The sequence below is a fragment of the Pseudonaja textilis genome, chromosome Z, assembly GCF_049901715.1.
Source record: "Pseudonaja textilis isolate UNSWEBS1 chromosome Z, rPseTex1.2, whole genome shotgun sequence".
Classification (NCBI taxonomy): domain Eukaryota; kingdom Metazoa; phylum Chordata; class Lepidosauria; order Squamata; family Elapidae; genus Pseudonaja; species Pseudonaja textilis.
The window spans coordinates 96,916,261-97,033,493 of record NC_142008.1 but is presented as its reverse complement, the minus strand read 5'-3'; the positions used below and the strand labels follow the sequence as shown (position 1 = coordinate 97,033,493).

Here is a 117,233-nt window from a genome sequence, read left to right as displayed (position 1 = left end):
TCCCAAATACCATATGTCCTAATTCAGATATCTCCACATCTACTCTGGGATGGTTTTGTTAGATAGTTTTTTCCTCCAATATTTCCCACCCAGCTTTGGGAGACTGCCCAAAGCAGAGATCATTCTCTTGATTGAGCTGGTTGATGGTGACTTCATCTCATGCAGTAAAAGGTGTATTATCCAGGCTTAATGGAAAAAAAACTATTGGGAGTGACTGGAAATATGCATCATGCAGTTCTGCTTTAAACCTTTCTAGTTGGGTGGTAATGTATAATGTATCAATAAGCATTTAAAAAGTGGCAAAGGAACCCATAAGTAGGAACCAAAACCAAACCAGAGTATTCCATGATTAAACTAAAAAAATTAAACCTGGAAAGGATGGAGGAGAACATTCTATGAGTTAAATAATTTTCTAATATAAGCAGTGAGGGGGCTCTCCGAGGTAATGTCATCTTTTCATACTGTGACTTCACCACCTTCAGGCTCCAAAGCAATCTGAAATCCACCTCAATCTTTTTTTCTTCTACTGATCTCAGAATCTGAAGATCATGCAGGGACTACCATGTCATTTGATATTCCCTCCAGCAGACCAGTAGGAAAACTTCAGCATTCAGTCAAACCCCTCTATCTGGAGCCGCTGTAACTTCTCAGTTATAAAAATCCTGTCATTTGTATTCCATTAACAAATGAATGCATGCTACCTTTTCTCTGTATACATTAGGAATGTATCAACTGTGAGTCTTCCCAAACGTGCTTTTTCAAAAAGCAACTGGCCTTTCTTTGTTTTTCCTTGAAGACATTTTGCCTCTCATCCAAGAAGCTTCTTCAGTTTTGACTGAATGGATGAGTGAGAATCTTCATAGACACTTACCTATTATGAGCATTTCTCTCAGAAAAATCTGGGTGATTGCTGCTAAAAGAGTCACCAAGCCATCTTTTCCTTTTAATTTTCAACACTCTGTGTTGTGATATTAAAAGAGCAACTTGTATTGCATCTTTGCAGCCAGGCCCTTTTGTCAGTAGGTATAACAATAGTTATACACATAAGGTGGCGGGGGCGGGGGAGGAGTATATTTTTAAAATGTCAATATGCAATTATTAGAAAATGTAAATTCTCTGCAGAGAGATGAGTAGAGTAGAGATGGGTGAGACAAGTGGAACAGTGGAACAATTCAACAGTGGAACAATTCACGGAGAACGAATTCTGAAGAGTAGTAACATTGCAAAGACAAGAATAGCTTCCTGAGAGCAACACTGTGCTTAGTGACATATACCATGGTGCTGCAATGCCAATTCCATCCTTAAGTTAATCTAATAGGTTATAAGAATCTTGAGGAACAAGAGGAACATAAACAAGACGGTGATCAGATAAATGACACGTGTGTCAAAGCAGAAATGTAATCTGAAAATAACACCTCAGATATGATCCTCCCTAGTTTGCTTGTAGATAAAGATAGGGAGAGGGGAGTTTTCAGACTTACAAGATTCTATTACTCTAACCCTATAATAAAATAGTTTTAATATTCATAATTTTGGTTTCCTAAATTTGGTCTACCTCAAAGGGCCAAGTCTTAAATACGTATAAGCAACATTGTGATTGAAAGTATGAAAATGTAAAGCTTGTTTTCCAACTTTACATTATATGTTTCATCATCTGGGCATCTTTGTGGTTAAGAAAGGACGCCAATGCTTCAGTGACAAAGGAAAAGTCACTTTGCATGTCCTTAAAATCACAGTTTTCTTTTAACAATACTTCTGATATTTTAAACACAGAGTAAATATTGTATATAAACTGGCTAATATGACATTTAAAAGTCACCAAATAATTACATAAATATATATATATGCGAGGGTGGGTGGGTATATGTGTACAATCCTCAAAATATATTTAAAAAATATACATTCATCCATGAAGCCCCATAGACATAATATCAATTCTAAGCCAAACAATACTTCTTTAGCCACAATTATATTTTTTATGCAAGTTCACATTGCTAAAAGATATTCACTTGTCATGATGTGTCCATAACTACAAAGATCAAAACAGTGCAAGCAAAGATTTCCCCATGACAGTCTGTGGAAGCAAAAGTTTGACTCTGAAGACACAGGATGGAAAGAGTACAGGTAGTCCTTGACTTATGACAACAATTGAACCCCAACTTTCTGTTGTTAACAGAGACATTAGTTAAGTGTGTTTTGCCTCCATTTTATGACCTTTTTGCCATAGTTGTTAGGTGAATCACTGCAGTTGATAAGTTAGTAGCATAGCTGTTAAGTGAATTGCTCCCCCATTAACTTTGTTTGTCAAAAGGTGATCATATGACCTTGGTACACCATAATCAATATAAATAGGAATTAGTTGCCAAGCATCTGAATTTTGATCACATGACCATGGATATGCCACAAAGGTGGTCATGCCCCTGGTGGAGACTGACTGACGGAGAGGAGGAACATCCGACAGGGAGTGGAAGTGTGGCTCCGGAGGTTGTGGAGGAGGCTGGGGAAGGGCAGAGGCCGGCTGAGCATTCAGAGGAGGACCCAGGCCCATCTCCTCTCCATCCTAGGGCACTCAGGGAGGAGAGGATCAGGGAGAGATGTGGTCTACTTGGGAGAAGCGGGCCTTGATCCTCTTCATGGGCTGCAGGTGTGAGAACTGCATAAGAGTTTGGACCTGTGTACTGGCAAACACTGGAAACAAAGCGTGTTTTATTTTGGTCTGAAGTTATCTTGGTTGGCGTCCTTCCGACAAACTGTGCTGTGTTATCTTCTTGAATTTGGTAAATACTTTTCCTGTTCTGTTGTGGAAATTTCATCATTGTAGTTTGTTTGGTTTTTTATTTCACCTCTATTTGCTCATTAAATTCGGGCTGTTTTGCTTTCTTTTGAAGACTATTTTTGAGTACGTTTTATCTCCAACTGAGTATTATTGGACAGTGGGGCAAGTTGGGGGCATTAAAGGACATTTATTTACATTTTGGATTTTGTTACGTTTGTGGTACACTCTGGGTCATCACAAAAGGTGATAACTGTTAAAAATGGTCATCACTACCTTTTTTCAGTGCTGCTGTAACTTTGAACACTCACTAAATGAACTTCATAAGTCAAGGAACACCTGTATTCATTCAGTTAAATTTTGGAGGAGATTCCCGAGGATACCATAGACAGCCAAGCAATCAAAGAAATGAATCTCAACCCGAGTTCTCACATGTGCCACAAATGATAGATCCAAATTAACATAATTCATATACATTATATGAAGGACTGACTCCAGGAGAAGATTTTAATGCAGGGAAAGGTGGAAAGAAAAAGAAGAGGATGACCAAACAAGATGGATGAATGGTTACATGGCTGTGAGTGAACTGAAAAGAAAAAAGTCAGGGCTAGATAGTCAGGAAGAAAACCTATTGATGTGGAATCAGGGGTGTCAAACTGGTGTCTTGTAAGCAGGATGCATTACAGGCAGGACACACCCACCCCAACTTCGCAAAGGGGGAAAATCATGTGATGGCAATTTGATGCCATGTGTTTGACATGTGATCTAAATGTGATCTAAATGTTGAAAGTTGATACTGTCATTATCAATTTATTGATATAAAATTGAGTTAATAGTAGAAGCTTTGCTTGGAATTCCATTTCTGTAAAATTTATTATATTGGCTACATTCACTCATATATAAACTAAGCCATTATATTTGTTTTCCCATATGCCAAACCAACAAATCCTATATAACTTGATTATTAATATTTGTTAAGAAATTACACTGAATGGCCTTGTAATACAGGTAATCTTCACTTTACAACCATTTGTTTTTTGATTGTTCAAAGTTATAATGGCACTGAAAAAACTGGCTTATGACTGTTTTTCACACTTATGGCCATAGCACATCTACATAGTCATGTGATCCAAATTCAGATGCTTGGCAAATTGGTTCATATTCATGATGGTTGCAGTGTCCAGGGGTCGTGTGGTCACCTCTTGCAAACACCTGACAAGGAAAGTCAATGAGAAAGCTGGATTCATTTAACAACCATGCAACTGCCCTCGGAAGTTGTGGGAGTGCCATCACTTGAGACTTTAAAGAAGAGATTGGACTGCCATTTGTCAGAAATGATGTAGGTTCTCCCATTTGTGTGTTGGACTAGATGACCTATAAGGTCCCTTCCAACTATGATTATCTGTTATCTGTTAATCAACTAACAACTGCAGTGATTCACTTAACAAGTGTGACAAGGAAGGCTGTAAAGTGAGGCAAAATTCACTTAACAACTGTCTCACAAAAGAAATTTTGAGCTCACTGTGGTTGGTCCCTCAGAAAGTCTTTGATCCAGTCGCAGATGGAAGAGGGAAAATCCAAGTCAGTCAACTTTTTGATAAGGATGCTCGGCAGGATACAATTAAAGGCCAAGCTGTAGTCAATGAAAAGCAACTTGACATAGTTTCTGGGTTTCTCCAGATGGCTCACTACAGAATGTAAGGCAGTAGCTATGGCATCGTCTGTTGACCTGTTCCCCCTATAGGCAAACTGATGTTTGTCAAAGTCTGATGGGAGGCATGTCCTAAGGTGTTGGAGAACCAGTCTTTTGAAGCATTTCATTACTACTGACTTAACGCAATAAGTCTGTAGTCATTTAGACAGTTAATTGCTGTTTTCTTGGGGACTGGGATAATGGTGGCTGTTTTCAAGCATGATGGAACACAGGCCGTTTGCAGGGAGATGCTTTAAACCAATTTTAATGCAGCAATCTAAAGCTATAAATGGTGCTAAAATGGGAGGTTGTGGGATATGCAATGGAAGAGCACTTTCTTTTAATTATAGAAGTGGGGTGGCCAGTTTTTTTGGTGAAGATGGCACCAAAATGCACTGTATATACACAAAATTACATTCCGTAATATATTTCTCCAAAGGAGGAAGGGATTTTTTTTTTAGTTGAAAAATGCTAAAAAACATTTGCAAATCTTTTTGAAAATCCCTTCTATTATAAGACATTCTTGACTTTAGGACTTTTTGGAACACCCCATTATCCCATATGAACCTATGAAGTATGAGTTCACAAAATATGCTAGATCAAAATGTGATTACTTGTTTGAGATTGAAGATATCATGTAAACCGAGTCACTATTGATTATACATAATGGTTATAATATAGCCTGAAAGATCCTAGATGATTGTGGTTTAATCAGACCAATCATAGTTAAGCATTCAATAACTTGATATGATATATAAATAGAACCAATGGCTGTTTTTGCACAACCTAGCCCAGTGGTGGCTAACCTTTTTGGGCTCCCGTGCTGAAAATTGCATGCGCACTCATGCATGCTCATGTGCCAGCACCCAGAAGGCAATGTGACCCCTGCACACACATGCCCCGTGGATCTCTGTGCATGCATCTCCTGCGCCATCGCCCCCGCACATGCATGCCAGATACCCGACAATCAGCAGGAGGATGGGCGGGCAGTGGGGCTCTTCCGGACGACCTCTCGCATTCCGGCAGAAGTGGCTCTGTGTGCCACTTCTGGCACATGTGCCATATGTTTGCCATCACAGACCTAGCCCATTGTTAACTGATAAGTATCTATTAAACTAATTTGCTTGAATTCCCATGGAATATTACTAAAAACATGAGCACATTGGTTAGACTTGCTAATTATATTGATCAATGAACTAGCGAATGACATTTTAGCTGAGCATCTTGGGTGAATCCTGCCAATAAAATGGGCGTTGGTAGAAGTTACCATGAACGCCCTTTCTATCTATGCTGCGAGAGCCCAGGATAGGATGGGTTGACTCCTTCCTATGATGTCATAGCTGAGTCTGTACTAAGATATAAAAGCCAGCCCCCAGGAGAGACCTCAGCTTTGGCGAAGATACTTGACAGACTGAAAGGTGTCTCTGAAAGCCCAAAATAAATACAGAAATATGTCTTACCCTCTCCAGATGAATCAAGGGAGAGGCTGGGCTCTCTCGCAGCATAGATAGAAAAGGCGTTCACAGTAACTTCTACCAACACCCATTTTCCTCCATGCTGCATCAAGGGCCCAGGATGGGACATACCAAAGCTTGCATGTCCACGGGTGGGTCCTTGTCTGGCTCATCACACTGACTGTGGAACCACTCGTTGAAGCACCCCTCTGCCGAAGGCTGCAGTCGCCGAGGCAAAAGCATCCAGACAGTAGTGTCTGATGAAAGGAGATGTGGATGTCCATGTGGCCGCATGACAAATCTCCTCCAAGGATGCTTGGGTCGCTCAGGCAGCAGAAGTGGCCGCGCTTCTGGTAGAGTGCGCCGTCAGACCTCAGGGAACCGGAAGGGCCGCAGCTTTGTAGGCCTGCTCAATGTAAGACCTGACCCACCTGCTAATAGTAGGAGAAGAGGCCTTGTGCCCCAAGTGAGAAGGGAAAAAGGAAACAAACATGGCTTTCGACTTCCTGAAGGAGGACGTGCGCTTAATGTATATTCTAAGAGCCCTTCTTACATCTAGCTTGTGCCACTGCTGCTCTAAGTCATGGTGTGGGAGAGGACAGAAGTCAGGCAAAACAATGTCCTGGGACCTGTGAAACCAGGTGTTAACCTTCAGAATAAATGAGGGGTCCAGACGAAGAACAACCCTATCATCATGAAAGGAACAAAGGTCCTGTCTGATGGAAAGAGCAGCAAGCTCGGAAACCCTCCTGGCAGAAGTGATGGCAACAAGGAACACGACCTTCAGAGTCAGGAAACGGAGAGACACTGTTCTAAGGGGTTCAAAGGCGGGCTTTGTAAGGGCATTAAGGACCAAATGAAGGACCCAGGAAGGATTCCTGTGAACCACCGGAAGGTGCAGGTTGGAATCCCCTTTCAAAAACCTCCTGATTGAAGTGTGATGGGATAAGGAAGGAAGCGAACCCCATGAAAGGACTGAGGAGAGGGCCGCAACCTGCCTGCGTAAGGTGTTGGGGCCAAATCTTTCTCCAGCCCATGCTGAAGGAAGCTAAGAACTTCTGCCAACTGGGCTGAAGCAGGAGAAAGACCCTCCCTGAGGCGCCATCGGGAAAAAGCTTTCCAGATGGCAGCATAGACGTACCTTGTAGAAGGTTTGCGAGAAGCCAGGATAGTGAGGATGACCCTTTCTGGAAGATCAGCCTCCTCTAGCCACTGCCACTCAAGTGCCACACGGTCAGCTTGAACCACTGGGGCTCTGGGTGGAGCAGGGCCCCCTGGTGAAGGGAGATTAGATGGGCAGGGATCCTCCAAGGAGAAGCCACCGATAGGTTGACCAGGTCCACAAACCAGGGCCTCCTTGGCCAATAGGGTGCCAGAAGGAGCTCCGCACGTTCCTCCAACCTCTTCCGAATTACTGCCGGAATGATGGGAAGCAGGGGAAAGGCATAGAGGAGATCCTTGGGCCATCTGCACCGAAGAGCATTGGTCCCCTCCACTCCCTGGCAAGGCAACCTGGTGAATAATCTGGTAACTTGGGTGTTTTGAGGAGTGGAGAAAAGATCCAACTCCAGTGTTCCGAATCTGAGGGAAAGATCCCTGAATAGAAACGGAGGAATGGACCATTCTGCCTGGTCGACTCGGCTCCTGCTGAGCCAGTCGGCCTGGGAGTTGCCGATCTCAGAGATGTGGTCCGCCGAGATCGATAACTCTGTCCATAACCCCAACCATAGACCCACTCTCATGAGGGCTTTGGACTTTGTCCCCCCTTGCCGGTTGACATGAGCCTTTGCGGCCATGTTGTCCATAAGGACTAGAACATGAGAGCCGGTCACTGATTGCTTGAAATGCTTGAGAGCCAGAAAAATGGCTCTGAGCTCTAGCCAATTTATGGGAAGGGACTGTTTGGATCTGGACCAAATGACCTGAGCTAACTGGCCCTGCATATGGGAACCCCAACCCAGGAGGCTGGCATCGGTGGTTATCACTAGCCTGTCTGTGTTCCTGAACAGGAGTCCCCTCCAGATAGATGGGGAATGCCACCAATTGAGAGATCTCCGGATTTGTGGCGGGAGTGAGACCTTGATGGATGAGTGGCTGGTTCCTGCTTGTTGGTAGGGAAGGAGGAACCATTGGAGGGCTCGGGAGTGGAGCCGAGCCCACGGGACGATGCCAATACAGGAAACCATCTCTCCCAGAAGTTTGGACAGCAGCAACAGGGGGACAATTTGATGTTGCTGGATCTGGCTGATGATCTGTGCAAGGCTCTTTCCAGGAGCTGGGGACAGGAAAACCTGGCACGACATGGTATTGATGACTACTCCCAAGTGTTGCAATTTGGTTGTAGGAGAGAGCTGGCTCTTTTTGGTGTTGATGGAAAATCCGTGGCTCTGGAGACATGACAGGGTAATTTGCAGATCCCAATGGGTCTCAAGGATGGAAGAGGAAAGAATAAAAATGTCATCCAAGTAGCATTGGATCCTCACTGGAATAGAATGCAGAGATGCCACCAATGCTGCCAGAACCTTTGTGAAGACCCTTGGAGCCGATGAGAGGCCGAAGAGAAGTGCTCGATACTGGTAATGGGTATTCTGTTAACAGAAACGGAGAAACTGGTGATGATGAGGCCAAATTGGGAGGTGCAGGTAAGCCTCAGTGAGATCAATGGAAGGGAGGAGGTCGCCCTCCTGAACTCTCTCTAAAATAGAATGCAGAGTCTGCATTTTAAATCACCTGTATTTTACAAATTGGTTGAGAAATTTTAGATCAAGTATGGCTCGCCATCCTCCTGAGGCTTTGGGAACAATGAAAAGGCAAGAGTAAAGTCCCCGTCCCCGTTGAGACGGGGGAACAGGTTGAATAGCCCTGATTTCAAGAAGGTGCTGAATGGCCTGATTCATGAGGGCTTGCCTGGAAATGTCCCGAGAGACAGGACAAATTAAAAAAAATGGGGGGGGGGGTGGCGTTAAGAAGTCCAATTGTAATCCTGACCTAATAGTGCTGAGCACCCAGGTGTCCATCATTGACTCCTCCCATTTGGAGGCAAAGAAGGCTAGGCGACCTCCGATGGATGGGGAGAACAAGGGATTACTTAGAGCGATGGAAGGAACAACTCCCTTCCCCCTGAAAGGGCTGTTTACCAGTAGAAGGTTGTTGCCTGCCAGATGCTTCCTCCCGTTGGTCTTGGTGTTGGGAGTACAGCCTGTGAGAGTGGGGGAAGCGAGATGAGGTCTCTGCTCAGAAGGCAGGAGAGCGATAAGGAGCAGGGCGATAGTCAGCTTTCTTCCCAGAGGAAGAGAGAATTTTACATTTATCTCTGGTTTCGATGAGATAAGGTTCCAGAGCATCGCCAAAAAGCTTATCGCCTGCAAAAGGAACTGAAGCCAGCTTCCATTTTTGGTGTGACTCCACCTGCCAATTTCAGAGCCATAAAAGTCTTCTTGCTGCTACAGTAGATGCCATGGCCTTGGATGCAAATTTGGCAGAATTGAGAGTGGCATCCGCAGTGAATTCCGCCGCTGCAATAATCTTATTAAGATCTTGGTGAGACCAAAGGTCAGAAGCAGGCAATCTATTCTGGAGTTGGCGCAGCCACAGTTTGGATGCCCTGGTGAAGAAGGATGCTGCTGTTGAAGCCCGAACAGCCCAATCAGCAGCCTGGTGATTGCACTTGAGGGTCTGTTCGGAAGGTTTATCATCCGGTTTCAGGATATCTTCTGGCTCCGTGGGAGTGCCAGAAGATGAGAATGAGGCCAGAACCGGAATGTCAACAGAAGGCACTGCCAGGGCATTGTCCAGAGCTGCGCTGACATTGACCAAGGCCTTGCTGAGTAATGGTCTGAAGAAAGTAGGTTTGAAGATCAATGCAGAGGATGTCTGCTCTGGGTGAGAATCCTCTTCCTCTGAAAGATTTTGGTCAAAAATCTCACCCTCTTCACACTCTGAATGAGAGGAGTAACTGTGTTCAGATGGTGAAGCCCCTCCTTCCTCATCAACCTCCTCCCATTCTGGTAGAGAAGAATGGACCCTGGGGTCCTGAGGCCTGTGTAAATCAGGATGATGAGGCAAGAAACTTATAGATTGAGAAGGGAGAAGGGCCTGAACCCTTTCCAGAGGTTGAAGAATTTGCTTGAAGCCTTCAGTCAATCCCTGCCTAATGGCTGATGAGAGTACATCTTAGATATCCCTTGGTCTATGCTCAAAGGTAGAGGCAGAAGGCCGAAGGCCCGCTGCTGTGGGAGTGAAGGTAGCTTCAGGCCTAGATTGAGGAGAGGTTCGAGGCCTGGAGGGAGGAGGAGGAGCATAGGGCACAGAAGCCTGTTGGAAATAAGGCCCAGATCTGCTTAAATCCTGAGGATCGGACTGTACAGCAAGAGCCTCAGGAGACCAGGATGGAGGATGGAAAGGCTCATAGATAACTTCTCCTCCCCTGGGAGGGCTTGGTTTGGGGCCCACGAGTATCACCTGAAACATGCTGTAGTTGCACTCCCTTCTGTTGAATAGTTCTGTTGAACTGCCTCTCTAGAGCTGCATGTCTGCGCTTCTCTGCCCTCAATTCAGCTGGAGTTGCCTTCTTAGGGGCTAGAGCCTTAGCTTTGATTTTAGCAGCCACCTCCCTCTGGACTGATTGGGTACGTTGCCTACGTCTTTTTCTCCTATTGGGCTTAAGAGACTGTTCCACTGGGGAGAAAGCTCTGCCTGAGCCTTATCTTGCTCCATTTGTAAAATAAAGGCTCTTGCGTTGGAAAGAAGCTGTTTAGAAATTTTTCTATTAAGCCCCTTAGGGTATAAATGGCCCCCGGGCTTGCAAAATGGCTGCTCACCTCGTGGTGGAAGGCTTGAATCCAAGATGGCCACTGACTACAGGAAAACAGGCTCCAAGACTGAAGAATTGCTCCTTAGGCTATACAGAGCCCTGAGCGAAGTCAGCAAGGGAAAAACACAGCAACCAGCTACACGATCAGCTGGCTGGAGCTCTTATCAGTTTGCTGATTGTGTTTCCGATTGCTCCAAACTGCAGGCGTGGAGGAGGTCTACAGACGCTGCCCAGCTTGCCTGCACAGAGCTCTGTGATGCTGCTCTGCAGCGTTGCAGGGCTCTCCTGAAAGAGCAGCTGCTCAGATCCCTGGGAGCTGCTTGAAGAGAGGAAAAAAGTACTGAAGATCACTGGTGATTGCTATCTAACAGAACGCTTTCAGAGACACAGCTACTGACTGAAAGGAGCTGAGTCAAAAGCTGGGGTCTCTCCCGGGGGCTGGCTTTTATATCTTAGTACAGACTCAGCTATGACGTCATAGGAAGGAGTCAACCCATCCTATCCTGGGCTCTCGATATAGCATGGAGGAGAATGTTATCCAGACTTAATCAACCCACCAAAGGCATAAGTCACAAGTCACTTTGAACCCCTTGCTTAATTAAGTCTACTCCAAAGATGACTAAGTCAAGATCAAATCAGAAAAGGATACTAGAAACCTAGGGGATCCACAGGGACTACTTGGTGTAAAAGGAAATTGACCATGATGGGCAAATCATCTTTATCAACTTCCTTCCCCATTCCTTCAAAAAATCTATTAATTAATGGTTTTCTCATGCTTCTGAGGGAAAATACCTAAAAATAGCATAGGATTGCATAGGATGGATAGGACTATTATCTTTGGACAACAAACATTTGGATGATGATTTAGGTGTAGCAAACAGCATTCTAGTGGGTTATGAGAGCTTTAATACCCAGATTTAATAGCCTTAGAGGGTCTTTGGATATAAGTTGTCCTTGTCTTATAATCACTTGTTCAGCAACTGTTTGAAGTTACATGGCACTGAAAAAGTGACTTATGACTGGTTCTCACACTTATTACTGTCACAGCATCCTCAGTTTCATTATCAAAGTTCAGGTACTTGGCAATTAGCATGTATTTAGGAAAGTTACAGTATCTCAGGGTTGTGTGATTACCAGTTTTGACTTTCCCAGCCAGTTTCCAATAAGCAAAGCCAACAAAGGAAGCCAGATCCACTTAACAACTGCAGCTAATTGCTAAACAACTGTGACAAAAATGTCATAAATTTGGGTATGACTCATTTAACAAGCTCCTTGCTTAAAAATGAAAATTCAGTCTTTACATCCATTTATTGTGGCTATTTCATACCTTTTCCCTCATCAAATGAACTTATATATCTATACAATAATCATAAGGATACCACACCAATCAATTATGTTCATAGCAGGCAAAATCTTTGGGGGCATGAGATTTTAACACTAGTAGACTGCAAAAAAAAAAAGGCAAAAGCGGAGTAGAGTGTCTCTGTGATCTTGAATCATCATCAGATGGAATTTCAGCAGGTAAAGCTTGTCATTCAACTAAATGTGATTTTAATTTCTTGTCTGCAACTCTTATATTTGGTAGAGCTTGTCCTTTCTTGAATCTGGCTATCCCAGTTAATCATCATATTTTCATTAAAAAAATCATGTCAATTTCTCACAAAAAGAAAAATGACATTGACAAAGATCTTAATAATTATTGTGAACTTGTGGATGAGGTGATTGGTTCAGGGTGCTGAATTAAACTACTTTAGCATTTAGTGCCCATTTGCAGGCAGCCCGAAGCTTCTGGAGGCTAATATGTATATTTGAAACTCTGCAAACGGTACTTCAACCAAACCATAAATGTTAATATATTGGCTGTATTTCATACCTTTTAATCATCTCATTATCATATATTGTACTAGTGAACTCAAATTATATAAGGGAATGAGTCCCTTCAAGTTACCATAAATTTATTACAAGCCAGCATGCAATATTGCACTGGTTCGCTGTATGCTAGTAAGTAAACCTACTGAATGCAATAGGACCTAGCAGACATAGTACTGTTCAGTCTCATAGGGAGCCTGAATTCTAATATGATGGAGAGAGATGGGTAACAGATAAGACAGCTGTATATACTTTGATATATAAATAATTTTGAAGGGAACATCCCTATTTGAGCAAGACATTTGTTTGTTATTTTAAAAAGGGGATAGTGAAACAAAGATAGTGAAAGTGATGACCTGCCTCTCATTAGAGATTTCCCTGGAATTAGTCAATAGGTGCCTGCAACTTGTAGCTACATTCCATCTCATAATCACTATCAAGTGAGGATAGGGTATGTGCAAATCACGTTTGTTCAAGAACACAAAGAAAAAAAATCATTTTTTCCAAAAGAAAATCCATTCACGGGATTTACCATACAAATCATGCTTAAAATTATCATTTGGAAAGTTTGTTCTGACCTTGGGAATCATCTATTATCACACCCTTTTCCAAGATCTGTATAATTCCGTTGAAGAATAACTGGAGATACAATCTCCATTGCTCAATGTATGTGTGGAAGATCTTTTTTTTCCCCTCTAGCTTGTTATTTCAAAACAAATAGAGGGAGGAATCAGAGTAACTCCCTTGATCAGCCGGTTGGGCAGGACCAAATACTTCCGACCTAGAGCCTATGCTCACTGTTGGCCTGCATTCTTCTCCTAGGCTTTTTCGTAGCCTTAATGGAGGGAAAAAAACATTAATGTAGTGACTTGAAATCTTTTCTCTCCTCCCAAACATCTTAAGCTCACTCATTTCAAAATCAAACAAATCAGACTAACTGATACTACCTTGAACTTTAACTTGAATTAATAAGTCTGACTGATTGAGAACAATGTCTGTGTGCTTATTTTAATTCATTTAACAATATATTGACATGTCCCAATGCTTGAATTACCTGAAGAAGGACTGGGTAACACGGAAATGTACTCTCCCACCTTTACCTTAACTAAATCACCTTTCCCTGAAAAAAATGGCAAAAACTATGATTAAAAAGCCCTTCAACCAAAAAGCTCTCCTTCCCATATGCCTTTAATCTGAGCACTGGCATATTCACAACCAACAACTAGTTTTATATAGAAGGGGTTAAGAAATTTCCGCAGTATAGATTTATGAGATAATAAAATCCTTCCTAGTGGTCACCTGATCGCATTTCAAGCACTCAATCTGACCTGCCTCTACAGCCACTTGCAGCATCCCATGATCATTTGGCTACAATGTACACTTTTTCCAAAAAACAGTATTTATTCAAAGTTTGGGCAAAATCACCCCATGTACATCCCCAATGGGCAGGCTCCATTTTCTCTTATACATCCATTATACATTCTTTTATACCCCCAAATGCAGAATTTTATTTCTTCGGAAAAAATTAAAATTTATATGTGGGACACAGGCAGGTATACGAATGCCATTAAATCAATCAATCAATCAATCTTAACATGGATGCCATGTCATAAAAAGTTAAGCTGGCAGCTGCCATCATGTGACTATTTTTGCTTGTATCATGCATGTGAACAACATAGAAAGAGGGCAAAACTTTTAACATATGGGCACAGCCACCATCGTGCCTCTTTGACCCACCTTTGCAGGCACCCCTGACCCTCCAATTCAAAATATTGCAAAGAATCCAAGTGCCTTCTTTTCACTGTCCTCTTGTTCTTTTCTTTCCTATCTTAATAAGGAAAGTCTATGTGCAGTTGGCTCATATTCTCTAATCTCACACAGCACCTAGAGAGCCAATTGGGGATTTAAATGGAAAAATCAATGTTTTATATTTAACGCCTTCATTTCTGTTAGTCTGTAAACTCTTTCTTTGAAAATATAAAAACAATATAAAAAGGCATAAATGTAAGTAAAAATAAACTCCAAAAAAAGAAGTGCAGAGTTGGTCTGGTATTATATCAAATACATAAATAAAACTAAAAATCCAGATAAAAGAACAGCTATGAAATAAAAAATAAAATATATTTAAGAGTAAAACAAGGTATCAAGATCAGGCAGAAGAAAATAATCTTATATAGAGTTTTAGCAGGTATACTGGAAGAATCTGAAGACTCTTCCATCAAATTGATACCATATCTAAAAAGCTGTCCACTCTATTCCCAGCTGACATTGGCTTGCTGCAAGGTCTGAAATGAAATACCCTACTTATTCAACTTTGGCTGCCCTGAAACTCATTCCTCCATCACCTCCATCTCAGCCTTTAAACTTATTTTTATTCCAATTGCTTGAGAACTAGGAAGTTTCACCCATGTCCCAAATCTTCAAGGTTTGAAAGTTGCACAGCTAATGAATGTCCAAGATCTACCCAAAAATTTCCCCCTGGAATAAAAAAAAAAAGGGGCAGAATTTTTTCAAAAGGTGAGGCTTCATCACTGAAGGTGGAGATTTCAAAGCATGGCCCAGAAAGCTAATGCTGGAGTGAGCTCCATCCTGAACCAACCGGTTGCAAAGGAGGGAAACCTGTAGATGAAGCAACAGGGTGTAACACCATCCATATGCCTTGGGTACAATCAGAGGGAGGAGGCTACTGGAACGGGGGCGTGTTGCTCACTATATCTTGCATCCTCCACCCTCTTCCATGGTGTGTTTTTTTTAAAAATCAAGTGGACACTTTCTCTGCTGCCAAACAACTTGTTCAAACTTGATTCAAATGGGTGCAGTCCTCTGTCCAGTCTCCAAAGCAAAATCACAGCAACATCTGAAAGAGAATGTCAATTACAGGCCAGTTGAGAAATGGGTGTGTGTCAACCAGGAAAATCACTCGCACCCACCTGGCAGCACTCAGAGTGCATGAGCCAGGAGCTTGGAATTCAGACGCCCAGGAGCAAGGCAGAAGCCAAAGGCCTGTTACTCCATGGATCGCTCCACATGTTGCTTCTGGGATGAACCAACTTTGGCTCACTGATTCTCTATATGACATGATTTTGTTAACAAATATTGTTCTTACAAGGTTCCCCCCACCCATTTGTCCATCTGTTTTCAGCTGCAGGAAACTTGACTTTAGAGGAAAGAACAGCACAATTAATGGTTGCCTTAACACAAAGAGGAACAATTCATCCAGAGCTTCTTGAAACTTAGTTTTTGCAGCACCTTCCTCATTTATTGTCAAAATACTGCCAAATTTTAGCATCAAACTGCAAATAAGTTGTTGGAAGGTGTTAAGGAAAGCATAACAACAGACCATATAACCTTGTACGGTTGCCATGCTGCCTTAAAATGTTTTTAATACATCCCCACTTCTTGCATACCTATGAAAATTACCCAAGGTTGTTTATGTATAAGCATTAGGAATAACTTCATGTATAATTTGAAATTATTTAGGAATTGAATACTTCTTGCTAGCCTGCCTGCCTTCCTTCCTTCCTTCCTTCCTTCCTTCCTTCCTTCCTTCCTTCCTTCCTTCCTTTCCTTCCAGCCAGCCAGCCAGCCACTTTTTCTGTTAGTTTGCCTGGTTACTTCAGTTTCAATTTCTCAAAGCAGTGTTCAATATTTTTTTAAAAAAACACATAAAATAATACTATTAAAATCATGATTAAAATAATTAAAACAATTAATTAAAAATAAAAACGCTTAGCAACAGAGATAGTGTTACTATCTTCTTATATCAGAGGTCTCAAAATTCGGCAACTTTAAGATTTGTGGACTTCAACTCCCAGAATTCTGGGAATTAAAGTCCACAAGTCTTAAAGTTGCCAAGTTTGGGGACCCCTGTCTTGTAGAGGTTCTGGTGGTGCCGGCACCTTTAGAATGGCATTTCCTACTAACGCAAGGAGGTGGGCAGATTCAGGGGTGGGATGCTACCGGTTCGGCCTGGTTCTTTAGAACCTGTAACTGCAAACAGCAGCTGACATCGAACCGGTTCTGTGTTTGGCCCACCTGCATGCCCGGGCTCTAGGCTGTCCTTTATTCCCTGCTATTCCCTACTCAGCTGCTTTGCGCTGCACAGCTGAGGCTGAAAAAGAAGGAAACAAAGATTTTCAAATGCTGCACAAAGGAGCGAAGTGCTTGTCAGCTGTTCAGGCAACACAGCTGATGATTACTTGCAAACGCTGCACACACGATTTTCCCCAGTTCAGAGAACCGGCAAATCACTTCACTGACTGGCCCCACTCGCCCCGCCCACTCACTCCTTACTTGGCATGCGAGCTACCCAACTTGCCTGATTTGGTAAGTTGCTATTTTTCCTCCCCCCAACCCCACCACTAGCTGTTCTGCTCTGCCAGGAGATTTAGATTAGCTAGAAAGCAGGAAATCCTTGGCTTTCTTGCTTTCTAGCTAATCTAAAAGCAGAGCCAAACCTTCCTTAGGCCTGAAGCTTTTCAGTCCAGACTCAAGTAGCAGATTGCAGATAGATTGATCTCTAAATTAATCTGTGATTCTGTGAGCAACTCAATCTGCCTGCCTGTTTTGGGGTAAAAGTTGCTCTTTTTTATAAAAAAATCAATATTTATATACATGGTGTGTTCTGAGTTAATCGTATAAGTTTGCTTGCTAGCAAATTTTATGTGACAGACTTAGATAGCCAATTGCAGATAGATAGATCTCTAAGTGAATCTGTGATTCTGTGAGCAACTCAATCTGCCTGCCTGCTTTGCCTGCTTTTGGGTAAAAGTTGCTCTTTTTTATTAAAAAAATCAATATTTACATCAATCTTTATAATATTTACATACAAACCACGCTTACCCAGTCACATGACCACCAAGCCACACCCACAAATTAGGCCACACCCACAGAACCAGTTGCTAAGAAATTTGAATCCCACCCCTGGGCAGATTTATGGGGGAATATAGGCAGTCGAACCTATGATCAATAAGGAAAGTGTGTTTTGGAATATTAGCATGATTAATGAATCCATTTTATAATATATTAAAATATGCCATGACTTAACTATTTTTCTGTCTATGTAGAAAATTTGAATTTTATTCATCAAAATTATTGTAGAAATATTCCATCATTCTCTAATAAAACATTTTGTTTCCAGGAGAGAAGGGAAATTGGAAAAGGCTATAAATGGAATATGCTGATTTCTAGACACTGCATCAGTCTATGGTGAGGAAGAGAATTGCCCAATAAAATATTTGTTTGGGAACTTCTGTATAATACAGAGCGTCCTTTATATTGAGATACTTCCAAATAAGGTTTATTATTGAGTAATCATTCTTTCCTTCCTTTCCATTCACATATCCTGTCTATGGAGTTATACAATTTGATTAATGGCTTAGCCTGTTGTATGAATCAGGGCATTGTAGTTTATTAAACCATGATTTTTTTATGTTTTCACAGCTGTTTTCATTTCATTTCATCAATTTCATTAATTTTGTAATTACTGTCTGTCATTAGGTGGACTGTGATGCTGATTTGTAATTTTGACTCCAAACAAATGGCATGCAAACATTTCAGAATCAATCTACAGTAGAGTTCCCCAACCTTTCTGCCTTTGCAGACCAGGCAGTGGGGGAGGGGAAGAGGGGATGGTTTTGTGCAAGCTTGTGAACATGCTTGTACTCTGTTCACATAAATGGAGCCCATGTACAAGGTGTTTATCCATAGTTCACTGAGTGGGGCTGCATACACATATGCATGCCACTTCTGCAGCCCAGTTCCAAAAGGTTCAAGGGCTGGCCATGGGTGACAGCCCTAAGGTTGGGGACCCTGGAAAGGCATCCCATTTAAAATGTGCCAATCCAACTTACGCAATGTCTGCAGCATCTGTAAGCCCCTGAAATTCCCAGTGTGGTCTTTAGATGTTCTAATTAGGGGCAGCAGTACAATCTGCAAAATAGGTGGAATTTGGGAAAATCTGGCAAGCAGCTGATTTTCATTTGGATCTAGTCTGACATTGAAATCCCTTGCAATGACAATATGGGCAGTGGGAATGTATATATAACTCAAGACCATTGATATAATGTTCCACATTTCCCCAAATTTCCACAATACATGGTTGAGAGATGTTGGGAGATACATATATATATATAGAAATTAACGAGAAGTAATTTCTCAACAGCTTTTCTGCAAATCTCTCAAATGAGTCTAAGATAACACAATCTCAGTGTTGAGATATGAATGCTCAGATCAGCAAGAAGTTCCCTCCTCTGGTGCCAGGAACTGCTGAGATGGATCGTGATTTATATCCCTCAAAAAAGAGAACATTCATTAACCACGCCTCTTGGAACATAAGGATGTTGAATTGGCATACATAGCTTATCAAAGCAAGGTCTCTGTTTCTGGCTTCCCTTCCAGCATTGTTCCAAGACGGCAAGGATAGTGATTCTGGGGCAGAACCTCCTTGTTTGATATCATAGTGGGTGACTGGGGATGTACTGAGGTCTAGGAATGAATGACATGGTTCGTGCAGTCAGTATGTAGGAAGACACATTGTTTGTAATTTGGTATGATTTTGCCATTCTCATGATGCTGCATAGAGTCAGATAAATTTGTGATAGTTTGCACTTGGTCACCATTAGCAAATTGTTGTTTCATGTCAGTATAATTCATTGGAGTGGTTAGTTTTGCCCCAGTGATGTTCTTTCTCCTGCCTCAGGGGCTGCCCAGGGGTGGGATGCTACCAGTTCTGCCTGGCTCTATAGAACCAGTAGCTCTGAAGAGCAGCAGACACAGAAATGGTTCTGTGAAAAAGCAGTAAAAAAGTGTCTTGAACGCTGCACACCTGCATGCAGCACTTATCAGCTGTCCAGGTAGCACAACTTTAGGTGTATTACACGTGCACGCAAACATAATCACCAAACCAGTAGTAACACCGGTTGAATCCCACCGCTGGGGCTGCCATTGTCATGATTTCATGTGGTTCTTGGGGCAAAAGTTTGCCTGGAAGACTAGGGCTTGTGGCAGTTATTCAATATTTTAAAGTGCAAATACCCATGTCATGTTCTTGGTGCAGCCACCATCTGACTCAGGTTGTGGTTCCCAGGGTTTTAGGCAATCAAATCCTTCCTGTTAACTGGCAGCAGCATCCAACTTTTTATTCTTCAAAGTTTCTAGATGTTGTACTACTTCAGGAGGGGGTAGGGTAGACGGATTTGAACCTGCTGTGTTGACATCTGCCTATCTAGATTCCATAGGACAGAGGAACACCATTCCAACAAGTCTTCTCTCAGAGTGATGGTAACTGTCTTGAGTAGTTGGCAAAACCAGATAAATAAAAGGTCTGGCTACTTTGTGTGTTTCCACTGGAGTTTCTCTCAAACCATCCAGACTTTTAATATTAGCTTGTTCTGAATTTGGCAGGGCACTAACAAAGTCAGTTTTTTTTTTAGAAGGTCATCTGTGGGATAGAGGTGGGTGTGTTATCTCTCAAGGACAGAATTGATAAAGTGTCTTGGAGTGGTTCACATTTATTCTTTAAAGTGGCAATACTCTCTTGACAAGATTGGCTAAGGAATGGGCTAAGTTTTTTTGAGCAGAAAACATGTTTTAAAAGATTGGAAATGAAGTAGAAAATGACTTATTTAACATATTATGAATTGTAAATAAAATTTGTTCTCAGTTTCTGCTAGATGGAAGCCATGCAGTCTGCATCAATCAGCTGCTTCTCAGCATTGTAAAAACTGGCTTTACGATAAAATAATTGGGGGGGGGGGAGGATTGTTCACATCAGCCTCTATTTACTCTATTATTTAATATTTGTAAGATTATTTGTTTAAACTATAGATAGTACTTACAATTTAAATGTCTCTCTCCCTTAGTTACTTGCCCACTGGAGATTTATTTCTCACCCTTTCACAGGGGAGTGGACAACTCTCTTGGATTGTCATTCTTTCTTTTCCTAGGTGTAAAGCATGGGTCTTCAAACTTGGCAAGTTTAAGACTTGTGGACTTCAACTCCCAGAATTCCTGAGCTAACATGACTGGAGGAGGAATTCTGGGAGTTGAAGTCCACAAGTCTTAAAAGCTGTCCAGTTTGAAGACCCCTGGTGTAAAGGTAAAGTTACCCATGGCTTTCCTACTGGCTGCTTTTGTGGCAAACTTTATATAGAAGATCTGTATTTTAGCAGGGTTATTATTTGGCTGGTTCTCAATATTTAAGGAGTGCACTTTAATCTTAACTATGGACAACAAGTTAAAGATAGAACTGGTGTGTGCTGTCAACAGAGTTTGCCTAATTAGAAAGTCAGTTACATTTTCATTCTTTATCAGGTTAGTATTCATACCCTCGTCTATGTTAACTGTGCAGCTGCAGAGCAGATTGCGTCAGTGTGGAGGGGGGAGGAAAAGTTCTTTTCCACTGAACAGATCTATAATCTCTTGACTTTCAATCTCTGCTTGTAAATCTATTCTAAAGTATCACATCCAACAGAGGAATTTGAGGGAATAGGAATACTTACAGGAGTTGGCTGTTAGGTAGCTTATTAGGTAGATGTTGACTTTATGGAATTGGATCTACCTGCAATCCAGAATGTGTACCATGTCACCTCCTTCTTTTTCCTATGATAATTACATGTCCTAGGAATTTTTCAGCTCTTTCTAAATTTTGAAATTTCCAATAACGCAGCAGAAAATGTATTTGAAACAATTGTCAAAAAAAAATATCCAAATAATTGTTTTCAATACAATACAGGGAAATAAACTGTTTCAGTCCCATTTTATAGATTTCAAGCTCAAAAACATTGTTTATCAGTCAACACTTCCAAAATGATTAAAGCAGTACATATCAAATGTAAAACAGATGACGTAGTTGTTTCCTATTCAAAACGGGATGCTTTGGTCTTAAAACAGTTTTAATTAGAAATGTTTTACGTGTTCTACTTTAGACAATCATGGTAACTTAAAACTCCTACTTCAAAATACAAAGCAGCCACATTTCCTTTCAGGATCCTTCTCCTCTGCTGAGTGAGGACCAGAGTATTTTCTTTGGAGTTCTCTATGGATAGCACACAGGAAGCACTAACCGAGATCCTGTTATGAGGATAAACTGTGATAAAAGAGGACAAAAACCTAGATCTAGCCATGAGGCCGTCCTTCTTTGCACACCTGACTGAAACAAATTAGCAAAAATGACATGGTACAGGTGTCACTATCCTGGTGCAAAACACACTCTGACTGAATGGGTAGTAACACCGGTTGAATCCCACCCCTGATGTAGTCATTATTTTATTGCTCTATTTATCAGTACTTCTTTTCTCTAAGACTTAAAGCAATGTCAGTGAACATGACTTTTCATCCTTACAACACCAACTCTGGATAATTAGGCTGAAGGTGATGATAAAAATCACCTACCAAATTCCATAATCCAATAACTACTTGAAACTAATCCTCCCTCCTTAAGAGGAATATGATGGACAAATGAGAAGGGATATTTTGAAGTACCCTTTTCTAACTGTAGAGCCATTTTCTCCCCTTTTCATTCTGTATGCACTGAACAATACCCCCACAGTTTAGGCATTGCAGTGTCTATCCCACAGGGTGTGATTTCAACATAGGCTCAGTGTTCATTTGAAGACCCCTGGACCAGTGGTTGGATTCAATTTTTTTTACTACCAGTTCTGTGGGCATGGCTTGGTGGGTGTGGCGTGACTTGGTGGGCATGGAAGGGGAAGGTTACTGCAAAATCTCCATTCCCTCCACACCCCACTAACCTGCTATCCAGCTCTGTTCTCCTGTGCAGGGCAACAAAAGAAGACCCAGCCAATCAGCTGGGACTTAAGAGGCAGAGAATAGATGGGCGTGGGGGCAGTCAGAGATGGTATTTGCCAGTTCTCCGAACTATCTGAAAAATTTCCGCTACCGGATCTCCAGAACTGGTCAGAACCTGCTGAATACCACTTCTGCCCTGGACATATGTCACTTTAACACCTGTCAGGTTCTCTTCTTGGAAACTTTCTAATCATGTGTCACAACAACTCCTTGAAGCTTTGACACTGAAGTGCCAGAGCCAGAGGGTTGTTTTAAACATGACTTCAGAAATCTATCAAAAGATTGCTGGATCAATTTAACCTGACACCAAAAGAGCAGAGGGCAGCTCTATTATACAGAAAAATAGCATTCTTGCTATACAACAGGCCCTCATACCTTTGACACTTTTGAGAGCCTTCCAGAAGAATTGCAGACATGGTTACAAGATCCAAGGCACTTGTGATTGAGGCACTGCTGCATTTAAGCTCGGTGATGAAACAATGGCAGCTTACTATAGAGGAGCTGGTTTGAAAGCAGCTTTTCAGCTGCCACCATAGAGAGTTGGGAGTTATGCTTTGTAGTGTACGGGTAGTCCTTGACTTAAGCCACAACTAAGCCCAAACTTTCCATTCCTAAGCAAGACATTTATTAACTGAGTTTTGCCCCATTTTATAGCTTTTGTTTTGTAAGTTGTTAAGTGAACCACTTCAGTTGTTAAGTGAATCATATGGTTGCTAAGCAAATCTAGCTTCTCCCATTGTCTTTGCTTGTTAGACGCTGGCTAGGAAGGTTACAGGTGGTGATCCTATGATCCCAGGACAATGCAACCCTCATAAATATAAGCCAACTACCAAGTGCCCAAATTTTGATCACATGACCATGGGGATGCTGCAACAGTCCTAACTGTGAAAATTGGTCAAGTCATTTTTTTTTCAGTGCTATTGTAACTTCGGTCACTAAACAAATGGTTTTTATATCTGTATATGGCAGTTTTATGAAAACATCAGCTTAGCTCAGAAAAACAGAGGTGTGTGTATGGGGGGAAAGCAACTGTATTCCTCAATCTGGTTTGCTTGAATATGTGGACTTCCACTCCCAGAATTCCCCAGCCCAAATCTTCAAAGGGCCATGGCTAAGAAACACTGTCCTACAACTATAGAGTTTCAAGAGTTTATGTATCTTCAATTTTTCGAATAGGCCAACCTTGAAAGGCTCGACGTTCACACCGTGGAGGGAAGTAATCTTTCTCCTCCTCCTATTTCCAAAATATATCCAAGAAACTATTTCCAAGACCTTTACTCGTTTCATTCCCAAGATAAAACGGGCGGGCAATGCAGCCAGCTGTTTTCCACCGCTAAACTATCTCCTTGAAGCAATAGGGAAGTGAAGGATGTGAGGGGCAACACGTTAGCCTATTTGCTACACAGAGCGCAAGTTCCCTTGCCCGTAGACCGGAACGGGAGTCAAGTCCAAGGAGAACTTCGTTTGCCGCGGAGGTGCTTAAGAGTTTTGCCTTCCCAAACATCAAGAACAATTTAAGCTGCAGCGGCAGACTCTGAGCCTGATGGGTGCCTGTAGTTTTAGGATATCTGCAAGCATAATTTTCTTTTAATATTTTTTCTTTTAATCCAAAAACCAGATCACATAGCAGCACGCATCCACATTATGCACGTATAGGGCCTACCGTCCCTGTCCTATTGTTTCTTTTATTTTTCTTATATGTACCCATTTCATGTATTCATAACTATGTATATATTTATACCTATTATCTTGTAAGCGATTGACAAATCAAAATAAATAAATAAAAAACGTATCGCAGGACAAGTTTGGGAATTTGGTACTGAATAGTCTGCCGGCGCCACCTGGCGTCGCTTTCACTATCTCATTAAAACAAAAAAAACATCTTTTTGCAACTTCCGGCTAAATTAAAGGGCAATTCAACGTGGCCAAGTATTTCCCTGACCTCCTGCCATGGCAGATCCAGAAAGCCCGAAGAAACAGAGTCCAGAGTTGAAGGGATCTCTGAGTGAGTTGAAAGAAAAGTTGGGGGCTGGGAGAAAACGTAACCGAGAAGCCGTGGGTATTTGTGGAAGAGGCGTGAGGACACGCGGACGTGAAACGACTTTTGTAATCCTTGGTTGCTTTTTGTCAGCAGTTTGCATTGATATGGGGGTGGAATGGAGAGGGGGCGGGGGTCTCCTAATAAACAAGAACCGTTATTTCAAAAATAGATGAATGGAGCCGATTTTTCATTAGTTGTAAAAAAGGAAAGGAACTTGAAAGTCCAAAAAGTAAGCTTGCACAACAGGCACACCTGAGATTAATTAAACCACTTATATTTCAATTCACTCTGTTCTCGCGGGACCCCGGATCATAAAACAACCATGTGACCTGAGTTCGCGCAAGACAGTAGGCTAAATTTTGGTTGGCTTGCTGGTTTATGGTGCGAAGGCAGCTTGACAGCTGCAAAATATCAAAGGAGAGCTGGATTATCGTTGCAGGTTAACTTTAAGAAGAGACCTTAAATGGGATCTGCTCAACAAAGCATGTGCTTTGTATTGCAAACGAAGATTCGCTACAATATCTAGGAAAGGGATAAACAACAGAAAGAGGGAAAACAGTGGAAACAGTGGGTGAAAGATTTAGGCACCTCAAAGCGATTGTTGCTGTTTGATGCAGTGCACAAAGTCTAAGATGCCCAAGGAGCAGGAGGTCTTAGCAGAAGGACGAAGAAGAAAAGATTAAGAAGAAAAATTGAGGCTAGAGACATATATATAATTTATTCCTGGTACAAAAAGAAGAAATTTTGCCAAACCCTATTTAGAAAGATGGTTTTGAAGTGTTTGAAAGAAAATATTGCCATATGTATTTATATAATTTCTTTGTATATCTTTCAGTTTAAAGCTCTGTAGGAATGTAATGAAAATCATGTCATACAGATAACACAACCCAGTAATGCCCATTTTTAAAATCCTTTCATAGAGAAAACTTTCCCCACAATGCAGTATGGGACATGTTCAGTTAAAGACAATTGTGGCCAATTAAATCATGATTTCAGGAGGTTCAAGAAGAATTAAGTCACTACTGAAAAGGCTGACTGCTTTTTTAGATGCATATGTAGCGTTCTACTGTAAGTGTAGAATGAGTTGCAATAAGCTAGCTAGAGACTCATCCTCATGTTCTTGCTACTGTGATATAAAAAATATTTTACTATTTTTGAGTAACATGTTGCCATAATCCCTAGTCTAGAGGCTATTGTCATTTGTTCTGTTTTGATAGTGATAGTTTCTTTCTTCCAAACAAAGCAAGGTATTTAAAAATCTGAGCAATCAATTAGTTTTGAGTAAATTTTTATGGGTTGTGGAAGAAGAGATGGACCACGTAGGAAAAAAAGAGATTTTTGTTAAAAAAAATAAACAGAAAATGTAGATTACAATGTTCAGCTTTCTGTCTATAAACTTATGCAGATACAATGGCCAGCTTTTACCCTCCTGTACCATCCTCCTGCGACTGTTTCGTCTCACTTCCCCCAGCCTCTTTTGCCAAAGAGGTCATTTTTGGAAAGAATTCAGATCGGCCTAAAGATGAAGTTCAGGAGGTTGTCTATTTTCCAGCTGGATGTCATGTCAAAGGGACAAAGGTTCAGGTGAGTTGAAATCAGTCAGTGGGGAGAAGGTTGGTTGGAAGGATTGTTTAGGCCTCATTGACTCTTAAGTGCAGGAATCCAAATAAAAGCATGGGTTACCACCATCTGGATAATTAGTTCATTCACCACAGATTGACATGCTTGTCACGTTTAATGCATGAAATCTCCATGATGAGGTAAGAATACAGCACATTCCAAGTATGATCAAGAAAAAGAAATCAGATCCATCCAGAGCAGTCTTGTAAAAAACACATCCTATCCTGAGGGGAAAGTTGCATATAAATACATAAAGATATAAAGGTATGAAGATAAGTATGTTTGTCTCCAAAGATAGTACCTTGTCTTTCCTTGTATTTGTATATCACAGTAAGTAGCTGTTGGCCTAATCATGTAAAAAGAGTAAAGGCATCCTCAAATTAGCACAGGTCTTCATGACATATTTTATGACATTTATGAGGTTTTCTTGACCTTAGAGAAATTTGTAATTTCATTCTTCCAAGCGGGACTTTGACTTACATGTTGTGGTAAATCAGGCTTGGAGGTAGACTAAGAATTAAACCTCCAGAATTCTGATATGTATGGCCTGTCTTTCTCCACAGTGCACATATATTGAAGTCGACCAGGTAGAAAAGACACATGCAGTGATCCTGAGTCGCCCTGCCTGGCTGTGGGGAGCTGAAATGGGTGCCAATGAACATGGTGTCTGCATTGGCAATGAAGGTGTGTGGAGTCAAGAGCCAGTTGGGGAGGAGGAAGCCTTGCTGGGCATGGATCTTGTCAGGTAGGAAGCAACTTGGTGTAACTTGTAGAACCCACACCCAAAACCTGCATATTCTCTGCCTCTCTATAGTTGACATTTAGGCATTTCACCACTATGCTGCATCGTCACTGAACATTATGTCATAATGTTGCCTTTGCTTCTGGCCTGCTATCAAGTCAGCATCAGAACTCGAACTGCTCTATTACAGATCTGATAGGAAGGCAGGCTCAGGCAAAGGCCACATTCACACATTAACTATGGTATCTGAATAAAGAGTTTGAACTGTAAGTTCAGAAGAGTAAGTTTGTATTTGGGGGTCAATTTCCCATCTTTGCTTCTCTTTCAGGCAAATTATTTATTTTCTAATCTTGTTGGCCTTTTAGTAGAATAAGTATTTTTAACTAGCTGCATCCTCTTAATAGCCATATTGTGAAATTTTCTCAAAATTTGAAATGAGTGTATTAACCCTAAAAGATAAGGGCATAGGGTAGTGGCAGGCTAGCAATACATTTATGATTGCCAAGTATATTCCTGCATACCTCAAGGTATGCCTCTTGCTTCCTTAAGAATTGAGATTTTCAAAACATATGGAATGGGCTTGACATCTCTCATGCTTTAGTTACCTCCTAGTCCAGGGGTGTCAAACTGGTAGCCCACAGGCCGGATGCGTCACGTGTAGGCCATGCCCATCCCTTGAAGGCAAAAAAGTGATAGGTCATGTGACATCAACGTGACGCTGCGAGTTTGATATCCGTTGGACTGTTGCAACATCTTCTATATGGGCTGTCCTTGAAGATCATCTGGAAGCTGCACTTGGCCCAGAATGCAAGGTGTAGATAGTTATGGATGCAGTTGAGTATATCAGGTAATAGCATTATTTGTTATCTGCTCCTGTAGGTTTCCAGGTGCAATTCAAGGTGTGGAGTTTAATCTATAAAACTTACGTGGCACAAAACTAGGGAATTCTCAGGGCTATCTGTCTTCAATTATTTTTGCTTGTCTGTGGGCTGACACCATCCCACATACTTAATAGGATAGGCATATTTCAAGTCCTTTCCTTGAAGCAATGTCACCTGATGAAGAGGTGTGCTTTTTTTTGTTGAGACACCCTCTGAAAAATAAAACAAAACTCAGGGCAGTGACGTGACTAATCAGGTAATCTTCAACTTACAACGATTTTTTCTATGGCCATTCAAAGTTAGAGTAGTGCTGAAAAAAGTGAGTTATGACCATTTTTCATACGTTAACCCATTGTAGCCTTCCCATGGTCACATAATCCAAATATGGATGCTTGGCAACTGGCATATATTTATGACTGTCGTGGTATCCCAGAATCATGTGATCACCTTTTGCAAACTTTTGACAAAGTCAGTGAGAAAGCCAGATTCTTTTAACAACCACGTTAACTGCAGTGATTTATTTAACAATTAGGCAAGATAGATCATAAAATGGGGCAAACTCATTTAAACTGTCTTGCTTAGCAACAGAAATGTTGAGCTCAGTTGTGGTCGTAAGTCGAAGACAACCTGTACTCCTGCCTCCTGTTTGCCTCAACAACTTTGGGAGGTGAGTTGGGCTGAGAAAAAGTGACCTGCCCAAAGTCGTCTAGCCAGCTTTCATACCTAAGGAAGTTTAGAACTCAGAGTCCTCTTAACATTTTTATTTAAAAAATTTAATTACAAAAATGAAAAATAATGCAAACTAAAAAGAAATAGGAAAAAAAATAAAAAGTGCAAGAAAGAAAAAGAGGAAAGGGAAACTTCAAGAAAGCAACTTATAATTTTCATCAGGTCAAGTGTAAGTAATTTTACTATCTCTCCACAGATATAAAAGATATTAAATAGATATAAAAGATTAACATATAAAAGTCTTCATCCCATAACTCTACTCTTAAAGGTCAAATAAAAAACATCTTTTCCAAAATAGATATCAGCAAAACTTGAAAGAGAATCCTGAACTAATCACATTATATTTATGTAACAAATATAAAACTCATCATTCCATAGCTCTTAGCTGTAAGCAAATCCAATACCCAACGTCTTTACCAATTTAGATTTCAGAAATCCAGAAAGAACCCCCCAAATTACCATGTCCAGTTTTAACTCTGATCAAATAAAACAACTTTATGTTTCTTCCTTTTTATAAAATTTATCTTGTTCCTTAATCTATTCAAATGATTATTGATCTTTGTCTTGAATTCCTTCAAAACTTTAACAAACCTCTTTAATCAAGACATTAAAATTATTATTGAATTAGTATTTTTATTTCTTACTTTTTAGAGCTTTTCAATTTTTGTTATATGTAAAAGATTCTTGTTTACTTTGTTCTCTATAATTATTCAGATAAGTTGTCTCCCAAATATTTTATGTAATAGCATCTACTAGTATTATAGTTTCTTCTGGGAATATGATATTCATAAAACACATTACATACTGTGATGTAGAAATCAGACTGAAGTCCTTCAATAATTCCTTCACAAAGCCTCAAGTGCCATTATAGGTTGTTTATGTTGTTATGTCTCCAATATTGAAAATATTGCATTTATTCTTTAAAATTGATTTCAAAGGATTATTAAGGATTGAAGGTACTCACTCAGTATTTTCAGCCTTGTCATTTTAATGATATTTAACTTCTTCAAAGCAGGTAATTGGCACTTTCTAAGGATGGTTAGCAAAGGAAGTGCAAATTTAGTGTCCTTTGAAGTATCCTCATAAGAAGCAACTATATGTAGGGCAATTCCCTTTCCTTTTCCCTCCCCTCTCCTCCAGAGAGGGTTGAAAATGTCAATCTACATATTGGCTTCTTGTTCTTAGCTACCATTGTCAGCTCTGTCAACTTTTTTGCAGACTTGTCTTCTGTCTGTGCCATTTCTTCCTATAATCTCCAGGTTTCTAGATCAGCACCTTAACCACTACCCTAAGTTGCCTCTTCCATTAATTATTATGATTTTAATTGTAACTATAACTCTTCAGAACCCATACAAATTTCCTTAATTAATTTTAATTTAATTGATTGTAGACTAGCCACTAACCAAACTTAGCTTTTTCTGAACCAAAGTAGAAACAGCTCTGATCTGTACTCTGATGAAAGTCCACGAAGTCATTCCAAGGCTGTAGGCTGAGGGAATTTTTTAAAGAAATCAAGAAACAAGGCACAGCAAACTTGATAAAAAGCTCTATGGGTATATCTATGATGTCACCAACAGCTAATTCCAAATTGAAGAAGTTTGACTAAAACTCCATGGGTTTTGGAAGGTATTTTAAGATGTAGTGGGTTGCTACAAAATGCAGGGAATGGTCTCTATTCCGCAACAATGGGAACCAAGAAAAGATTAAAATACTGTTGCTGTCTTAATTTATTGATCAAATTTAGATTTCATTGACACTATCCTGATACTATCTTCCTTCATCCTCCCCGCTAAAAGACCATTTATCATATAATATATTTCTTTTTAGAAATATCAATTAATACATTAATTAAGCAACTGCTAAACACATTTGAGATGTTAATAGCAATGAGCACTATATTTCAGACTGGGTCTGGAGAGGGGCAGTAGTGCCAGTGAAGCAGTCCAAGTCATAACAGCTCTTCTGGAAAGCTATGGTCAAGGGGGCAACTGCAAGGAAGCGCCAACTCCTTTTGTCTACCATAATACCTTCCTCCTGGCGGACCGCACTGAAGCCTGGGTGTTGGAAACAGCAGGACGGTTTTGGGTGGCTCAGAGGATCCAAGGTGGGCATTTGGTTTATTTGTTTTTTTAAATAAAGAATGTACTGTGACATATTAGAAGGGTACAAAGGATTTTGAGTTTAAAATATATTTCAATCTCATCAGAAGTATCCTAATTTTATTCTAACGTTGCTAGTAGTGATCGGAATGCAAACAGCTTCACTTGGAATTGGTTTAACCTTGAATTATAGCTATTTTAAGTGTAGAACATTTCCAGTAAGGTTAGAAAGCAAAGATATGCAAATCCCATCCACCATCTTATTTGACCTGAAATAAATATAAATTTAATAACGACATCAAAGAAAAACTATTTTGACTCTAAACTTCTTGCTTATGTGACAGTAAGTTCTACTTCATTCAGTGGCCTTATTTCTGAGTAACCATATATAAATTTTGATTTTTGCCTGCTCTTTGCCAAAACAGGCTTTTTCAGCTGTAATTTGACATTCATTTCCTAGTTCTTCCTGGGCCAGGGGTCTTTATAAGCAAACTGGTTGAAAATTGAGAATTATGCAGGGCTCAATCTGACAGAATTATAAACATTCCTCAGTTGCCGAATTTGTACTGTGACTTTCTGCATTTCAAGAAGGAAACTTATTTAAGATTTTAAATTTGAGAGAAAATCCAAATACCCCTTCACACAGAGACAAAAACAGAAAATTCTTCTTTGCCCATATATGAGATGACATCTATCTATTTCTTATCCTCATTCTACTTTGATCCCCTCCAAGGTTTATTTCTGTATCTCACCAGCAAAAAGTTAACCTCCCCGGTTGAAAACATGTTTGTATGAGCTTCCTGGCAAGCTACTATAAAGATAAATTAAGATCCCTGTCTCTCTTGTCAGTTATCTCCTCCTTTGATTATAAAGGATGCTGTATGTTGGATCTTCCCTGGGAGATTCCAATATTTTGTAAGAATGCTCTTTCAAGAATTAGCATTGATTGATTTATATCCTTCATAAATATTTGTCTGCTCTCTTTTGGGCCTTTCTGCTGCTTGAACCTGAGATTTCAAAGTGGATTTCTGGTAGAATATAAAAGGAAACAACTTCTTACCCATATAAGGTGCTCAGACATTTCTTCACGCTTAAGCCAAAATGTTACTGGAATTCAGCTTAAAGCACTACGGGGGTATATAAGTGCTATTTCTATTTCTTCTGTATGGGATGACTGGAAAAGAGAATGCCTTTTTAAAAAAAGACTACCAGAACATTATATATATATATATATATATAAAAGACTCTGCCAGCAGTAGAGCAAATACTAACATTTTAATAAACAGTATTATTTTTCCTTCAACCACACAGAAGGTGGCCAGAACATTTCAAACCAGTTAACGATTGGTACCAACATTACCAGTGAACATATGGGTCTAAGACAACATGCTCAAGAGCAAGGATGGTGGAATGGTCAAGGAGAGTTCAATTTCACAGAAGTGTTTTCACTCATCCATCAACCTGTCCGCATGGAGGCAGCCAAAGCTCGGTATTGTGCTGGCCAGAAGCTGCTACATCAACACTCAGGTGGGCTTTCAAAATAAATGAAGAGAAGGACGTTGGAAGTCAGATTCATGTGGAAATGGGGATCTGAAGGAATGGTGTCCTGCTGCTTAGGGATACCTTCACACAACCTTTCTTAAGCTTGTCCTTCAATGCTTCAACTCCTAGAATGCTGATTGAATCAGTCTAGGTGATTTGAAGCCACTTCTGGTACTCTCCACATGTGTGAAATTTCAATTCAAAGAATTCCCAGCATAATCAATTCTGGGCGTTGAAGTCCAACACATCTGATGGATGCCACATTAATGGAAAGGTGCTTCAGCAACACCCAACTCACTCAATCTCAGTTCAGCAAAATACTGGGATAGTGTAGAGGAGCTTTTTCCAATTTTTACCTTCCAGCTTCTATTTTCAATAGGGTTACTGTGAATGGTAATCCTGGGAGTTAAAGACTTATGGGCATAATTTGAAGTCCATTGCAGTTGGAGGGTTCTTTTGTCTGTGTGTGCAAATATCGTCCTGCCCATCTCATCTATCTGAGGGTACCTATGAATTCTGCAGTAACAAATGTAAAAAATATTTTGAAAATTAAAATGATGGAACAATAGATGTTCTTTCCTCCTTGGTTTTCATGTATCATTCTTTATCATTGTAGGACAAATTACTGCTGAGACAATTATGTCCATTTTAAGTAACAAAGCCAGTGGGATCTGTGTTGACTCTGAAGGTTTTTGTACCACAGGAAGTATGGTATCCATCCTCCCTCAAAATCCCCTTCTACCTTGTGTCCATTTTTTCACTGCCACCCCGGATCCTTCTAGGTGAGCAGCAGTTATGTATAATGAATCTTCAACTGCACACATAGAGAAAATCCAGACTTTCCTCCCATTCACAAGATGTAAAACAGTAGGCCACCATACATTCTGTTGCCATTACTGCGGATTAATCTTCTGTCTTGGTAGGAAAGCTAACAAGTGAGGCTTTTCCTTCTGTTTTAATTTGGTGCAAATTAAGGAAAATGATTGGTGGATTCTGCAGCTTTTATTCTCATCCACCTCATGTCACCAGCTAGTGGAAACAACAGTCCTTCTGTTTAACATGGGGTAAGCTGGAGATGCGTGTGCATGGCCATGTACTTAGAATAGCTAGTGTGGACACAGTCGATTTGTCCAACTTACAGATTGTAGGCATTTAGATGTTCTATGTTATTTATCTGGCTATTTGTAGTGTTAGGCTTATACTCTTCTGAATGAGCATTAAGCATACGTCCAAAAATAGCTGGCTGACAGATTTCCCCCATGAACACCAGATGAGGCAGGAATAAGTAGCATTTTATTGATAGAGGCAGCCAAAAACCTATAATGGACATATTAGGAGGTTGCATAAAGCCCAGCAAGTGCTTTGGAAAAGCACTGGTCAGAAAATACAGAGGCAAATCCTGATATCCATAGATGGCAGTGCCACAAAACTGGAGAGGGCAAGCCTTTCCCCAATAACCTGAAGTGAGCAGGTGGGCAGGTCCCAGTCTCCCACCAGGAATCACATTGTCAATGAAATGTGCAAAATTGTGCCAGGAGAAGAGGAGAATGCCACTTTATAATTGGGACAACATTTATCTGCCTCCATGGTAGACAGAAGATGACACAATGTCAGCATGTTATAGAAAACTGGTACCTGGGACACCTTTGTAACTTTGTCTGATATCTCACAGCAATTAGGACTAGAAGCAATGCATCTAAAAATGAATATCTCTGAGCTCAGATTTGTAAGGTTTCTTAGGAAAAAAATGAGACACCACAAGAATTTGAGCAAGTATTTTTACTTTCAAATGAGACATATTTCCAAAGGCAATTTAAATCAGCTAGTGTCCAATTTTCTTTCTTCTGCTGTTTTGATGTGATGAAGCAGATGCTGGCCTCTTTTGATGCACCCGTTGATTGTTTTGAAAATTTTATTAACCTTCTTATCACTGTGTAAACAGTTTTCCCAGTCACATGAAAATGAACCTAAGCCTCTTCTTGCCAACCTCAGCTTTTCATAACGCTCCCCTTGAAGTTTCAATAGATGCAAAATATATCTGAACACGTTTGAGCAGCATGTTCTTCGTTACTTCTGGCTGCAGTTGAAAGGAATCGGGCAAATGTAGGAGCAGATGCTGTTCACCTTTTCTAGCCTTAAGCCATTTTTTCAGTACTTCAGATTGCATGCTACATGTGTGAAAAAGAGCAATCTTTCATGTGAAGTTTGGGTTACATAGCTCTAGTCATGCACTGTAATCGAGGACTGCCTGGATTGTATTGTTGTGTTAGTCTCCCACCCCCACCCTGTTCTTGCTCCTGTTCATGCTTTAGAGATTTCAAATTTTTAAATTAAATTAATAGAGAGCCTACTTTTTGAATATCACACTAATGGCTTCCCTTTTCTCTTCTTGGCAGGTCTATCTTCAAGCCATTTGTCTTTGTTCCCAATGTTACTCCCTTCCCTCAGGTGAAGTCTCCGAGTTTTGGTGAAAAAGACCCCATTAGGGAGACCCCAAGATTTCAAAGTCGAGTGGACCGTCGACACAATCTCTACAAGCAACATCAGTTAGCCTTGGAAGTCACAGATTGTAATCAGGTGAACTTCCAGTTATGTTGTGCAGCCCTCACAATTTTAAACTGTCAAGCTTTATCTCTCCTTGAAGCAACTAATGGATGGAATTGGCAGGAATTCAAATGTTAGCTAGAAAGAAAAGGTAAGAGCTGATGGGTTATGAAACGGAGGGCCCCAAAATGCTCTCCCGTTGAGTACATTTAAGCAGAGACTGGGTTGGCATTCTGTTAATTGCATCATGCTTTGTAGAACTAGCTTTGACCAAATAATCTTTCACAATACCATCTATGTTTTTGATAATTTGCTTCAAATAGCTTAAGGAATTGAGATGGAAGTCCTTGTGGAACATGTGTGGACCTCTTTATAGTTGTCTTCAAGACTAACAAATTTAGTGTGACATAAGCAGTCAGATTTTTTAGTTGCAACAACCAATCCATAGACACAAAGCCTTCTGGCTCAGGTTAGGATAACTTGCTAGCTGTTCTCAGAGAACTGTCCACATGCCTCTATCTCATTGTCTATTTGCAGCTGAAGTTGCCCTTAAATAGCTTTTGGCACTACTGAGAAACTTAAAAGGAATCATCTTTGAAATTGCTCTATTTTATCTTAAATACCTAAAAAAACACCTATGTTTCTATTAGGAAATACTATCAGTTAAAATAGAGCAGAAAGAGCTAACTAATTTGTTCCCCTCTTGATAAAGTTCTGAACATTAGACCAGCAGGAGGGAATACATTTGCAACTTAGAAGTAGAGATGATGTATCAAAGTAAGTCTTTTAATTTGATTTGTATTGCTTTTCCATATAACGTCTATTGTTTTTAGTTTGTTCACCTTCTATTTTGTTGTTTTACTTGAGATTTTAAATTAGTATGGATGAGGATTTGGACCTATTCCCTGTAGCGCATTGCATTCTCCTGGCATTTTTTGCCAGCTTTTGAATTTGCTTTTGGAGTTCATCTCCTCCAATTTTCATCAGGCAAAGCAATGCTGTAATTAAAAACAGCATCTTATGAATTTCTGTTCATATACCATCATTTCTCTCCTTCATTCCCAGCTTGAACAGCAGAAACTGCAGGAGGCTATGAAAACATTTCAGCAGCAAGTTCTGGAAAGTGTGAAAAGTATGTTAACAGGCTCTGTCCCTGTGAAACCCCAGGAGTTGGCTGGGCTCTTTTGCAATTCTGTGGATGCAGAACTCAAACTGTATAGGTGATATAGGCTTAATGGCCAGGTGGGTTGAGTCTTATTCCTTGTGCTACTGACAAATTGTCTGAATTTTTCTTCTTCTTAGGGTATACCTATAAAGGATTCTGAGCCAATCTAAAAGCATATCGTGTTCTCTGGGTGTCATGTCAGTAATAGTGAATAGCTGAATTTATTACTTCTCTTCATTGTTGTATAGATGTAACTGGAGCCAAAGCTAAGGTTTCTTTATTTTATCAATTTCTATTTCCTCTGTGAAAGGAATATTTGTTTTCAGATGGCTCTCAGCTCTTGAGCTTTAGGGTAAGCTAACTTCTGTTCCTGTTCTCAGCATTTCAAATAAGCTTACTTTTATTTAAATATACTGTTTATGTTTGCCCCTAACTCAAAGGTATTTCATTTATAAACAAGTTAAAAAGTATTAGTCCCAACACAGATCCTTGAAGAACTTCACCTCCCATTTATTCCTAGTCATTTCTTTCTGCCTTTAGTTTGCAGTCCATAAAAGGGCAGATTATTTTACTCCACCTCTGCTAAATTTACTCAGCTTTTCATAAGCGTTGTTGAAACTGTCAACTCTAGAAGGTTTGTGAAAGAGGTTTTATCTGTGGAATCTGTGCAGATTTTCCTTCTGTAAGATTTTTTTCTATGTGTCAAATTATTTATTGCTTAATTGTTTTTCTTTAATTACATGCCTACCAATTTGCCTGAAACAGATGTTAAGTGACAGACATATAATTTATGGGATATCCCTGGGTTCCTTTTAAAGATTGGTATCACATTTGATTACTTTCAGTCCTCTGACTGTGTAATTGATTTAAAGAAAAACTTACTTATTTCCTTTATGTTGCTGGGGGATGGAGGAATGAAAACTATAATAGTAGTGCCCTTAGATTATAATTATGTACTAAATTCTGGAAATTACAGCCATTGGCATGAGTACAAGATTCTGTCCAGTGTGATGGGTTTTAACTTTTTAGGAATTGTAAGGATACTTTTATTGCAACCTATGTTTTATTAATTTTGTACAAGGTAGCGGTCGTTTTTTGTATCCTCACTTTGGGCTGATGTTATACTTAAAAAGTGGGTTAGTAGGAAAAATTAAAAGAGCTATGATAACTAAAAATAGAACATCTCTGCAGATAATCCAATAGACACATTTTGTTTTGTTATGTGAGACTTTCTTGAGATTTGCCCACTCAAGTAGCCTTTTGAATTCCTATGAATCTGTGTGACATCTGGGGACTCATAAATATCAAGGATGGAAACAACATTTACAGTATCAGTTTTGGGAGGCTAAGGCCATTTAACTTTAGGAGACAAACAAGGAATGACATTGTATGTATTATACAACATAATTGCGTACATTGAATGAATTATTTATGTCTTGGGTATAATGACATCAGGATGCATGTGATGTCACTGTGGCCCTTATGCTGCAGATGGGATCATGTTGCAAAGGAATAGGACTAAGGCGAAAAATCTAACAAGCCCCTCCCCTTTTTCTCAGTAGAGTGTTTCTTGCAAGTTATTGTACAAGACTACTCATTTTTCTACTTTTCTGACTGGCAATCATATTCCCCCACCTCCTCCAGCATTAATTTATCTTGCTTATTTAAAAAATGGACAGTGCTTCACAAATGAAGTATATTTGTTTGATAAAAGTATTACGTAAGTAATGTTTCAACAAAAATCATTTTCTTATATTCTTGTTTGCAGTTTTAGCTGCACTAGATATTTTTCCTTTTGATATTTTTTGCTGAGTTGTGCCTTCATTTTTTTCCTTTGGAATATTCAGTCCTGCATCAACTGCTGGATTCACTGTTCTTTGTGGTGGATTCAAAACTGTATGGTTCTCAGTTTGAGGTAAATTGTTTAGAACTGGTAAACTTAGGAGTTCAGTTCTACCTTCACTGGTATTGAACACAAGCTGCGTCAGATTCTGTCGTTGTCTCAGCTCTTCTAGACGGGCTTCGTGTTCCCTCATTGCTGTCTCTCTCCGCCAGGCTGAGCGGCTACTGAATTCATTATGGACATCAACAAAGAAGTCTAGCAAAAAACCAGAATTAGGATAAAGTTGCAGTCCCCATAATCCATTCATTAAAAAAAAGTACCTAGCTGTTTTCAGCAAATTTGCATAGAATTGTAGAATGCAAATTATTTTTGTTAACATGGATACACATAAGCCAGAGGGTCAGACTCAAGGTATAGACTGAGCTAAAAGCACAGAATGTTTCTTCACTGAGTGCTGACTTGTTGAGTTTTGGGTTATATAACTGGGACATCTATTAGAGAAATCATGGCAGTCTTGAGTAAATATCAGCTCAGCCAGGAAGCTGCTCAAAGTCTATCGTTATCTCTTATTTTAAGAATAACAGGTTTAATCAAAATATTAAACATAATATAAATATAATTAAATACAATTACCAGTTTTTAAACAAAGATTAATATTTAGCAATTCCTTTTTATCTCTATTTTGGAAATAAAAGAGGTTCCTTGGTGAACATAAATGTCACTATAATTGATAATGACTATATTTGTAATGTACTTTTATATTGTGCATAATATTTATTTCCTGTGTACTATTGCTTTTAACCAGTGTTTCCATGGTTTCCCCCTTTGTTTTATATTTCCATTGTTCTTATGAGGTAAGTTAGGTTGAAAATGAATGACTTTAAGATTAGGAAACATGAAGGGAATCTGTATTTTTTGATGCTTCAATATTAACCATTTCAAGATAACTTATCTTCAGAAGTATTTTTTCATTGCAGAACTGAAAATCTTTGCTTCCACGTTGATCTAATACCCCAAATCTGGCCCTGCAATTGGAATACCTTTTTCTGTGCTCAGTGGCTCAAAGAGCTCTGGACAGTCCTCATAATCACTCTCTTCTGAGCTATTTTCCTCCTCTTCATTGTTCTGGAGTATGACTTTCTGCTTTGAGATGCCTTTGTTGTCCAGTTCTATCAGATGAGGCAGAGCTGCCAACACATACTCTCTAGAAATGGAAATACACGGCTGATGAAGTTGAAAATAAAAGTTTATCTCTGTGCTTTCCTCTTTAGTGATTAATGAAAGTAGGAGGCAAGATCTTTTACAATTGTGTTTTTGTTCTATTTTAAATGAAACTGATGATATAAGTTACACCATGTTTCTGGACATTGGCAAAGTGTGGCCTTCAACTTCCAGAATTACCCAGCCAACCATTCTGCCTCATTTCCCATGTTCCTAATGGATTTAGAACACCCTGTTTGCTTTATTCTATGATGTTGCAGTGGCCTTAGTGATGGGGTGCTACCTTCCAGAACTTAATACCTTCCAGATAGGTATCCAGATAGTGGTTCTGACGCTGGCTGGGATAAAGGAAGTTCCAGATTCAGCTTGAAGGACAATGTTAGAACAGGATGAGTTATTATGAATCAGTATGATTTGCTTTCCTGGTTTTACCTGTAGCCTTTTCGAGTCATGCATTTATTTCCAGTCAGGTCAAGGATGGCAAGGTTCAGGGGCAACTCATCTATATAAACCAGAAGGTGTAAATAAGGAAACTGGTAGGAATGCAAATGGATAGAGATTGATGCATAATTTTTTGGAGATGCATGGGGCTGGTTCATGTTTTTATGAACTATTATCAAAGAACTATTTGCAACTATTTATTATTTTATTAAATTGCTAAATAAATACTTCACATATCTGATTTAATACTATAAAGTGAAAGGCTGAATTTCAACAATATAGTGTTTTACAGTATAGTATTAGTTTAGTACTAGTACTAGTACTAGTACTAGTACTAGTATAGTATAGTATAGTATAGTATAGTATAGTATAGTATAGTATAGTATAGTAGTGGTTCATATAATATTTTCACAACCAATGGAGGAATATAAGAATTGATCAACATTGTTTGATCCAATTCTTCTAGTTGTAGAGCAGACCTGGGCATTTTATTGCCCCTGAACAACATTCAGCCCTTTGACTGTCCAGCCTGTGTGAGATTAGTTGAAAATTAGAAATCAAATGTCAATAAGTGTGCAATATGCACACAAATCAGCAGAATTAATTTCAGCCTATTAGTTCAGCTCTCCACAGTAGCCCCAGTTTTTCATGTAACCCCCTTGGGAATATTAATTGCCCACCCCTTTAGTAAAGGCTATAGCTCATGATTCAGATGGTTGATAATTAATGGTTATTGAGTTATATTTCCAACATACCAGGAAAACACAAGTTTGAGAATGGCTGGTATAGATAACAAAGATGAACAGAGGAATAGACAGACTAACCTATGTCTAAAGTATCAATACAATTCTGTGAAAGATCCAGAAATTTCAACTTGAGGAGAGGTTGGAGGTTCTCTATTTTGTTGATGCAATTCCCAGATAATGATAGAAACCTGGAATCATATAAGAAGGCAAGATATTGAAATTGCAAAATCCTTAAGATAATAGTAACACACTGCCTTTCAGGAGAAGGGAAATATACTGAAGCCATGATACATTAATGGGTGGATGACATCATAAAACATGCAATCTATTTCTTACCACTAGAGTTACAATCCAACATTCAAATGAGTGTTTCATTACCTGTCAGGGCTGGAAATCAACTACAATTTTTTTTATTCTCATTTATGAATCCCTCTTTTAAAATTGGTCTCGTTCTCACTGAAGTGATAAGTATAATTCATTCATGTAAAAAATTAGCAAGTGAAAAATAATGTAAAACTATGTTAGTTTTTTATACTGAATACTTTTTAATTTAGCGATGATCCCATCTGCAGTTGTAATATTACATACTAGACATAGGCCTTTTATTCTTAAGGTAAACAAGCCTAGAGAAGAGTGGGTGGCTTTTGGGTACTGAAGCTAATTCTACTTCAATTGGTACATACTCACAACACACACAACCATCTCAGTTGTTTAGCTGCAAGTTAGTTCTCTAAAACTGTTATACAAAAAACTAATTATCTGATTTAGCAGACAGGAAAAGCAGGTGGAACTATATGATACGTAGACATAGCTATTCTTATATTTATATATGATAATTTATTTTTATGCCACTCATTTCCCCTGTAAGGTGACTCTGGGTGGCTTATAGGTTATGAAACAAGTAGAAAAATAATTAAAACTATACAAATTAAAATTTAAAAAACTATACTGAAACCAGAACTAAGAGGCAGACAGGATGGGTTGAAGTCTTAGCCTGTCAACCATTTCCCTCAGGGCCTCAGGTCAACCAGCAACGTCAATTTAATACCTTTCAGAAGGCCAAAAGGGTGAGAGTGTTCTCACTTCTGATGGTAGAATCTTCCACAAAATTTAGGCCATGATAGAAAAGACTATTCTCCTTGGACCTGCCGGCTGGAATTTCTTAGCAGATGGGATCCATAGCAGGCTTCTTCCTTTGGCGCAAGTGGGGCAGACTAGTCTCATTGGGAGAGATGGCTCCTCAAATACTCTGGACCCATGTCATATAGGGCTTTAAAAGTAACAACCAACATCTTGAACTGGTTCCAGAAACAAACTGGTAACCAATGCAGCTCAAACAATAATGATGTTATGTGTGGGGCTTAGAAGCTTTCAGGACCACGTGCCACTACTTTCTGCACCTGCAATTTCCAAATACTACTTAAGGATAGCCCCATTAGAGCATGTTGCAGTAATCCAGCTGAGAAATGACTAGGGCATGACTTATGCCCTATGCATGGGGCCGCATAATCCAGGTAAAGGAAATGGTACAATGCAAAATTGTGCAAAGGCCTTCCAAATTATGATTGGTGCCTGCTCTTTGATCAGGAGTCATAAAACTAGGAAGACCCCCAAGTTCTGCCTCAGATCTGCCTGGGGTAGTATAACCCCATCCAGAGTTAATGATAAGCAACAAGTGTGATTTGTTTGAAGCATTTAATCTATTACTATCATTTGATGTATATATTTTATCATTTATTTTATCACAGCTACTTGGACACAGTTTAATGCACACTGAATTGTTTTACTTTCATACAAACTAAGGACAATTTTCCAGCTTCCCTTTTTAATGATTTAAATCATGTAAATTAAAAATATACTTACTTTAAGTTTGGAAAGCAGTTTAAGTTTTCAATTTTCTTTATTTGATTCTAAAAATGAAAATAGTGCAAGTCTCAGTACGTTAATAAATGCAGGAAAGGCATTTGGAAAGATTAATTTACTGTATATGAATATGTGTGTGGATTTTGAAAAGGAGTCTTTCTCCTAACTATTAGGTCTCTGTGGAGTCCTTAAGATACCTGGTACTGTTTTATCTATAAAATCACCAGGGCTGTCATCCCAAACTCCTGAAAAACAAGATCTATTTGTGGACATCTCTGAAGCCTATTTTCCTGATGCATTTTACTGCTGTAACCTTGTAAAACATTATAAGAAATACTATTAAGAATGGCAGATTATTTTGGAAAGACCAAATCCAATATGCATCCAAGAAAAATATTTTGTCCTTCATATTGGATTTAGTATTTGCTTTAAAAGTAATAAAATTAGCACCAAACCAAATTCTAATTCATCCTATCAAGATATCTAGATTCCTTATTTATGAATTCTGCTAAATATTTTTTCTGTACATCTTCAGTAGTCCAACAACAACTAAAATAGGCAAGATACTAAGCACATAAATCATGTTAAAACAGTGATCTGTCACTACTTCCAGGATTTGTGTGTGTGTGTGTATGTGATACACTTTCAGACCCTGAAATCTTGAAATGTGAAATATTTTTAAAACAGGCTTCTCTAATCCAGTGCTCCAATTATGATGGACAGTTGCTATCATTCCCAACCAATGTAAGCTCTGTCACTTTTTTCAAAGGGAGTTGGGATGTAGCTAGTGGTACATACCAACAGTGAAGGTTCATGCTTCAAATGCCAAGAAAGAAAGAAAAAATATTGCCTTTCAAAGATAGTGCTGCATTCAGTAGCAAAGAATATGGCAGAGTATGTTACCTGTTGTAAATAGATGCTGTGGACATGTTTTAATTCTGGCAGGTTGGCAATGCAGCTAATTCTCTCCCTATCTAGCCGTAGGACCTGTAGAGAAGTCAAGGCTTCAGATCTGGAATTGGAGAGATGTTTCCAGTCAGAAACATTATACCTCTTCTCCCTTCCACCCTCCCCATGCCTGCAAAAAGTATTACCAGAACCTGAAAGTTTCGTATTAATTTAAGTAATAGCTGGAATACTCACATTGTCTCTGGATCCTCTTTCTCCACTGGTATGTTCCTCTGGACAATAAGAGATTTTGTCAAGCACACCCCTTCAGTGGGGGGTTGTAAATTAGCTGAAAACAAGTAAACAAAGGATTCTAGTTTATCTAGATTTAAATCAGTATATCAGCTAAACAACTGAAATGATAAAAGCAAACCTTGTTATTGTAAAGGTTCATCAGGAAGAAAAAAAACCTCTCAAAGAAAATAAAAGATAATATATTTCCAGAATATATCAAGAAGGAAGAGGAAGATTCTTCATTTTATATAGAATATTGTTTCCTGGCTACAGTTCTACTTATAGATTGTATTATATAGTTTATTTGCCAAAATGTTGTTATTACTGGTGGAAAAAAACTACCTGAGACATGATTACTTTTAATAAGAGTTAATCATAGTTAAAGTAAACCCATTGAAATGAATGGGATAAATTAACTGTGATTACTGTAAGTCCCACTGATTTCAATCAGCCCATGTTAAGAGAATAAATCTTATAGGAAGTATATAATGCAGGGGTGTCAAACTCACAGGTTGCAGGCCGGATGCATCACATGCTGGCCCCACCCGGTTTAGCGAAGGCGGGGAAAGTCCTAATAAGTCATATGATACTGCCGCAATGATGCGAGTTTAACACCCCTGATATAATGGATGAGTCATTTTATCTACCAAACAACAACAAAATGATTTTCAAAAGTCAATATGTAGTCCTCAACTTACGGTCAATTAACAATTGTCTCACTTAGCAATAGAAAGTTTGATTTAATGAATGTGGATTTAATGAATGTGGATATTTAATTTGTGTGTAGCCTTGATTTTGTTTCTTAGTGGCAAACAGAAAGGGGCCTAGAACTCATTTGACTGCATATGACTTGCATAATGAAGTTTGCATAATTTCCCAATCAAAACCCGGTGTCTACTCATTAAAAATGTTGAAAGATTTGAAGCTTTTTTTTTCTTACTTTGAATCAAATGTGAACTATTCAGATTTCTGACTGGTGAATGAAGTTTTCAGCCATACATATACTGTTCAATGAAAATATGGAAATATGGCTATTATTGTTATTTTTGTTGCACCCACCCAAAGCTTGAGCTATAAATCTTATAAATCCAAACAGACAGAATCTAAATTAAACAATCCCTTTTATCTCAGGCTATTAGCTACATATGATTTTTGTGCCCTTTCATGAAGTCTGTTGTGTAGTAAGATCACAATGTGATTATAAAGCATTAGTTCAGAGATTTAGTATTTTAGGGACATTAACTATTCCTTAGCTCTCCACTTTCCTGCCATAATGGACAGATCAACAATTGTTATTTCTAGTACAATACAATATGCTAGCAACTACTCAAGATTTTGGATCTTTCACACATCATGCCACATATTACAGAGAAGACAGACTTCTGTGTGTCTTCTTGGTTTTTTTCTCTTGCATTCAGGCATTAGCAAAGGACTTCCCTTCTTGTAAGAATTTCTTCTCTATGATTTGTTCCTTATTCAGAACAAAGCACCAGACTTTGTAATTCAATGTTAAAATGTTTATTTAATGCACAAGTTAGGAACCTTCAGTACCATGCTGGGAGTGCAACACACTTTACAGTCAGGTATAAATACAGTTATTATAAAGGGCAGTACTTCATTTCAGAAAACTGACCTTTAGATTTATTTAATTATTTTCTTGGTTTGGTCTTGAATTTTTCTTTGAAAAACAAAGTTATACACAAATTTTTTTGTCCTTGAGATTTAGAAAAGAATTTGTTCCTTTTTAAGTTTATTTCCCCCAAGAAACTATAGTCACTATAAACAATTAGTTTGCACATGCCTAATTCTAAAATTCTCAATTTTTATTTTCTTAATAAGACATAGCCTGATTTTTCACTTTCTAATTGGCAGACCTTATCTCCTTTGCTTCTCATTCCATTCTTCCCTAACAGTGACCCTTTTGCCCCCCTACAACGATGAAACATTAACTTTTATTTATTTTACTATTTTATTGAATTGTTGCCGCTCAGAGTCATTTTCTGTGAGATGGGCGGCCAAGTGAACTGGATTACTAAATTAAACAAACTTTCTAAAATGGTGAATCAGTAGTTCAGTTCTCTTAAGAATTACTTTTCATTACCTTTAACTTTTTAAGATACCTTCGAAGTGGAGGCCTTACCTCCTGCCATGACTGATGAATCTTCCTGATGCCCCAAAATGAATATCTGTCTCTTAGAAAAGAGACCGGGAAGCTACAGCTTCAGAATCTTCATGGAAACGGCCTACAGCTAGTAGAGGGAGGGGGCAAGAATTACCATAACAATCCCTTTGCATTTACTTAGCAACCGAAGAATGCAGCCATAGCAGCATTCAAAAGTCTTTGTGGGTCCCCCCCTTCCCCCCCCCGCACAAAAAAAACGTAGTCAGGGAGATTCAGTTGCTTATAGCAGCAACTTGGAAGGAGAATTGTAAGGATTCCTTATGGGTGTTCACTCTAGGGCTGTGACCTTGGCAACATCTATGGCAGTATTTCTCAACGGCAGTCACTTTAAGATGTATGGACTTCAGCTCCCAGAATTCCTTAACCGCTCGTGCTGTGGCTGAGGTACTCTGGGAGTTGAAGTTCACAACATCTTAAAGTGGCTGAGGTTAAAAAATACCGATCTAGGATGAAATGGGCTTATCTCATCTTTTTTTTTTTTTAATACAAACGTTGTAAAACTAAAGTGTGGTACCTCTGCCTCTTTCTACGAGTGCCACTAGCAACCCCTAGGGGTTACCATATCTGCGGAAAGCAAAGAAGTCTTTCTGTATCTCTTTCCAGTCATCAAGTTCTCGGAGAGAGAAAGAGGAGGAAACTTGAAGAAAGGTTGATCACGAGACGATTTCTCGAGCCTTCGTTGCCAGGAGACAAGTTTTTTTTTCTTTTTCTTTTACGGCTGAAAGGAAAGGGATCCTTCCCCTTTAAATCCCCGCTCCCGTGATGCTCTATTCTGGCATCCACGTTTTTTGGAAATGGCTGCTGTTGGTGGTTGGGGTATAAGGATCTGTAAAACCGGTAAGGGAAAATGAAAAATAGAAGGGCTTTTCCGCCTCCGAAAATTATTATCCATATTATGGCTTGCAAATCACTTTATCTGCTATGCTCGTCTTCTTTGTCGACAAGAGAGCACTACAGCTCTCCCGGTTGAAATTCAGCCTGAATCATTCTTTCTTTGCCGATCTTTCGCCCACGTCGCAAAAATCCTAAGTTTTCGTAAATTTTGGGCTGACACAGTTTCGGATTATTCAGCTATTCATACCTCGGTAAATCAGAGGGAATGGGGTAACGAGGAGCTTTTGACACTGGCTCGTCTCCTGTAATTGATGGGAGTATTGGTGTTGAGTCTTTTGGGGGACAAAATCGCTTTCTCCCCCAAGCAGGTTTTAATATTGTGAAATACTTAAATAATTATGTAGATAATATTGTGTATAATGCTGTATGGTGCACTAGTTATGGGTAAAGTAACCAAAATAAAGTTCTTTAATTGTAAAAATACGTTGAGCTTCCGTTTATGATAGTTAATACCTAAGGTAAACAATTGTTAAGAGTTTTGCTCCTTTCAATAAATTATCCATTGATTTATAGATTCCACACTTTTAATATTTTATCTATATACAAACAATGATTGGTATGCTCTCCCACTCAAACATAAAACTACTTCTCCAATAATTTCTTAATAATTATAGAAAAGCATGCAAGTAGTTTTTATTTAATTGTCCTACTGAAAATGAAATTTGTGGGAGTCTCAATGAATGGATGGAGGCATTCAAAGCAATTTCTTTGGTATTAGTTGGTTTTTAAAAAGTTTTGTTTTATTGCCACATAGAACTTTATAAATATTTCTTACATTTTCTTTTCCTATTTACCTTCTAAGCTAAACAGTTTAAATTGTATAAATACATTGTATGAATATTTGTTTTAGATTTAAGAGACTTTCGCTCATTTTTATGCCTTTTATGTACAGTAGTACTCAATGTACAACACTTTGTTCAGTAACTGTTCAAAGTTACAGCGGCACTAAAAAAAGTGACTTATGAACATTTTTGACGCTTATGACCTTTGCAGCATCCCCATAGTCATGTGATCTAAATTCAAACACTTGTCAACTGACTCATATTTATGACTGTTGCAGTGTCCCAGGGCCATCTGACCACCTTTTGTGACCTGACGAACGAAGTCAAAGGGGAAACCAGATTTACTTAACAACTGTATTATTAATTTAACAATTACATGTTTCATTTAAAAACTGGCAAGAAAGGTTGTAATTGGATAAAATTCATTTAACATATGTTTCGTTTAACAGCAGAAATTTTGGGCACAATTGTGCTCCTAAGTTGAGAATAACTGTATTCGTTTTCCAAGACAATTATATACTTTAAAAAGGAAGTACAAGTGATATATCTAAAATCATGATGGATTTATTTAATAACGGTATGATGCTTGTTATTCTTTGTATAAATAATTCCTGAAAGTTTTCTTTATTGAGGATACTTCAGGATGACAGAAACCAAATTTGGATTTATCTTTTAGATAGATTTCATAGGCAAATTCTAATCAGTACTATTAATCAGTCTAAAATTTAGTACCCTTGATACTCATTACTAAGCCTAAATATCTTAAGAAGGCTTTAGTGTGAGGAGTTATGATTATCAAGAGTATTCTTGATGGCTTTATGATTAAAAAATATTCTTCATCATTTATATAAATTGATCTGTACATTTCTGGACTCTTCATTTTCTGTAATACTAGGATCCTTTGATTCTTCCTTATGAAGTTGTTGCCTTGGAAATGGTGGTCATATAAGAGCCCACTTGTCTACATTTACAATTTGTACTGTAATCTAATTCTCTTGTTGCTCTATTGGTCTAGGCTGGCTGCCCACCTTGCAGCTTATCCGTCATGGCTCCAAATCTGTCACACGTCACTGGAAACCAATGCATATTATGAGACAAAAGCTGATGGCAGTGACTGAGTACATCCCACCAAAACCTCTGACTTCAGAGACCTGTATGAAACCCCATGTCATTCTTCCTAAAGAAGTAATAACATTCTACTATTTTGGGATGGTTGGAATGATATAAATACTCATTTTGATTAAACTTCTTGAAAAGCTTTTTATATTTTGCCCTTCATAATTCTGCCAATTGTGAAAGGGTTCATATAATTTCTGTTCTGTAATAGATAGCCACATTATTCTAATAATGACTTAAGTATTTGATGCTATGCTCCCTCCTGACCTTTGGGAGTTAGTTAATTTGTGCTGCTCTTCAACTGTAAAGCCAAAAATAACTTCCCTTCACATCCTTGGTTATGCTCCACTAAAATCAGAATCTAGCTGTGGCTATTCTACTCAGTTGTCTGAATTTAAATACTTTCCTCATAACTGTTGGCTTTCTTGGTGTTTATTCAATTTATTTTATGGAATTTTTCATTTATATAAAATTGGATACATGGCTCTATCGTTTAAGATATAAGCAGAATTGTGGATTAGAGATGAATAATAGAAATAACCCTCTAATGCTGATAATTGGCATTCAGATAATTTATTGAAACTAACTTGCACTGATGACTTATCAAAAATAACCAATTTTTGAAAATTATAAAATTATACAATTGCCTTGACTAACAGCTAAATTATACTAGTATTGTAAAGCAGAATTCAATAAGCTGAATATTTCAATTTTACTTCTATTTTGATTATGGAAGAAAGACTGAATTTGTTTTGCTGAAAAACAAAAGCATCTATATATCATATTACCATCCAGATAGAAATTCTTCTTTCCTTTGTGATGGAATGACAGATGAATCCTTGCTGATTTGAGCCGCTTGATTTGTGTTTGTTTGGTTTAATCTTACATGATTACACAAAGTGTGTATTTTCCCACCTCCATAATAGTGGGAGAATGTTCTTGGCTATGTTATTTAATTTTCAGATAGCAATAATTCTAATGGAACTTGTTTAAATCAAGCTTCGAGGCCTTGCTAAGTTTGGACAGAGTTTGAAATAGCATACATTTAAGTAGATTGATAAGTTCATTTAATTAATATCACAGAAAGAAAAAGCTAATTAAGTAAAACATAAATATTTTAATTGGCTTCTGAAGCAGTATGAATGGTTGTTATAATTAGAAGAACATTTTATTTTATTTTTATTGGTATCCTGCTTTTATTTTTATTGGTATCCTGCTTTTATTATTTTTACAAATAACTTAAGGCAACCATTCAACACAAATTCCTCCTCTAATTTTCTCCACAACAACAACTCTGTGAGATGAATTGGGCTGAGAGAGAATAACCATTTTACCTTTGTGAATGAATCAGAATTTATGTTTCTGAAATCCACTGATATTTCGTAGTTATGAATATAATCTAGAGTTTTTATTGTCTGTATTTTCAAGATTGCAAATCCATTTTTCTCTCATGCAGGAGACTGGCTATGAAAGACTGCTATTGCGTCAAGTGAAACAAATATTTCTTGAGAATAAAATGATTGTTGTGTGCCAATACAATTATATTGCTGGAAATGATATGGTATTATTCAGGCATCGGCTGCGAAAGTACGATATCCATGTTAAATTTTTTCCCAATAAGGTACAGTTTTCTGTATTAATAGACTTTCAGAAACACAGTGTTATAATCATGCTGTATGTTAAAGGTGTTTTTTTCTTCTGTTCTCTTTAATATTTTGCCTTCCCAAAAGGATCAGCCAATGAATTCTAATTTTTAAAGAAGTTTTATAGAAAAAATGTCCCAAGGGAACTTATCCTCTTCTTTGCCAAATACATTGTCAATGACTTATCAGATGATAATTTAACTGATAAATAGCACAGATTATATGGTTGTATAATTTTATCTCTTAACTCTTGTTGCTTTGTTATTCTTGGTGCCTTCTTCATCTTGACTAAGTTTTTCTTTCTCTTGAAGTTAGTATGAGTTTATTGGTAGCATTGTAAGAGGTCCTATTTGCCATTTAAAAGTTCACATGAAAGGCAGAAGGATTATAGTTTCAGCATATTTTACTTTGTGGATGAAAAGCAGAGTTTTGTTATAGCTTCGTGATACCATTATAAAATTCTATGTGGTGGTGTTCGATCCAGCACAGATTTGCTAGAGTGGAATAGAGAGAAGCTTTGCTTGTTTCTTCTTTGTTCCTTCAAGCATCTCCCAGTCTCCCCCACAAACTAGGATACTTTAATATAACAGGAAAACCTATTTGGGGATCTCTAGGGGAAATATGATCCCTTCCTTGTTCTGCTGTAACCTCTGTAATTATGATACTTTTCAATGTAAGGCCAAATCTAATATAATCCTTTTCTCCACTTTTCCAGATTATGATTCCCTTTCTTTTGGAATCGAAATACAAGAATCTCCTCCCTCTTTTTGTAGAACGCAATCTTCTACTTGTCAGTATGGAAACAAAGGCTCAAGAAACACTTCAAATCCTGAAGCGTGTGCCACAGATTAATATGTTAGGTAAGGGATGAGTTCTGCAGAGATAATGGATGCTTCATTTTTTTTACTGAGAGGTCTTAAAACTTCTTTTTGATTAACAAAAAGATTAGCAATCAATAGTGAGGTAGGTAGGATAAGCACCGTTCTAGACATTTCTCATATTTGTGGAATTTAACTCTCAGAGTTTTCACCAATGTTTGCAATGTAGGTGTCTGGAAGTATCCAAGGTGGAGAAATTTCCTATGATCGAGTTAGATAACTAACTGGAAAAGAAGCTGTGGAAGAGGCAGATTAGTTAAGTTGAAGTACCTGGAAGAGGCATGGTTTACAACTTATTTTATAGCTGTAAGACAGGGTTTTTTTTAAAAAAAAAATTAGGTGGTGAAAGCTGCTTATTTAAAAAACTCCTTAGAACTCCTGATTTGGAAGGATGGAGGTTGTTGAGAAACCCTACCTTTTCTTGTGCATCTTAATGACTAAGGGGAAAATAAGTTGTCCACAAGGGACTAAGCCTCTTCCCCCCTCCCCTTAGTCTCAAAGAGAAAGTTGAATGCAAGAGACCAAGGCAGAGGTGGTATTCAGCGGGTAGCAGAAATTTTGAGTAATTTGGAGAACTGGCAAATACCAGCCCTAACTGGAGATTTTGCAGTATCCTTCCCCTGCCATGCCCACCAAGCCACGCCCACAGAACCAGTAGTAAAAAACTTGAATCCCACCACTGGACCAAGGCTGAATTTTTTTTTCTTTGTTCTCTGTAATTTCCACAAGGAATTAGGGGGAAAATATTCCATTCCTTACTTACAGAGTTCCTCCCCCCCTCCTTTGGTTTCTTGTGAAGAGGGGTTTTGTTGTTCTCTTAATCCTGTAGAACTAAGGTTCCAATGGAACTTTTCAAGTGTTTCTATTTGAAAACTGTAATATAATGTCTTTTTACTACTGAGTACGTGGATTTATATAGTGCTACGCAGTGGAAAAATAATTGCATATTTTAGGCAAATGTGATTGTGTGACCATTATTATTTTTTTAATATGTTACTAGACTATTTTTTAGGTAAAACTCTTGGTGAGTTCTGTTGTCTTCTGGTCACATTCAGTCACCACCTTAGTCTGTCTGTCTATAATTCTGCATCTCCATTTGGAAATAAAATGTTAAATTTAAATTCTACAATTTGTAAAGCAAACAGACTTCTGTGATCTCTTGTGTCATCCTTTCAGAGATACTTCCTTACCAGATTTTTCAATTTCTTCAACCCTGACAGTTTGCCATGAGAAGTTGTGGGTGCTTCATCACTGAAGGTTTTTTTTTTAAACAGTTTTACTGATTTTCAAAGACAATACACAAACAAACAAAACATAAAAACATACAACATCTTTTCTGAAAGCTGCTTGATCCCGGGTTACAACTCTTCGTACAGACACAAATTCAAATTCATATTCATTTTATATACCATTTCATATCTTATTACCACTTTCAATTTTCTATATAACTTCTCACCTCTTTTAACTTGCTTAATTTCATTTTATTTATCATCTCAGTTTAAATCATAATACTTATTATTCTTTGTCTGTTCTATTTCCAGCTATCCATTTATCTTTTCTCTTTAAACTAAGTTTCTCCTGTACACTGATTGGAGTATGACGCCTTTAACTCTTTCCCCTAAATTTATAACACTTAATATAATACATGACTTCCATTGGGATTCTGTTTGGTAAATTCTAGAATTACACACTATATTTTTTTAAAAAGGAAAAAATTATAAATGTATAACATAATTAAAACAACAATCCATACTAATTCAATTCTATCATTAATATTAATATTCATTTAAATCTTAATGTTTTACCCATTACTTTTCAGAATACGTATCATACTTCTATGAGAACGACATACACTTTCCATAGTTAATTCCCCCACTTCACTTATATTTTATAAAACATTAGGTAATTAAAATGTTCCCGTTCCTTCCTAATTCAATTCTCTCATTTATTTCATTTCATTTATTTTATTCACAATTTTATTCTCTAAAATTACACAATGTTTTTTATAAAGAAAAAAAGGAAATTATAGGTATATGATGTAATTAAAAAAGCTATTAATGCCAATACAGATCTAATCATTAATATTAATATTCATTTATATCTTAAACACTTTACATGTTACTTTTCAATTAAATATCATACTTTTATGGGAACACTTATACTTTCCATAATTATTTCCCCCCCCACATCACATATTTTAAATCATTATTTCATTAAGATGTTCCCATTTCTTCTACTGCAATTCTCTCATTTATTTCATTACCTTCTTTTTCCTCACAAAAATTTCACTAAATTACATTAAATATTTTATCCCATTTTTGATTACATGTTGTTTCCAATTTTCTAACATTATTTCTAAATACAAATATAAGAATACAATCTAGTGTACCTTTACAGAATCCCTTTTTCAATTAAATTTACCCATTGTCTCTAAAAGAATTTTGTTTCTTTACATCTTGCTCCCCATCATTGAGGCTTCTCATCCCTTCCATTCTCCCTTGCTTATTCTTCTCCTTGGCCTTTTTACCCCCTTGTCTCTCCACCTCCCTTTTCTTCTGCTTTCCCCCTTTCTGTTGATTTCTAACATTGTATCCACTTTTCCCCTTATTTTTCTCTTTTTGGGTTGTTTTTTCAAGTGTTAAAGTCCCCTTTTTCTTTTCCTCTTTCTCCTTTCCCTCCCCAAATAGAGTCACTTGTTCATCAAAGATGGCTTCTTCTTTATCCCAATCATCCTGTTACACAGTCAGTTTTTCATAAGTACAAACCACCATTTCTGAAAATTGAAAAAGAGTGCCAAGAGAATCTTTCCCTTCTTGTTCTTCTTTTTTGTATTTTTGGTATTCAATTTTCAATTCATCCAGATGTAATGCCATTGTAGAGAGAAAAAGTTTTTCCAAAACAACCACCCAAGTGCTTTTAATCAAAGGTAGTTCCCAAAAGTTCCAAAATCACCAAACAATCCAAATAAGCTGTTTCTCTTTCTTCTTTCTTCCCTTTCTCTTTCTGGGGTTACTGTTTAGTCACAAAGTTCCAGTTAAAATATATCTTTTAGAAGTCTTGTTAATATTTAATAACTCTTTGAAGTTCTAGGCAATCTCCTCCTTACTTTCAAATTCTACTCCAATTTTTTTTTCCTCTCCCTTCCCACTTACAGCAAAAACTATTTTTTTTTAATATTCAGAAATCCTTATCCCTTTAGCATTTAATTACCTTCAATGCGGGTTTTCCTATTTCTCTTGCAGTTCTGTTCGCTGTCACGTTAGGAAGAAGAGTGAAAAGAAAGAAAAAAATTTCCCTTTTAAATTTCCATTTGCCGCTTGTAAGTCTCTGGGAACGATATATCTTGGGCAACTTTTAAAATCCAGGATAGTTTCGCTGTTACTTTTCCCAGTCAGCAAAAAACACTTTCACTTCTTCACAACTCCTCCTGCACTTTTTTTTCCGGCTGAGCGCTTCTATGTGGCGGTCATTTCTGACCACCGCTCAGCTGCCTTCGGAAAAGGGGGTTTTGCCAGCTAGGGAAGAGAGGTGCGATATCTCTCGACCCTGCCAGGTTCTTTGTCCTTCTACGGAGGTGGCTAACCCTGAAGCTGGGTGGCTCAGGGCATTTGGGCAGTGAACACAGGCAGAAACCGCGCACAGTCGCAGATTCCTGCCTGCCCTGAAGCCTGCAGACCGGAACTCCCTCACTGAAGGTTTTTAAAAAGAGACTGGACACTTGTCTGACATAGTATGAGCAGGGAGTTGGACTAGAAGACCTCTAAGGTCCTTTCCAGCTCTATTCTGATTGATTGATCGATTGATTGACAGAGCTGCTAATGTACTGCCTTCACTGGAAAAGTTGAGACACATTCTGCATCTGCCTTGAAGATAGCCCATGTTGAATTTTATGGTACAGTGAAACCAGGGATGGGATTCAAATTTTTTAACAACCGGTTCTGTGGATGTGGCTTGGTGGTCATGTGACTGGCTGGGTGTGGCCAACTCAACATCACTCACATCTAGGCCTGCCTGGCCTCTCATGACTGTGGAGATGCTGCAACAGTTGTAAGTGTGAAAAACAGTCATAAGTCACTTTTTTCAGTGCCCTTGTAACTTTGAATGGTCACTCCACACAAGCAAAGTACCAGCAAAGGAGGAAAAAAAACTCCAGAGAAGTTCCAGAGACAGGAAGTCTAGTCCTGCCAAGAATGTAATAAGGGTTAATGGAGAGGCAGTTTCTGTAAGCAATACCAGAATGTTTCCTTCCTGCCTTCCTTACAGGATTAGGCCAGTAATTTCTTCTAACAACCGGTTCTCCAACCTGCTTAGAATGTTAACCGGTCCTAGCGAATAGGTGCGAACCTGTAGAATCCCACCCCTGACTGAAACATCAGCAGAGGAAATATTTTACAATATTTTATATTTTGTCATAAATAGTTTTATAATGCTTACCTGAAAAATGTCTTATAAAATTTGAATTCCATGGGAGTCATGGATCCTGGATTTTGGACATTTTTGTAAGTTAGACCATTTAAAGTACCTTGGTTCAAAACATTTTGCCCTATAGTGTTCTGTTTTGCCCAGTTAACGGTTACATGAAAGAGAGTTTTAGTAATATATAGATATCTATCCTAACTAGAATGTTTTTGTTTCATTTTTTTTTCAGGAGCTTGCATCGATAATGTCATCCTAAGCAAACAAGGCTTTGTAAATTATGCTAAGCTGCCATCTATAGTAACTGCCCAGGGAGAAACTGCAGGTGTATTCTCACTCATGACATCTCACACTAGCAGACTTTTGCAGCGTGGTTCTGTTCATCTCAGTTCGTTGCTGGACCAATATGTTCAACAGGAAAATGAAAAAGTTGAAGGAAAAGCAGATAGGAACATCAGCTAAACTGCGAGCAATTTAATTCTTCAGTGTAAAATTGTCATTTTTTTTTGTTGCATACCATGGGTTGGTGGGAGGGGTTAATTAGTATGATTGACCAGGTGGAGAAAAATGCTGCAGAACGAGACTATAAACAAGGAATCTTATTAACTATTTGCTTATTTAATACTACATGTTTATAAAATGTTATTGTATGTGGAGGACCATAGGTATTATTTAAATCACATATGTTCAGGTGCAGTACATAGTTTAAATATGAATACAATTTTATTAATTTGCATAATTTCTGGTTTAGGTTGGGCAAGAAACAATCTTTAATAGGAACTTATGTATTTATTTTAGACTGTTTATATATCATAACTTATCAAAATAGATTGGTTGATAAAGTTAAGTTTTAAGAACTTGGATTAACAACAAAATAAAAATGAACTTCCAAGAGATCCAAAATGAAACCATATTGAAACCATGTAAAAAATAACAAACTATTTACTCTGGCACCAAACAGCATATAATTTTTATCAGTGTTTAAGAACCTAGGATGAATAATTGATTGATTTATTCTGTTAGGCCAACCAGCTGTTCTTGAAAGAACGGATGTCTTTCCCACTTGGTCCACTATTAATATGATAAATGAATAGAAATTGCAACAGTTTTAATGAGAACTAGGTTGTTTTGTATCACTTTCAGAGTTCAGGATGGGGATTCTAATCATTAGGTTCAATTAAATTGTACAATATAATTAGCATTAGAAAATAGACTTAGAAAAAAATAATTTTAAAAAGTTGAAATAGATTGCTGAATGAAAACCTTTTTGACATGAACATCTTGAATATATAAGAAAGAACATAGAAAAAAGATACATAGTACAAAATGTGTTTGGAAATTATTCAGGATTTCATTGCTTTTCACCTTTTAAATGTGCTTATGTATGATAAATGTTCTTATCTGATTAAATAACTATTAAAATGCTACAGAAATATAGGTTCGTAGTAGTTGTATTTAGTGGGTTTTACCTTAAATTAAGCATGTATAATTATTCAAGTCCTAACTAGGAAAATATGCTTCTTTGCAAAATACTAACCATCTCATTCTTTGCCATTCCTTTCTTTTGCCTTCAAATCTTTCCCAACATTAGGGTAATTTCCAATTAATTTTCTTTTCTCATTTGACAGCCCAAGTATTTCAGCTTCAGTATCTCTTCTTACAAAGAATAATCAGGGTTGATTTCTTTTATGTTGACTGATTTGATCTTGCAGTCAAAGGGATTCTCAAAAGTGTTCTCCAATGCCACAATTTGAAAACATCCATTCTTCAGCTCTCAGCCTTCCTTATGGTCCCAACCTCTCACAGCTATACATTTCTCCTAGGAAAACCATGGTTTGGAAAATTAAAAACTATACAGACCTTTGTCAGCAAGTTTATAATCTCTGCATTTGACATGGTGTTTGCCATAGCTTTCCTCCCAAGGAGCATATCTTAATTTCGTGGCTGCAGTCACCATCTTCGGTGATCTTAGAGCCCAAGAATAATGAAATCTGTTACTGCTTCCATTTCTTCCTCTTTCAATTTGCCAGGTAATGGTGGATGCCATAATCTTAGTTTTTTTAATTTTGAGTTTCAAGCCAACTTTCACCCTCATCAAGAGACTCTTTATTTCCTCTTCACTTTCTGCCATTAGAATGATATTGTCTACATATCTGAGGTTTTTGATATTTCTTCCAGCAATCTTAATTCCAGCTTGTGATTCATCCAACCCAACATTTTGCATGATATACTCTGCATATAAATTAAATAAGCAGGGTGACAATATAGCCTTGTTATCATACTTTCCCTATTTTGAACCAATCAGTTATGCCATGCTGGTTCTAACTTGCTTCTTGAGTCGCATACACAATTCTCAGGAGATAGGTAAGATGGTCTGGTACTCTGATCTCTAAGAACCTGCCACAATTCGTTGTGATCTACACAATCAAATGCTTGACATAGTCATGAAGACAAAAGTAGATGTTTTTTCTGGAACTCCTTTGCTTTTTCCATAATCCAGTGAATGTTGGCAATTTGATCTCTAGTTCATCTCCCTCTGAAATCCAGATAGTACTTCTAATAGTTTTTTGGTTCACATATTGCTATAGCTTACCCTGTAGGATTTTGACCTTGCTAGCATGTGAAATGAGTGTAACTTCGATAATTTTGAACATTGTCTTTGTCCTTCTAACCCTGTAGCCATTCTTGAGTTTTCTAAATTTGCTGGCATAGCACTTTAACAGCATCAACCGTAAAGATTTTATATAGTTGAGCTGAAATATCGTCACCTCTGCTAGCTTTGTTGTTGGTAATGCTTCCTAAGGTCCACTAGAATTCACACTCCAGGATGTCTTGCTCGAGGTCAAGAATCATATTATGGTAATCAGGGATATTAAGATCATCATTATCACATATCTATGTTGTGTTCCTTAGTTATTGTTTATTATTTTACTTCTGTTTACACTTTCATTTTTGTAAAGCAGCCTAGAATAAGTCCATGATGAGATAGGTGGCAAATGAATTTAAGAAAGAAAGAAGTAGTTACAAACCTGATGCAATCACTTCTGCAGATTAAACTGTCAATTAAAAAAAAAAAACAACCTTGTCTCTCAGTTACATAAGATGAGGGAAAGGAAGTATGACATTTGGAATATTTTCCCCCTTAAAATAATTTTGCTTTGGGTTACATGACCAGGAGGGAACTGGGAGGATGGGTCATATTGTAGCCCCCACTTTCTGAACCAATATTTTTTGGCTTAGATTAAAGCAGTTGCAGGGTTTTTTCTTCTTCTAGCCTGTAGCTGGATTCAGTCTTTTTTGAACCTGAACTTTATTTTGACAATTTCTGTTGCAATGGAAAATTTGGTTCCATTTTTTCTCTTTTTCAATAAAAATAAAGTTATTTTATTTATAATTAATTAATTATATAAAATAATGACATTAAAACTCTTCTTATCTCAGCTGTGAAAATCTGGCTTAATTTTTATTTATTGTTTAATTTATTTGCTGACTATCTTGCCAAGGAGCTACTCTACGTAGCTTTCAGTAATAAAAAGGAAGAAATGAAAAGAGTGTAAAGAAAACAAGTAAAACAACAGAATTGTAAAATAACAATGAAAAAGAACAACAGGAATACATCATTTTTTCTTTTTATGACTTTAATCTCTTGTTTCGGGGTGGAGTCAAGGCAACTGAGAGGAGCTAAGCATTTGTTGGCCAGATGCCCTTCCTGATCCTACCCAGAGCTCGCAGCAGATATTTTCTCTTTATACCCTGATGGAGAAACCACAAAAAGATGGGTAGATGGAGAGAACGGGGCAAGGGAGAGGTGGAGTATGACATAAATCCAGCAGCCACTTCCAACATGAACTCCTCCATTTGTCCCAGAGCCAGCTGGCAGAGGGTGGGAACAGATCTTGCCTTAAAGCACAGGTGTCATACTTGCAGTATCACATTGCCATCATTTGATTTATTGCAACGTTTTTCCCCTTCCGCAGAGCTGGGTGGGCATAGTGTGTATGTGACTCATCCGGCCCCCAGGCCGCCAGTTTGACACCCCTGCCTTAGAGGGTAAGATGTTCCAAAAGGCAGGCATAACAGCAAAGATGGCTCTTCTGGATCCCAATAGTTGGAGTTCTTTGACCAACGGGGTCTGCGATAGGCCCTCTCTGCCAGCACAAATAGGACAGGCTTGTCCTAGCAGGGACAAGCCAGTTCATCAAGTGTCTGGATCTATGCTATTGAGGGTTTTAAAGGTCATAACTCACACCTTGAACTGTATTTGGAAGCAGACTGGTAGCCAGAGAAGTTTGTGAAGCAAAGATGTAATATTCATATATATTTGCTCCTTTGCCCTCTGCTCTCCAACTATCCATCTTAGGGTTCTCACTGCCACATTTGTACCAGCTGAAGCTTCCAGATAGAATTCAAGGATAGTCCCATGTAGAGCTGTTGAATTATTCCAGGTGAGAGATGACTAAGGCTTGAGTAATGATCAAGGAAAGTTCACAGATGGTACACAAATGAGAGATGTACAAAAGTTCTCCTCACACTTGCCACCTGCTCTTCAAGCAGGAGACATAAGTTCAAGAAAACTCCTAAGTTGCAAACTAGGTCTGAATGAGGTAGTATAGAAATGCCCAGAACTAAGGAAGACAAAAAGGATGATCCTGAAGTTCTATGTAGCCAAAGTCACTCAATCTTTCCAGAGTTCAGTCAAAGTCTGTTCTCTAGCTCTCGACAGCTTCCAGGTATCATGAGAGGGCAGAGACATCATCACTTGGATCACTATGTGTAAAGATGTAGAACTGAGCATCATCAGCACATTGATGATATCTCAACCAATGGTGACAAATGATCTCACCTAATAGTTTCATGTAGATATTTTAAAAAGGACAGTATGGTGTCCTGTGGAATGCTACAAATGATATCGGCTGGATCCTATTAACATTTATTGAGTCTGACCTTGGAGGAAGAAGCTGAACCGGTGCAAAACATGGTTTCCTAGCCTCAGCTTGTATAGCTGGCCTAAAAGGATACCAGGATCTATAGTATCAAAGACTTCTGGGAGGTCAAGGAGAGCAGGAATTGTTGCACTATTACCATTCCACTCCTACCAGAGATCACTTTTGAGTGCAACCAGGGCTGTCCTATAGCCAGGTCCAAATCCTGACAGAAGAGTCCAGGAAATCCATTTCATTCAGGGCTCCCTGAAGCTGATCAGCAGCCACCTTCCCTCCCAAAAAAGGAAGATGGGAGATTGCATGAAAGTTGTCCAGGCAGGAGAGGTTGAGTGACATTTTTAAAGAGAGGACAAACTGGACCTTCTTAAAAGGTCCCAAGAATGTACCCTTTTGCAGTGAAGAATGCATGAATCCACCTGGTGGTCACCCTCCTAGAGGCTTTCACCAGCCAGGAGGGACAAGGGTCTAATTGACTGGTAGTCACCGTACGTTGAGAGAAGAGGACCCTGTCCACTTCCTTTGGTCCAACAGGGACAAACTGTTCCTAAATTATTGGGCATCTCACAACAACCATCTCGCAACTGCACACCAGAACAACTAGACACAAGAACAGTTTATTCCTGAAAGCCATCACTCTGCTAAACAAATATTTCCCTCAACACTGTTCAACTATTTACAAAGTGTACACTACTATTACTGTTAATCTTCTCATCACTCCTTATCACCCATCCCCTCCCACTTGACTGTTTCCTAGTATGATTTGATTGTTGATTGTAGCCTATGACTATCATTAAGTGTTGTATGTTATGATTCTTGATTCTTAATGAATGTATCTTTTCTTTATGTATACTGAGAGTATTTACACCAAGGCAAACGCCTTGTGTGTCCAATCACACTTGGCCAATAAAGTATTCTATTCTATTCTAACCAGCCAAGGGTTCTAAGCAGGAATGAATCCAAACAATTTTATTCAATGGGTTCAACAAATTCTTTTACATGACCCTGAAGATGATCACCTGATTGTTAAATTTGTTGAATGAGTTTGATTTTATCTTGTGCTTTAGAAAATTTAGAAAATATGATAAATGAAAATATCCGGTAATGAAAGAAAACCTTACAGTTTAAAAGGATACCAAAATATTGTACATCTTCTAATATCAATATGTCACTGTTACTTGCAAACTTTACAGCACTGCTTCGCTTGATGATGAGGTCTGGGCTTCTGTACTCAAATTACGAAATTCTGACCAAAAATATCCTTAAACATCCCACTTTGGACCATGTATATTTCCATGAAACCAGAAGGCTGTCTTGGATATTTTTTTCTCTCTCCTAGCAAGAATTTTGCCCAGGATTTTTTATGAGTCAGTCCTCCAAGAGGCACGGTGGCAGAGGCGAGCGAAGAGCAAAACAAATAAATTAACAAGAGTTGGCCAGCGAGAGGAAGCGACAGAAAGTGGATTTCTTTCGGCTTTGCTCGGCAGCTGCTTCCTGGTTCCGGTTTGCGGCTGCAACAACTATCCATTGCTGTAAGAAGCTCAGAAGGAAGAGCGTATGAGGCAAGTAAGCCTCGTAGACGCGTGCAGGTAGGAGGAAAAACAACAACAACCCAACGCTGCCTGCTTTCAGCTGGGGTTGGGACCTATTTGCCTGTACCTTGTTTCGGAAAGGGTGGGGCAAGAATAGTGAGGGGCTTGCTCGTTCGCTGGGCTTGCCCCGTGTCTGCCTTCTGTTTTTTTATTTTTATTTGAGTGGTTGTGTTAAGTTGGAAGAAACAAATGGGAACTTTCGGGTGAGATTGTGGAAATCGAATTGTTAGTCGACTTTATCAAGTCTGTCCTGGAATCGTAGGTCACTACATCAAAGAAAATTTGGTGAATGTTGTCCCCAGGGCAAAAAGTTGATGGAGGTTCCAAAGAAAACTCGATAGTAGTTACAATAGTTCTTTTTTTCTTTGGCGAACAGATATGAATTTTAGAAAATAGCGTGTAGATCTGATGATTGTGACATGGCATTGTGAGCATAAGTTTCAGTTACTGAGGTTGTGTCTGTTTTCTAGCAAAAAAGGGGCTGTTGATATATAAGTCTATGGAAGGATTTTGCCCCTATTAAAAAGGATACCTGTGGAAGAAAAAATTAATAGTGAGACCTGTGGAAGAAAAGGATACCTGTGGAAGAAAAATTTAATAAAAATTTTTAAAATGAGATGATTTATCGGAAATGGTGGAGTTTGACCCTTAATTGGCCCTTAAGAAAGGCTGGTTGATTCTTTTAAGATAAGTGAAATGTTATCTGAAGGATTTTGCCCTATTAAGAAGATGAGAATATACTCAGACTTCTGAGTCAGAGGTATGTGAGTGGTGGACTTTTGCTCTTTTGCATAAAAGAGGATGTGGGTTTGGGGTGAAAGATATTGAAGAAGAAAGGTGGGATGGTCACTTGATTTCTGCTATGTGACATACAATATAAGGGTATGTGACAGTAGTTGGAAAAAAAATATTGTAAGACAACTAACTGCTTTCATGTGAATTCCCTGATTAAAGTCCCTAGTTTATCAAGGGCTGCCATATCTGGGCTGAGGGAAAAAGCAGGATAACCACTAGATGGCAGCAAAGGGTTTCTGATAGCAATTGCTGATTCTATGGAGTTTGCAGTTTGGATAGGTAGCCCTAATTTCTCTAGGAAGTTTCAATATAGCAGTTCCTATGACTAGGATAAGAGAAAGATGGAGATTTTATCTGGACATCTTTTTCTAAAGAAGTAATATTTTGAAATTTACATGCATGACATATATTTGGAATTGTTCACCCATATGTTTAAAAATTGCATCCTGCAGGAGTTATATATGGGCTGTGGAAATCAGGTTCCTCAGATAGAACTTCCATGGTGTCAAAGGTAAAAAGTTCACTTTTTTTCTGTATGGAAGTCATTCACACCCATAAAAACTGAATATTTCTTTAAATTATTTGTCAGTCAGTCATCTACTTCCAAGCTTTGAGCAGATCCTATCTAAATGTTGCCACTGAATTTTAGTTTTTAATATGACAGAAGGCTTAAGCACAATCATATTTAATTAATTTCATTTACATTTAATTAAAATTGAATTTAATGTAATCAGCCTGATATTGCATGATTCACCCACATTTTGGTCCGACTCTTTTTGGAAGGCAGGACCTGACTTCAAAGTTTATTGTTGTATTTGGACTGAAGTGTTTTATATCTATGTAACTAATTAAGTAGATAGAAGGAGAGAACTGGTACATTATCACGGATGTATTCACTTACAAGCATAAATCAAATTTCCTACTGAATTTTATATAATTTAATTAGCTCATGTTTCAGATTTTTCTATATCGTTTGCTATTTCAATCCCTTTTATTGCTTGTACCTTCTTTCTGAATTCTGTCCAATGTTTTTTCATCTTTCCAGAACAGTGATGCTTAGAACGGACTGTACAATTATTCTCAGTGGAAAGTTGCCAGTTACTAAATACAGTAATTGCATTTCAGACCCAGAGCCTGGATGTTATACTTTAGGTTGGTAGAACCTAAAATAAGCTGTCCAATTTCAGCTCAGAACCAGAATCTAGAACTGAAATCTTGTTTGAGCTTCATATCTCAATATCCTTCACAGGATATTGTGTCTCTCCGTGTTAGTAATTGAAAGAAATAAAAATATTTTTTAAAAATAAATTTTATTGAACAAAACAATTAAAAATATTGAACATGGTGCAGTCAGTTTGACATGATTTTGGATCAATATCGCATATATATATATTTTCCTGTAAACAATTATTCAAATATATACATATATACTTTACATTTCCAACATCATTCATGTTCTTTTCATCTCATCCAATCATTTATTCTTTCAACAACTCCTTTTCCAACTTGACCTTCCTCTCTGCTCCCACCATCTTTGTTTTTTATTTCTAGAGTTAACTTGTCCATTTCAGCGCATATCAAGATTTTGTTTATTACTTCTTTTTTATTTGGTATAACTGTCTTTTCCCAGTTCTGGGATAATGCTATCCTTGATGCAGTAATAATGTGTATAAGCAAATAAAGCGCATCTTTCTTGTATTTTTTTGACTATAATTCCTAATAGAAAACATTTTGGTGATCCACTTTAAAACCCAACATTTCCTCCAGCCACTTTCCCGTCCGAAGCCAATACTCCTGTACTTTTTTGCAGCAGCACCATGCATAGTAATACATTCCCCATTCTATTAAACATTTCCAGCAATTTGGGGGCTGGCTTTTATACATCTTGGCCAATCTGGCTAGTGGAAGATGCCATTGATAGAACATTTTGAGCAGATTTTCCTTATATGCAGTGGCCATGGTGATCTTTAGAAATAAAAACATTTTTATTTTCACAGGTTATTGAAAGTATATCTGATTTTATTGTTATGATCACTGTCACTGTTTTGTTTTGGAAATTGGTGATGGTATTTTTTTAAAATTCCAATCAAACGGGATGTTGGAAAGAAAGTATCTACTGAATAGGGGCCTGGGAACTCTGTCTATCAGAAGAATAACTCTTTGTAAACTGAATGGAATCAGGTCAGATTTTGTGTACTTGGAATAGTGGGTAAAAGCTTGAAAGTTTGAAAAATGGGGTGGATCAGATATGGGGATGTAGATTAAAAAACCCAAAATATATCCTCATGGGAGAGATAATTGGACAGCATGTTGGAAGGTTGATAACGACTGCTTTCTGTTTGGAAAGCAGTCGTTATCCAGGCTCTCTATCAAGCAGTCGTTCTTCCAGGCTCTCTATCAAGACAAAGCACATGTATAGATAACTATGCTGTATAATCACTGCTGGCAAGGAGGTCGGAAAGAATTCCAGAAGCCATGTACTATATATTTTATGTCTTGAAAATTATGGCAATAGTATATCTGGATTTCAATTAAATAATCTTATAGAACTGTAGCAGAGAAATGCCAACAGTTATTCAAATTTCTAAATAACAACTGTCCTTAATTTAAGGGCCAATGATGTTGCTAAAAATCAGTCACAACATATCCCCCTTTATTTTGTTTCACCTACTTGTTGAAACATCTGAACACTGCCTTCTGTTCAGGGATTAGCAGCCTTTTTGGGTTAAGAGCACATAAAAAGTAAAAAGTTGAGGTTTTTATTTTATTTATTTGATTTGTCAATCGCTTATAAGATAATAGGTATAAGTATAATCATGAGTAAGAATACAGGAAATAGGTACGAATAAATGGGGACAATAGGACAGGGATGGTAGGCATGATTGTGCACTTATGCACACTCCTTATGTTACTTTTTTAATGTTACTTATTTTTTATTTTTTCTTATGTTTTACTTTTTATGTTACTTCATATTCTGCGATGAAGGGAGTTGGAAGTCAATGGTTTTTCTTCCTTTTTTTCTTCTCCCCTTTTTCCTCCACTACTTTTCCTATTATTTGCTTTTATATTTTTGTATTTTATATTGTAAACTAATAAAAAGGTAAAGATGAAAAAAGATCACATTTGGAATTTTGAGAGCATATGCAGAGCATATTTTCAGTATGACTATAGATAGTTTTCAACCTAAACCACAAAGTAGGACCAGAGTTTCTGTGGATAAGCAAGGCAGTTGTTGAATGAATCATATCCAATTTTTCAGCCTTTTTTTGCAACAATTAAGAAAATTACAACAATTGTTAAGTAAACCATGTGATTGTTAAATGAATCCACTTTTCCCCCATTGACTTTGTCAGAAGCCAGCTGGGAAGATCACAAATGGTGATAAATGACCCTAGGATTGTAAATACTTGCTAGTTTTCAAGTGCCCACATTTTGATAAGTTGACTGTGGGGGTGCTATGACAGTCATAAATATGACAATTATAAGTCACTTTTTCTGTGCCATTGTAACTTCATAGTTGTTAAGTGTATGGTTGTAAGTTGAGGACTACCTCTACTTCAACGGAGTATAATATTTCTCAACTATTCAAGTTACTTATGCATGAATGGTAGGGCCTTTATAATGTCCAAGAGAATTGCTGGAAATGAATATAATGCCAGAGACAGGTGTTTTATTTGTAACATAATTAAATTTTAAAATGTTGATGGGGCAGGGATCATGAAGGAAGCCAAGTAGGCTTATTGATCTCATTGCATTCCAGGTTATCATCTGCTGGCTAAGTGTGTCCCAACTAATACAGCAAGCTATCATTTGTAACAGCTGACCCAGTACACATTGGAAGTCAATTTGATTGGAGAGTATTTGATATGCTATTTCTTGTGAACAGTAGAATACATCTGTTTATATTAACAGAGGGGACCGAATGGCTGATTCTGTTATTCTGTTTACAAAGATCACCTTTCCCAAATGTGGTGTCTTTCAGATATAATGTGACTATGATATCTGGAATACCCAGTCCAGATAAGCATCCTGAGAATATGTGGTTTTTAACTCCTAGGATTCTCTATGTAGCTATGATATTGCTGAGAATTTTAAGAAATAAAAGCAAGAAGTGCTCACGTTTGGAAAGAAAGATGGCAACCAGAAGACAGTTGTATTTCAAGCAGGGGAAAGTGCATAGTTTGGGTACATTAATGTCTTCAACCTGAGAATGTACTTGGATAGCTAAAATCTGCTTGTTTTATGACACTTGATAGTACTTCACTTAGCTGGAATGTACCTGAGCAGTTGCCTTTCTCTTGAACACCTGCCAGTTCCAACAATCTTATCTTTCAGCCATTAACAATGTACATCCTGCACACTCTGAGCAAAGGCCATTTCTGCCAGGCAGATAGTTGCCATAAGCAACTTCCTTTTACCTTGTATAACTAAATCCATAGAACAATATTGTTAAGCTTCACTAAAGGTAGAACATAGCCAAATAATGCTTGGAACCACCCAGCCTGAAAACTGGTGGATTGCTGCTAGGGATAGAGGATGGAGGCTATATTGTATTCAGCAACAGCAAGCATAGCAAAGTTAGCAAGGGATCTAAAAGATTTTTTGTTTCATCCTTCATAAGCAAACTGACTCTTTTTCTATATAAATCTTGTTTTATCTGCACATTGGGTTCCAAATCTAAACTATAACTTTCGAGACTTTTTGCCTGTCAAACCTTGTGTTACAAAATACAATGTTGTGTTTTCAGTTCCAAGCTAGTATTGAAAAGATCTAGCTTGAATATCCTACTTAGTAACAAAGTCAAAAATTACCTTTTAGTCTAACCTACATTACAAAGTTGTTGTAGACCGGCGGTGTCAAACTCACTTGGTCAGGGCAGAGTCACAAAATGTATCAGAACTTTTTCTCCCTTCACTAAACCAGGCATGGGTGTGACCAGCGTGTGAAGCATCCGGCCCATGGGCCAGGAGTTTGACAGCCCTGTTGTAGGCTAAACTACAGAGAAGGAAGCCAGGAAGTTACACTTTGTCCTAAGCTCATTGAAAGAAATATGAAATGCATTAAAATAGTAAAGAATGAGATTGATTTGTATACTTTTCCATTGGAGAAATACGTTGCTTTGTTTAAAAAATATACATTTTTTAAAATAATACAAGTCTAGCCCAAACCTATTGTTAACTCCCAAGGCAGGTGATTCGGTGTGTTTTGAATAAACAGATTATCAGCGGCTTAGAAGTGTTTAAAGTGTCAGTTTTCTGCATAGGGTTGTTCTTGCACAGATGCTTGATTCTTTGACATTTATAAATTATAAATAAGCTCCAGATCAGTTTTAGGTAGATATTCTCATTCAGTGACTCACTAATTAAGTGATCAGAATCATAAGTGGTCACCATACCAAGCCCTTAAAATCTGCGTGATGATTTGGTCTTTTGAAGGGTGTCTGTGTGGGGGAGGGTATTGCAATTCTTTATAATCATTGGATTTTTTTTTATTATTGTATTCCATAAGGTGCTCAAAGTCATGGCATTGAGATGTCCTTAAACTCCATAAATACATGAACATAGATTTAGTGAAGCATAAGGAGGCAGTATCAGGAAGATTGGGGAAATTGTGGAGTTGGCAAAAATGCATAGAACAATGTTTCTCAACTCTAGCGACTTTAAGGTATGTGAACTTCAGTTCCCAGAATTCCAGAGCCAGCATGACTAATTGGAGAATTTTGGAAGTTGATCTGCATACCTTAAAGTTGCCAAGATTGAAAAACAGCATAAAATTTTATTACAGGAAAAAAATCATCAGAAGAAAGAATGGAACGGAACGGAATGGAATGGAATAAAATATCCTGATTTATAGTTCTTAAAGTATATCAGAGTTTTGATCCATGGCTCATTAATTATATCTTTACACAGTAGAACATTATTGTGTAATCCCCATTAACATTTATGGCAATTGCACACAAGTCACTACAGCGCAAAAGCTTTTGTTCTATTGATTTCAGGACGAAAGGTGGAAAATGTAAAATAACTATTGCTATGTCATCACTATGGCAGATCATACTGCATTTGGTACCAAATGATGTTGTACAGAATTGTAAAAAAAAGGAAAGTCATAAAAGAAAGTCATAAATAAGATGTTAAGGATGCATTAAGTATTTTTTTGTGATTCATGTCATGAGTACTTAAATCTTAAAAAAACTCATGCATAAAGTAGACAGCCTTAACACACAAGAAAATGGAAGGACATAGTTTTGTCTTTTTAGTAAAATCTCTAGGATTAACTCTGCTCTAACAGGTTGTATATTAAATCTTTCTAGAAGAAGATATTAAAAATCATTACCATCATCTTTTCAAGTTATGCTTTCTTTCTGAATTCATGGATATTCAAGAATCTTCAGGTTTTTTTTTATACAAAACATTTGGGTTCACTTCTTATTTCTTTTATTGTTATTCACATTAAAGTTGTTGTATGTACTCCGGGCCAAGAACATCCAATCTTTAGTTCTGATAGATGTTGTACTTTCAGAACTAGTGCACAATTTTAAGTGCCTTTTTGGATCCACATCTCCTGTTTGAGAAGTAACTGGGGCTAAAAAGGAGTTAACACAAATCTATCATGTGCACCAATTTTGCTCTTGCTGCATTATGAGAAGAATATAGACAATTTAGATAATTACTCATGCTTTGGTGACACCACACATGGATTACTGCAATATAATCTACAGGTGAAACTCGAAAAATTAGAATATCGTGCAAAAGTTCATTTATTTCAGTAATGTAACTTAAAAGGTTAAACTAATATATGAGATAGACTCATTACATGTAAAGCAAGATAGTTCAAGCCATGATTTGTCATAATTGTGATGATGATGGCTTACAGCTCATAAACACCCCAAATCCACAATCTCAGAAAATTAGAATATTACATGCAATCAATAAAACAAGGATTGTACATAGAACAATATCAGACCTCTGAAAAGTATAAGCATGCATATGTACTCAGTACTTGGTTTGGGCCCCTTTTGCAGCAATTACTGCCTCAGTGCGGCGTGGCATGGAAGCTATCAGCCTGTGGCACTGCTGAGGTGTTATGGAAGACCAGGATGCTTCAATAGCAGCCTTCAGCTCTTCTGCATTGTTTGGTCTCATGTCTCTCATCTTTCTCTTGGCAATGCCACATAAATTCTCTATGGGGTTCAGGTCAGGCGAGTTTGCTGGCCAATCAAGCACAATAATCCCAAGGTCATTGAACCAGGTTTTGGTGCTTTTGGCAGCGTGGACAGGTGCCATCTCAGCATCCCCATCAAGCTCGTCTGCAGAAGGAAGCATGAAGTGCTCCAAAATCTCCTGGTAGATGGCTGCGTTGACCCTGGACTTAATGAAGCACAGTGGACCAACACCAGCAGATGACATGGCTCCCCAAATCAACACAGACTGTGGAAACTTCACATTGGACTTCAAGCATCTTGCAGTGTGTGCCTCTCCATTCTTCCTCCAGACTCTGGGTCCTTGGTTTCCAAATGAGATGCAAAAGTTGCTCTCATCAGAAAAGAGGACTTTGGACCACCGAGCAACAGACCAATTCTGTTTTTCTTTAGCCCAAGTAAGACGCTTCTGACGTTTGTTGTTCAGGAGTGGCTTGACAAGAGGAATACGACGTTTGAAGCCCATGTCCAGGATCCGTCTGTGTTTGGTGGCTCTTGATGCACTGACTCCAGCCTCAGTCCACTCCATGTGAAAATCCCCAACACTTTTGAATGGCCTTTTCCTGACAATCCTCTCCAGGCTGGGGTCATCCTTGCTGCTTATGTACCTTTTTCTTCCACACTTTTCCCTTCCACATAACTTTCTATTAATGTGCTTTGATACAGCACTTTGGGAACATACAACTTCTTTTGCAATTACCTATTGAGGCTTTCCCTCCTTATGGAGGGTGTCAATGATGGTTTTCTGCACAACTGTCAGGTCAGCAGTCTTTCCCGTGATTGTGATTCCTACTGAACCAGACTGAGAGACCATTTAAAGGCTCAGGCACCCTTTGCAGGTGTTATGGCTTAATTAGCTGATTAGAGTGGGACACTTTGAGCCTAGAATATTGAACCTTTTCACAATATTCTAATTTTCTGAGATTGTGGATTTGGGGTTTTCATGAGCTGTAAGCCATAATCATCTCAATTATGACACATCACGGCTTGAACTATCTTGTTTTGCATGTAATGAATCTATCTCATATATTAGTTTCACCTTTTAAGTTGCATTACTGAAATAAATGAACTTTTGCACAATATTCTAATTTTTCGAGTTTCACCTGTATATAGGGCTGCCCTTGGAAACTACTTGGAAGTTGCAACTTAACCAAATGTAGTAGCATATGCATCATGGGTTTATTTCATCGGGTCTGCCTAACACCTTTGTTCCCTGAGCTGCACTAGTTACCAGTAACTCCTGGGTGTAATTGAAATTGCTAATTACTATTATAAAGACCTTTATAGCATAGGGCCTAGTAATTTAAAAGGCTATCTGTACTCTATAGCTTCTGTTCAGCCTGTATGATTAAGCAGATATTCCATCCATTAAGAACCTGTTGGGACCTAAGAAACATATCTTTCCAGTCATAGCAACTTCTCCTTGGAACCTCATAACTTTTATATACAATATGTCTGATTCTAATTCCAGCTCTGCTCAAAAGAGCTCTGAAAACTGGGCTTTTTCTTAGGCCCTGGATTAGAGTGTGCAACAAATCTGGTTTGCTTGTCTTTCAGTGGTGGCTTCTCTTCCAGCATGTCTGTTTTTTGTAAAGTATTATTTATATATTATATGTTTCCATTGCATAGGCAATCTTCAACTTACAGCTATAATTGAGCCCAACATTTCTGTTGGGTAAGCAAGACAGTTGTTAAATGAGTTTTGTCCCATTTTATTACCTTTCTTGCCACAATTGTTAAGTGAACTGCTGCAGTTGTTAAGTTGTTAAAAGCATGCTTGTTAAATGAATCTTGGCTTTCCCATTGACTTTGCTTATCAAAAGGTCGCAAAATGTGATAACATAATCCTGGGACCTTGCAACCATCTTAAATACATGCCACCTTTCAGCTATCCGAATTTTGATCATGTGGTCATAGGGATGCTGCAAAAGTTGTAAGTATGAAAATTGGTCACAAATAACTTTTTCAGTGCCGTTGCAACTTCGAATGATCACTAAATGTATTGTAAGTCAGGGATTACCTGTGTGCCATTCAGAGTTGCTGCAGAGTATAGAGTGGCTTGTCAGAGTTCTAAAATAAATAAGTTCAGATCCTCTGGAATCGGTGATTAAAAAACCACTTTTCATGTAGTTGTTTATTTTCAATTAGAGTACAACTGGAATGTTTGTTTCAAATTAATATAGATCAGAAATAGCTGCTGCTTTTGAATTCACAATTCAAGTGCCACATTCCAGGCAAACCACCAATGAATGATACTATAGTTGGAAACTAATAGGTGGGCTTAAGATGATGGTACTTACATATCCTTAATTATTGATCACAGTTTATTTGATGGCAGTGTCTAGGTCTGAAATGCATCTGTCATTCCAAAATTCCCTCAGAGTAAAGCTATTCCAAATATTCTAGAAACTGGGAGGAGTTTTAAATAACATTTTAGACCTATCCACTCCTTCGAGGTAAATTTTCCAACAGTTGAGTTGACCAAAGCAATCAGGATTAATTCTGGTTAGCATTGTACAAACACAAGTGTTGTTGTAAATGAAAGTATTCAGGTGAACTATAGGAACATAAGAACAGTCCAGCTAAATCATGCATCTAATATAATCTGCTCATCTAATCCAGGATTCTCCATTTTCATGATCAACCAGACATCTTTGGGAAATTCCAAAGTATGAAAAGCAGCATGAAAGTCCTCTTCCATTGTCTCTTCTCAGCAACTGGTTTAGTGAATTAGAGATTGGCCAAATATGTTAAGGACATCCTGTTAAATCCTACTCTGGAGCCCATGTGGCACAGTGGTTAGAATGCAGTATTGCAGATGAATTCTGCCCACAGCCAGTAATTTGATCCTAATCGGCTCAAGATTGATTTAGCCTTCTATCCTTCCAAAGTTGGTAAAATGAGGACCTAAATTTGGGACAATATGCTAACATTTGTAAACCACTCAGAGAGTGCTGTAAAGCACTACGGAATGGTATATTAATCTAAATGTTATTGCTTTTACTACTTGCACAAATACAACTTTTCCATAAAATACTCACTCCAAGTCTGGAATTATTCTTTTGCATGGGAAAAATCTGCAAATTTTGTGCAAACAAGACACTCTTATTTTTTCTTCATGTAAATATAATTATGCAAATCATTGCATGTAGTTACAGATTAGGTTCATTTACATCAATTCATCTTGACTTGTTTGTTCAAATTCATATTGCTTGATTCCTATTATGTGTTTTTGTTTATTATTTTGTGGAAATTGAAGGCTTGGATGAAGTATGTTATTCTAACAGGAAGAAAAAGAGAAACCGAGTAAGTGACAAAAGTGAATAATTATAGTTAGCTTCATTAGTCAATAAAGGCAGAAAAACATACATTTCCTAATATTCTATCCTTCTGAACTTATTCAGTTCAGGAAACATAATTTGTGTGTCAAAATGGTTTTGATATGAACCTGCTGTGCAAATAACAGTGTAGTAATTAAGTTCACACACTGAGCTAAAGTATGTCTTACTTTGCTGTGGTTCACTGAACAAGGTAAAGACAACAGCTAAGTTCACATGCCATGTAAAGGATAAACCATGGTTTACAATCGAGAGAGATTGAACTCCCATATGCAAAACTTTTGGTTAAATGCTTTTTCGTACCATTGGTTGATCATGTACAAAAACAATCATTAGAAAAGGGATTAAAATGTTCAAACTCTGCAACACTGCAGTGGTTGTAAGTGTGAAGTGTGGAAACCATTCACAAGTTACTTTTTTCAATGCCTTTGTAACTTCAAATGTCATTAAATGGTTGAAGACCACCTGCAGTTAATCACTCAGAAATACACATAGCAATCCTTGACCTACTAGGATAACTGAGCCTGGAATTACTGTTATAAATTGCAGTGGTTGTTAAGCAGTCACCAGGCAATCATGCCATATTTTACCTTTTGGGGAGGCAGTCATTAAGCAAATGCAGTGGTTGCTAAAAGAAGCCGTTTTCTCCAATGGCCATTTTTTGCTGGAAATCAGAAATAAAACAGGAAAAACCCACAAAAACCGTGGTCATGTGATCACAGGATACTGCAAACAGCCACAGATGCAAACCAGTTACCAAAATGCAATCACAATGACTTTGGGAAAGGGTGCGGCCATCTCTTCTTCAAAATCAGATCATAAATAGCTTTGGGGAAGTCCATCATAACCTCAAATGATCACTAGCAAACATTGATAAACAAAGACTACTTGTGCTTAATCTCATAAATTATTCCATAGAAATCTCCACTAGTGCAGGGGTCTCCAACCTTGACAACTTTAAGACTTGTGGACTTCAACTCCCAGAATTCCTCAGCCAGCAAAGCAAAGCTGGCTGAGGAATTCTGGGAGTTGAAGTCCACAATTCTTAAAGTTGCCAATGTTGGAGACCCCTGCACTAGTCAAACCAGGCTCAAAGATTACACCTAGGCCACAACTGGGGATGGACTTCTTTCGTGCTTCTTGTTCAAAATAATTTGAAAAATATTGTCCTGAGCAAGAGCATTTTAAAAGCACCAGAGGAATCCATTGACAGATAGTTTGCTTCTAATCTTTGAAGTGTCTTAGGAACCTAGGATTTTACCTTTTGACAGAAAGCAATCTTGTGCCATAATTTTTTTTGGACATGATAGAAATGTTATGCATAAGTGTTTCAGAGCTATGATACAGCAATTGAAGCATGAGTTAATTCTTGTGAATTAGTTTATTTTATGAGTAGGGCCTTTGTTCAACTATCAAAAGGATTTCTAAGAAGTAGTACTTACACTTGAGTCTATTTATTCAAACCAGAGAAAAATATTTTTTTTAAAAAAACATGATTAAGCAGAGAAATCTGGCTGGCCATAAACAAAAGCAGATCTCTTTATTTAAAATTAACTCTATGCTGCCACAAAAAAAAAAACCAAAAAAACCCCACAAAAACCCTTTGGCAGCTTCCATAGAAATCATTTGAAGGAATGTACCCAAGCAAACTTTAGGATTCAATATTCTCCATCCTTTGTATCCCCTTAGAAAGATTAAAAGTTTTCAGTTTTTTTTTTTCATTCAACTATGGGCCAGCATTATTTCATCTGAGCTCAAAGTGGTTCATTAAGGCAAACTAGCTGAATAAACCAATGCTGGCAGTGGTTTTATTCAAAACCTGGACAGGCTAATTTGTTGGGCCTGACCCAACTTGAGCATTTAGGAAAGAAAAACCTTTGACTCCATTTGTAGAGAAAAGGTATGCTTTTATTAAAGCCAATTGGTTACAGCATATGCAAAGCCAGATCTGAATACTCCTGCATAAACCTTCTGATTTTCCACTTTCCCAGATCCTCTCAGCCCCCCTTCATCATTTGATCAGTGTCTAATACTATTCAAATTAGCAGTTTGGGTAACAGTTCTAATGATTGGCGCCTCTTCGATGGATGTTTGCATTCCATTCTCACACTTATATCCTTGGATCTCTTTGTCTGTTGCTTTGGATTGGCACCTCTGGTTCCTATCATCATCATCTCGGTGTTTCCTCCCCATTCCCCCCCTCCCTTTTTATGGCAGGATGCTATCAATGCAAAGTGAAGATGAAGGGGGTGGATGGCAGATCTTCTATCAATGATATATCAATGCATATAAATATATTGCTGAACACTGGTTAAACCATGGAACGTCTCCTATTTTGTGTCATGCTTCAGGATTTATGACAGGGTCATACATGAGATTCACCTAAGGCTCATTTCCGTAATGGGAACCATAGTTTACAGATGTGAAATTACATCCAGTGCCCCCCTTTCTAAGATTCCCTTTTCTACCTGAAGTTAAGGTTAAGGTCCAATTGACCAGTTAAGGTCTCAACTGATCTTAAAAAACAACAAGAACCTAGGCAAGATGTATTCCCTTTTTCCCCTTTGTTTCTGTCTTCAGCAGGAAACAGAGAGGGACTGAGACATTAAAGCTGCAGTGTTCTGCATGACTGTTCCAATTGAATTCAGGGCAGCTTACATCTGGGTAAATACACATACGATCAAGTGACAAACTAAGAATCTGTTTGCTAAGGGAGGATTAATGCATAAAGAGTGTAATTGAATAGCTGCTGCAACAGAACCAGAAAATTGTTGACAATTGTACAGGTGAGACTGGTCAGAGGGCAAGGTGTAGAAATGGGGTTCAGGTTTGTTTAAGAGGAGCTACCTGAGTCTCTATTGGCAGGAGGATTAGGTGAATCAGTCACAGAAATAGCAGGGCGGTTTCTTCCTCTTGTTAAATGCTAATTGTTCTCTCTTCACAAGGAGGAAAAAACACCTTATGCTTATATGCTAAATTTTGCAGCAGGAAGAGAAAAACGGGAATCTACATTTTGCAGTCACAACAAGGTCTGCAAGAGGAAAAAAACCAAGCTTAGTACATGTGGTGCTGTGTTCACCATTTGTGCTTTGGATAGGGATGGAGGAAAAGTAGAACAAGGGGGGAAATCTTATCAATTTTTGTGTATGAGAGAGCAAGGTTCATTCAGTTACTACATATTGCTGTGCAGAAGTCGAAAGCCAAGATTATCCAATCTCTAAGGATTTAGATCATGAAATCACAGCCTTGTTTCTAGGATATCAGGAATTAGGAGGCTGAGATCTTTTAGTGGGACTGCAATGTAAGACAAAGCTAAGACTAACTCAGCAAAATAGGGGATAAGGCTTAGTTGGTATTCTTTTCAGACATGGGTTGTTGGCCAAAGAGGAGAGCTTGATTGGAGTTAATATTAGTCTAGATAAATCCTCACAGACATGGCTATACAGCAAAATAAAGGTCAAAATCTGGAAAACATTTTTCCTTGGTTCCCTGGATCCTTTTGTTAATCATTTGTTCCCTTCATAACAGATCCTGGAAAGGAAGACAACTCTGTATCCTGTTGTGTGAGACAGTCCAAATGGACATAAGATTAATTTCTTAGTAAGCCTCTATCAGGTTGTGCTTTGAAACAGGAGGAAATCTGTCATCTTCAAATTTTGCACCATGATTTGCAGAAGAGAATTAAAAAAAACTATATTTCAATTTTTGTCTGGGATTTTAGAATCACATCTATATAAATTATTGGGTATTTAAAAACCTGAGTTATGGTTAAGGAATTATTCATGAAAAAAGGCTATAATCTGTGGAAAAGCAAAGCAAAAAGAAAGTAGCTGTGATTAAGAAATACAGATACCATCTGATAAGGAAATAGAATTCTGCCCCTCCATATAACTGAAATGCTTTGATCACAAACCCTATGGTGATTTAATTTCCTTGGGAGTTATTTTAATCAGGATGCCTGAGTACTGATTTGACTATTTTTCTTTTCTCATAGCTACAGCCCTATGAAGGGGATGATCTGGAGATGAAAACACAGTCCCCAAAACTGCATTGCTGATGTTTCCTTGGTTCATGGCAAGAGAAGGACAGTCTTCCCAGGGATGGGTAACCATGAAAAAGAACCATTATCTCCTAAAAGGGCACTACCCCCTTCCCGGTCCAATAGCACTGTATCTTCCAAACACAGCATTGCTTGGCAGGTGTGGATCCTTTTGACAGAGTGTCTACAAAACTGATCCCTACATGTCCCTGGGATTGGGGGAGGAACTCGAGATCAAATGTGTGACCAGATATACCTGTCTACTTCGCTTGGGTTAAGGGGGTGTGTTGGGGTGGGAAGCTGGGCTGAGTATTTTATGGCCCACAGGCCACACCTGACCCTTCAGTTATCCCTGGCAGGGCAGGGGAGCAGCATTGGGATGCAGGACAGCATCGTTGGCCATGACAGTCCATGTTTCTCATGTGGTTCCTGGGGAAAATTAATTATCCATTCTTGTTCTAAATTTTATTAAATAGTAATTCCTAATGTTGCCTGTATTGTTTGTATTTTGTAAGACTGTTGAAAGTGGTAATTCAACTCTGTTCAAGGGTCTGTACACTCCAGACTGCAATACTGACAAAGTACATGGTCTTGAACTCTTGCTGGCAGTGATAAGGGGCTGCAGGATAGTGAGGATAGTGCCTGGATAGTTATAACCCAAGTCACCAAAGATTTCATTTTGGATGAAAGCTCCCTTGTTTCTGATCTTTTTTTCTTTTTCTTTTATATAGAGTTCTGAGAGCTGGGAAGTGATAGATGATTTGCACATCCATAGTGGGGTCAGCCCGCAGCCAGAAAGGCAGGAGGGTTATCTGCTAAAGAAGCGAAAATGGCCTTTGAAAGGCTGGCACAAGGTATGGTCTCAGTAAAGTAGCAGGATTAGTATTTCCCTCCAAAGATTCAAGGGTGGGGATGAACTACAGCTTTGCTCCTTGTTATCCTGAGTTGTCCCTACTTGTCTGCTATTCCCAGTGGTCTGAATTAAATAACTGTAGTACTAAATTAACAACTCCCATTTCCAAGCCACTCTGGCTCTCCTAAACCATGGAGATAAATAAAGTGTTGGTCTCCCAAATATTTGCTGGCTGCTGCTGTGAATTCTAGGAGCTGCACTTCACTCTATCAGGAAACTGATAAATGACAGATAGTTCTTTCAAGAGTTTTTACAAGGATTGTTGCCATAATATATGTGAATTATTTTGCTTTGCTTTGGGGTTACAATTTTAGGCATACTTAGCTGTGAGTAAATTCTTAATGGAAGTTAAGGGGTCTTATTTCCAAGTATTACAAATTCCAAGTATTTTCAAGGTGTCATACCAAGGATTAAACTCTGCTGCAATTGATTGAGATCATTCTGACGAAATACAGGGAGTTGTCGCTTAAGAACACTGGGACTTCCAATCCTTATATGGCATAGTTGTAATTAAAAAAAAAATGACTACATCACTTAGCAGTGGTATCTCCAGCAAGCCAGATTGCTGTTATTAAACAAGGATTACACAGGTCGTTGAGGACCTTATGTAACCTTACGTTGTGACTTTTTTTTTTTTGAAAATTTTATTTGGGTTTTCCACAAAAACAAAATACAAATAAAACATCTTTTTTTGGAAATAGCATGGTCCCAGGTTATCACTTCTTCATACAGACACAAACTCAATTTCATGCTCATTTTTATGTTCTATTCCATATCTTATTACTGTTTTATATTTTCTACATATTTTTCCCCTCTTTTAATTTTCTCAACTTTATTTTAATTATCTCATCTCAATTTAAATCATTATATTTATCCTTTTGTCTGTCCTGTTGCAATTTCATATTATCTTTTCTCATTAAACACATTTTCCCCTGAAGTTACTAATTGGAGTATGACACCTTTATATCTTTTAATTTTATCCATTCAAACTCTTATTTAAGCTTCAATGTATACCTTTAAGATTATAGCATTCAATATAATACATAACTTCCAATCGAATTTTGCTTGGTACATTCTTAAAATACACACTATATTCTTAAAAAGAAAAGATTATATATATATATATGTAAATAAATCACACATTCCCTTCCAATTCAATTCTATCATTAATATTCATTAAAATCTTAACATCCTTAACATTTCTTTTCAATTAAATATCATACTTCCTTGGGAACACTTATAAACTTTCCATAATTCTTTTTTTCCCATATTTCTCACTTATACTTTTATAAATCATTAATAATAATTAAAATGTTCCCATCCTTTCCTAATTTAATTATCTCATTCACTTTAATTCATTTATTTATTAACAAACATTCCACTACATTACAGTGAATATTTTATCAATCATTTTAGTCATATTTTCTAAAATTATTTCTATTTGTAATATAACAATGCTATCTTATGTACCTTTGCAGAATCCCTTTTACAATTAAATTTTCACCCATTATCTCTAAACAGGCTTATGGTTTCAATCCTTATATCTTTTCCCTGTTTCTCTATATCTTGTTTCTGTCTTTTACAACTTCTTTTCCTTACCTTCTTCCCACTCTTCTTCCTCCTCCCCCCTTTATCCCCTCGTCTCTCTACTTCTAATTCTCTCATCTGTAATCCCCTCTTCTGTTGCTTTCTAAAGTTATACTTATCTTTCAAACTCTTCTTCTTTTTGGTTGTTTTTTCTAGTCTTAAACCTTTCACTCTCTTTCTCCCATTTCCTTCCCCGCCCCCACTTAAAATTATTTGATCATTAAAGATGGCTTCTTCTTTGTCCCGATCTTCTTGTTCTGCAAGCGTTTATTGTTGTTTCTCATAGTTCCACATCTCCATATCTAAAAATTGAAATACGAAGCCAAAAGAAGCTCTCCCTTCTTGTGCATCTTCTTTCCATTTTTTAAGTTCCATTTTCAGTTCTTCTAAGAGTGATGCCATTTTAAACACTTTTAATCAACCACCCAATTAGTTTTAGTCATTTAAATGCAAAAACCAAAAATCACCAAGTAATCCAAATAATCCAAGGCTGTTTCTCTTGCTTCTTTTTTCCACTTTCTCTTCCTGGGGTTCTATTATTTTGTTGCCAAGTTTCAGTTAGGATGTATCTTTGGGGAATCTTGTTAAAGTTTCATTGTAAGTTCCTTTTAGTTACAGTTCCCTTCCTTAGTTCCAGGCAGTCTCCTCCATTTTTCCAGATCCTACCCTTTTATTCTTTTTTTTCTCCTTTCCTGCTTTTAAAAACTTTTAAATATCCAGAAATCTTTATTATCCCTTTGACTTTTATTTTCAGTTTAAATGCCTATTAATGTCAAAGTGGATTTTTTTTTTCAATTTCTTGCTTAAGTCTCTTAGCTGTCAGTATATGAAAGGGAAGGAAAAAAACCCTAATCCTTTCCCTTTTTTCTCTGTCGCTGCTTCAAAATCTTCTTTGAGAACAATGGTATTTAGTTTAAATTCCAGGGTACCTTACGTTATTGCTTTTTCAGTTTAACCCAGTTGACCAAAACTTTCTCTTCTTATCTTCCTCCCGCACATTCTTTTCCGGTTCAGTTCTTCTTTGAGGTGGCCATTTCTGACCACCGCTGCTACCGCCTTCAGGAAAGGGTGGTAATGGCCAGCTGGGGAAGAGAGATACCGTTCTCCTCGACCCTGCTGGCAGTCTCCCCCCTCTTCACCACCTCTATGGGGTGGCCTGGCCCCGAAACCAGCCGGCTCGGGGCGCTCCGGCGGTGAGCACAGATCGAAACCGTGCACGATCACGGATTTCGGTCTGTGGCCGAAGAGACTCAAGCTGGATGCTCATGACTTCTTCCCAGCTTCCCTATTGACATCAGAATCCAGCAGGAATGGTCATGAATCACAATGATAATAATAAATACTAGCCAGTAGTAAATATATGTAATCCTCGACTTACAACCACAATTGAGCCCTATTTTTCTGTTATTAAGTGAGATATTTGTAAAGCGAGTTGTGTCCCATTTTATGATCTTTCTTGCCTCAGTTGTTAAGAATCTAGGTCTGTGAAAATAAATTATAATAAATGTAGCCTGTTTTATGAAGTTTAACAAGTACAATGTTCAAAGTTCAAAGTATAGAGATTTTTTTTTAATGGAATATTTAAAGGATGTTGAGCAACAGGTCAATTTTACAATTGTCTCAGAACAATCATCTAAAAATGAACAGCAATGTAAGCAGCAATGTTACATGAATGTTGTTGGCTAAACTCAAGGGTGAAATTAATTTTCAGGGGAAAAATACCTAAGCAGGACAAAAGCTTGTGTTTAATAACCAATATTAATATTTATTTACTTTATGTATATCCTGGGGTGGCGCAGTGGTTAGAATGCAGTTCTGCAAGTTAGTTCTGCTGGCTGCTGGCTGCCAGCAATTCAGCAGTTTGATCCTCACTGGCTCAAGGTTGACTCAGCCTTCCATCCTTCCGAGGTTGGTAAAATGAGGACCTAGATCATTGGGGGCAATATGCTGACTCTGTAAACCACTTAGAGAGGATTGTAAAGCACTTTAAAGAGGTGTATAAATCTAAGAGCTATTGCTATTGCTATTGCTATCTCACCTTTAATATTTTTATAAATAATTCAAGGAGCTCACACAATACTCCCTTCATTTTATTTTCCCCACAACAATCCTATGCCTTGGATTTTGTCAGTCACTTGGAGACAAAGTGACTGGCCCAAAGTTATCGAGCCAATTTTCATGCCTAAGGCAGTACCTAGCATTCACAAATCTCCTGGCTTCTAGCCTAGTGCCTTAACTACTAGACCAAATATTGACTGCTGGAAAGATGGAATATGCATTCTGAACAATGGCATGACTGGTGCTTAGAATTTTGATTGGAAATACTGAACAATAAATAAATAGTAAAAAAATTATTTATTCTATTTATGCTATGGGTCATATTAAACATCATCATGTTTATGATCTCCATTTTTAATCAACAATTTAAATCAATTTTTTCAATTGGTGGACTACAACTTCTAAAATTCTCAGCCAGCATAGTCATTAATTGAGTGGGAAAAGACTAGTCTAAAACTAGTGAGCATGATAAAAGCAATTTTGAGACTGTATTGTTCAACTCTTTCAACTTTTTAAGAAATCTCATATGATGTAGCATTGATTTTATTCCATCAAGTCTAGTACTATTGACTTATTCCTTTCTCTCATTTTTTCTCTCTTTTTCACTCTAAGCGTTATTTTGTTTTGGAAGATGGCATTCTGAAATATGCCACAACACGCCAAGATGTGAGTAATGGGAATAATGGGATTTGGAATAACTGAATGTCATGTACCAATATTTACAGGAATCCTGATGGGGATAAAGGGGGGCAGTTAATTACCAAGAAACTTATTTAAGAAAAGGACTTATATAATTTCTCTGTATAACTACATTTGTGATATTTTCTCTAGGTCTTGAAGGGGAAGTTACATGGCTCCATAGATGTTTGTTTGTCAGTCATATCAGTTAATAAGAAGGCCCAACGTGTGGACTTGGACACAGAAGAGAATATTTATCATCTTAAGGTACATGTAGAATGACTCAGGATGAAAGAACAGAAAAGATCACTATAATTCTCCAATCATTTCCAATTCATCCCTAAGCTCTGGCTTACAATTGCTAAGCTGTTGTTTCTCCATTGTTCAAATTCTGAGAACTGGAATGAGAATGTATGTGATGGAGAAAAGCTTGAACTGACAAGTTGTACCTGAAAACATGTTTTTGCAAAGTCATTGTGCTGGCTACACAAAACATTTCTCCATGTGATGAAGCAGGAAAAGGCTTTGCAGAACAGTAATTCTCTAATATCTAATATACGCCTGTAGAGTACAGCAAATATAGTATCTGCACTGAGCATTTTGTTTGTCACAGTTTATCGTTCTCCTGATTTTTGGTAAAGGATAAAGAGTCCACTTCTGTTCTGTAAAGATGCAATTCAAATACCAACTGAATCTTTAAGGCCCCTTCATGGTAGGGTTATTCATGTATATGCATGCAGGGCACAGCTGACTATATGACATCTTGAAATCTGATCGTATTTGTCCGTTGCTAAAAGCAGGACTTAGCTTCTAAGTTACATTTTCTTGCACTTTTCAAATAATGTAGCAGGTTGATCCTGTATTAATTGGTGGCTGCATATTTTTATTTACTACTATTAAGTATCTGAGGCTTCCCATGGCCTTTGTTTCTGAAATGAGGCAGTTTTTAAATCTTCTATATCAAATAAATACTTAATAACAACTGTTATCTCCACCATAACCATAGCAAGTTACTATCTTTTGTCATTCATAAGAATTTTAAAAAACACAAATTCTTGCCATGGAATCATGTTAAAATGAGGCTCATAATTTCATGCCATTTCTCAAATAAAGGTCTAGAAATCAGTTTTGTGCCTCAGATTTCAAACATTGTCTTCTAACCCCATCTGATTCGTGGTACAATATCCACTGGCAGAGTTGACCCTGTCTTTATATGAATGAAGAAGCCACTTGCAGTTACTAATTTGGGGTATCAGAAGAAGGAACAGATTGTTAGAGTGTTGTTGTCAGAGAGGGGAAATGAAACCTTTGTTATATTTTTCCCCATCTTATAAACATTGGTTTGAGCCGAAGACGCAGTTTGCTGCTGCAACTCAGAATCACAATGTTTCGGACAAATGTTTTTATTTTCTTAACATTTTGCTGTCTTGTCTCGTCTCACTTATTTCAGATAAAGTCCCAAGAGCTATTCAATAATTGGGTTGCAAAGCTGTGCTTGCACCGGCAAGCAGAGAAATCATATGTATCCCGAAGACAGATCATGACTGGTGGTGGCAGAGGCTCTCATCCCACACAAGTGAGTACAGTAAAATAGAGCCTTCTTTCTTGATGGCAAGCATCTCTTCTGAAATGTGATAATGGAGCATCTTAAGTATCCCTCACTGTTTTTGTAGATTGTTGCAAAGAGAGGAAAATTGTATAGCATCTGTCCGAAGAATCGCTTTTTGTAACATGGGTCAAAGTTGTGTAGATTATTCCAAGTGAATAATTCTCCTCTCCTCCCCTCCCTCCCCTCTTCTCCCTAGAATGCCTTTGAGCTCGTCATGGACTTAGAGGCATGGAAAAGAAAAGAAAGAAGTAAATTGGGTGAAAGGTCCTGCTTCTGTTTTTCTGAGAAAGCCAGCAAATAAAACTATATTTGAAGGAGAAAAATTCTCTTGCTGTCTGATAAATTGGGTGGTTTTTAGAAGAGGTAATGTGAAACACCAGAAGTGTGTATGTATGTGTGTATTGTTCTCCATAGAGCTGCTACGAGCGTCCAGGATGGGAGGTGCTCCAGTCTCGGCTCTCACAGGCTGAGCTTGAAATTGAGGAACGCCTCTCTCCATCACGTGGTCCTCTCGGCGTTCCCCAGTTTTTAGCTCAGCCTCGTGGTAGTCAGGCTGCTTTTTCTCAGCTCTTGGCCGATCAGCATTCCTTCACAGATCTCTGTTGAATTGGACCCGAGTTTGTATGGATTTTTCTGCACATTAGCAAGATGCATCTTGGAAATGAGTAATTTTTTTAATGTTTCTGTCAGCTGGGTGGCAGTACCTAGATGAACTTTATTGACAATGAAAACTAAGCAAGTTTGGATGTGGTATTTTAACATCCACCAGGAATTCCTAGGGCTGTTTACTAAAGTGGGACATCAAAACAACAAGTTAAAAAATCTTTGAAGAAGTCACAGCTAACTACTTCTAAACTATTATTAAGAAAATGACATGGAAAATTCTACATAGTCCTTAACTCCTCGCTGGAGTTAAGAAGCATGTTTCTACTGTTGTATTTTATGGAAGCTGATATCAGCATTAGGGTACTATCCAAACTCTGCTTTGAACTCAATTTCTCAGGCAAATTTCTCATGTAGTTGGGAATGTCCTCTATGACAGCGGTCATCAACTGGTGGTCTGTAGACCACTAGTGGCCCACGAGAAAAGTTTGGTGGTCCACAGAAAAATTATTTGCATTTTGTATATTGCACTAAATCAGGGGTCCTCAAACTATGGCCCCTGAGCCGGATATGTGCAATGAATGTTTGTGTTGCTGCAGAGAGTCTTCCCTTTCGGGGTCTTTTTGTGCTGGTCAGAGAGGGGCAAAAGGGTCTGCTTAAGCCTCCTGGTGCTGGGCTTTCGGCGAAGGCTGGAGGGAAGCGCCACTGGTGGCGAACAGCCGGAGGGCCTTGTTCCAGTGGGACTTCATCATGGCCTGGAACTGGCGGACCATCTCAGCCCGCTGATTCTCCAGGCACTGGGACCTGACCTTGCACTCCCGCAGGTTTTCTCTCTGCTTGGAAAGCCTATGCTTGTAGTCCTTAATGAAGTGCTTCTGCTGAGCCTCCTTCTTGGTCAGATCCAATTTGAACTGAGACAGCTATTTTGCCAACTCTTTCTCATGGTAGCTAGTTGGCTCCAACAACTGCTTCCTGTTGGGGCCCTAAGGAGCCCAGGTGGGCAGGCGAGAAGTGGCTGGGAGGGAAGGGGCAAGTAGAGGCACCCCTCGATGTGAGTGAGTTGGCCATGCCCACCCAGTCACATGACTACCTAGCCATGCACACCCAGTCGGTCATTAGGCAGATCATATGAATGGTCTGCGGGATTTAAAATTATGAATTTAGTGGTCCCTGAGGTCTGAAAGGTTGATGACCTCTGTGGTAACCATTTTATGAAAACATCTTTCACAAATTTGCCAGTGTACCCAAGAATTTCACAGGCTGAAGATCCATCCTAGATTCTGAAGTGGAGTGAATTACCCATTTTCTTTGCTTCTAGTTTCCATTCTTCCTATATTGTCTTGCTTCATTCTTGCAGGCTTGCAACTCACGGCGCCACATACTGATTTCAGAAAGTGCCCCTGCCTTATCTTCTCTGGCCAGTCCCCAGGAAAAAGTGAATTCTTGGCTCAGTGACAGCAAAGGACTGGACAGGTGCTCAGCAGGTAAGAATGAAACTTTCTTAACCTCAGAAGGTCTCTCTTAGCTGGTAGTCACAATATTTGAGCCTTGGCTATTTCCAAGCCAGCTTTCATCTTCAGAGATAAGGATATTAGAATATAATTTATCAGAAGAAGTAGATACCTGACAAAGGGATTGACCAATTACTCACATTAATATAGTATCTTTTGTTACGTGTGGACTTACGGAACAGAAGGGCAAGTTCTTCCCAAATCAATTTTCCTCAGGTTTTGGTCACTGAATACTGTAAATTATTGTGGAATTTATCCAGTGAAATATGTTTTCAACATAGATCACCCATTCCTCTTTCCCTTTGCAAATTTCTCCCAGTAGATGTTCTTTTCTAATGGCTGATGTTTTTGTCTGATGTTTTGATAATCCGAGAGAAAAGGCAGTGCTACCTTACAATTTCATAGTCTACTTTTTCTTTTTTCTATTTTTTTTCCTATTTTTTTCCAGAACTCTCAGAATGTCAGGGGAAGCTTCAAGAGCTCAGCCGTATGCTACAAAGTCTGGAATCTCTTCACCGCATTCCCTCTGCCCCTCTAATCTCAAGCAGCCAGGTAAGGTACAGGTGTGTTAGTAGCATTCCTTTTTTCTAAAGTTTTACATTAAAAAAGTTATTTAAGCAACATATTTGGTCAAAGGCTCCAAGGTTACTTTCACACTACTTAGGGCCATTATGAGTCATGCTGTAGTAACAATTACAAAAACAGAGCATTCTTGAGATTAGATTATGATTAGCATTTTGATTTGGAATTTATCTTTGATGGTTGTACAGTTTGAGATTGCATCTTGATTTTACAGACCTCAACAGGAACAGAAAGACCCAGAAAGGCAAAGAGATCGACGCGGATCTGGTGCACTCAGAGCTTTGCAAAGGATGACACCATAGGCAGGGTGAGATGGTTTGGGGATGGGGTAGACAGCATTTGGCACAAAGGTAGGAGATATAGAGTGAGAAGAGCAATCAATCAGCAATGGAGAGATTCTTTGCTCTGTAAAAAATCCCAAATTCAGATCTCCAGAGAGGGCTGGATGAAGGGCCAAAAGAGTTGCTGCCAATCAGTGTGATCAATAGTGGACCATTGACCACATCCCAAGGTTAGGAAGGGCCACAGTTGATTATGGAGATGAGGTATTTTTCTGGGATAGAGAAAAGAATCGTCTTAAGGAACTGGAGAGGAAAGAATTTGTGATAGGGAAGTTTTTGTGGGTGCCTAAAACCAATTGGTTTTTCTTCTAGCAGGTGGGACGCCTGCATGGCTCCGTTCCCAATCTCTCAAGATATTTTGAGTCCTGTCAGAACCAGGCCATGTTTAGCGTACCTCCAGAGTATAGTCAACTCCAAAGAAGTTTCTGGATCTTAGCTCAGAAAGGTGAGCTCAGTGCAGATATTAATAGTTGTATCAAAAGCTCAGGGACGACTGTCTAATGTTTACTATGGTGTAGGGGGACACACTGATTTCCATGTTGGACTGTGGAGAGGAATGAAGCCATCATTTTATGGATTCTGACTATTTGTTTTCTTCTCTTCTTAAATTCTTCCCCTCTCCGGAGACATATGTTTTATCACAGTCAACCACAGCCATGATCTAGAGAATTCTGATTCCTTTTGTGACCTACCCATTACTTATCTCCAGACATATTGCATTATAATTTCCCTCATATTCTGCCAATAAAGCTATCTAGACTGCATCAGAAAGAGAAAGCAATGTTGTGACTTTAGAGATTTCTCCCCACTTCCTGAAAGTACACTGTCTTTCTTGCTTGCACACAAACATCAAATCCACTCTATCTTATGAGATTTCACTAGGTCTTGATATATTAAGAATAGATACTCTTACATTCCAGAAGTTTTGTATTATAGTTTCTACCATTCTTGCTATTGCTTATACTGGTTGGGATTAATGATGACTGAAGCTCATAATATCTGGAGGCACCATCTTGTCTATTTGAGCATGGATTAATCCCATTTTGATAATTGCAGTCTATAAAATTTGAGGTTCTTCAAGAAAGTTAAAATTCTGAGGATTCCAGAATCTTTTCCTGATACAGAATCCTCTGCATTAATGGAAGATAATGCTGTCTGTAATTTTTGTTGTTGTTGCCAGTTCATGGTTCTCTCAGCAGTGTGCTGGCTGTGCTGACCTCTGAGCGTGACCGGCTCCAAGAATTGCAGCAGTTGTTAGATCTGCAACGTGATACTCTGTCTGCTGCACAGGATGACCCTGGAGATGGCATCAACTCTACTACAGCTGGTGTAAGGGGGTCATGATCCTTTGAAATAATTGTCAAGTGTTGATTTAAGGCATAGCTGAGAAATTCTTACATTCCCCCAGCCCAAATCCAGCACAGGTCATTTTACATGTACTGCAAGGATCTTCCCACTACCCTACTACCATCTTATTTCATATATTTGAAAGAAGTAGTTCTTGGAAAGATGATGATGCCATTCCAACTTTATTTTGTAATACTTGGTGTGGCTTACATAATGTTCCTACCTTCTGCTTGTCCCATAAAAAAACCCCTCAAAACTGTGAGATGGGTTGGGCAGAGAGAAAGCACCTGCCCCACAATCATCACCTGGCCTTGCTTACAGAAGGACTAGAACTCAGTGCCTGGTTTTAATCCACCCCCTTAACTAGGGATAGATGAGGATAACTACCACCAAACTGGTAAAAAGTTCTACCATTCATAGCAAATGTATTTAATCCCCTGCATGTGACTGTCTGAGTGCTTTAAGTCAGAGCTCAATTTCTTCACAGTTTAGGAAATGATCAGTACCCTGTTTTAATTTATAACCCTTAACACTTAACTTCCTCATTTCCCCTGTGCCAAAATAACAATCTTTTTTTATTCCTCCCAGGCTTCTCTTCAGACTCTTGACAATCCTGAATGTATACGCCGCTTTCATTCTCTCTCCATCTCCTCAGATACCACTCTGGATTCTTTTGCCTCATTCAGTGCTGATGAGGTAAAATTTTCCCTAAGTGAAAAGTAATTTGAATTGTTTTACAGCCAGAAATCACAGGACAGTTGATGTATCTCTAGCATAATCACTGTGTATTAACACATAAATGCTTCCTTAGGCTGCATGAGAAAAGTATGGTGAGCAGCTAAGAGAATTATCACAAGGGAAACAGCTTCTGTCCTATTTTATGGCATCTGACAGTTATTGTACCTGTCCAGAGTCATAGTATTGAGATAAGTGGTTATATAATTTCATTTAAATTAAAGTATAAAAATAAATAGACCCTGTTGCTGTTGGAATTGGGTATTTTCTTGTCTGAGAAGTAGTGAAGGGAACCATGGAAGGAGTTTTGTTTTTTTAATGTTATGATCATCCTCTGTAAGTACTGATACAAATTGGGAGTCAAGTTCCAGTCTTTTCAGCCTGAAAAGGCTGAATAAATTCTTTGTTTTGTTTATTAGACTTTTGTGTTACACCAGTCTTAAAATTGACTCTGAATGATATACATACCAAATCTGGTAATCAGATTAAAAACACTATACATAAGTAATGTGTATATTAGGTAGCAGGAGCAGATGGGATTTTTTTGTTAACAGTTCTTGAAATATCACCTTGTCTTATGGCATGGCCTAAATTATGTGACAAATCTTTTAGAAGGTGAGAAGTTTGATAACAAGAAGCTGGTGAAAATAATTCTAAAAGAGAAGAGCACATTTCTTTCAAAAGAGACTGCTGAACAGGAAAAGGCATATGTGAAGTCTGTATAGATAAAAATTCAGCAGCATAAAAAAATACTGCTTTGCAGGAAGATGTTTCTTTGAAACAGTTTTTAACACCTTTATTTAAATTTTGAGAAATGTTGCAACACTTTTATTATAGTTTCCTCTTTGGGAATCATAACTGATTGCAGGAAATACGACTTCAGCAACAGAGTGGTCAATGTCTGGAATACTCTACCTGATTCTGTGGTTTCTTCCCCAAACCCCAAAAATGTTAACCTTAGACTGTCTACTATAGACCTCACCCTTTTCCTACGAGGTCTGTAGGGGGCGTGCATAAGCGCATAGCGTGCCTATCGTCCCTGTCCTATTGTTTCATTTTTTATTTTTCTTATATGTATCCATTTCATGTATCCATAACTATGTTTATACTCATACCTGTTATCTTATAACTGATTGACTAAATCAAACAATCAATGAATCAATCAATCTGGCAACAGCTCTTCCCTCTCTCCCCCAAGTTCTGCCTTCTGAGGCTTGGCCACTTGGCAGAGAGGCTGCCATCTGAAATGGCAAGAAAAAAAAAAGAACGCCTGAGAAAGGGTTTTTAGGGTTTTGTTCCATTCCACTGCCTCCCTTCCCCCTCCTTTTTCCTGATGGGACAGTTTCTAATGGTTGAATTCCACCAAATCAAATGGCTCCTAATTGTTTTTGCAGCTTTACTTGGTTTTCCTAGAAATGGAGGAGAAAACGTATCAATTTTAAAAATAAGTGAAAAACGAAATGTATACGAAAGCATGATGTTTCAGTTCCAATCCATCTGGAAAGGACTGGAGCAAAGAAGGATGAATTAGATCAGTGTTACTCAACATCAGCAACTTTTAAAATATGTGGAATTTCAACTCCCATATTTCTCTAGCCAGCCAGGCTTATTGCAGAACTGTGGAAGCTGGTGTAAACACATGTTATATATGCTGGCTGGGGAATTCTGGGAGTTGAAGTCCACACATTCTTAAAGTTGCTGAGGTTGACAAACACTGATTTAGATTGTACCTCGATACAATAAAACATTTTTTAAAATGAAGATTTTTTTTTATTCCTTGTTTCAGCCAGACGCTCTGCTGGTTAAAGGGCAGAAGCAACAGCTCTCAAACTGCAGCATTGTCTCTCTTTCGGATTCACATACTGAGTTCTTCGATGCCTGTGAGGTATTTCTGTCAGCCAGCTCATCTGAGAATGAGGTTAGTGACAATACCTGTGAAAAGTTTGCATTTCAGGAAGTCTTTTTGGGAGGAGACATCTGGCTGAGAATTTGCATGCTTTCCTCCCTTGTTGAGAGGGGCTTGTCTGTTTTGGGCTGCTCTGAACAGACCTATGAAAATTCAGCATATAAATCAACTTGATGAGGTTATTCATAGTGAGCAGATGATGCCCAATCTTTATGGGAAGTCTCAGCAACAGGTGGAAATCTGGCTAGTAGAAGGAACCCTGCAGCTGCACAGAATTAGCTGTGTTTTTAGAGGCCATGTAAGGGAGATGTCATCTCAAGGGAGTTGTCATCTTAAGCACACTTCTATTTCTGAAAGTTGAAAATTGAGGTGCAATTATTTGCACAATTCTTGCTGAATTTGTTATAATATACCGAGCTGCAAGAGCTTAGGGTCAGCTCAGGGCAATAGTGTGGACAGGTTTTTAGTGAATCATTTGCCCCATCTGCTGTCAGCTAAGAAATAGCTTATGCCTAAATGTGCAATTACATTTAGCAATTGAGTACCTAAAGTTTATTGCATATGCAGTGCCTCTCAGCTATAGTTTAGCTGGTTGTTTTATTATTTGTTAGAAATGATTGGTCAGGTTAGCCTTAATCTAAGGCCAAAGGGATGACTTCATCAGTGGTGGAATTCAATTTTTTTTACTACCGGTTCTGTGGGCGTGGCTTGGTGGGCGTGGCAGGGGAAGGGTACTGTAAAATCTCCAGTCAGAGGTGGTATTTGCCAGTTCTCTGAACTACTCAACATTTCCGCTACTGGTTCTCCAGAACTGGTCAGAACCTGCTGAATACCACCTCTGGATTTCATGTTTCTTATAACATAACAATGTATTCTGTTTTTTTAGATTAATGTGATCATCACTTCTCTCTATTTTTTTCCCCATTTCTCTTTCTTCCTTTTGTCAACTAGTCAAGAGCCAAGCCACTCCCCTCTTCCCCTAGCAGCTGACCTTCCCATTCTCCAATCAGTTAGCACCACATACCCAAAACCCTACCTGTTGTTTTCAGCACCTGCCCCTCCTGGTTCCCTTTTTTGATTGGAAAATGCCAGCTTAGCAGAATCCAGGCCTTTTTGCTTTTCCTGACATTACCATCTTTTCTCACTTGGAAATAAATCTAGATTCTTGAGATAAAATTAGGATCTATTCCTATGTCTCTGGGACATGCTGCTCCTAAAGAAAACAGAAGGCACTTTTCTGCCTTTCAGAGGCCTCTAGACTGTATTGTCCTACTTCTCAGGAAGCTCCACGTCCAATCTTTACTGTAGTGTTTCTCTTTAATCTCTAAGTCCTCAAAACAGCCAGCATTTCAAAAAAAGAATATTGGAAGCATAAGGTTATGTAACTTTTAAATGTTTTAACATATGTTTATAGCTCCAAATTTGATACCAATTATCATAATTTAAATACAAATACTTTATATGCCCATTTTGGATTGAGCAGAGAAAGAACTGCGATCATCCATTTGTCATCTAAATTTTATATTTTGGCAGTTCTAGGGCCTGTATTCTCCCTTACAGTTCCTTATCTTTAAACATTGACTTACCCTTCACACTTCTTCAGGTATAAGACAGCCCATTTATTATTTATTTATTTGTATGGTTTTTCTTATAGTCATCCATCTCCCACAAGTTAGTCTAGATGATTTTCAAGGATTAAAAGATATAAATATTGACAAAATATCCTCAGTTCTGTGGCTAAATAATAACTTATGAGGTATTTCTCTTATTAGTATCTCTTCATACATTATTTTTTCCTGTTTTAGCTTTGGTTTTATAATTTTTAATTCTTAATAATTATTATCAATTGTTTTAACTAATTATTGTCTTGTTTATTTACTGCTTTTACTGTATTGTTGTAGGCTGCCCGGAGTCACTTTTTGTGATATGGGAAGCCCTATAAACTTGATTAATAAATAAGTAAAATCCAGTCATAGAAAAAACCAATAACAGTGCTCATCTAACTGCCCAATACAAATGCTTAGGGAAAATTAGATATATGCTCTATTTAAATTTGTATCAAGGAGAAGCAATCTTACTTAGCACAGTCTTCAGCTTTTATATTGAGCATTTTATGGTTATGAATTAAATGAAATAGTTCTCTTACTCTTTTACTTTTTTATATAGAGACAAGAAAATATCTTGCTCTCTACGAATCATTCTTTAGAGCTTAAAACTTGTGTTAATGAGATTCCTGTGTGATTGGTGGCTATAGGCAGGATAGTATCTGCCTCACCTAGGCAATATTTTCCTCGTCATAAACTTATTAAAGAATGGATCCATAGGAGATCCATCCTTCAGTGTCCTCTCAGTTTGTGGTCCTGCCTCAGTTTCCCAACATAGCAACCTTGTTCCCTCCTTCCTTTCTTCTTGCCCATTTTTGCTTTTTCCTGGTAGCTCCCTATTTGCTGTGGTCTCTGTAACCTCCTGTTGCTCCTCCAGGCCACGGATGATGAATCCTGTGTCAGTGAAGTCACCAACAGTATCTCAGAGGAGATGGTGGATATGCCAGGAAGTTCTGACCGTTATCACAAAGGTACTTGATCCAAGGAATGGGCAAGTGTGTGCCTATAGGGGGAGAAACCTCCATAGGGAGCTGGGGTTGAAAGATAGGACAGGGGGAATTAACATGTTTTCCAGTAATAATGGGATTTCAGCTTTCAGAAATAACAGTCCACTAGCCATGCTGGCTGGAAATTTTTCAAATTGTCATTCCAACATGTCATATGAGTGTCAGATTATGGAAAGTTAAGTAAAGATGAACTTTCTGTGACCTGACTCCGTCATGAAGTGTTGAAATTGTGATTCCAAAAATAAGGTTGGTTTAAAACAAACATTGGAAGGTAAATTAGAAATGAATGCAGATAGGAAAGGATCTTACTATATCTTCTTCCTTCTGGTTTTCCTTCCATAACAAGTGATGTGTAGAAGTTATTATTGTAAGATAAAGCGATGAGCTGTGTTATATGAGTTTGGCTTGACTGAGCAGATTCTTAGATGATTTCTTTCTTTAGGCTGGTAATTTGTGTGTCTGTGTGTGCACGTATGCATACATATGTACACGCACCTTTGAATAAGTCTTGACTTCTGGCCATTGCCTGAATGAATCTGTATAGTTTTCCTGACAACGTTTTCAGAAATAGTTGCCACTGTCATTTCCTAGTTGCCACTTCCTAGCTCTAAGAGAGAGTGATTATCCATCCAGGTGAGTTCATTCATAGGCTACTAGTTTTAGTCTATGCATTTATCCACTATAACCCAAGTTCATAGAATCAAAGGGCTGCAAGGGACCTTGAACGTCTTCTAGTCCATTCCTCCTGCCCAAGATAGGAGACTTTGTTGCATCCTGGACAAATTGCTGTCCAATTTTTCTTGAAGATCTTCAACGATGGAGTACCCAAAACTCCAGGGGGCAAGCTGTTCCATTGATTAATTGTTCTTACTGTCAGGAAATTTCTCCTTCGTTCCAGAGTGGATCTCTTTTTAAAAGCTTCTACTGACTGCTTCTTGTCCCGTCCTCAGGTGCTTTGGAGAATAAGTGGAATCACTCCATCCTGTGGCAGCCCCTCAAATACCTGAAGAAAGCTACCATATCACCTCTAATCCTTCTCTTTGTTAGGCTAGACATAACTATTTCCCTTAACTGTATATCCTATGGTTTAGGTCCCTTATCATGTTTGTGGCTGTTCTCTGCATTTTTTCTAGAGTCTCGGTGTATTTTTTTGTATTGTGGTGTCCAGAAGTGGTTGAAAATATGGGTCTCATGAGGGCAGTATAGATTAATGCTATCACTTCTTGTGATCTTTATGGTATCCATCTGTTGATGCAACCTGTGACTGCATTGGCTTTTTTGGCAGCTGCAGCACATTGCTGACTCATATTTAACTAATGGTCCACTAGGACAGTGGTCCCCAACCTTTTTTGTACCAGGGACCAGTTTCACCCAGAAACACTTTTTCAAGGAGGGGGGGGCAGGGGGGGGAGTGACACTTTTTCAAGGAGGGGGGGGGCGGAGTCCGAGTTTGGTGGTTTGCTTGCAGACATTTCATTACCTGACTAGATAACATCTGATGTTGTTACCTAGTCGGGTAATAAAACGTCTGCCAGCAAACCACCAAGTTCAGGGAGGCTCAGGACAAGTCCCTGCAGGATGGCTGAGAAGCCCCGCCTCTCAGCCCTGCCTCCCTCAGCCTCATCCCTCAGGTGTCTGCCTTGTTCCTCTCTCAGTCGCTCTCTCGCTCCTCCACCAGCCCAGGAAGAAACTGCTTCAAAGGAGCCGGCAGGTGGCTTTTCCTGTCGGCGCAGCTCCTCCGGTGCCCGCTCACCCCCCCCCGGCGCCCGCGGTTCAATCCAGTGCTCCGTCCTGCCTGCCTGCCTGCCTTCGTTTCTGGTTGTTTCGGAGCAGCTTCGGCTGAGTAAAAGAGGCGAATAGTTATTATTCTCAGCCGAAGCTGCGGCGGGGTGGGGTGAATGGGCGCTTAGGAGCTGCACCGACAGGAAAAGCCACCCTGCCGGCTTCTTTGAAGCAGTTTCTTCCTGGGCTGGTGGAGGAGCGAGAGCGACTGAGAGGAACGAGGCGGAGGAAACCGAAGCCCTGAGCCGGAGAGCAGGACAGGCTTTGGTTGCTTCCTCCCTCCCCTTCTTTCATTTGTGTCCTTGATCCCTGATCCCAGCAGCATTCACCGAAGGCGAAGAAAGCTGCCATTTTTATTTTATTTTTATTTTCTTTGCGGCCCGGTACCAAATGATCCACGGACCGGAACCGGTCCGCGGCCCGGTGGTTGGGGACCCCTGCACTAGGACATCACGATCCTCTCACAGTTATCACTGTTAAGCCAGGGCTGCCTATTCTATCCTACATTTTTTGTCTTCCCTACCTAACTATAGTATCCTACCTAATTATAGTATCACTGAATTGTATCTCATTAGGTAGAGCCCAATGTCCAGGTTGGTCGAGATTCTTTTGAATCTTGAGCCTATGGCAATAACACCCCACCCACCCACCCCGCAAGTTTGGTATTGCCTGGAACTTTGATGAGTTCCCTTTTTATCCCCTCAACTAGATAATTTATGAAGATATTGAAGAGTACTGTTCCCAAAACAAATCTTGAGGTACCCCATTGTTAATTAGTAATGGTCTTCTATAATGCTAGAATACCAGGTGCTCTGATAAACAATGGAGCAAAAGTGATTTCTTCTTTGCTTCCTTGAAATATGCATCATATCGCCGTTGGGAATAAGGTCAGGAAGATGATCCTTTGATTTAATTCAGGAGCTTTTTGATAGGAATATTGGGAAACATATACTGGCAGAATATGCTTTTGTGGCCAAGATTTTTGACAATTGTTTCTGGGTCAAGAAAACAGAATTGTGGCCTCTAATCTTAAAGCCAGATTTATGGTTGGGGTCATCTATCACGTGACTTATTTGCTTTTAGGTTAGTATGATGTGGGGAAACAACCATTAGGTTAGTAAAAGAAGTTTATGCTTCTTTTTATGCTATGTTTATGCTATGATTATATGATAATCAAGTTACTATCATTGTATCAAGAATATGTAGTACATTAGCAGTATGTAAATGGAATAAATATCAAAGGCATTTTTAGACCAGCATCATATATTATATGGAATTTGGGGAACATTCCTGTCTGCCAAGGTAGGTAGACCAACTGAAAAGAATGTTTTGTCATGATAGTCATGTCAGATATGAAATATCCATTTATAAGAAAGTGAATTGAGGATGCACTAGGATACTCACTCCCCTACTAGAGTAGTTTTTTTGGATCAACAAGCATTGCTATAAATACATGTGTCTCAAGACTGATGCTTTGCTTGCAAAATGAATATTACTTATTTCGTTTATTACTTATTTCTTTAGGCACAATAGCCCATCTTAATCCTAACAATACAACAGTCCCTCCCTCTTATAAAAAATCTATGTAATAATAATCAAAGATAAAGGAAAATTAATTCATCAGATGCCATTCACATGATCAAAAGATTCACTAGAATACTCGTCAATTTGAGGCAATTTGTACCATCAAGGGAGACTGGGGTCTAGTACTGAGAAAAATGCCTGTTTTTTTAATTAAATAAACTTTTTTTAAAGTTAGGTGGGTGATAGGATCCAGCATTCAGTTGACTGTTTTCTACTCTCCACTAGGCTCAGGCCCTATGCAATGTATTGGGAACTCTTCCGAGATGAGTGTAGGTATGGCAATGCCTCTTCCTTTGTATCTTCCTGGGCCGGGACCCGGGATAACCCGGAGGAACTGCCTACCAGCTTCCCACAACCATGCCAATGACATCAGCCTCTGGAACATTCTTCGTAACAACATCGGCAAAGATCTCTCCAAGGTCTCCATGCCGGTGCAGTTGAATGAGCCACTCAACATGCTGCAACGCCTTTGTGAAGAATTGGAGTACACTGCCTTGCTGGATGCAGCCAGCTGCAGTTTGGACCCCTGTGAAAGATTGGTAATATGCATCTCCATACGTCAGGAGGGATGGACCATCTCTGGATGGCCAAGGGTTAGATCTAAGTTTGTCACATCAATGGGCAGGTCTGGGCTTTTGAAGGGCAGTTTGAGATAGATAAATATCTATAAATAAAAATATATCTTATAAGAAATACTTATATTTCTTATTTCAGCAGTTGATAGAATAATGTGTCTTGAGAATGTTCTGCCTGTTTGCAACGGTGCCTCCTTTTTGCAGGCATCCCTAATATTTTCTGCTTCTTTCCAACAGCTCTGCATAGCTGCCTTTGCTGTATCTGCCTATGCCTCTACCTACTATCGTGCTGGCAGCAAGCCATTCAACCCTGTGTTGGGAGAAACATATGAGTGTGTCCGTCCTGACAAGGGGTTTCGTTTCCTAAGTGAACAGGTAATTGGGCATAAGCAGCTGTTTCAGACAGGATCTCAAGTTTTCCAATGACTTTTACACTGTATGTACAAGATGGATCAGGGTTTTCTTCCAGCGATCTGTGGAAAAGGATTACAGCAAACAGAGAAATTTATAGGAAGGCAAATTTGGCTCTCTAGAGTAGAGAGTATAGAATGACAGTGGAGGAGGGAAATCACAGTTTTTAAAATCAAGACTAATAGGAAGAGAAATATGGTTGAGTGTGGGTAAAATTGAAGGACATTTTACTTCCAATCTCTGAATCAGAATAGAAGGGAACTTGGCATTATCTGAGGAATGACTTGGCAGCTGATTCATGGGAGAAAGAAAGTCTCCTTTTCCAAAGAAGAACATTTGCCTAAGAGACACACATTTTCAAGTCGTGGTATCTTACTGGGAGTGAAGTGGCTATGGAGAACATTGTGCATCTGTTGAGCTCTTCTACCAGTGTCTTTGAGAACCTGAACTGAGCCAGAACAAAAATGAACAAGCCATTAATCATTTCTACCCTGCTTTCTGCCTCAGATAACAGATGTCATTACATTGAAAATGACCCATAATGAATCAGTATCTGAATCCCCAGAACGGTACCAGTATATCCACACCTCCATCTTCAATCCCTTGGATATCTGCGTTTTTCCAAATTCACGTGTCCTCCGTATTACTTGTTTATCATGAGAAATAATAGTTTGGATCATGCCATCTTTCCTAACAGTGATTCTGAATGGTTAATCTCAGTGGTAATATGCTGTTACCTTTCTCTGATTACCTTTTTTAAAATTTCTAAATATGTAGAAGGTATTTAACATGCCATGCTTAATATTTTATCTTTGGAATAATGATATGGAATAATATTTTTAGAATATTTCAGGGTCTCGCCTTTATGGGCTTTTCTTCCAGATTACATTTGCAGTGGTATTTTTGAAGTCTTATCTACTATCTTTGAAAGAGCATTAACTTTCTTTTATTTTACTTCTAAAGATTTAGTAATGTCTTAGATACCTTGTTTTAATTCTCTTCCTCCCTTTAACCTTTATACAGGAAGATTAATTCTAAACATAGAGTAAAATAAAATGTTGGGTTTTTTTCTAGGAAGTTTTCCCAAGCGTTGGTGCAGCCTTCATCTAAGTTTAACTGATCTTTAAATAGATCCATATACACAGATGTTGAACTTTGTATTTCCTAGTCATTGTTTATGAAGCTATTACAGAATGAATGAATGAAGAATGAATGAATGAATGAATGAAGCTATCTTGAATTGTCAAGTAAAAACGGAGAACATGCAATAAAAGAAAACAATTGTAACAAGTCTTTCCATTATCGGCAAATCCTAAGGTTATCTGGGAATGATGGCAGTTACATTCTATTTCTTCTGAAGACTGCTGCAGTGGAAAAAATTGCAGGAAATCTACTTGCCCATATATTTTTTTGTCAACTTGGAATGCAGATTAGAATCAGAATATAAGTATGTATGCCAGTATGCCAATAAACTCACACCTCTGTCCGTTGAGACTTCTGTTTATTTTTATAATCTTTGAAAGAAAAATAATTGGAAAGTAGGGAACAATTTCCTTTCTAACAAATTAGTCTTTTATGTCTATCCATGGGCATTGTGGAAGTGGTTTTAAGAATAAGCAAGAATAGCCCTTCCATGCAGTCTATTTTGTGAGAGTGTTTATGATGCTCTGTGAATTTTAATACTTTATAATTAGTAAAATTAAATTAAAGTAAAAGCTATAATTTTGAAATATCTGTATGAACAACATCAATATTATTCAGATAGCCACAATGATTTAGACTTTTTTGTCCTCTTTTGTCTGTCCCACTCCAACTGCAGGTGAGCCATCATCCCCCTATCTCTGCCTGCCATGCAGAGTCTGAAAATTTCATTTTCTGGCAAGGTGAGGCAAAAAGCTTATTCACGGTTGGAAAATGGGTAGAATTTGTTCTAATTAAAATAGTATTGACTACTCTTTTGATTAAAACAAACAATAGTATTACTTGTCAACTTCTTTCCTAGAACTAGATCTGTACAAAGTCCAAGAGATTAATTTTATCTGTTTTTAAGAAATAACATCCCATATGATGGGAGTTGTAGCCTGAAACATCAGAATAGTGTCATATTGATCACACAGCTTATAAAATTGATTTGTTGGAAACACAATTGATCGGGAATTTTTGGATTGTTAGTCCCAGTAAGTTTGGTGAACCTCAGTTGTAGGCCCAATTGCAATAAACTACATACCCCGATTTAATTTTATGCAAATCCTAAAGTAATAGTTATTGTGACTTCATACTTCGTTTCTTTTTCCTTTGTTTAGATATGAAGTGGAAAAATAAGTTCTGGGGTAAATCCCTTGAGATAATTCCAGTTGGTACAGTGAATGTCCAGCTGCCCAGGTGAGCCACAAAGCCTGTTTGTTCCATCCTCCTTGATCCTTCTCTCACCCACATTACCCCACCCCCACCCCCCAAAAAACCCTGTCACTTCTGGCACCCATTTATGGTTTTTATTCTCCCTTTAAAAGGTTTGGGGATCACTATGAATGGAACAAGGTGACTTCTTGCATTCACAATATCCTGAGTGGACAGCGTTGGATTGAGCATTATGGTGAGGTGTTGATTCGAAACACGAGAGACAGCAGATACCACTGCAAGCTTACTTTCTGCAAAGTAAGTTCTAATATGGATCTGATCTGCCTCACTCCTGCCATATCCTGTTTTTCTTTGGTCTCTGCTTAACTCCTCTTTCTGGTTCTTCACCCTGTTTTTAAATTCAGGAATGTCAACTCTGAGGCTATTGAATATCAAGCTATAGTAGATTGTTTTTTTCCATCTGGCTGAATATTGTCTTCAGCCTTACTAGTTCTCTGGAATCTGAGATTGATCCATCTGGAAATGCTGTGAATTAAACTTAAACTTTAAATACAAAGCTGGTGCACTGTCACTGAGCTATGGCCTGTTCTCTCTGATGTAGAATTTTAAATACCCCTTCTGCCTTGATATATCTTCCTGTGTTTTGTTGTCCTGGTTTGTGGTACTTGCTTCCTTCTCCTTTAATTTCTTGACTGATACTCTTAATCAATATGATAATGCTTTCATTCTATACTCATCTCCTATGTTGTTTTTTTTGTAGTCATCAAGCTTCATCCTTTTCCTTTTTGTATTTGATTTCTCTCCTTTTGAGCCTCAGGTTTGTCCCTTTCTTTCCATCTTCATTGTATCTTCTCAGACATCTCCTTGGCTTCCCACCAGATGAACAGAAAGCTGGTAGGAAGCCTATCTACCTTAACTTCTCTTTTTGGCAGGCACGTTACTGGGGTTCCGGGGTCAATGAGGTGCAGGGTGCCATTCTCAGCCATAATGGCAAGGTTATCCATCGACTTTTCGGGAAGTGGCATGAAGGGTTGTATCGTGGCGTGCCTCCTGTTGGAAAGTGCCTCTGGAAGTCCAGTAAGAAATCAATTCTACTAAGGTTTTCTGAGCAGTGGGGGAGTATCAGCTGCTTATATAGGATTGTTTGTTTATCCATAGACCAGATTTTACCTAATTTAGCAAGCTTCAGATCAGTTTCACTAACAGTTTCTAGAATCCCCAGACTTCATAGGTTTGTGAGATATCTGCATTTTCAGCCCATTTGTACAATGCAGGATCCAGGGAAGTCAATCTTTAATGTGTTAGCATCTTATAAACCAAATTAACAGAATGGCAAAAAAATTAAATATGAATTAAATCTAATATAATCAGATGCACAATATATATCTTTTAAGTAACTTCATAACCTAGTATACACATTTGTATGTGCTTATCTTTGCAATTGTTTGGAAGTGTGTGCCATTCCTTTGTTGGGAAATGCCAAACAGGGTGAGGGGTATCTGTCAGATATGTTGTGATTTTCTTTTCTCTAATGTACTGCTTTGCATATGCTTTGGGTAAGACCCGCCCCCCCACCCCATTCCTAGTTCATAGTCTGTGCACTAGCTTAAGGGAGCCTATTTTAAACATATCAGTTAGAGAAATAAAGTCCATTTAAAAATTGTATTTACGGCCCATCTTTCTACATAGGTCTCAAATAAGTACAGTTGTTGTATCATTGATGTTCTCATGTTATGAGTTTTTGATCCTTTCCCCCCTTTTACATAGCCTACATATATCTTGTGCAAGGTATTTTCCTGCCCCCCCTCCCAGTGGTCAATATAATAATAAAAAAGGTGGCATCAGCTGTATATAGGTGTCATTGAGATGTCAATGTCATCAGTGGGGGATAATTGAAAATTATTTAGCAAATCATTTAAATACAAATTGGAGCAAGAAAGTAGTCCTGCAAACCCTTCTATGACGAGCATGGGATTAGTCAAATTTTATTCTTTTTGACATCACACTGTAAAGTAGACTCTAGATGAAGAGAGATTAAATCTGTTAATCTCTGTATCGGTGGAAACAATACTAAATTTAGGCCATGAAATTCCCTTTGGGAAGGAATCAAAGACAGTCTTTAAATCCATAAGGACTGATGTTTTAAGTTGCTTGGTAGCTTGAGACAAAAAAATAATCAAGTGTTGATGTGCCTCTACTAAACTAGCTTGCTCTGGGCACAGCATATCTTCAACTTCCAGTTTTTCCAGGAAAGTGGTTCTCCATTAAGATAACTAGTATATCATGTGCCAGAAACCAAGAATAGATTTCACGAGCACGTAATTGGAAGTAATTTATTCAAAATAATTGAAATTACTTTTTAGAAGTTGGTATGATAATTGCTAGAGACCATCATATTAGCATAAGTCTCATTGTTAATTTGACAGAATAAAACAGTTAAGGTGGGCAATCAAGTATTATTCAGAAGTTCTGGCATTACAGAATTAGAACCTGAGGCCTCCCCAGATTGCAGCTTTCAGATAATTGCTTTTAAACAGTGCAGTGGGAAAACACAGAAAAGACATGTAGTTGTTTTTATTCTATTTTTCAGTAATTGTGCTGCCCAGAGACATATATATGAGATGGGCAGTCTACACATTTACTAAATAAATAAGGATAAGTTAATACATGCTGTAGATACACAAACACTGCAGAGTGATCTTCCCATCTTGTACGTCATCAAAACAACAAAAGCATATTATGAAGCAATCTCTGCCTTCTCTGTACATTTGTGCAACATCACAATGCATGAACAAAAGGGACGGAGCTTGTAATGCAATACTGTCATTCCTTCTTCCCTCCCTTGGTATTTTCCAAACTACTCAAAAAATGGAGCCCCAATTAGTCATGATTGAGATAAATGTCTCACTAGATAGTATAAATAAAACAACATTTAGTTTAGGATCTTCCAAGTTTCTAGAACATTGGAGAAAGTAAACCTTTGGTTTCTTTAAATTGGGGAGAAAAAAGGGGTACTGTTGTTAGAACCAAGTCCTGCATTGAAATCTCCCATAAACAGACGGTAGCAAAGAGTCTGGTGTTCTGTTGTAGAATAAATGAGAGTATTCCACTGTCTAGTTAACTGGTCTCTAGTTCCGTCAAGAGAGGAGGAATATAAACATTTATTAAGAAATGAAATAAACCAAATTTAAGTGGGTAACTTAATTGTTGGTATTTGAATAACTAAATATTTATTTTAAAAATCAGCAGCAAAATCTTTTTATTCCTATTGAATCCACACAATGTATAAAAAACATTATCTGAATAAATACATTATAGCTATTAAAATTAATTTCATATTTCTCAAGATTTTTACGTGACATAATCATTATGAAATGAGTATGTTCAGTTTGAAGGAGTCTGGCATAATCACGAAAAAATTTTCAGGAAGCAAAACATTGAAAAAAAATGGTTGTCCAGTGTTATATCAGCACTTTTTTTATGACTGGTACTTCAATCACTTTGTACCACAAGCTAGACAATTTCCAATTGAAGGACTAGAAATATTACCTGAAAACAAGATAGCAGTCGTGAAGACTAAGAGATAGCAAGAAGAGGAAGAAAATGCCTAGAATAATACACGACTGATTTATAAATACTGTACAAACTGAGTGCAATTATCTAGCCAGCATAAAAAAATGGCCTTTAATATAAGCAACCAAAGAATGTTAAAAAAGATCCAGGATTTTAAACTTTGGAGCATATATTTGTAGAGATCTAGATTTTTAGCCTTTGTAGAAATATTCTGTTGTAATTAAATTTGCTTTTAGCAGTAAAATATCTTATTTCTTCAGATCATGTTCTTGGCTTCCTATAAAAATGGTATGATCCTGCAGAAAGGATTATTGGTGGACCTTGACATCAACAGGTTCTCCTTATTCTAGACCATGTTTCTGCTCATCCATCCATAGATAATTTATGCACAAAATATTGGAAACAACTTGACATATCCAATTCAGAGAGAGGGGAACATTTTCGCAAATAAGACTTCAAAGGAATTTTTATGAGATAAAGCGGTATTTTGTATTGGAGGAGAAATTTGATGAAGAAGTAGATGCAAAAGGTTTATTCTTACAATGAAATACTCTGCTGCAGCTTTGAAACCAGTAAAAAATCAATCATTGGCAAATGGCGAGAAGAAATTGCTTTACAGCATAGATGTAGACTTATAATTTGAAGTCAATGGCTAGCATTGAAGAAAGCTGTGAAAATGAAGCATAACTGTATCTTGAGTCTAGAGGATGATGAAAATGATCCTAGGTACAAGTAATAGCAAAGCGTGAGATTTTGAACACCCTAGGATAGGCAAGAAGCAAGTGAAAGTAGAAAGAGAAAGTAAAAACAGCCAAATTAAGTTTTGGTTTTCAGATCCTGTCTTGATTATAAGACAACTTTTATTGACTCTTCAGCTCATTCTGAAGTCCAGCCTCATCACTCCCACTTATACACTTTTGAGGAAATAATTCAGAAGCAGCATATTTCTAGAACTCAGTTAAAATTGGATACTTTCTTCAACTGGTTATCTAAGACAAGGGTCTCCAACTTTGGCAACTTTAAGCCTTCAACTCCCAGAATTCCCCGGGCAGCAAAGCTGGGAGTTGAACTCCTCCAGGCTTAAAATTGCCAAGGTTGGAGACCCCTGATCTAAAATAATCACTTGAACCCAGCACCCTTTTAATTATGAGTGCCGAGGAGCAAAACTGTCTTTTATCTCCAGCTTAGAATGTTGACAGTCATCACTATTAATTATGGCCATTTATAGATTCTTCTCTTTTCCCCATTATTACCCATATAGGATTAAGTGCTACTTTGCTAAGTCTTATTATGATTAAAATAAAATATTATTTTATACAGTAATCTCATGTGTGAGTATGAAATACCTCATTCCAATTTAGTGGGCGCTCAGCTTTAAGATATACTATTTTTTTAAATCAAGAAGTTATATCGTATTAGTCTTGTACATTTTTTGTGCCTTGTTGGTCATTGTGTATTATTTGGCTTTCCGATAATTTTCATTTTTGCTTCTCTATCTTTTGTGGGTTTTGTATCTTAGTCTCCTTTTCTTATAATTTCAGGAAGCCCTTATCCTAATTTTGGAGAAAAGCCTCAAATGAAGATTTTAATTCATCAATTATATAATATAACCAATACTGTTCAAATATTTATCCCCTTTTGAAAAAGATGGGCAGTTTAAAACTATAAACATAAATAAATAAAATATTGAAATAAATAAGTGTGATAAAGGACTATTTAGAATTTAAATCAAAATCAGGCTGAGAAGCACAGGAAAAACACAAATAAATGGAAATGATTGGAGAGCAAGAAATAAACTTTTCAAATTGGGGCAAGAACAAAATAAAATAATAAAATTTATTAAAGCAATGCTATGCCCAATTTTGATCAGGAAATAAGAATGTTTACTCCTATACTTTTTTCTTAACCAATTTTGGAAGAGCCAATCTCACTTTCATTTCAGACTTATTTCCAATACAGGTGTCAATTATTGTGGTGTCTCTAAGGAATATGAGTAGACCTAACACATTCCTTCCTGACCCAGTGATAGTTTATTAACAGGAATGTCTGTCTGCCTATCTGTATCTCTCTCTCTGTCTTCTAGATCTCATGCCTCGAGACCAAGAGAAGAATTATGGTTTCACTCAATTTGCACTGGAACTGAATGAACTAACTCCAGAGCTGAAACGCCTCCTTCCATCTACAGACACAAGGTTGAGGCCTGACCAACGGTAAGGGCCAGGAAGAGATTGATAGAAATTTTCCTTTATTTTCCCTTTTTTAAAAAGATGCATTAATATTATCCTACCTTTCCACTGATAAGGTACTCAAGGTAATTTACATTCTGGCAATTACAGAATTGCCAGCATCAATTATAAAATGGATACACAAACAAAGTAAGAATGAGCATTAAGACAACCCTTGAGTGACTTTAAAGGTGTGTGATAATCCCAATCTCCTGCATATTGTGTGAATTAAAAGCAGTGTCTCTGAATTTGATGGCTTCCTCCAGGTATCTGGAAGAGGGAAATGTGCAGGCTGCAGAGTCTCAAAAACGTCGGATTGAGCAGCTGCAGCGAGATCGGCGTCGTGTGATGGATGATAACAATATTTTCCACCAGGCACGCTTTTTCAGGTGCTTCCTTCTTTGCTTTAATTTGGGTTTCTTGGCCACAAGTGCAGCATAGCACCTACTTTTTGTTATTTTTCTTCCAAAAAACCGAATATGATGAAAACCGGTCTTAAAGTTTGAACATAATAGAGCCTCTACATGAAGACCATAACTAATAATGGTTGTACAGAAGGCCAGTCATGTGACCAACCCGATTTTATAACCTTTATTGTACAGAAGGCCAGTCATGTGACCAACCCGATTTTATAACCTTTATTCCAGTGGTTGTTAAGCAAATCACCATGGTCATTAAGCTAATCTGTGGTCATTAAGCAAACCAGTGGCTTGCTGTGGGCTCAGTTTTGCTGAATGTAAATGTCGGTTTTATTGGCAACACTCAGAAAACACAGTCATTATGACCCTGAGATGTTGCCAATGGCCATAAATGCAGCCCAGTTGCCTAAAGTGCAGTTATGATATCAAACGGAGAGGGGGCACTGTTGGAACTGGATCTTAAATAATCCCCAGATGGGTTCCATCAGAACCTCAAATGGTCATTAAGTGTCCAGTTGTATGCTGAGGACTATATGTAGTAGCTTTAGTGCTGGAATAAGTTCAGTTCCTTATTCTATTGGCTCAAAGGCCATTTTATATATGTCACATCAAAAGTTGCCCTCCAAAAAGGGTTTGGCCAGACTTGAAATGGGGTGAATGGGGAGATAGAGTGGTGTCTGCAAACTTAAGGCATCTGTTTTGCCCTTTAAGCTCCTTCTCCCCCCTCCCCTTCCAAAGAGATAGGGACGAGCTACATGTTTTTAATCTCTGAAAGGATATTTCTGACATAATGCTTTAAAAGGTTTTGTTTGCAAACTTATTCTGCAAACATAAGGGTATACAATGTCTAAAAAACTAATATATTTCAAATTGCATGAAAACATGGTCCTATGGATCACTTCATCAGATGCATGCAAAAACAATTTTATATTTGTAGGGGAGAGAAGTGTGGCTGGAATAATTGTCTAGAAATAAAGGCAACAAACACAATAGATTGCACTAGAGATAGAATCAAATTGTATCTAAACAAAGCAAAAACAGCCTGTAATCAAGGCCTTGTATAGCGATACCTTAATATGATTAGAAATCTGAAGACCCCAAATATTAAATATGTATAGCAAATCTGTGCTACTTCTATTCCATAACTCTGTCTTACGCATATTCACTGTGTAATTACATTCTAATATCAAAGAAAGTTCAATATCCAGAAAACTGTAATTTTCATTGTGAAAAAGAAGCAAATAAGCTCATCCTTAAAACTGCAAATATTGATTTTAAAACACGCGATCGGTACTTAAAAACCATTAAGTTGTGGTTAGGCAGAATTTCCTGTTGTAATCTTTTTTTCAATATTTTTTTTTCATCAGCTACATATACGGTGAGTTAAAGTTTGTTAACCTTCTAGTTCTCTAGCTCTGAGAGGATGTAAAAAGGAATGAAGACTATGTGGCCTTTAGAACTGGCTGGATTTGTAATTCACAGCATTCCTCACTCTGGATTTGTTGGGTAGAGATGAGTACATTATGTTTCTGTAGCAGATGCGGTGTTATAAAATTTCCCAATCCTGTTTTAAAGATTCTCCTTTTGCCAAGCCTAATTGCTGATGGGTTTCCTTCCTTTTTTTTTTTCCTGACAGAAGGCAAATGGATGCCAATGGCAAGGAATCTTGGGTAAGCAACAATACCTACTGGAAGCTGAGGACAGAGCCAGGATTCAGCAATATGGACAGTGCAGTCTTGTGGTAGCTGCTAGCATTTGCAAGAGCAGCGGTGCCTTCCCACCATCTCCCAAAGTGGAGGAATAGACAGCAAGGATCTCTTGCTAGATAAGCACAAAGTGATCAAGGCATGTAACCCTGGAATACCAGCAGCTTATGAAGGAAGGGGACACCGTCTCTTAGATGTTGTGCTATTCACTTCCAAAGCAGCACTCTTAAGAAAGACAACCCATGTCCACCTACCATGCTTGCACTGCTGCCTGCGGGTTAGGCAGACTAATGGACCCTTGGATTGTCACAAGTGAAGTTGGCATTATGAAGCACTTTAATCTCATTTGGATCTTGATGAGCAGAGCAGAAGTGATAAGGCTAGTCAATCAGATTGCTCCACCCAGCAGCAATGTATGCTGGAGGATACTATCCTGGGATAGGAGGCATTGGAGCAATTACTTGTTCGCATGAAGAAGTTAGGGGCATGAAGATTTGGGTCTTCTGGCTACTAGATCTTCTGGGGTGATTGTTTTCATACGTTTGTTTGTTTTTTAAATTGTACACCACATTCCTTCGAAAGGAGTTGGATGCTGTCTCAAGCTGTGTACCTTTGATGAAGTATGGCCCAATTAGGTTAGAAGTTCTGCCTCTGGAAGCAAATAGGATTTGCAACAACTGTCCGAAGAGAGCTCTTCTTAAGGCATTGGTGGAAATTTGACATCAATCGGAGTGATGTTTCCTCCATCCTTAAATGCCAGATTTTTGTTGTCTATGTGTTACCTCTGCCTGGGCAAAACCAGGATCTCTTCAGGCAGAATGCCTTAAGAAAGAATCTCTTGGGCTTTCCCCTTACTTATCCCACTGTTTTGTGTGATTTATCTTCCTTACTTACTCTTTAGCACAAGGTATGTTTCCCTTCTGCTCTGCTAGTTTCCTTAGCATTTGAAGCAATAATTTAAACGGAGGCCTGTGGAGGAGACATTTTAATACTTTCAAGTGAAAGAGTGTGGATTCCTCTAATAGCTCTTTGTAGCTCAGGGCAGGGTCTGTCAGAGGTTTGATTGTACTGAGTGAAGGGGAGACTGAGTATGACAGACATAGGACATTATGAAAATTGAAAGCAAGTATAGGCTGCTTGATAGAGTAGCTAGAGAAGAAACAAGTGTGTTTTCTTTTTCTCCTGTAGAAACAAAATAAAGCAAAACAGCAAGGGTATAGGATGATGTGAATTCTGGGCACCTGACTTTTGTTTCTAATGGACAGATCAAAGGAAGAAGGAAAAGATCTCTGCCTGTACCTACCTAGTTTTCAAGTCATTATACAACAATAGCCCAGGAGCCATACACATGAAACCACTGGGTACTTCACAGTTCTATAGTTCATTGAGCACTGGATGGACCACTACTCAGATTAGGATTTAGCTCAGTTTACTCACACTCTTATGATTATTTCTCTAGTTTATGCATTCTTTGTTTTATTCCCCATTCCTTATTCCAAAGCACTCCATAAATGGGGAAAGGTGACCGGAAATTATCACACGTTTATGATGCTGATATATTTGACCTGTGCCAGGCTGTGGGCCCAGGACCATCTCCTGTGACTTTATACTTTATATACATTGATCAGAGCTTTCTCAACATTAAAAAAATTGTACCTCCAACATTGTACTGCTCTCTACAGCATTAATGGAAAATTGCAGGACAAGGCAGGACAGCCAAAAGTTTACATAGCTTTATGGGTTTTTGTTTTTGCTGTTAAACTGAGTCTTTCTTCACAGATCATTAGGAAGGAAGGCTTTGTTTCTAGCACTGTGGGCTGTAGAATATCAATCACTGCTGATCTGTGTCTCTTGGTACAATTTTTGACATCTCTCTCTTGGCTTGTTTATTAACCCAGCATAACATTTATGTGTTTTTGAAAGGGATGGCATGACTCACTGAATTCCTGGAAAGTACTTTGACTTCCAAATTTGCTGTGAGATATTGTGGATTGGTGTGTTTGGGTAAAATTGTGTTGAGTGTTACACTAAGCTTAATAGGAAAAGACCTGGAAAAATTTATTTCCATGAGATTCCCATATTATGTTGGGGGCCAAGGAGCTCTTTTAGCTTGTAGGGTTCAATTTGGATCCTTTTATTTTGCTGTTTGATACAGTGATGTGATGACTGCTGCATGCAGGGAAGAATGTTGTTTTCCCTGTGACCTGCACTTAAAAAATTCAATCATACACAGTCGAGTAAATGTCCTCTGTGTGAGTCTGTCCCTCTCTGTGTGCTTGAGTGTCTTTAACGTTTTGTCTTTCCCAAGTGCAGATCAACCTGCTTTCATTTGCCTCTTCCGGCAGGTCCGGTCCTGAGTTTCTACTCCATCTTTTATGTTCATATTAATTGGCCTATGTCCTTGTACTGTAGCTTGAACAATCAATGGCATGTCTAATTAAAAAGAGTTTGGAAAGTTCTAGTGTGGGAGAGTCGTTTTTAAAATCTGAGGTGCTTATTTTCTAGTCTTTCAGACTAGATATTCTCTCATGAAAATCAGTTTAAAACAATAAGTATTTAGCAATCTTTCATTTTACAAGTAGAACTTTACTTAAAATCATAATTGAGCCTGGAATTATGGTCATAAATTGAAGCGGTACATGACTGGATTCAAAGTTACAGAGATTTGTATGATGATTGTTAAAGAAGCACCATGGTCATCAAGTGAATTCAATTTTCCCAGAGGTCACTTTTTGCCAGAAAACAAGTAAATGCCAGAGATGGGGAAAAAACATTGCATATCATGGTCCCATGATTACAGGATACTGCAAACAGCCATTAAGGCTGGTTGCCAAGTGCCCAAAATATAATCACATAACCGTGGTGTGTGTGCGTGTGTGTGTGTGTGTATGCAGCCATTATAATTTAGATCTTGGGAGGGTCCATCATAACTTCAAAGACTCATTAAGTGATCAATTGTAAATAGAGGACTATCTATAAATCATTTGAAAAAAAGGTGATTCAAATCACAGTGGAAACAATACTGTTTTTAGGATTGTTATCACAGTGGCTGTGACTTTTACAAGACTTTCATGGCTGCTTTGAAATTTTTGTGGGTGTGCACCAGGACAATCAGTGAATTGACTGAGCCTGCACATGTACAGTATAGTTACGAGTTACGAGAAGTTTCTACAAGGCAACCTTGTAAAAGACATGATTATGTCTTTTAAATATTTTTCACAGTCCTGGTATTTATAACAACGGGGGCAGTGAAATTGTTCTCTCCAGAAATTGTTGGATTCCAATTTCCATTATTCACCTCCAGTCACTCTGCTTAATAACAAAAGATGGATAATGTTAGAATTCAGCAACTATTAGAAGGGTAATAGAAATGATCAAAGTGCTTAACATGTTATTTTAGCATTCCTTATAGGCTCAGTACCAATTTTTCTGAGCAGAGCTGCCATATCTAGGCGTGATGTTGATGCAGCTCCTGAAAATATTTAGTCTCTACCTTCTAATTATGAATCCTATTTTTGTTATAGATTTTGCTAGAATAGTCCTACAAAGAGCATTAGAACTGGTATTCTTTAGATGTACACTGCTCAAAAAAAATAAACGGAACACAAAAATAAGACATCCTACATCTGACTGAATGAAATATTGTTATTAAATACTTTGTTCAAATTTAGCAACCCATGGAGGTCTGGATTTGGAGTTACACTCAAAATTAAAGTGGAAAAAAACACTACAGGCTGATCCAACTTTGATGTAATGTCCTTAAAACAAGTCAAAATGAGTCTCAGTAATGTGTGTGGCCTCCACGTGCCTGTATAACCTCCCTACAATGCCTGGGCATGCTCCTGATGAGGTGGTGGATGGTCTCCTGAGGGATCTCTCCCCACACCTGGACTAAAGCATCCCCCAACTCCTGGACAGTCTGGTGCAACATGGCGTTTGTGGATGGAGCGAGACATGATGTCCCAGAAGTGCTCAATTGGATTCAGGTCTGGGGAACGGGCGGGCCAGTCCATAGCATCAATGCCTTCGTCTTGCAGGAAATGCTGACACACTCCAGCCACATGAGGTCTAGCATTGTCTTGCATTAGGAGAAACCCAGGGCCAACCACACCAGCATACGGTCTCACAAGGGGTCTGAGGATCTCATCTCGGTACCTAATGGCAGTCAGGCTACCTCTGGTGAGCACATGGAGGGCTGTGCGGACCCCTAAAGAAATGCCATCCCACACCATTACTGATCCATTGCCAAACCAGTCATGCTGGAGGATGTTGCAGGCAGCAGAACATTCTCAACGGCGTCTCCAGACCCTGTCACATCTGTCACATGTGCTCAGTGTGAATCTGCTTTCATCTGTGAAGAGCACAGGGCGCCAGTGGTGAATTTGCCAATCTTGGTGTTCTCTGGCAAATGCCAAACGTTCTGCACGGTGTTGGGTTGTAAGCACAACCCCCACCTGTGGGCATTGGGCCCTCATACCACCCCCATGGAGTCTATTTCTGACCGTTTGACCAGCCACATGCACATTTGTGGCCCGCTGGAGGTCATTTTGCAGCGCTCTGGCAGTGCTCCTCCTGTCCCTCGCACAAAGGCGGAGGTAGCGGTCCTGATGCTGGGTTGTTGCCCTCCTATGGCCTCCTCCATGTCTCCTGATGTACTGGCCTATCTCCTGGTAGCGCCTCTATGCTCTGGACACTAGGCTGACAGACACAGCAAACCTTCTTGCCACAGCTCGCATTGATGTGCCATCCTGGATGAGCTGCACTACCTGAGCCACTTGTGTGGGTTGTAGACTCCGTCTCATTCTACCACTAGAGTGAAAGCACCGCCAGCATTCAAAAGTGACCCAACCATCAGCCAGAAAGCATAGGAACTGAGGAGTGGTCCGTGGTCACCACCTGCAGAACCACTCCTTTATTGGGGATGTCTTGCTAACTGCCTATGCTTTCCACCTGTTGTTTATTCCATTTGCACAACAGCATGTGAAATTGATTGTCAATCAGTGTTGCTACCTAAGTGGACAGTTTGATTTCACAGAAGTGTGATCGACTTGGGAGTTACATTGTGTTGTTTAAGTGTTCCCTTTATTTTTTTGAGTGGTGTATTTTGACAGATTAGGAAATAATTGTATTTTGCCTCAGTACTGTAATCTAGGAAAATCTAATATTTTTATCTTTATGTTGCCTTATCTTTATCTTCCTTATGTTGGAAGTAAGAAATGTACTAGGCCTGGGGAAATAGCTTGCATGAGGAAATTGATGAATCCCTAATGTTATTATAGTGAAACCCAGCATTTGCTTATCAGTGGCCCAGTCCCTTAGTTAGTCTCTTAGTTGCTATGAGACTATTTTCATTTGCAAACATTCCCCAAGATTAGAAAAATCAAATGGTTGGGTGTGTGCGAAAATGCCTTATCTTCTGCTCAACAATATAATATGGCTTAATATGGTGTCCTAGTTCACATAATGTGGCAGTACTATGGTTGGATTCTTCAAACATATTAAGCCACTCAACTGGTTTTAGTCTAATGTGCAAATCCAATTACTGTGTGCCCCACTGCAAAGACCAACACCAGAACCTACGTTTGGACCTAAAATAAAAAATACTTTTGGAGTCTGCATACTTATCCTGTCCAGTATTATTAAATGTAATCCCAGCATTTTAACTCCAAAGCCAGCACCTTGATTGATTTCATGTACTATTTAATGATTAGTTATGATTTTGGTCTAGACAGTTGGTGATAAGGGTGCCATGTTTGAATCACAGCCTATTGAGGGAGATTTTGAACTAGGATTTCCTCTTAACGGCCTAATTTGTTGACGGCCATTTATATGTCATGCAGCACAGAATAAGCATCCACCTTTTAGTCTAGAGCAGGGATAGTCAACCTTTTTTTACCTACTACCCACTTTTGTATCTCTGTTAGTAGTAAATTTTTCTCTAATCGCCCACCAATTCCACAGTAATGGTGATTTATAAAGTAGGGGACAAAACCCCTATCGCCCACCATGAAAGCTGGAACGCCCACTAGTGGGCAGTAGGGACCAGGTTGACTACCACTGGTCTAGTGTATGATTTATTTATGGATTCATTATGCTGTATGAACTCTCCCCCATTTACTGTAAACAAGTACGTTGTATAAAGTATGAATAAAAATCAGCTGAAGGGGGAATCATGGTCATGTAAGCCATATTTATAGTCTCACATGTTCAGGCCAAATATTTTATCTTCCCTCCTTTCCTAGACTGCTGAGAAAGAGTACACATAGTATAAAGGGATTCGTGGTGCCTCTTGGTACAATTATTTCCTGATCCAAATAGAAGAAATGTGAGTTCATAAGTCACTTCAGTTCTGTTGCAAAGAATTGGGCTGAATCTGTGGGGTCACCAAGAACTGAATTCAGCTTGAAGGATGTTTTAGCTCTTAAAAGCTCCTTATAGCCTCTGAAAGACCAACAGGCTCATTTTTTAAATCATGTCTCTGAAAAATGCCCATACCATCCCAGTAGAATACCATGTATGTGGTGATTTGAATGCCATCTCTGAAGTACAACTGCTTTCAGATATTTTGCTGTCTGAGGACAACACAGTCCATGTATATGCAGACACATGAGCACCTGTTCAGAAGCAGATCAGGTAGGCCGGTGAATTTTCCTCCCAACAGTGGTCCAAGACAACTCAGAGGAGCAACATTCATTGTGTAAATGTGGTTCAACCTCTTCCATTTAATAATTGCTGATCCCAACCTCCCTGCAAGGTGGGTTGTTGTGATCATTTCTGTCTCAGTGAGGATATGGCCAAACCGAATACATATCGAATTACTATCATGGTGGCGTTCCCAAGAAATAAAAAAAACTTACATACATATTCACATGGTACACACTCCAATGTGCGACAGTTTATTTAAAGAAATTCTTAAGCCCAAAAACAAATCTCACAGAGCTTGTACACTACTTTCAATAAATATTTGCTACCATAAAGATTTTTGTTGTCCTGAAAAATAAAATTAGAAAAGAGAACTTCAAAACACCACAAAGATCATTTTCTCTTTTACACCTACATCTTTTTTGTTATCTTTAAGAGTGTAAACAGCTGAATCTGACCACCATCACCATTCCAAGGAGATTCAGTAGAAGTTAGTGGGCCAACAAGAGACTTTAAAAGGGGAGTGTCACTTTTGATTATCTAGCATAATTAAATTACCAAATGACCATCAAGTGTTTCCAGGATCAGGGCTTATAAATTACTAACAAGATTTGTTGGGGAGGGGAAATCTTTCTAAAGGAACAGGTTGAAATATAAAAATACAACCTCTCTCTGCCTCTGCCCATTGTCCATAAAGCTAATTATTTTATGTGGGGCAACCCACTGGGATATTTTTCTATATTTAAAAGGATTCAGGGATACCATGCATAGGACAATGGCCTGAGTGTTGACAACATTTTTTGCCTTTGGCTTTGGAAAATATTCTAAATTGGAGGATATGTGTGCTGCACATGCCTGAAAATTATGGCAAATGCTACAGAATCCATAAAAAAATTGATAGGTTAATCCTGATTTTGCATACAACAAGAGGTAATTTTTTCCTCCCTTTGCCTGCACCACTAATTTTCAGAGGAGAGGAGTAGGGAGGCTCCTTGGGAAGCCTATTCCTGAATGCTGATTACGTCTGGCCTTTGCTCTTCTCTGTAGTTGAAATCTGTGGACTTGGACATAAGATAGCAAGCAAAAATGGCAGCAAAGATTTGCAATGTAGGAGACCTACGGCAACCTTTACAATTCAGGTGTGTCACATCTGGCTATTAGAAAGGAAATCATGGTGCATGACTTTTTACCAGTAATCCTTTACTTCCTAGGACAGTGGCTCCCTAACTTTCTGGCTTGGTGGCCTGGTGCAGATGGGAGAGGGGAGTGCATGCCCCTGCTGGTCACACAAATGGAGCTTCGCACACAAGTACAAGCACCTGTTGCTTGTGTGAGTGGAGTTGCATGCATGCATGTTTGCCTGCCTCTTCAGCAGCTTAGTTCTGAATGGGCTGTGGTCCTGGTGTTGGGGACCTTGTGCTAGGATATTTAGAATGGAGTCATAATACAGAATCTTCTTTGTCTTTATGTTTTAAACAGTCCCAGAGTCCCAAAGAACTTCAGCATTGTCTATACTGCCCAAGTATGCATAGCAGAAAATACGTATTTGCATACCTGTATAGGTTTTGTCCCACAGCTGAGTTATGAATAACCAGAACTGGCTAAATTTCTAATTTCTTTACATGACTAAAGAGTCAATACACTGGATTATTAAGTGGAATAAGCTTGTGCACAGTGACCCATCTCTCAGGTTCAGCTACTCTTGATTCAAGGTTGGTTGGTTGGTTTTGCCACAAAACAAGTTTTGTTATTTCTAATTCATAGTTAGAGAGATTGTGTTTTATGACAACAATGAGGAAATTATTACTGTAACCTATGTTTTTTGCATATGTAGGCTGTAACTGCAATCTTGCCCTCTTCTGTTTGAAAGGAAGTACAGCTAAAATCTAGTTAAAATATTTTTTTTAAAATTGTCAAAGGGATAACAAGAGCATTAAAATTGCCAAACAACAACAAAGTCTTTGTATATAACAGATTGACCCACAGCTGTACTGGTTGAAGCTTTTCCCACTATTTTATGATAGATTGCATTCTATTTGTATCGGTTGCCAAATTTGTGTCTGTATGAGTTTGTGTATACCATCCTCTGTTTGGGGGTGGGGGGATACATTTCCTCTTTTCTTATACTGCATAAGTGGCTGACTTCTTTAATTCAAGCACCCATCCAAGTGAACGCAAAGCAATGAGAACACAGCACATCTGTATGTGATCAGATGTATATGCTGAGCTCTGTCAAAAAGACACTTGAGGTTACCAATCTCTGGGTGGGTTGGACCAAAAGAACCTTGATTTTGAAAGCAAGCATGCAGAATTGAAATAAAAGGCAGGAATAGTACATTTTTGTTTTGTACCAAAAACATTTTTCCAAATTGCTTGCCATAATTTTAAATCAGTTTTTCTATCCATGATAATCCCAATGATATGTTAATGGATTGTGGGGATTTTAAGAAGGATAGATAGGTAGAGACTGGATTGTAAAGTAATTACATTGTCCTAAATTTAGTTATGATAAAGACATTGATATGTTACTAGCTGTGCAAGAACAGAAGAGGTCTATTTGTACTCATTCAAAGGCACAAAATGTATATCC

At 38.4% G+C, this 117,233-nt stretch overlaps 4 protein-coding genes across 17 annotated transcripts; 3 read left to right on the top strand and 1 right to left on the bottom strand.

Annotated features, from left to right (window-relative positions):
- Positions 1-24,270: 24,270 nt before the first annotated feature.
- SCRN2 (secernin 2) lies at positions 24,271-38,877 on the top strand. 4 transcript variants are annotated; one of them, XM_026710635.2, is made up of 9 exons: positions 24,271-24,417; positions 25,859-26,037; positions 26,637-26,818; positions 30,330-30,529; positions 31,836-32,051; positions 32,683-32,848; positions 34,463-34,643; positions 35,676-35,852; positions 38,596-38,877. In XM_026710635.2, exons 1-8 carry the CDS (start codon positions 24,363-24,365, stop codon positions 35,832-35,834), a joined length of 1,338 nt encoding a protein of 445 aa, XP_026566420.1. In that variant the 5' UTR covers positions 24,271-24,362; the 3' UTR covers positions 35,835-35,852; positions 38,596-38,877. The 4 variants fall into 4 exon arrangements, with proteins under 4 accessions (XP_026566420.1, XP_087772538.1, XP_087772539.1 ...); XM_087916412.1 differs by having other exon boundaries at positions 24,321-24,417; positions 25,835-26,037; XM_087916413.1 differs by having other exon boundaries at positions 24,322-24,518.
- LRRC46 (leucine rich repeat containing 46) lies at positions 37,458-45,985 on the bottom strand. 2 transcript variants are annotated; one of them, XM_026710639.2, is made up of 9 exons: positions 45,768-45,985; positions 45,212-45,320; positions 43,033-43,126; positions 42,793-42,901; positions 41,890-41,936; positions 40,105-40,214; positions 39,272-39,341; positions 38,659-38,822; positions 37,458-37,873 (listed from the first exon to the last, which is right to left on the bottom strand). In XM_026710639.2, the coding sequence occupies exons 2-9, from the start codon at positions 45,219-45,221 to the stop codon at positions 37,518-37,520; spliced, it is 960 nt and encodes a 319-aa protein (XP_026566424.1). In that variant the 5' UTR covers positions 45,222-45,320; positions 45,768-45,985; the 3' UTR covers positions 37,458-37,517. The 2 variants fall into 2 exon arrangements, with proteins under 2 accessions (XP_026566424.1, XP_026566426.1); XM_026710641.2 differs by having other exon boundaries at positions 45,813-45,984.
- On the top strand, positions 45,961-58,583 carry MRPL10 (mitochondrial ribosomal protein L10). The gene is made up of 5 exons (XM_026710643.2): positions 45,961-46,090; positions 47,945-48,114; positions 49,502-49,666; positions 50,404-50,548; positions 55,215-58,583. Exons 1-5 carry the CDS (start codon positions 46,048-46,050, stop codon positions 55,442-55,444), a joined length of 753 nt encoding a protein of 250 aa, XP_026566428.2. The 5' UTR covers positions 45,961-46,047; the 3' UTR covers positions 55,445-58,583.
- Positions 58,584-61,407: 2,824 nt separating this feature from the next.
- Positions 61,408-110,459, top strand: OSBPL7 (oxysterol binding protein like 7). 10 transcript variants are annotated; one of them, XM_087917028.1, is made up of 24 exons: positions 61,430-61,511; positions 62,762-62,820; positions 76,843-77,047; positions 77,619-77,741; positions 82,058-82,111; positions 82,277-82,390; positions 83,574-83,699; positions 85,693-85,819; positions 86,295-86,398; positions 86,643-86,735; positions 87,085-87,214; positions 87,950-88,098; positions 88,705-88,812; positions 90,638-90,769; positions 93,239-93,332; positions 96,960-97,273; positions 97,547-97,684; positions 99,540-99,603; positions 100,024-100,102; positions 100,231-100,375; positions 101,011-101,155; positions 105,735-105,861; positions 106,143-106,265; positions 107,932-110,459. In XM_087917028.1, the coding sequence occupies exons 3-24, from the start codon at positions 76,949-76,951 to the stop codon at positions 108,038-108,040; spliced, it is 2,697 nt and encodes an 898-aa protein (XP_087773154.1). In that variant the 5' UTR covers positions 61,430-61,511; positions 62,762-62,820; positions 76,843-76,948; the 3' UTR covers positions 108,041-110,459. The 10 variants fall into 10 exon arrangements, with proteins under 10 accessions (XP_087773157.1, XP_087773153.1, XP_087773150.1 ...); XM_087917022.1 differs by having other exon boundaries at positions 61,455-61,511; positions 87,082-87,214; XM_087917027.1 differs by lacking the exon at positions 62,762-62,820 and having other exon boundaries at positions 61,412-61,511.
- Positions 110,460-117,233: the final 6,774 nt, after the last annotated feature.

What these genes read in the sequence shown, in the direction of transcription:
- SCRN2 (XM_026710635.2), top strand. Translation starts at nt 24,363, where the DNA reads ATGGCAGATCCAGAAAGCCCGAAGAAACAGAGTCCAGAGTTGAAGGGA. An exon ending in AGAGTTGAAGGGATCTCTGA is followed by an intron (nt 24,418 to 25,858) that starts GTGAGTTGAAAG and finishes AAACTTATGCAG; the next exon opens with ATACAATGGCCAGCTTTTAC. An exon ending in GCCACCCCGGATCCTTCTAG is followed by an intron (nt 32,849 to 34,462) that starts GTGAGCAGCAGT and finishes TCTTCTTGGCAG; the next exon opens with GTCTATCTTCAAGCCATTTG.
- LRRC46 (XM_026710639.2), bottom strand. An exon ending in ACAGCATCTATTTACAACAG is followed by an intron (nt 41,937 to 42,792) that starts GTAACATACTCT and finishes TTTCATTTTTAG; the next exon opens with AATCAAATAAAGAAAATTGA. An exon ending in TATTGATACTTTAGACATAG is followed by an intron (nt 39,342 to 40,104) that starts GTTAGTCTGTCT and finishes TGGTTTATATAG; the next exon opens with ATGAGTTGCCCCTGAACCTT.
- MRPL10 (XM_026710643.2), top strand. Translation starts at nt 46,048, where the DNA reads ATGGCTGCTGTTGGTGGTTGGGGTATAAGGATCTGTAAAACCG. An exon ending in TATAAGGATCTGTAAAACCG is followed by an intron (nt 46,091 to 47,944) that starts GTAAGGGAAAAT and finishes CTATTGGTCTAG; the next exon opens with GCTGGCTGCCCACCTTGCAG. An exon ending in ATGTCATTCTTCCTAAAGAA is followed by an intron (nt 48,115 to 49,501) that starts GTAATAACATTC and finishes TCTCTCATGCAG; the next exon opens with GAGACTGGCTATGAAAGACT.
- OSBPL7 (XM_087917024.1), top strand. Translation starts at nt 76,949, where the DNA reads ATGGGTAACCATGAAAAAGAACCATTATCTCCTAAAAGGGCACTACCC. An exon ending in AACACAGCATTGCTTGGCAG is followed by an intron (nt 77,048 to 77,618) that starts GTGTGGATCCTT and finishes TCTTTTATATAG; the next exon opens with AGTTCTGAGAGCTGGGAAGT. An exon ending in CCTCATTCAGTGCTGATGAG is followed by an intron (nt 88,813 to 90,637) that starts GTAAAATTTTCC and finishes TCCTTGTTTCAG; the next exon opens with CCAGACGCTCTGCTGGTTAA.